The sequence below is a fragment of the Anguilla rostrata genome, chromosome 8 (genome assembly GCF_018555375.3).
Source record: "Anguilla rostrata isolate EN2019 chromosome 8, ASM1855537v3, whole genome shotgun sequence".
In the NCBI taxonomy this organism is placed as follows: domain Eukaryota; kingdom Metazoa; phylum Chordata; class Actinopteri; order Anguilliformes; family Anguillidae; genus Anguilla; species Anguilla rostrata.
The window spans coordinates 40,718,484-40,862,662 of NC_057940.1; the positions used below are offsets into that span (position 1 = coordinate 40,718,484).

The 144,179-nt window shown below is 40.0% G+C and overlaps 2 protein-coding genes across 4 annotated transcripts; both read right to left on the reverse strand.

The window, feature by feature from the left end:
• Positions 1-673: 673 nt before the first annotated feature.
• Positions 674-22,483, reverse strand: casd1 (CAS1 domain containing 1). 2 transcript variants are annotated; one of them, XM_064348262.1, is made up of 18 exons: positions 22,463-22,483; positions 18,664-18,760; positions 15,601-15,721; positions 15,394-15,438; positions 14,666-14,728; positions 14,401-14,445; positions 14,197-14,320; positions 11,717-11,931; positions 8,351-8,773; positions 7,994-8,083; positions 7,104-7,223; positions 5,984-6,140; positions 5,315-5,394; positions 4,839-4,940; positions 4,600-4,740; positions 4,103-4,180; positions 3,786-3,878; positions 674-3,319 (listed from the first exon to the last, which is right to left on the reverse strand). In XM_064348262.1, the coding sequence occupies exons 2-18, from the start codon at positions 18,684-18,686 to the stop codon at positions 3,056-3,058; spliced, it is 2,184 nt and encodes a 727-aa protein (XP_064204332.1). In that variant the 5' UTR covers positions 18,687-18,760; positions 22,463-22,483; the 3' UTR covers positions 674-3,055. The 2 variants fall into 2 exon arrangements, with proteins under 2 accessions (XP_064204332.1, XP_064204331.1); XM_064348261.1 differs by lacking the exon at positions 22,463-22,483 and adding an exon at positions 21,502-21,832.
• Positions 22,484-33,129: 10,646 nt separating this feature from the next.
• col1a2 (collagen, type I, alpha 2) lies at positions 33,130-68,767 on the reverse strand. Of its 2 annotated transcripts, XM_064348270.1 has the most exons (50): positions 68,562-68,767; positions 66,319-66,323; positions 64,800-64,835; positions 63,997-64,080; positions 62,463-62,519; positions 60,912-60,956; positions 60,745-60,798; positions 60,589-60,642; positions 60,276-60,329; positions 59,714-59,767; positions 57,448-57,501; positions 56,807-56,851; positions 55,815-55,913; positions 55,508-55,561; positions 55,061-55,159; positions 54,920-54,964; positions 53,874-53,972; positions 52,897-52,950; positions 52,356-52,463; positions 51,901-51,954; positions 50,434-50,532; positions 49,685-49,738; positions 49,446-49,544; positions 48,718-48,771; positions 47,634-47,687; positions 47,334-47,387; positions 46,972-47,025; positions 46,263-46,307; positions 45,874-45,972; positions 45,268-45,375; positions 44,913-44,966; positions 44,744-44,797; positions 42,878-42,931; positions 42,537-42,590; positions 42,146-42,253; positions 41,540-41,593; positions 41,382-41,435; positions 40,677-40,838; positions 39,584-39,691; positions 39,239-39,346; positions 38,754-38,807; positions 38,036-38,143; positions 37,863-37,916; positions 37,652-37,759; positions 37,078-37,131; positions 36,849-36,956; positions 36,193-36,439; positions 35,275-35,459; positions 34,802-35,044; positions 33,130-34,107 (listed from the first exon to the last, which is right to left on the reverse strand). In XM_064348270.1, exons 1-50 carry the CDS (start codon positions 68,629-68,631, stop codon positions 33,961-33,963), a joined length of 4,062 nt encoding a protein of 1,353 aa, XP_064204340.1. In that variant the 5' UTR covers positions 68,632-68,767; the 3' UTR covers positions 33,130-33,960. The 2 variants fall into 2 exon arrangements, with proteins under 2 accessions (XP_064204340.1, XP_064204339.1); XM_064348269.1 differs by lacking the exons at positions 66,319-66,323; positions 68,562-68,767 and adding an exon at positions 65,295-65,408.
• Between the last annotated feature and the right edge of the window lie 75,412 nt (positions 68,768-144,179).

A 144,179-nucleotide genomic window follows, 5' to 3' on the forward strand; every position in this document is an offset into this window, starting at 1 on the left:
TTTGGATGTTCTTCTGATATCATCTGTGACTTCCTGGATGAGTTGTTGCAGCACCCTTGGAGAAATTTTGGCAGACCGTCCATTCCTGGGAAGACTCACCACTGTTTCAAGTGTTCTCCATTCGGAGATTATGGCTCTCTCACTGTAGTTCGATTAAGTCCTTAGAATGGCTTTGTAACCCTTTCCAGACTGATATACGTATTTCAACAACTTCTTTTCTTGAATCCTCTGCAATTTCCTTTGATTGTGGCATAGTGTGCGTGTAGAAACTTTGTGGTGGCTACTTCATTGATGGTTATGTTCCATATGAGTGAGGTTCAGAATCAACAGGGCTGGCTGTAATCAAGCCTGGCTGTGTTCAATTAGCCGAATCTCATTATTAATTTAATTTGGTGAATTGGCTGATTGATTAACGGGGCAATTACTTTTTCACATTGGTGATATGGGTGTTTAATAACTTTTTTCATTAAATAAATGAAATAATAATCTACAAAATGTGTTTTGTGTTTACTCAGTTTCCCTTTGCCTAATTTAAAATAAATTTTGCCTAAAGATCTGAAACCATTCAGTGTGCAGTGCAACAAAAATGCAATAATAGAGGAAATCAGGAAGGGGGCAAATACTTTTTCACGGCACTGTAATTGTAGAAAGCAAAACAAAGGAACCACCAAAAGACGTATTTTAAGGACTTTATCCTTAACAATGTTGTGTACAACCAAATAAAGCCATTTATAAATAAAACTGGTAAGATTTTCACATTTGTAAGACGCCACAAAAGAATTTACATTAAACAGTTCTACCAATGACTCTGGGAACAGAGAGAGAGAGTTATAAACATTTAGCTGTAGTTTCTTTAAATAATATATGACCAAAACCAACCAAATATACAAAAACAATGCATTACCCCTTTGGTCTCAAAATAAGGTAATGTGAATGTCTACAATATAAATCAATATAGGTAAACATATATTTCACATATAAATAAATGTCGGTTCAGCTTTAACAATACATTACAGTCAGTACTGTAAGAAGCTTAAAATAATATCCAGGCCCAACTATAAATCAACCATACCACCTAAAATAATATGTCCATTAAAACTTTTGCAGTGCTCAATTAAAAGACAGGCACGTCTTAAGTCTATCTACCCGATTCAAAATGTATATTCAAAGTCACGTTTTCATAGAGATTCCAGTATTCTAGAGAGTACCGTAACACAAACCACTAAAATGCGCTTACTTCACCTGCGGAACTGGTTACACGAGAGGTGGCTCAGTTGTATTTGGAGCTTTGGCCCGGATTCCAATTACAACCCATGACTTGGCTTTACCTTCACCTAAAATGTGAACTACTTACTCATTTTGCAACATTCACAATGTTTTATCCATCAGAAATCATTAATCTGTTTGCAGACCGCTTTGTGAGAAGCTGGAATCGGACTGCTCGACCTTGCTTGTGCGGTTCAGAGAACATCTACGAATGAGCATGGATTCCAAAAGCAGCCATGATCCAGTCAGGCAATAAGGCAGAAGACTGGAGCAGTACAGGGCACTGTAAAAACAGGCCAGACCCCAGCATTCCGGCAAAGTCCAGGATCTGAGCCTTGAACATAAATGTAACTATATACTTAAATTACATTTACTTATACAGGATTTGTTTCTGAAGTGATGCTTACTGAAATTTAAACTTGTGTGATTTAAGTAATGGACCTACGCAAGTAAAACTGGAGGTATCAGCTGTTCAGTAGTCATGAAAGGCAAATTTTTTCACCTTTCATGGGGGGGGGCATTATAATGATCATTTAGGGTTAAGGACAATGGTCATATAGTTGAGGCCCAGGTCAAACTCAATCTGGGTCATTGTATTATTATTTTTTTGTACCGTAAAGGTAGCCAAAGCTACTGCCCGCAACCACCACATTTCAATGGCACCTCAATAATTCTAAATAGTCACAGAAAAATAAAACTCGTATGCAGTGTTCATTTCTCGTATTTACAAAATCTTTTCAGAATATTGCATTAATATGTCATTTAAAAGTGAGACATTTTTTTTTCACACTTTTGTAATAAATGGACATGCCTGAAATAAATAAATGTCAAATTTCAATTTAAACATGGCAGTAGAACTCACTCCCACTCTTGTCCACTCACTTCAGGAACAGCTTGTAACAGCAAAAGGTATTTGGAAAGGTTAGGCATTCGATTGCGGCATAAGGACAAGCAGCCTTCAGAACGGTATGGGTATCGCACTGCCTACACTGCAAGGAGAGTCTTCAGAGATATCATCTTAGTGCTCAAATGCCCACCAGTGGTCGTTTCCCCCCTTCAGATGGACCTTATAACATCAACATACAAATCAGTGGCCGATTCATTTCGAATTCCTTAAAAGTGCATGTCGCGCATGGTCCGACAAGGTCATCTAGGCGAATCAACAAAGTTAGAAATTTCAACGTGGTTCTTCATCCTGAACAGCAGCGTGGGCCATATGCAAATGAGTAAAACGAAAACGGAACGATAACAAACCCTGTAAAAAATATAACTAATTTACACAGTTACATACTGTACATCCAACGAGTACTTCAGAGCTTGGCGACTGCGCCTCGCTCCAGGACACTACCACTGTAAGAATTTGCCACGCGGACGGAGGTATCAATGCCCTTCATACGAAAGTCCTGCTGAGCGAGAGCTTTCACAGCCTTTGACAGCTGAAGACACCTCAAGAAGAGAGGTGTGAATACACGGTCGGGACCGCTATGCCCCCGCCTTTCTCCGCTCACTCGCTCAGATGTGTGAAAGACGCAGTCTTAGACAATGGCCCTTGGAGTTCAGTTTCCTCAAGGCTAAAGTTCAAATCCGTGTACTGTACAGCTTACTGTAAACAAAGCTAAGAGTCGAGATTCAGGTCTGAACACGTTTTCTTCTTCAGTACGGTGCTTCCCCTCAGAGCAGAGGTACCGTGGCGGAGTTTTCCGTCCGTGTCCGTCGAGAGTTCGGGATGCGGGGTGCGTCCCCAGCCCAGCCCGGCCCTCCTCCGGGGGGGGTTTGGGTCGCGAGACCCTCAGCGCCGGCCCTTCTCCAGCGTGGACAGCAGGAGGACGGCGAGGAGGAAGCCGGCCACGCCCAGCAGCCTCCGCAGAAGAGCGCCGATCTCTTTGGGGATGACCACCTGGGCCAGCTCGTTGGTGATCTGGGAGATCTCGTGCGCCACGCACACAAAGATGAAGGTGCTGATGATGATGTTGAGCATGGGGTTGCCGGGGACCAGCACCAGGATGCCCTTGGTGTCCGCCGCCAGCCAGATGTGGTACTGGCAGATGAACAGCTGGAAGAGACCAGAGAGGACGCCGTTCTCAAAATCATTCCGCTCAGAAGTCCCAATCATTCCATAGGGTTACACCACTAAACCCCACAATGTGTGTTGCTATTAATGTTTTGTTTCTAGTTTCAGCAGTACTGCTCCATCCAGTCAGGGCACATTATTATTTTACTTTACTAGCAATTATCCAGCCCCCCCCAGTTCCACCCAGTTTTGGAATCTCTAACTGTTGTGACACAAGCCTACATGCAAAGTACTGCAGCACCTCATTGGCCAACGCCACAGCAAATCATGCGCCACCCAGCTACAGCCAGTAAATTTTAGTTATTGTGCCTTTGCAGGAGACAGTGTAATTTCTGGCTTCCAAGAACAAACTTTGTACTCAATGTGAGCGGTGCTAAAAGAAGAAAGGCACATGAAGGTTCCAGTTTTCTGAAATAGGTGTGGACTTCACACAGCCCGAGGGTCTCACCTCTAATGAGATCTTGCCAAACCACGCGAAGAAGGAACTATACAAAGAGCGGGCGTAACCAGGAATATTCCTGATCAGAATAAAAGCCAAAATCTGCAACAATAAAAAATGAATAATTAAATAAAAAAACACAGAGAGTTAAAATATGGAGGCGGGGTCAAATAAAACGGCTTAGGTAGACCAGAACAAACAACGGGTAATAAAAATAAAAACTGCCATAGCACATTTGCAACCAGCTGTAAATCATTACTCTGGTACTTTGTTTTAAAGGAGCGTTTAGCATGCGGAATGAGAGTGAGCAGCGAGCGCGCACACACCTGCACCACCGAGATGTACGGGTGCAGCTCGTTGCACTCGGTCTTGTTTCTGCAGCTGCTGGCCCATATGGAGTACGTCTGTCACGGGGGAGGAAAGGCGTTATTTGCCGAAGGAGAGAGCGACACGGCCTGTGTGCAGGTGTATGGAGACGCCGGCTGTAACGCTAAACTAGCCGGTAATAAACGCACCCGTCTCCCTCCGCCTACACAGATGACTTACCACGTACAAAACACTGCTGCTCTCACAGTAAGCCTGCTCTACATGCTAATACTCTGTGTCCAAGTATGTACTTTACATATACACACACGCACGCACAGGCGGGCACACACACTCTCACACTCACACACACACTCACACACTCACATACTCACACTTCTCACGCACTCAGACTCATACACTTACACAGTCACACAGAGGACACTGCAGCTGCTCTAGGTGGTAACTTCCCTGAGCTTTGTAGGCAGTAACCTCTCTGGGCACTGGGGAATTGCCTTACCAGGAAGGAAACCACAGAGACAAAGAGCAAGCAGTTGGATATCCTGGTGGAGAACAGCGGTTCCCCTTTGCCCTCCGAGAGAACCTGGAACTTCTGCAGCACCAAGTAGGCGAAGGCGAAGAGCATCCCGTGTATGACCACCTGAAACCACACACACACACGGGTGCCCTTGGGTGAGCGGAAGGGGGCGTCTTTGCCGAAAACGAGGAAGCTCCAGTTTTTACGAAACAGAAACTTACGAATCGATCGAGCTTCCACCGAAACCACCATTCGTGAATGCTGCCCTGCAGTTCAAAGAGCGTCGATATTGGCCAGACAGAGAAAACACTGTCAAAAATTCCCTGGAACAGAGACAAAATATTAAAGAGATAATAAAATCAATAGCTACCAGTGTACTGGAAACAAACCAACGGTATGCATCATAAACTGTGTGAAACAGTCACGCTGCTTCTCTCTTCTGCGAGGTACTGAACCAAAACCGCAGTTACATTTTTAGAAACACAAACTTGTGTCCCTCTTAGCTGATTTTTAAATGTTAATGTGTACAGATTGTATTGAGCTGAACATGAATTGGGTTGTGTGTGTATGTACGTATGGCCTAGTTTTACAGCCTTTTCATATTGTTTGCCGTTTTAAATTGCGACAGCGTGAGCAAACACTAAGATAAGTTTCAGGCAATTGCTATAGCAGAAAATATTCTTAATGTCAAACTCACCTGTGAATACGCAAAGACACATATGACAGACAGCAAACCGAGCAGCTTTAACAGGACTGCCAGATGCCAGAACCCGCTGCCTGCGAACACAAAGCAAACGCTGCCTTTCAGTCGAAGTGACGCGGAAAACACCAACTCACAGGCTTGGGAGGGGTGAGCCAAGCCTCATTACAGGGCCTTTACAACAATCAAGAATAGGAGAGTCCAATTGTATCCGAAAAGGGCCAGTGTGGGTGTAGGTTTTTCTTCTAGCCCAGCACTAGGACACCTGACTCAACTGATTAACTAATCGTGGTCATCGATCACAACCTTTGTAAGTTGAATAAGACGTCATACAGCTGGGCTAAACCTGCACCTGCACCTGCCCCCGCCCCTGTACCCACACCGGCCTTTTTTCGGGTAAGATTGGGCTCCCCTGGTCAATAGCACGCGGTGCAAGTTCCTCTCAAAAGCAGATGTATCAAATGAGGTATTTCGTTCTCTTTTCTGCTTGGAATGCAGGGTGGATCGCAGCTGTAGGCGCTTAAAAGGGATGAGCCGCCGCGTCTCGTGTTTCAACCACAGAGGGCGTTTTCAAATCAGAAAAACAGTCAAAATGGAAACAGAGCCAAAATGAGGCTGCACTACGCTGGAGCACAGCTGGAGTACAGGCAGCAGAGGGAGCACTACCATTGGCTGTCTTCTGCAGTATCTGCGGCCACATCGCCAATGTTCCGTATATGACGGCGAACCAAAACGTCACCAAGGGAACAAAATAGTAGAACTGGTAGGGCCTGTCCATGACCAGGCAGAGCACGATGACCAGGAAGTTCAAGCGGAACAGGACCTGAAGCAAAAACAAATGGGAGGAATTCTTCAGAGGGTGTTCCAGCAGCTGTCCAGCCTGCGCTACTAGAAAAGAGTAAACACACCCACGCTGCTCAAGCCCAGTAAAGGCAGTGTCGTCTCAGAACGCCATTACCTACAACTCCTACCTTTCCTGTGTCAAACTCGGTTAATGCCAAATGTGTATTTAGCATTTTAAATGACTATACCTGCAGGCAAATTTGGAGAATACTGAATAATATGATATTTGTGATGAGACAACCAAGGCAAATAAAATCACAATTGTGCCCTTAATTAGCCCTTTGACTTATTCAAATCATGGAATGTAAATGGGTCTTGTGCTTAGCAAGGTCTATAAATAGCCATTGGAATTCCTATCTACGTGTGACTGACGCAAAGCAAGTGTCAATCACACTGTGAGAATTCTGGAACTTTCACAAGACTGACGGTTACTGCAATTTTATCTATTACAGCACTAAATGTACAATATCAATTTAGGAAACATATTTCGTTATATTACGGATATTATGGACCAGCATTTTAAAGTGACTGTAAAGACTGTAAACTGGCTTCAGACTACATTGTATGGGGTACTATGTGTATTAAGCATCAGCGACAGTATAAGAAATCAATCGCATTGCAATATCAATCTAAATATTTCCGCTGGATTGGATAGGCAAAGTTCAATTTATTATCAGGCTCTGAGCTATTGGGTCCAGGTCCTTCATGACATCATGACAGACCTGATTTATTGGCCAATAAATGTTTTAGTCTCATTGTATATTTTCTCCCATAATTTGAGGCAAATTAAAGTATTCTATCCAGCTAGAACAGCCCTGTATTAAAAAAACCTTTTTGTATTAGTTGCTAACTGATTGACTGACACACAATATCATTGGAAAATGTCCTGACGAATACTGACTACAGGCAAATGGAACAACAGCCATTAATTCCCAATCATTACCTGGCAAACTCTGTAAAGTCCAAAGTCTCCTTTTAACCAGAAGAATGAAAAATGGCCATATCCCGTTTGGAAAAGATAGGCTGCAACCAGGACTCGAACATGCATGTAGACAGGAATGAACTGAAAGAGAGTCAACATTTACCATACATCCACACTCATGCATAAATATCTCAGGTAACCAATTTATAATGCAATCTTATATATTCTTTTTTTTTTTTTTTTTTACATTGCCCATCTATATACATAGGCCTACCCATTACTGCAACTAAAATGACTCCTATTCACAGACTCTCAGAGGGCTCGCTCTTAGGACGGGCGTACATTATACAAGCTGCGGGCTCCTGATTCTTTTTTACCAGACCGAGACCAAATCGTAAGAAAAATGTTAGGTCTTAACATCGCAACTCGCAAGGTATGACATACCGCTCCAAACCGACCCGACCGGTTTAGAGGCTCTTGGTCGTTTTTCGACATGTCAAAAAAGATTTGTCAGCTTGAATTTGTCGGGTCTGAGAGGTCACGCAAGAGGATCGACCAATCAGGAGGTGTCTCCGTGTATAATGCTTTGCCCGCTGTGCTTTGCCGAGTGTAACGTTATTCGATCTGGTCGGGAGCTAGCTTAGCCTATGCTACCATCCGATCGGCTGTCACATCCTGAACCACGTAAAAAGTGCGAGAGGGCATCCAAACTCCCGACATCAAAACCAATGAGGAAATCATATAATGTACGCTCGCCCTTACACAGTAAGGTCAGTAACACACTGCCCTGTGGGCCTGCTGGCCAGTCAGGATGTGAGACCACACTACAGGATGTGTCACCACAGTAAACCCATGTTTCAGCAGGAATAAACAGGAGTACAGTGCAAACAGTCTAGGAAAACATGACTTACAGCGCTGGCACCAGAAATGTGGTATATCAGGATTACCAGCTGCATCCAGCCCTTCCACTCATCCGTTTGCTCTCTGTTGAGCAACTTTGCCTGGACAAAGAAAAAAAAAACATTAACTACATGGATATTTTGTACATACAAGGACAATAACATATTATTGGTTCTTTACAGTGAGTGATGTAATGATCTCCAGCCCACATTCATACATAGGGCTGAATGCGTGTTGTACGCCCGCAGTGGGGATTGGAAAACTACTTTTGACTGCACTGCACTGGAGTCAATATTGTATCGTACTCTACCTCAATATTTGCATTTGCCATTACAGTACAGAAGGAGCAACGGAGAGGACTTGGTCACCTCTTTGCTGTTTTCACTGTAGAAGATCCCCAGGACAAACATGTATATGAGGGGGATGAAGAAGGTGGAGTGCGTATAGAACTTGTGCTCCTTCATGAAGACGTCGGCCCGGTCGCACAGGTAGAAGTAGGCCATGATGAGGCCCATCTTGCAGACGGCCAGCAGCGGGCTGGCCAGGCTGGCCGCCACGCCGCCCGCCGCGGGCTTCTTCTCCTCCCCGCTCTCCACGTCCGACGGCGGCTTGCTCTTGCGCCGCTTGTCGTAGCCCAGCGCGTGGAGCGCGGCGAAGCCGACGGCCGAGGCCAGGAAGGCCAGCGCCGACAGCTTCTGCAGGAGGCTCAGGGGAGGGAGGGGGCTGCAGCACGACCCGTCCATCGGCTTCAGGGCTTTGTTGCACACGGAGTTCATTAAGACCATGGCTCCCTGCGCAAATAAACCTTCGTTAGCCACTGTCTGAATATAAAATCAGCCTTTCAGAGTAAGAATGTATTTAACACATGAAGCACATTTTCATCATAGCTCCTATTTTTTGGCTGGACCGCAACAGCGGGGCCAGCCCTACAAACGCGAATGTCTGTGACTGAGTGACTGAGTGAATGATGAAGTTACACCATTGGTCGGCCGGATCACGTGTGTTAGGTCCAGCCATATACTAGGTTTTGACCTGGTCTTGTTTCCTATTTTAGACTATGGAGACACACTATATATGCATGCTTCCTCTTCAACTTTACTTGCATTGGACACAGTTTACCATAGTGCTTTGCGCTTCATTCCAGATGCTAAATCTTAAGGGTCTCATAAGCCGCGTTTCCACCGCAGGAACTATACCCCGGAACTAGGAACCTTTTGAGGAACTCAGTGCGTTTCCACCGCAGGAACTAGGGTCTAAATTTAGTTCTGGGGGCTTTGTTTTACCCCCCAAAACGTTCCTGCTCGTGGGGTAGTACTTTCCGAAAGTACAGGAACCTTTTGGGTGGAGCTTGCAGCGCTGAACATTTCTGATTGGTCGAGTACTCGTAGCATTTGTGTTGTATTTATTTTCCGCCATTACCCGCCATGTTTGAAAATATGCAGCGGCAAACCAATTTATTTTCATAATAACTTCAAATCAAACTTGTATGTTATGCGGCGCAGTAGCCTACTTTTGGTTATAGCCTGTCAACGTCTTGGAATTATAACGTGTGCTCTTCTGTTCTTTTCTTGCTTTAGTATTCGTTTTATAAAATGCTAAGCATTCGTGCTGGGACAGCATATTACGTAGGCTACCAAAACATTCAACGGATTAATTCGGTTGCTGAATATTTTCTTCCGGATTTTCTTTGTTAGCCCGTTGTAATTGACTCAAAACGTTTGATACAGTTATGTGAGGTATGCGGTAGTTCTGCATAATTAACATTGGTGATACAGTACAAGCAAACTGGAAATCACCTTCCGCACTTTTTATCCAGGTAAAATAACAGGTTAATTCTAGTAATCTTCCCTTTAGCTTTTTCAGACTGCCGTAATTTTACTCAATTTTACTGCCATTTTTCAATTCCACGAAAAGACCAGGAAGACTATGGACTCATTTATGGTGCATGGTTCGCATCTGGAGGGCACACTTCGCTGCTCGGCTAGCAGTAACTTCGAAGGAAAGCAAACGGTGGCTGTACCACTACTAATTTACATTTTCACGCAAGTCCGAGTTTTCGTTCTATTCTTGTCATTTTGCGATTAGCCTATATGGAATTGACGACGAGAAAGTAATAAAACGGCAAATTGTTTACAACGTGTGCATGTTTTCTGCTGTTAATGAATGTGTTTGAGAGGATATATGAAAATCAATAAATACAAAAGTAACCATATATAGTCATTGTTGGTAACCCGTTTAAGTGGAATAAACCCCTCCGGGCTGTCCCGGTTATTAGAAAATAATGTAGGCTACTTCGGTGGTAGTAGGCCTATGGGGTTACAGAAGAAATCATATGACAGATGGACCGACGACAACGTCAGTGGGCTAATTTGCCTAATCTTCGCGGTACTTTAGACCCCGGTGGAAACGCAGACAACCATTGGCTGAAGGAACCTTTTAGTTCCTGGTAAAGTAGTTCCTGGGACTGAAAGTTCCGGGTAATTTTGGTGGAAACGCGGCTTTATATGAATGGTCTGGGCGGCAGTGCAGTATAATGGGTAAGGAGTTGGTCTTGTAGCCTAAAGGTTCCAGGTTCGATTCCCCAGTAGGACACTGCTGTTGTACCCTTGAGCAAGGTACTTAACCAGCTTTGCTTCAGTATATATCCAGCAGTATAAATGGATGCAAATTAACTATGTAAAAAGTTTAAACTATGTAAAAATTTGTGTCAGTAACACTGTATAAGTGTCTGCTAAATGCCGGTAATGTAGTCTGGTTTGACTTCCCTACACCTGCGCAGATTGATCCACCGGTATATATTCATCTATAAAACAATAATTGGTCTATTTCCACAGTTGTCTGCTAATTAAAAAATTCACACAATTATCACCTCCGCTCTAGGGATGTGATACTTTTTGAAAGTCCCTCGAGGCCTCCAATGAAATTGGAAAGCTGGGCTTCAGATACATTGCACCTTACAGTTGGAACAATCCACAAAATCTTATACATGCAAGTCATGACTCAGTTACTGAAGTACATTCCTGCTTTTAACCTCTGCTCACCTACGCTGCTCTTTAATTACTGTTATACAACAGTCTCATTCCCCATTTTTTGTTTGTAACTTGAATGTCAACGGTCTTGTTGGGTAACTTTTTGAGTTTTATGACAGGTCGCCCTTTCCATCTCAGTGTGGTATTCCAGGTTACATAAAGGTGAGATAAATAAAAGGTTCCATTTTCGAAAAACGATGACTTGAATTTATTGTGAAAGACTACTGTAATGTACCAATTTTCCTGGATCTATATACCGTATTAGCTGAATGGCGCATATATACAGTTATAGCCGTATTAGCTGGATGGCGCAGATATACCGTTATAGCCGTATTAGCTGAATGGCGCAGATATACCGTTACAGCCGTATTAGCTGAATGGCGCAGATATACCGTTATAGCTGCATTAGCTGAATGGCGCAGATATACCGTTATAGCCGCATTAGCTGAATGGCGCAGATATACCGTTACAGCCGTATTAGCTGAATGGCGCAGATATACCGTTATAGCCGCATTAGCTGAATGGCGCAGATATACCGTTATAGCCGTATTAGCTGAATGGCGCAGATATACCGTTACAGCCGTATTAGCTGAATGGCGCAGATATACCGTTATAGCCGTATTCACTGAATGGCGCAGATATACCGTTATAGCTGTATTAGCTGAATGGAGCAGATGACATGGGCTTGGCAGGGATGGTGCTCACCACGTTCCTGGTGCTCTCGGGCAGATGGAGGCCGTCCACAGACTCGGTGATGGTCTCCATGGCGGCCTCCCGCGAGGCGCTCAGGATCTTCACCCTGGCCTTGCCGTTCCGCTTGCTGCTGTTGAGCGCGCCGAGAGCCGCGTCGTTGTACAGGTCTATCTGCTGGTTGGTGATCATCTTCCTGTTGTCGCTCAGCATCTCCTCATACACAGGATCTGTGGAAGGGAAAAACGACATTTGTTACGATGTCTTAGAAAGCTTTCCTAGATCCACCGATGATGTGGGTCATCCATGGGTCCTCCATGCTGACAATTTACAAGTATGACTAGCATGCTAGCATTACTAGCATGCTTTTGAGTGTTCGCACGTTTGGATGCGGAAAAATGAATATGGGCGATTCCTAATTTTACGCAACTGAACTGTGCATGGATGATTTATGAAGGAATTATTTCTCTGTGACCTCCGCATTAATTAATTAATCAGCATTAATGAATAAAATTAAAGAGAAAATGACCTCGACTCAGGAATGTTTCCATAAAATAATTTCAAAATAATAACAGAACATAAAGAAAATTACTTTTCATGTTTAATTACACACAGCGCACACACACACACACAGGGAATAGGAAAAAAAAAAGAAGATTGTAATCGCTAAATCATAGGATGGACGCTCCCATAACTGGCTTCCAGAAGCATTCTGAAATGAATATCAATTTTAAACTGCTACCCTGGCTTAACCCTTGGCTACATTCCCAAACGTGTAGCACTCAAGGAAGAAACTCAACTTAATGTTCCATCTGCAAGGTAGTCAATGCACAAACGCTCACAATTTTTAAATTTCCTTATCACTATTTTAAACTTACTTTTAATAATATTTACCATTTATATTTTACTTTATCTTATTTGTATTTTATGTTGGCTTGTATATATAGCATTGTATATTTGACCTTTCTGTTAAGCATACCTTTATATCATGTCTTCATTTGTACATACCAATACATTTCAATTGTGACTGCTGCTCAGTATTTATTTAGAAAGCGCTCTGAGCACACTGTGTGAAAACCTTAGTAAATATAGGTTTTAAAAATATACAGAATATACTTTAGTTCAGTCAAAACAAGAAGTGGTCCATGCAGAATAAAGAGAAGGGCTAACTGCTATCTTTATCGTGCTGTGTCTCTGTCCTTGAAGGAAATACACATCCCACTGTTCCACTGATTCACAAAAGCACCGCTCCCCCTTAAAGGCAGCTCCCCCACTGTCAAATGAGAGGTTCCTTTGGTTTTAGAGGAGTACATGTCGGTATATTACCGGAAACACTGTGCGCCATTTTGAACAAAGCGCACATACTGTAATTAGCAAGGTTTCCCTTTACAGCATAACATGAGTAGTCACAACTCTTTATTTTCCTTTTCTGGACATCTGAGAATATAACTCTTTCCATTTTAAGGCGTTTCAATTCTTATTTCATTGTTATTGCCATGGACACATAATTATACGTTTAAAATAAGCAGGGATACAGCTATGCCTAACCATGCTATGAAACTGGCCGCGAGAACTGTCAGCCATTGTTTGTTATTGCCACTGTCTAATGTAAGGGAAGGTAACCCTGGTCCTGGAGTGCCAGTGGTGCTTCTGGTTTTCATTCCATCCAGTCACAAGAGAAGAGATTGATCACAAGAGATTGATCACAATTATTTAGAGCCTGAATGGTGAAAAAACTGAATACCTCCAGCACATGGTTAATTAAGCCTATTAATTCATCCAATTATGCGAAGCAAAAACCAGGCACATCTCTGCCTACCCCTGGTCTAATGTATAAACAGTGTGTGGCAGCTACAGTACAAGTTCCAGTGAAGTCAGCCATTTCTACTGCCACTATGCTGAATGTGATCCAATTTGCTCCAGGACAAGTACTCTAGTCAGTCAATGCACAAGACTTTTTTAAAAAAAAAACAAGCTTGTCCTCTTTGTCTTGTCAGGCAAAACACTTCAGTATACCGTGAAACTGCATTTTTGTCATTTGGAGACATAGCCACTCAAGTGACTTCTTAAAGATAGTCAAAGTGCTCGCTAAGCCATGAGAAAAGATGTACGTTTACCTTTATATTTACCTCGTTATTTAGTCACGAGTTCCATTTCTGAAATTAGCTAGCCTTCATGCAGAATTTTATTCAATTTGCTCTTCATTGCCATTTTAAACTTAACACTATTTTCTGTTTTTCATGTAACAATAACTGAAACACCGGACAGCTCCCTCTGAAGATTTGGAAACTGAACCAAGGAAGTTTAAAGAGATTTTTAAAATACACTTTGTTATCAAGACTGATGACAACATTTCAATATCTACGTGTGTATGTTAGTGGCCAAGCCAATGATAACATTGTTACTGTTTTATTAAACAGTCTGACTACAGGCCTCACTCTCATTTGAACAGTCACCATACTCGAAGGCCCGGTGCCATGACATCACCGTCTCACCTTGCAGGACCCAGTAGATCTCGCTGTCTTCGGCCAGCTCCTCCAGGACATGTGTGATGGCGGACAAGTTGCTTCTGTACTGTTGCAGTGATTCCGAGCTGCCACTGTGCAACTTTATTGACCACTGTAAAACAACAGCACAGTGAGATTAGTTTATTGCCTAAAGCGCCAGGGGAGATAGTTATGAAATCAACATCTACTCACAGTGGCAGCTCCCATGATGATTACATCTGGCTTCGTTTTGGCATCCTGGAACCAAAGAATGAATCATTAACAATTCCTCCTCAAAAATAAGCAAACTTGAACATACAGTAAGCAGGAGGAAGGCAAAAAAGCTGTGGTTTCCTGCCAATTTTTGTACTTACACTGATGATAACTCATCAGAGCATTTGGTTGGGATATACATCTACTGTGTGTAGAACTAACAAAATGATAAAGGTCATGGTGACTGCTTGTTCTTTGCACTTACCTCTCTCCATGCGATCAAACGCTCCTTCAAAGAGTTATTAACTTCAGCACACCAAAGAAAATCCTAAAAATAAAAAGACAAAAAAAAATTTTTAATAAATGTTTTCTTTGTTTACACATAAACAAATTTAATTTTTCTCCTAAATAACAATCTGTAAACATAGAAGTAACCTATATATTTGGATAGGAACAATTCTGTCCTACTTTTTGAAATACTTCATGTTATTCCTATAGGCAATATGCTTAAATGTGGGTTGCATGTATTTTAAAAATACAGCCAAAAAAAAAAAAAAACTTCAAAAAATATAAAAATACCACAAAGAATAAAAAGCCCAAATTTCAGGAGCAAGCTTTCTGCTTTCATGTGTATTTTGTCCAGTCTTACATCTGTCTGTAGGGTGATGAAATCTGCAGGCACATTTATTTTAACCTTTTTTATATATTTAAGAGGTTCTACAAAAATCCTTTGCAGGTTTCATACCCAACATGTTGGCATTGTATTTTTGCTATTATGTATAAATTAATGTGTTATGTGTAAATGTGTTGTCTAAACTTGGCTAGAAATAGCTGTACAAAATAAGTATTGTATCTTATTGAACCTGTGTTTTGTAGTTGTCCATGACCATGAAATGCACTTTTTGCACGTCGCTTTGGATAAAAGCGTCAGCCAAATAAATGTAATATAATGTAAATGGAATTAGACATGCACAGAAATTTCATTTTTCTCACCACATTGATTGAAGAGCTTCGATCTTCAAATGGAATGTTCTCATGCTGGAAAAGGCATTGCAAATTTAGAAGCATTTTTTTTAAAGAATTTGCTTAAGCAACTATTAGACCGATTTAAAGAAGAGACCTACAGACAACTTTGTTTAACAACACAAAAACCATCGCTGAAATATTAACTAAACAGGAAGGCTGTAAGGTGTACAGTACCTTGTTCCCATCTTCTCTCACATCTGAGTTGATTATCCTGACGTATGAAAAGAAAAGTTGTCGGATTCTGGAATCGCCAATAAACGCCACTCTTTTCTGACGAAGGCAGCTCTTTGCTTCCCTGAAAAGACATGACATACACCATATCCAAAAAATGTTCTTTGCAAAGGCAGCAGTCTGTTTCCCACTCGGGCATGGTGTGTAATGCCATTTGACCCTATAAGGTGAGCATATAAACCACGCATATACAATGGGGACCAAATGTCTGAGGACACTAGCAAGTCCTGGTTTTTATCATTATTTATCAAGGGAAAGTGCAATTACAACAATCCAGTTACACTTCTTATTCAACATTACTGACAACAAGAGGAGCTTAGCAGGATGGCATTCCCACCACAGTCACCGGACCGCAGGTTTTTCCTGCATAGAGAATTATGAGGCGGCTGCCTCGATCAAATTTTGTTCCGCCTCCACAAAATTCTGACCGGTGTCAGCATGAAAAAAATTATATCATAAAAATTACATTATTATTGAAATTATAAATACAGCTGTTGTACATGGTAGATTTCTATGATTCGTAAGTGTAATGGCAGCAATACTCTAACATGGCACTGTATCGTAATCAGCACAGTGCACCAGGAAAAACGCAACCGAAGAACACACAGCTACGGCAGCTGTCTATGTACGGGGTGCTTGATAAGACATCACTGAGTATCCTGCATTTGGACAGGTAAATCTTGTTTACTTTAGCACCAAAGCACATCCAAAATTTTGAAAAAAAGTTTCCTAAATTACACCCTATCAGTTTAATGTTTTCAACCAGTGGTCGGTCCAGCCCACGGATTGCTGCGTCTTCGAATCGCAGGGCATTTGAAAATCTGAGTTTTACACTAATGCACTTGCGTTCTGCTAAAAATAACAATTTTTAACATAATATTCAACTACTCAACAATAATTACACAATACATGCATGTCGATCATAATTTAATTCTATTATGACACCTAAGAGGCGTGAAAATAAGATTTTTAAAATGTTTTGGCATTTTGATCAAAACAAATTTTTGGCACACAGGATAATAATATTTAGAAAACCCTAGGAAAGATTTCTGCTTTAATTTACTCATGGTGACCAAGGTAGCTAGAGCGTGACATCACGTTTTGACTTTTAATGGAAATTAAGCCCTCTTTGAATCCCACAATGCTAGTATTGGCTGTGTAAATATTAGGCTACGATCAATAAACAACACAAATGTCAGACTCCGAATGTCGAATGGCTCAAAGAGACCGGAGTAATTATTTTGTTCTGGTTCAAATCTGGGTCGTCGGCCATTATAATCTTTAAAAAAAGAACCTTGGAATATCTGTGATTATATAGATTGCAGTGTATTTTGGCTCTTTTTTTCTGCATAAAAAACACTGAATCTTGCATTGAAGCGACCACTGTCCATTTTGGTGATATGGCATGTAGAATATGCGATTTTTTGAGTTAGTTCATGAGGAGGAGAATGAAGAGGGAAGGTGAATAGACAGTAATGCCATCCTCTGATCATTACTGGCTGTTAAAAAGTATAATTCACATTATTGATTAGATATGGTAAATTTAATCACATGATCAAAGTACCACCTCTGCCTCATTTTAATTCAGGAAAAACCCTGGACCCAAACCCAATCGAACATCTGTAGAAGATGTTTAAGAGGAGAAAGGCCAAACATCAAGTAACATCAACAGATCATCTATGGGAAGTGTTGAGAAAATGCTGGGATGAAATGGAAGATGAGGTGTTGCAGAAGCTGTCGGAATCAATGCCAATCAGAGTGCATACAGTGATGAAGTTCAAAAGTGGATACACCAAGTACTAACAATCTTTGATCTTCAATAAATACTTACAAAAAAATTCATTTTTTAAAAACTTACATTGTATTAAATATTGTATCATGTAAGACAAGAATATAAACATATTATAAGACATGGCCTACAAACAGAGTATCATAATTGTATTAGCCCTTGATAAATAATGAACACTTTAATTTCCTCAGACTTTTGGTCCCCACTGTACATCTCTGGATAGGCCTATATTCTTGCGTTGCACTGATTTTGTAACTGAATTATTCATCTCACAATGGTAACCGTTTGTAAAACTTGTGAAAAATTTGATTTGAAAATGTCAAGGTGAATTTTTATTGCCTCTAGTTCAGAGATCGTTTTGTACGATTCAACATGATGTCATTTCACTAGGTTCGTCTGTCGCCTTTGCCTTATAGCTATATACTTTGAATGAATTCTCTGAGGAGGCCTAAATGTCTAGATTTTTTCTGAACAAAAATGTTTTTTTGTTCTGATGCAAGTGTTCTGCCTCTTCTGTAGTCTTTCACATCACATTTTATTTATTTTGAGCTTTTGAGCACAACCATGCCTCCCCCCCCCCCAAGACACAAGTAAAAAATCCATACATACTTGAAAATGAAGCACAGCTCATACAAATGTCCACACAACCACACACACCCACCCACAAACACACCCTCTAGGGTGTGAAGCTTAGGGAAGTAATCCCCAAACAAAGACTGCAAAAATGAGCCAGCAACCGCTGTGATCAAACTGGTATGACTGTTCCTGCTGCTTTTGCGGAGTAAGTAGGCCTATATATAAGTTGTACCTTGATGCAAAAGTCATTTGTTCATTCCAAAACTGAATATAGGAACAGCTTTTGCTTGAATTAGCCGACAATGCCCCAGGAAGTCTTGTATTTCACTACAAAACTTATGAAGACAACTGTGATGGTCATGAATATTATAAATTAAGGGTGGCCAACCCAGGTCCCGGGTCTGCTGGTTTTTATTTTTACTTGGCACTTAATTGATCAATTAAAGCAGTCAATTAAGAAGTGAACTCACATAAACTGGTTTCTTAGGTCTAAGTTTTGCATTTAAGGTGAAAAAAACCCAGCAGACCCTGCGGCTCCCCAGGACCAGTGTTGGCCTGTTATAGATGCTGATTCTGCTTGAAGAATTAAATGTTCCAGTGCTAACCATGCACAGGCACCATCTCATCGGCCGGATACTTACACGCTCCTGTACTTGTGCATCATACAGCCATACGGCTGCCAGACACTCTCGCCCAAGAATCGACCACTGGAGAGAAGCCACTCACAGGTGTCCCCACCTGTGTAACATAAAGGCTGGTTAAGCGCAGCAGGGCACTCAAGGCAACGGAGAAGAAAACCACAACCAAATCAATGGAGAGTTCGAATATTGTTCTGCACTCCAAACTCACAGATGGTTCTGTATGTGTACTGTAGAACATACAATAACTATTTCTCCTTCGCACCTAACAAGCACAGAAACAAAGTGGATGAATGAGTCAATATTTCTAATCCCAAAATTAACAATGGGGTGAAGTGGGCTAAGCATCTAAAATGTCCTATGTCAAAAGGAGCCAGCAGCTGCTGCTTCCATAAACACTGAACTACTGTGGTCAAACAGTCAGAAGACTGGAGGCCTGCCAAACATAAATAATAATTGTAAACCTGGAATGTGGCCAATTTGTACATTCTACAATAGACAAGTGTCCTGTGTACAAACAATGAAGAGTGCCCGCGCAACCTTGGGGCAGCAAGATTCTAAACGTGGCAAACTCAGGCATTTAAGCCTGTACCTCTTCTGTGTTAAAAGTCAGGGTTATGTTTTATCGAAGGGAGAGTAAATCCAAGGAATGACACAAATTACAATCAAGACTATGAATGCAGCAATTTAGCAGTTTTTAAAGATTAAATATCTGTTTCTAATCTAAATAAAGGAATAATTCCAGGATGTAGTCTAGTCTCAGACAAAGCACTGACTTCGGATATTGTCGCTTAAATTGCATAGCTAGATAAGATTTTGCACAATATTTTGCCCAGTCTGTGCGCGCATATTCAGTGCAACATCGCACGAAAACCATACTGTAGAAGAAAACTGCACTATATGAATTAATCATAGAATTAATGTTATAGCTGGCTAGCCGAATTATATGGAGCCTCTGAACTAAAGGGACATCAGTTCGACAAAAAGAAGAAAATATATGAATTCCCACGCAAAACTATTACGTACCCTCGCAAAACTATTGTGAGATATCGCAAACAAATATATATATACTACTGGGTCATTGTCACGGTGTGATAATTTTCTGGGAAACTGTAAACATAGAGGAGCAGTTTCCTAGAACGCATTTACAATCGTTTATTTCCTAGACTGCTGCAAATACGTATAGCCTACACTCAGCGATTCCTCTGTCACACACAGTATAAATTAAAGCTGTGAAGTAGGCCTATTAGCTAGCTGACGCCATGTCTTGCTTGCTAGCAAGATATCCTAGATTGTACCTATCTATCTATACATATTATCTATCTATTACATATTCATACATATTATCTAAGTATGTATTATATGTGTGGCCGAGGAATGATGGAGTGTGGGCTATTATGTTCACAACAGTCGAATATCTTCATATGTAAAGCCAAGGGAACCCAAAAGTTTTGCGAATGCAAACGTAATTTCCACCCATATTCCCTTTAGGGGCTCCGTAGAGTTAACCATAGACAGTATAGCTGATATATATAACAGCTCGATCTTCTTAAAATAAAAAATAAAAAATATATAAAATTCAAGCCCAGTTTGGCTAGTTATCATTGTTCGATGGCAACCCATCCTCCCTTCTCACTCAGAACATTTCAATTAGTTTAAAATTTGTCCGGTTACCCAAGCACGTTTTTCTTAAGAAAACCCCTAAAAAACTAACTCAACAAAGCTGGTTTGGTGACATTAACTGGCCAGAAATAGCAAGATGTATGATATATGACTAGGGGAAAACAACCTTTCACGGGCTAACTCGCCAATTGAGAACTGCAGTAACACTACTCAACTGATAGCAAGTTCGCCAGCTAACCAAGCTAGCTAACTTGGTTGAAGTTCATAAAACGTCATCAGTTTGTTCTGATAACGTACCTTGCCAGGATTACTTTAGCTCGCCAGCGTTAATAATGGTCTACAATTAACACCAAAGTGCAGTTCGAGAGCGCTAATTAACAAGGATACGAACATAAAATATGGACATATTACTATATCCTGATTTTTCTCCCCCAAGTAGTCTAACGACGTTAAGCAACTGTTAAGCTGGTTAGATAGACAGCCAGGTATGTTAGTTTCACACGCTAGTTTGGTCGTACTAGTGTATTAAAATCAGGTTTAGATAGCTAGCGTGTGGGAAGGACGAGCAAGACAGTTAGTTACCGTCAGCAACAGTGTAGGCTAAATACAAGTCTGCAATCTGCATGGATCGTCTAGTCTGCGAGCAAATGACTTTACTAACTCATCGTATCTGACGTTATACAATAACCATACATAAACCAAATCAGTGATGTAGTTATTATAGCAGGCTAAAATTGTAAAAAAAAAAATATTACAGAATGTATGCATGAAATCTACGAAATATGACAACCAGTAACGTTAGAACCACCCACACAATAGATAGCTTGACAGCATGCAAACAGAAGGGTGTTCATATTAGCCAGCTAGACTAGAGATCTTTCCACCTGCCAATGCTAGCTAGCAAAGCAACGAAATGTGACGGAAACACTGCTGAAACGAGCTAGCTAGCTGATCTCCAGTTATCTCACGTCTTAATATTCTAACAATAAAAGACACACTAGCTAGTTTGCCGGCAAAGTTGCTATTATAACCAAATATGCTCCCTCTGTAACATTAGCTGCACGACCCTGAAGAGACAGTGCTGGATGCATCACTGGATACTAACATAGCTAGCCACTATCGCTAACATCGTGTTAGCTTGCGAGTTAGCTATCAATGATGATCACACAGCACGTAGCCACAGCAGGTACCTGCTGCACTTATTGCCTTATGACTTACCTCCATAATATCGAGAGACGGAATGGAACACGGTGAGCAGAATAACTGCAACAAGAGACAGTAACTTCGCATTTTTTATACTGAAATACTGATTTATTTCTCGTTTGCCTAGGCTATAGGCCAGGACCGCCATCTTGGCTCCTCCATGACAACAAGCAGACAGACGAGCCGCAGCCGAGGAGTACAGCGGAGAAAACAGTGGCGCGTTGACGCTTCTCTCAGCCTCTGTTGGGTGCATTGACGGCTCATTGCCTTCAGATGCTGCTCCTAGTGCAGGGGCTGCCTCAACCTCAATGCGATTACTTGCAGTGTCTATACTTCCTTTCTCCATAGTTAAAGAACTAAAGACGCTCTTTAAATCTCTGGGTATTTAAATGTGAAACTATTCTGCAACCCTGTTTTATCACTGAAGGTCAGAAGGCGTTTGTGTCCCTGCTTCCGCCCTCCGTGCAAAGTTTCTTTCAAAATGTGGACAAGCAGGTTTGTTTACTTTGGATCTAAATTGCTTTGTTTGGCAACTGGCAACTGCAAAATGACTTCTTAATCCAAACTAAATGAAGACAGTCCAAACTAATTTTACAATGCAGGCTCTTTTGTAGATACTGACATTAACTTTTTAACTTATTTTAAATATTTAGAATGAGAATTATGAAATAAATACCATACATGTGAATCATTAAATAAATGAACCTAGGCTGCATAAGTATACTTGGATAGCATCCTCCCTGGTTTGATTTTCATTGTCATTCTGATATGAAGTGAATCAACAATCAGTTTGCATTTTATAATTTCGCTAGATAGCATGTCAGCTACAATTTTATTGAGCCGTTAGGCGTATTTCATAATGTATTCAACATTTATCAGATTCAACCTACAAATGTAAATATTATCATAGTGGTATTGACAAATCTATATATTAACTGAAAATGTCCTACTTAGTTTATCAATGACCTGAAAATACCTGAAAGCAGAAGACAAATATCTTGTGTTGTTTAGCAAGAGAAACTCATAAAACTACAGGAAGAACTCAATGTACAAAAAGAAACCAGTTCCCCTGACTACTTTGAAACAGCAACTATGATCTGCTGGTCTAAAAGGATATATACAGTGGGCTCCAGAAGTATTGGCACCCTTAATAAAAATGAAGAAAAAAGGCTGCATATAATAAATGACACAGATAATAATCTATATGTTATGTTCAGACATATGAGAAAACTATATACTTTTATTTCAATACATTTACTCCCATGCTTCAATGTTTTTTTTATTAAGTAATCTATTTTTTTCTGAAAATCATAGGTGCCATAATTATTGGCACCCCTTATTATTGTAAGTAAAATCAAACAAAATGAAATTGGCAATACAATTTTACTTAATTTAGTTCATCTCAGTCTAAAGAAACTATACTGTCATTCCATCACTTCCAGTTTCACTAGAGAATAAAAATGAGGTAACAAGCATACAAAATCCCTTTGTCATCCATCAGCATGGGAAAAGCCAAATAACTGTTAATTCAGAAGAGACCGATGGTAATTTACCATCACAAGTCTGGTAATGGGTACAAAAAAGACATAAACGGTTATACATACCACTTTGCACTGTAAGGACAATAATAAAAAGGTTTAAAACATATGGAATGCTTGCAAATTTGTCAGAAAGAGGAAGCAAACGCATGATGTCCCCACGGACGGTGAGGAAGATGGTGAGGGAGGCTATTAATAACCCAAGGATCACTGTTTAAGAATTGCAGAGTTGGTTTGTTTCTTATGGTCAAAAAGTAAATAAAAAAAAACATAAAATGGCACCTCCATACCAACTAACTCTTTGGAAGGGTGGCACAAAGACATCCATTACTGTGCACAATAAACAAAACCAAGAATCTGGAGCTTGCCAAACCTCATTGGAATTATGACGGGAAGAGAGTGCTATTGTCAGATGAGACCAAAATTGAACGTTTTGGCCATACACACCATTTACATGATTGGCTGCAAAAGAGGAATGCATACAGGAGAACCACCTCATACCTGCAGTCAAATGTGGAGGTGGGTCATTGATATTTTGGAGATGTTTTGTTGGCAGTGGTCCTGGGACACTATTTTAGATCAATGGCACAATTGATTCAACAAAGTACCAGGAAATTCTGGCAGAATATTTGGTTGTCTCTGCTAAGAAGCTAGGACTTGGTCATAGGTAGATTGTCCAGCAGGACAATGACTCCAAGCATACATCAAAATCTATACAGAAATGCTTAAGTGAAATCAACATCCATGTTTTCCAATGGCCATCTCAGTCTCCAGACTTAAATTCCATCAAAAACCTGTGGTCTGAAGTGAAGAGGGGGGTCCATAAGTGCAAACCCAAAGACATCAATGATTCTGAAAAGTTCTACATGGAGCAATGGTCAAAAATGCCTCCAAATGTGTTCTCTAACCTTATCACAAATTATAGGAAAAGACTCATGGCTATCATCTTTGCCAGGGGTGTTTTCACAAAGTATTAAACCAGGGGTGCCAATAATTGTGGAACCTGTTTTTTGGGGGAAATATTTTTTTAATTAAAAAAATGTGAGACTTTGGATGATTCCAATGAACCATTAATCAAGCACACTAGTTTACACATGTTGGAAAATAAAGCTTATGTCAATAACTGTGTTATTTTTTAGTTTATCAATTTTTTTTTGCATTTTTTGTGCATATTTATCAAGGGTGCCAATAATTCTGGAGCCCACTGTATATTTGTTTTTAAAAAGCCTGTGCTATGTGCTGTTAACAAGAATGTTATGCCCGGCTCGGTTAGGCTATAACAACGAAGGGGAGGTCCACACGGTAGCAACAGTTTTCTTAACAAAAGTTTATTAAACTAAATGAAAAATCAAGAAATGGATTGTGGAATCAGTAATCAGGAAGTGTTTGCATGTATGGATGCAATGAAAACAGTATGGTGTGTGTAGGTGTTGAAGGGTGCAACAAACAAAGAAAAACCAAACAAAATGGAGGTGCCCAGGCACCAGCTGGCTGGAGAGTCGGGAGAGGGCCTAGTCAGCTACAAGCAGGCCTTTTATGCCTTCTCCCCCATAGGTACAGCTAATCAAGGGTGGAGCCAGTCACTCAAACTGGCTCCTACGGCACAGGACCTTAAAGAGACAGAACAGGGAGTTACAAACAGGAAGTTCTGGACAAACAGGGAGGGCAGACGGCTAGGGCTGTCACAAGAAGAAAAGACTCTAGTGGGCCAAGCACCATCAACTTGGGAACTGGTCTCTCTATTGCTGCATTTAGTTATTTCTGTAGCTGTGGTGCTATTTTACAATGGTTTTATTTGCTAGACACCACAAGATATTTGCCTACTGACTCTTGATCTTCCTGGTCTTGCCCTGTTATCATTACTGCCCATCAGCTGGACCCTTCTGAGTGTGTACTGAACACTGCACCTGAAAATTTTAAACTTTGCAATTTCTCACAGGGAATACAATTTCCACAATTTTTTACTTGGCACTGCACATCTAAGCCTAATGCCTTTTTTCCCGTATTTCTTTCAGCTGCAGTGCCTGTATAACTTACACTACAAGCCAATGGTATTAGGATACCCGTGGTTAAAAAACAAAACAAAAAGGTAGATAAGATTTCAGTCAATTTAAATTCCCCTCCCTCCCACCCCTCAGAAAACTGTAACCTGGCCATCCTGTTTTTGTGGTCGTGGCATCTTACAGTGTAGTTACATCTTATGTGGCATCTGTAGTTCTGTTTGTGAAGTCCTCTGCACACAGTAGTCCCTGACACATCCACACATGCGTCCAGTATTTCTGGAGATCAGATCAGTATTTCTACTATGTCGGACAGCTGTTTCTGGGCTTTCCTTCATTGTGGTGAGAATTCTTCAGGCATCAACTGTAGAAGTCTTCCTTTGCCTACCGGTCCCTTTGTGATTACTGAGCTTAGCAGTGCTGTATTTTTAATGATGTTCTAAATGGTTGATTTTGGTAAGGTTTGGCCTAACTGACAGGTTTGTTTTCTCCCATATTTCTCTGACTCATAATGGCTTCCTTCACATTCATGGGTACAGCTGTGGTACACCTGTAAGTTTTTTAAATTACAAATCTAAAATTGTGGACTACAGAGCCAAATTAAGTATTGATTTAATCTGATTTTTCAGCCTTATGATGACCTGCTTAACTGGCATTGCCACGTATTGATCCTCACATTGAGAGCCAACAGCAACAGACTCCAAATGCAAATTTCACTCCTACAGTCAACTCCAGGCCATTTGTTTGCTTTTTGTGCATGAAATAATGATGCAAAGACACAGCCAGCCAAGAAACAGCTGATCAGCCAGTTGTCCCATTACTTTTGCTCCCCTGAAATGGCAGTTCTATGTATTAAAAAGGCAGTATTTCTTACACAGATCACCTAATATGGATGTAAATACCTCCAGATTAAAGCTGACAGCCGGCCCTTTAACCTCATATTAATAGTATGACTAAAGCAAAGAGTAAAGCATTCCATGTCCCAATCACTAATAATGTTTAGTTTGCTTTGGACAGAGGTCAGCAGAGTACATATTGAGCAAAAAATAAAATGGTTTTCTTTGCTATCAGAGAGATGCCAGCAAGTCTGCCTGTAAGAACAACATTGAATTAATGAACTCAAAACATCCATGTTATCCTGGCACTAAGTAACAGTACCAATCAAGTGGACCTTGGGATAGCTCATGAGCTTTCTCAGAAACAACGCAAGACCTTGGGTAAATTTCCAGGTGGAGTTGAAAGCTGAAATTGTACCCAGAAGTATTTTCAGACGCTGAAATAAAATAGAAAACATACACTAATTGAGTAAAAGTATCTGGACGCCCCTTGGTCTGGGGCTGTTTTCCATGGTATGGGCCTTAAGTCCCTGAGGTCCCTTGATTGCATGACATAACCAAGTGGACCAAGGTTGGAGGCTGAGAGCTGAAATACTGAATTCTCCAAACAGGCCTCAAAACTGCATTCCAAAGGGGAAGTATTACCCACTACATTCAGCCCATCGAACAATTGAAGCAGTGAAGCAAGCCAACAAGGCTGCCACACCCATAAGAAATATGACATACTGAAAGCAGGTCAAGAGAGACAGCTCAGCCATACGTCAGCTGGACAAATGCTACAGTCCAGTGGCCTGCTTTTTTTGAAGCCTGCACATAGGGTCAAGCAATGACCTGTTGGTGGCAATTAATGACTCACGAGTGCAGCATCAACTTGCATCATGCATCTGCACTCATTGTTGTGGAAAATTCAACCTAAAAGAATGACAAACTTTCAACCAAAGAGCTGGCAACCAATGTTCAAAGAATCTGTTCCGTCAGGCCCTATTTATATAGCTGAAAATGCCTGTGGGCGTCTTTGTGGTTTGCTATGCTAGACTTGTAACACAATCCAAGACTGTGTTCTTGGTTATCATATCTCCCACTGGTGAAACAGAGTTGTTTATTAACTGGCGAAAGCATGACCCTTGTGGAGCAAGATTACAACCTCTCCTGGGGCACACAGCTCCTATGACACATAGATACTATCAGCTGACCAAGGCGCTACATATAGTGCTTTGCAAATTTTTTTTGCATTGCATTGCCTCAGAGCTTGACATCAGAGAGATATATTTCATTTATTTGATAAATATAAATAATATATATTTCATTTAAGTCTTGTGAAACATTATTGCTTGCAGAGGATATTTATCTAATTGTGTGACTGATAGTATTTTGTACTTGGAGATTTCCAAAAGCAAAGCAATTAAATCAGAATTAAATGATATACTACAAATTACAGATCAGCCACAACATTAAAACCACCTGCCTAATATTGCCACCAAAACAGCTCTGACCCGTTGAGGCATGGACTCCACCTCTGAAGGTGTCTTCTGGTATACTTGGATTTCTGTATATATTTGTATCTACTGTATATTTGTATCTGATATTTTGTATCTACTGTAAATTTGTATCTGATTGTGTTACTTTGTTGTCTTTGATGCTGCAACAGTGCAAATTCCCCCCGGGGATCAATGAAGTACATACTACTTATTACATTATTGGTGTTTATTACAAATTTCAAATGGATTACATTATTGGGAGTTATTACACTATTGGTAATTTATTACATTATTAGTTGATACAGGGCTATAAAAAGCTAAGATATTGTTAGAGGGTGAATTATTTCCACATGATTTAAAAAACTCTCGACGGGTCAACGCTGTTTTGGCGGCACGAGGTGGACCTACTAACACAATATTAGGCAGGTGGTTTTAATGTTGTGGCTGATCGGTATATATATATATATATATATATATATATATATATATACGTACACACAGTACTGGCCAAAAGTATTAGGCTCCCTGTAGTCTTTTAAAAAATTAGGTAAAGAAGAATTCAGTTAATATATTCCCATTTACTGTATAACAAACCAAAGTACAAACATTTTTTCCAATTTCTACGTGTCATAACTCAAAAGATGACTTTTACTTAAAAAATAATGTTAGACATGGCATTCCTTCCTCAATATAGCCTCCTTTGGCTGTAATTACAAGTAATTTAATTACTGGAAGTCTGACCAATCATTTTGTAAAATGGGGTGGGAGGGAAGTGAAGGGATAGTTATTGAGTGAGGTAGAGAAAACCTCAGGTAACTCATTAAGAACATTGGGATGGCAGGTATGCCATCCCGCCAAGTTACGCCATGGCGGGGGCATGCCCCATACCTATACAGCACCGAGAGTTTGGCACTTTTCAGGGTTCCCCACAGAAATAACCACAACAGCCACAGACACTCAGCCCTTAAAAACATTTAATTCTGTACATTCTGACCCCTTTTCAACAGACAGATTTCATAAACAACTTCACATGTCCACACAATAAAGCCCCAAACTAAGGGGATTTTGCGTTTTCTCAAAGAATTGAGGAAATATTGGGTAGCACTGCTTTGAAATACATCTTATGTAATTTCGGTGAGGCAAGATAGCCTATATTGTTTGTAGTACCGTAACTTGGGGTCATTTTGACATCAGTACTTTTGAGTAACTTGGCATTTTTATACATTGAAAACGTGTTTTTTATGAGATACATATATACTGTTCCCTATGCTGTGTTCTATTTGTCACCACCATCTTGAATGGGCTATTTTGGAATTTTATTACTCATTTCATTATTTTCCCTGTATTGGCCTAGCTGCATTGGTGATTCTTTTGAAACTTGCGACTTTGACAGACCGTTGTCCCAAATGGCCATTGACCGATATTTGGAGATACTGATACTTGGATATTTGGGCCAATTGGCCACTTGGTGGCACTATAGCTATCATTTAAGTTTCCAATATTCACATAATCATAACTTTAACCTAAAAACTGGAAATCATCCTGTATCCACAATCATCATGTCATCATGTTCTCAAATATTCCATTGACACAAAAAGCACACCAAATTACTTTTAATTAAATTTATTAAAATGAATTAAAATTGAATTTTTTTAAAAACATGTCAAATGCATCTCCTAAACAGTTTGGCATATCAATATGGAACCTATAAATTTTTTTCAATGGCTGGTGTTCTAAAAAGTTATTATAAAGACGGTTGCTCTCAAAAACAAGGTTGCAGTCAATCTACAAACATTGCTGTGGGCATGGTTTATCATCAAAATGCTAAATCATCAATGGTTTAGTGTTAGTGTTAATCAGTTTAACCATCAGGGTCCAAGTTGAACTATGCGGTTGTTCCCTGTACTTGGACCGGTACTTCTCTCTAGGGGTTTCGTCATACTTGTTCCTGGTTATGGTTATACACTTTGTTGTACGTCGCTCTGGATAAGAGCGTCTGCCAAATGCCTGTAATGTAATGTAATGTAATGGTTTAATGGAAAGTGATGAAATATAATACATAAATACAGTAAATCGCAACTCAAGACCTATATTGGCCCAGCCCATTGGCCATCAATATGAAAAAAGATATTTTAACGACTCACTAAAACGCACAGCTTTTGTGCAGAATTTGGATCCATTCTACAGCGAACAATAATCTAATTTGTAATATATACACTCACCAGACTCTTCATTAAGTACACCTGTTCAACTGCAAACTGCACCCGTTAATGCAAATATTTAATCAGCCAATCACGTGGCAGCAACTCAATGCATTTAGGCATGTAGACATGGTCAAGACGATCTGCTGAAGTTCAAACCAAGCATCAGAATGGGGAAGAAAGGTTATTTAAGAGACTTTGAACGCGGCATGGTTGTTCGTGCCAGACGGGCTGGTTTGAGTATTTCAGAAACTGCTGAGCTACTGGAATTTTCATGCACAACCATCTCTAGGGTTTACAGAGAATTGTCCGAAAAAGAGAAAATATCCAGTGAGCAGCAGTTCTCTGGGCGAAAATGTCTTGTTGATGGCAGAGGTCAGAGGGAAATGGCCAGACTGGTTCGAAAGAAAGGCAACAGTAACTCAAATAACCACTCGTTACAACCGAGGTATGCAGAAGAGCATCTCTGAAAGCACACCACGTCAAACCTTGAAGCAGATGGGCTACAGCAGCAGAAGGCCACACCGGGTGCCACTCATGTCACCTAATGAAGTGGCCGGTGAGTGTATATGCCATCATTGCCATCTTGAATGAAGTCATTTTGAATTAAAAAAAAAATCATCTGCCACTTTTCTCACTTCTCACTAAATGGTCAATTCTTATTAAACTTGGCACATTGTAAGGAGATTAGGCCAAAACGCCACTGCCTGAATTTGGCACCTACTGATCATCTAATAACCACCATTTAAATTTCCAATATTTTAACAATATAGAGGTTGAATTTGCTTCAGTTGAACCAGCAAATAAATCACAAAAAGGTTGATATTAATGAATAAAAATAGGAAAAATATTTCAAATGAAATGGACACCAAACACAATCTAATTGTGCCCACATTATGTAAAAAATATTTTTACGTGGAACACTTTGTTAAAAATGCAGAAAAATTCAACATGGATCATATTGCTTGTGAATGAAATTGCATAGGTACAGCACTATGAATATACTGGTAGGCCCACTGCAGTACAATAACATTGCAATACTATGCGTAAGAGGCTAAATCTATGTACCAAGGTCATTCCACGCCAAATCAACCAGGCTTGACACCACCAGTTGCAGATCATAGAGCCACTGTACCAGATGGCAGATGCTGATGTTAAAGATGGTATTTTGCTTAGTTTTTTGGGAAAATGTTTGCTTGCAAAGGCAAGATCAATCGATTTGAGCAATCTGTCATCCTTCAGCAAGTCTGGCATCTTGTTTTCAGATTTTTTACGTATAAATCTCAATATTTTTAAAACTACAACTCAGATTTCGATTATCAGTCTCTTCATATTATTTTAGGATCAGATTAATCCAACACAACAACCAGAAGCCACAAATCAAGTCTCTAAACATCATAATTCTATCATGTATCATTTAGCAGCATGTAATGTCTTTCCCTCATTCTGAAATGTTTGATTTTAATAATGAAATGGAAACAGAAATAGTCTTTGTTTCTTTTATTGTCCAGTTTTAAGATATATGGATATGTATGAGTTGGATTTTGGGAGGCTTGATGTAATGTTAATGTTAATGTTTTGTTAGGTAAACGTGTTAAATGGCCAAATTACAAGTTAACAAACATGTCCTTGTGTGTGGCTTTTACGAATATATCTTTAATTGCTTTGGCGTGTGACATAATGTCAGCAGCATCTTGACAACTATGTCAAGAGTCCAGCCCTAAAGAAGTAGCCCTGTCAAATCAAACGGTAGCACTAGATAGTTCTAAAATTTCAAAACAAATCAAAATTCTTAAAATTAAAGTCTTATAGAAATAAAATGACCAGCCTTTCAATTTGAAAATAAATACTTAAATTTGATGCATTCCATCACGTGCTTCTTAATTGTTCCTCGTAGTGCTTGGATCCCGGTAAATGCTGCTTGTAGCCATATTTCAGTTTGCTTGTCTCTTTTCTTTGTTTTCTTTTTTTAGGGCAAACTAAAGAAGTAATAAAATAAGGAAATGGCCCACCACCTTACTACAATGCCAGTAGTGGTCCACTGTGGAATCCTGTTCTTAATTGACCAATGATATAACCTTGCGTCGAACCAACAGTTTCCAGGCTACACAGCAGTCTGCCTTGGTGGCATCTTCGCCAACATTTTTGCTAACTAAGCCCATGGGAAGTCCTTTCTTTGTCACATTTCATGATTACACATAAAATTGCACTGTTCTGTACATTCTGAAATTTATGAAGCTCAATTTAATGTAGCCACTGAGGGATGACCTATCACAATCCTCTAGACTGTCATGAATGGGCAATGTTAAATTAATCAATCAGACTGGGAGTTAAATCCATCCTTCCATTTGGCCCGCTATAGGACATTTCTTTGTGGAAATCTCAACAATTCAACAGGTTGAAACACTGTAAATGAATACACAGCCCCATGTATGTACATGCACGACTTCCCTGTTGTTTGCTGAGGCTGTTGTGGTATTCCAAATATGTCCACAAGATGGCAGCACATTTCCTTCAGGAAAACAGCAGTTCGAGTATCTGCTGTCAGATTGACTGAGTAAAACCACATAATAGTAAGTGCAAGTCTCAGTGATAATACTGGAGGGATCAGACACTCCAGGGCAGCTCCATTCCAGCAATGATCGTATGATCATGTTCTTCAGTAAATTTCTTTAAAATTATATGACTTTATCACCCACGGCTCCATTTTAATAAATGCGTATGCAATAAATTTAATAAAATTAATTTGTAATCAATTCCTTTGGCTACATATGAATTTGGTATATACGATTAACCGAAAGAAAAAAAAAGACAAGAAAAATTTAAAGGAAATTGTGACTTTCTTGCATTGGCCTCAAGTTATTATATCTAAATAAGTGGATAAATTGAAGCTATTGCAGATTGACACATAAAGCATAGATCAATATGTGAAAAAATATGTTAAAATCAGACCATTGAAAAATGGACAATAGCATACTAACAGTAGTTCTTGAAATAATAGATTGTATGAGATGATTTCGAATAATCCCTAATTTCAAGATCCATCCATTGTTTTCAATATAAAATATATGAAAGTCAAGAAATATAATTAGCACCATTTTCCTTTTTATTTTGTATACATAGTAGAGGCAGATTGAACTTTGCCAGATGAAAAGAAAAAAAAAAAAAAACATTAATTGGAGGACCAGAGTATTCTTCATCAGTGTTTAATTATGATTTTGCTTTGTTGAAACAGGAAACGTTGTATATGGTGATATACAAATTGTCTGAAACAAAATGACATTATTGTATCATTTGGTGAGGGAAGCAGAGCCCAGCCATTAAGAAGGAAAGGAAAGTATTTATAGAAGTTTGCAGAGGGACCGAAACAGACCGAAACGGAAAAAAAATACAAGAAAACAACAATAAAACAAAGTTTAAGTGTCTTAGTTAAAATTGGATATTGACACTACATTCTTTTCATGTGATGTCAGTATTCAAGTGAAATTAAGAGGAAGAGATTCTATATTACAAGAGCCTGATCATTTTTTCTCTTCCCAACCCTCACGTTCATTGCAATATATAAACAGGAAAGCACTTAACTCATAGTGTTGTTTTTTGGAACACTGGACATGCTTTATTTCAGAACTTTTCACAATTTATTTAAACATCTCACATATACAAAATAGGTACAATAAACTTTGTTGTTTGTTTGAGAGAGAGACATTCTTATCCCGATTAGACGGACAAGATGTGCTTAACAGCGTGAACATGGGGAACTGATTGAAAAAAAGGGGTGGGGAGAGGGGGGGAAGGGACAAAATCAGACACAAATAAGAAATGAAATAAAACAGAGTCAAAACCAGACAGTTTGAAGGAGGGTTCCACCTGCTTAATAAGGGATTATCAGCAAAAACTGTAAGAGACGCCACCTGGAGGTCAATACAAAGCAATACAGTTTTAAAGTGGTTCATTCTGCAGCCGTATGCATAGCACCATGTTACCGCTTCAAGTATCTGAGCACCACGGGAACAAGCTTGAAGCCTTTTAAACTCTTACAATTGGGATGCAAGTTTTTTTCTTTTATTTTCTCAATACGGTCATGAGGTAGTTTAAACCTTTGAAAAGCTGTGGTTTTAAACCTCCTCCTTGGAAGATATACAAAGACCACAAGTGGTGTACTTTCATCTTTTTATTACACGTTGTTATTTTACAGATGATGACATGTCCCACAACAAGGTGTTTTCCCACGTGCCTTTGGCTTCTGTATTAATTTGCATTGCACAACGCTCCGATCAGTCCGTTGTCTTCTCCGATAGGGCCCAATTTAAGCAAGTGGAGGGGCAGAGGGAAATCAGCATTCAGTATAAAAAAAAAACAGAGAGGGCAGAGATTTTTTTCTTTTTTTTTTTCTTTCTCTCTTTAATTTATCATGAGTCTATTTATTTGAAACAGACTGGGCCAATGTCCAAACCAAATTCTTGATCAGCTCCACCAATGTCCAAAGGTGCAATGTCGAGGATGGGCAGGCGAGATGGTTTCGTCGTTCTGTACTCGATGACTGTCTTTCCCCATTGGCCAGTGTGTCTCTGTGAATGCAAAAAAATGGGGAAAATGTTTCAGCATGGAGAATGAACACTGACATGTTAAATCAAAGCCACATCATTTGAATGAAAATGCTTTCGAGCATAAGATTCTTCACTAATGGATTTTATAGTACATTTTCACAATGCTACAATAATGTGGCCTTTTGTACAGGAGTTCGTGTACAGGGATATTTTAAGTGTAACATATTTGGAATAATCAGAATCAAATTTTATTTATACACACAATTTTGATAAAAATATGCAATGCATATTATAAATACTTAAAGGGGAACTATACATCGGAATATGAAAATACTTTCAAATAACACTGGGATAGGTTACGTCAGTTATTCTTGATGAAATATGACAGGGTAGGGTTTTGTGATGTTGAGTATGGTTTTGACTGCAGTGCTAATCATAACTGTTCCAGATATGAAGGTATTCTGCTGTCTATGGCAATTTGTCATTGCCATGCAAAATTGGCTTGTATATACACATTTTGACATTTTGTCTTTTTTAAACATACTAAAACTTCAAACCGATATCGTGTCGGTGAGCGGCAAAAGTGTTCTGTTGTTCCATTTTCCTTGGAGCAGCAAGGTTGCTGCATGACTACAGTGAAATGCTGCTCTGTCCCTGTGTCCTGACTGTGGGTGTGGTCTGTCTGATTGGCGGCGAGAAAGGAGGAGGGGCTTACAGTGCAGCCGTCCTCCAGTACGTTGAAAGTGAAGCGGCTGTTGCCCTCCGCCCGCAGCTCCACGTCGTTGGAGCCCTGCAGCAGCACGGCCTTCTTCAGGTTGCCGTTCTCGGCGTCCATGTAGGCCACGCTGTTCTTGCAGTGGTAGGTGATGTTCTGGGAGGCCTGGTTAGCCAGGAGGCGCATGAAGGCCAGCTGGGTGGCCATGCTCTGGGGGCTGATGGTGTCCTCGTGGTAGGCAAACTGAAACAGAAGCGTAAAGCGATCAGCCAACAAAACGATTAGCCAGTCAGCCAAGCACTCAATCAAAATCGATTTGTCGCTGCAAATTTCTACAATTGCTCCTCTGTACTTTTTACCGACGTTATGACGATACATAATTAATAAGTATTTTAACTGCCTGGTCCTTGCGCATGGATAAAGAGACAAACGGAATGAGAAATGGGACTTCCCTGCCATCCATGTCTACGTACCTCAGTGCCACCGTTGATGGTCTCGCCGAACCAGACATGCTTCCTGCTCTGTGCGCTGTTGTACCAGTTCTTGCGGGCGATGGTGCCGGGGTTGGGGTAGATGCAGGTCTGGCCGGTGGTGAAGTCGCAGTAGGCCTTGATGGCATCCATGATGCAGCCCTGGTTGGGGTCGATCCAGTAGTAGCCTACGGAGGAAGCGGGAGTGATGTGAGCGTGTCTCGACCGACCACACAGGTATTTTGCTCGGAGCGAGGCGTGGAGGGTTAAATAAGGATCACCTGTCTGCAGTAGATTCCCATTTTACTTGGTTACATAAAATAATATTGGGCTGGCAACCCTAGTCCTGCAGGACGGTGGGGCCTGCTGCTTTTCATTGTTATTCAGCACTCACTTTCAATTGAGGTCATGTGTTACTCAGTGTGCTGGAATCACCTTGCTTCAGGAGTCTGAACTGGTTGCAGATTTCAAAGTGAAAACAAAAACCAGCAGACCCTGTAGCCCTCTAAGAAACAGGGCTGAGAACCACTCACTTTCTTACCAGCATATAATTCAAACGGCAACCTTTTAGAGAGACTAATAAGCCCTTGCAGACACTTGATTAGTAAACTTCATCAATATTAAATGGTAGCCATGACTGCAAGTTTAGCTGTTTATCTTACTGGTTAGCTTGCTAGCTTGTTAACTTGCTATTGCACAGTTAGGTATCATTACCTGAATAGCTACCTAGTTAGTCGCACAACCAGTCTCACAGTGCAGAGCACAGTACATTATGTGTCTGGTTTGAGACAATTAGCTAGCTAGCTAGTTAGTAAGCTCATTGCTCTGATAGAACAGGCATTCCAATCAGACGTCTGATACTGATGGTGCTCATCTTGGATATGGGTCTCTGAGGTGTTTGCTGATGCTGAGGAGACTCACCGCTGGTCCACTCGGGGTGGCTGAGCCTGATGTCACGGCAGGTGCGGGCTGGGTTCTTCTTGGAGCCCTCGGGTGTGAGCAGGTTGTCCAGCTGGGTGTTCAGAGACTTCAGGGTGGCGTCAACCTCGTAGTCCTTGGCCCTGACGGAGGCCTGATCAGCTCTGTACTCCTCAAAGCCGACGCCCACGTCATAACCGCCGCCGGATGCACCAGGGGGGCCGGGGGGACCGGGAATTCCGGGGGGACCCTGCGCTCAAGCACAGGGACAACCGGGTCTATCCTGCCCTGACTCCAAAGCGATGTGCAATAATTGCAGGCCAAAGGTGGTTATAACAACTACAGAACACAGTCAGATGAGGTATAATACTCATAAAGTATGAGGTATCCGTAGCCGTGAACATCAAATCTAGTTCACACGGTAAGCATAGGCTAAGTCAGTAAAGTTATGGCAAGTCATAAACTTGCTTGCCCAGGTGCGTGCATATTATTACTTTATCATTATTGAGCTTTTACCATTGAAATTGGCCTTCCAATAGATAAATGCTAACCTACGTTACCGCAAATGTTACCATAGCATCAGTTTAACCGTGTAAATCAAGGTTTTGTGAGCGCGCGCTGGCAGCTAGGCCGGGGGCTGCGTGACGAGGCATACTCACGGCTGGGCCGACGTGTCCGGGGGCACCACGGTGGCCAGCAGGCCCGATGGTTCCGTGTACGCCAGCTCTGCCATCCTTTCCGGGGGGGCCGTGGGGACCGGCTGGGCCCTAATCAAAGCGCAGGGGAAAGGGGCGTTAAAAAAGGCAGCCTGCCCCGCGAAACGCACTGGCGATGAGCTTCGGCGCGCCTCGGGGGCCCGTGTGACGACGCCCGCGTGACGGTACTTACTCTGGGACCAGCGGGACCGGCGGGACCAGCAGAACCTTGCTCACCACCCATACCCTGTGTGAAGGCAGAGAACCGGTCAGAACCGGTTAAGAACAGACAGGAGATGCTGGGCTGTACATTTCTCAAAATGGGGCCATCTAGTGTCTAGTATCTCATATCTCATTTAGACATTCCATTATTGTAATAAGTGACATACAAATGTAGATATTTCAGAGGGCATGGTCAAAGCAATATGCGTGGGACTGGATTACTGTACAATAAGAAATGATGCTTGATTCAGCCAAAAGGCTGAGAAAAATGCAAAGCACAGTGTGCATGTCTAAAATACTTATTTTATCCCCAGGGCTGTATCAAACATTTTCAAATATGCTAAAAGGCTACCTGGTAGAACAACTGATTATAAATGCTGTGGCACTTAGCCAGGTCGAGGGTCGTTCTCAACATGTAAATTTAAAATGATCCCAGGTGCTGCTCTCTGCCATGCCCAGTGCTTATCGCAATGCTCTGTGACATGCGTTTGCTCAGGTGACATGTCGCTGTGGCGCTGATGCGTTTGAGGTCAGAGGTCACTCACGGCAGGCCCGGGCATTCCCTGCAGGCCGGTGTGCCCGCGCAGTCCTTTCAAGCCTCTCTCTCCCTTTCCTCCGCCGACACCCTTCTCTCCACGAGGTCCAGCGGGGCCCTACAACACAAACCCAGAGAGCCTGTCAGGGAAAGACAGAAAGACAAACGACGACAAAAAAAAAAAAAAGAGCATGCACTCGCTCGACATTCGGATGGCTTACAGGAGCGCCTCTCGCACCAGCGGGGCCAACGGGACCACCTGCACCACCGGGACCCTAAAAATGAGCAGAAACACATTCGCGGTTAGCGGTTCAAACGGTTTGTTCTTAAGTCTCTTTCTGACGGAACTCTCGCGTTTGCATCGTCCCAAGTTGAGGTGAGGTCGGGCGCTTACGGTCTCTCCGCGGTTTCCGGCTCTGCCAGCGGCACCGGCAGGTCCATGAGCTCCAGGGGCACCAGCGGTTCCTGCATGACCAGGACCGCCAGGATCACCACGATCGCCCTGCAGAAAGGCCACAATATCAGTGACTTCACTGTACACGGCACCAAAATGTGCCAAAATTCAACAGAAGCATGGGGCTCGCTTGATTATGTATTACTGTGGTATTTGATCAGAAAACAACATAAAAACATATGGGCAATGAAAGATATTTATGATTATTGATATTATGATATTATGATTATTTATGATTATAATTATGATATTATGTATTATGATATTATGTATTCTGTATAGCTCCATAGTCTTTTGGATAGGACGGAGTGTAGCACAGTGGGTAAGGAACTGGGCTTGTAACCGAAAGGTCGTAGGTTCGATTCCCGGGTAGGACACTGCCGTTGTACCCTTGAGCAAGGTACTTAACCAAAATTGCTTCAGTATATATCCAGCTGTATAAATGGATACAATGTAAAAATTGTGTAAGTCGCTCTGGATAAGAGCGTCTGCTAAATGCCTGTAATGTAAATGTAATGGATAGAACAGTGTACTATTTACTGTAACTGCAAGCATATGTGTCTGTGTATGTACATCTCCAGTGAGTATCGGCAGATTACTCACTAAGCTAGTAATTTCAGGTGCTCATTAATATTCTCAAAGGTCTGGAGAAGTTTACCTTGAAACCAGGAACACCAGGACGGCCGGGAGGACCATCGTTGCCAGGGCTACCCTGCAGAAAGAAATCAAACGGTGTTAAACAAGATAGCCCTGAGAGCATCCCGGGGCAGTGCTGTAAATAAATGCTTGGGTGTTCTTTTTCATCTAGAATATATTTTTACAATGTACCTGACAGGTGAGAATTCTGAGGCTTTACTTCACTGAAACTGAGCAAAGGCAAATGGTGCATAATTAACTCACAGAATCTCACATGCCCTCTTTTTCATGGTACCTATAATCTTAGATTACACTAAACTAATCAGTACATTTACAATGGCTAGTGCATGAGAAAACACTTAACACAGCAGGAACCTAATTAAACCATGTTAAAAATGTAGTTAAAAAACAGACTTTGTCATACACTAAAAAGTGGAGATAAGGATAAATTTACCATCTGCAAAGGGCCAAAGAACAGTGTGAATGTGATCCTGACTCCGCACTTACCTCACGACCTGCTTCTCCCTGGGGACCAGTCATACCAGGCATGCCAATGTTACCAGCAGGTCCACGAGCTCCAGCCTGTCCAGCTGGGCCCAGCCTACCAGGCTCACCCTGAATCACACAGAACAGCAAAGGTCACCACCACAGCAGGACAATCATACACCTCTAATGCATTGTGCAATATGTTTTCGTGCAGGATACAAAGCGTATTTCTGAATGAAATGCCAGATGTATTTTTTCCAATGCTCAATGAAATTTGATACATAATAGATAATCAGAAGTAAGATATTTCGTAGAAGTTTTCAGTGTACCACAGCCGAACGACATGATGAAGACGGTAATACTTACAACACCGCCAGGACCGCCTGGAAGACCACGGTCGCCTCTTGAGCCGGGAAGACCAACGAAACCAGGAGAACCGAGGACACCCTTGGGCCCGGGAATACCAGCGGCGCCCTGAGGGAGCATACACAATGGGGAACATCTGTAACTAAGATTGGTCCCTTTACGAAATACATCATGCAGAGTTATTAAGAGGTGAAATAGCTTTAGGAACCTTACAATGGTGGACAGGCTTGACACAGTGCTCAGTGTGCACCAGACCATAGAAATGCAGCAGAGCCTAGATGGACTGTTGTCATGAAACTTTCATGTTCACACAGTCTTATAATTTTCACCAGAACAAAATCCCATTAAAGCGAAGAGTGATTTTTTACTGAAAATGTGAAGAATTATTAATAGAAATTTAGTCAATAGCTATTAGACCACAGTGGGGTGTGTCTATGACGCCGGAAGTTGAATCACATTCATGTAGCAATCTTCCCTATTCACATTTTGGTATTAACGATTATATAAAAATGCCAGACCAGCTTTTAACCACCCAGACATTATTACAATAGTGAAAAAGTGATAAAGTACTGAAAAGTGAAAACGACCTCTGAGTTAGTTAATATTAGTTAATTTTTTAAAAACTACATATCCCTACCAGGAGCATGCTAGCCCTTACGGAACCCGTTAGCTGTCCCAGATAGTAACTGCACTCCTTGACATGCCCTGAATTATAATGGTTGCTTATTGTAACTGCCATGACATTAGCTAGCTAGATTAGGACTTGGTAAGCTGAAACACGGGAAGGGCACATTGTTGAACTCAATGCTGTATGGAAATGTAGTCCACATACATACAGTACTATGGCCAGTTAATTCTCTAAAAACCAAACAAAACTACCAAATGACAACATGACCATTAGAAACAACTTGCTAGTTTTGCATTATGGTGGTATCATAGGTGTATTACGGACACAGTGCTTATATTTAAAGGCTTTGCCTATGGGAAAAAAGCAGCAAATACACTTCTGTGGTAGTGTGTGATAAAATCGTCCCAGCTTCTTAAAGTTGCAAATCAAGATTATAATGTTCGTAGAGATGACGGCGTGACTCACAGGAGGACCGCTCTCTCCACTTGGGCCTTTCTCTCCAGCAGCTCCGGGAGGTCCAGCGATACCCTGCTCTCCATTAACTCCAGCGGGGCCAGGCTCACCGCGGGGGCCACGGGGGCCGTCCTTTCCAGCAGCGCCAGAAGGTCCAGGTGGCCCACCGATGCCCTGTGGAGGGAACACAGAGTGGTATGCTAGTACTGGAGCCACAATGCCTTCCACCACAGAGGGTGTCCAATCACATTGATAAAGTTGAGGTGTGAATGTGGGCTTGTACAAGTCTTCAGATCAAACAGGTATGTCCACATACCTCAGTTCTCAAATACAGCAAATGGTTTAATGAATGTGATACATTCTTCAGATATCAGGCATAAAACTAAAATATATGGTAAAAATAGTGCTAATATGAATGATGGATAGTTGCTGAAGAAGAACTCAGTTTAGCATTTATACTTGATTTCACAACAGTGGCTTACAAAATGGAGCCTGATAATAATTGACTATCAGCTAATGTCAAATCAGTATGCCAAATGTCAATTTCTAGGTATAATAGCCATTAAATAGCATGTGTGATGTGCTGAATGGTGAATGACCACTTGAATACAGCTCTAATCTCTACATACACCAAAGCAGAGCTAAGCCTGGTTTCAAACCACTGCAAATGTGCAGGTGTTTTATAGTGTTTCCCCAAAATGAATGCATAACACTCACAGCTGGGCCAGCAGTTCCAACTCTGCCAGCAGAACCAGGGAAACCAGTCAGACCCTGGGACAGAAATGACACAGAGACACGTGTTACCAGAAGACCATACCATACCACCGGATGAATGTGTGCTCTTGAGCTTATCTGATCTGGGCAACGGTACTTACAGGGGGACCGCCATCACCACGGGCACCAGGGGGGCCAGCAGGACCAGATGGGCCCTAAAAGCCAGAAAGCAGAGATGATGAGAGGATTAGATAAGAAAATAACTTTATTGAACCCTGCGGCATAATTTTTCCTCTGTATTTAACCCATCCAAGTTACTTAGGGGCAATGGGCAGCCACAGTGCAGTGCCAGGGAACCAGCTCCAGTTCTGAGGCCAATGACTTGGTCAAGGGCAATGGCAGGAGTATACCAAATTTGACACGCATGTCTTTTGGTGTGGGAGGAAACCCCTGCAAACGTGGGCAGAAAATGCGAACTCCTGCGAGGCAACAGTGCTCACCACTGCACCACCGTGCCACCATAGAAGCAGGTTACAAATCACTAACAGTATCAGAAACAAGCAACCAGTCATGGAGCTCCTTCAGCGAAAGGGGCTTGGTGGAGGAAGGGGCCTGTAATTTCAAGATCTTGTAGCAGGGCTACCTAATGTAGTTGCAGCATTATTTTTTTATATACGTCAATGAAAAGAAAGGTGGTATCATTATCTACAGAATATCATGAAAGTGAGCTTGCGCGTAACAGCGAATGCTGTACAAGTGAAACTCACAGCGGGTCCACTGTTTCCGGCAGGGCCAGCAGGTCCGCCAGGCCCAACATCACCCTTTCCACCAGCTGGGCCTCTCTCACCACGTGCGCCAGGCTGACCATCAGCACCCTGCAATGGACACGGGACATGTCACTCCGGAACAATACAGGACACGTCTTCAAAGGTCAAACAAAGGTATTTAACCTCACTCATAACCAAACATATCTTACTCTTAACCGTGTGTGTGTGTGTGTACGCACATGTATGTGCATGTGTGTGCGGGCATGTTTGTGTGGAGGTCTGCATATCTTTTTAATGCCAATTCCTGTAAAAAGACTAAGAAAAATAAGCTATTGTAACAATTATTACTATAGATATTATGCCTACTGATTAAGATACTGTGTATACTTACAGGGGGTCCAGCAAAGCCAGGACCTCCAGCAGGGCCAGACTCACCACGCTCACCCTAGAACAGAAAAGAAGATTCCATCGAGCTCTGACACGTTTAGAGTACATGTCAACACCACAGTCACAAAAAAAGTCATGAAATTGCCATCAACTGCATAAGAACTACTTTGACCTTTACAGGCAATACATGACAGTCATATTGAATTATAGACCATTGAATTCATGGTCCATGGTCCATTGTTATGCATGACAGATGCATGATGGAGAACACATGGGTACCTTCAACTGCTAGTTCACATGGTGGATAGTCAAAGATTACATGTGCAGGAGACATTAGATACTTACAGGAGCACCACGAGCACCAGCGGGGCCAGGAGGGCCAAAGGAGCCAGATTCACCCTGGGGAAGAACAAATTTAGAAATGAAGACTACACTGCAAAAACCCCAAAAAATCTCAACAACCATTTCAGTTTTATATTTAGACTTTAGAATTTTATTCCTATTGCTTTTTTGCTAAATAAGATAAAAAGATGAGGTGAACAGTTTTCTTTGCTGATGAAAAACTAACCCTAACACTAACCCTAACCCTTGTCGACAATGTTTTCACTTATTTTCCATTTGAAAGAAAAAAAAAGAGTTTTGAGTTTGGTGAAGGAATTATGACAAGGTGTATATGAAAAAATGTTGCTCTGCTCACACAAGTTTGAGCAAATCTAGCAGAACTGAACTTGCTTCTAAAACACTGTAATGATGGCCTTGACCTAGCTTTTACCAAGCCTATCCAATTCCGGGGCATAAATCTGACAAAAGCATATGCATCCCCCATAAAATTATTTTAATCTGTGGTATGAGCCACAAGTACCTGGTGTCAAAGCTTTTCAGGGTAGCTAGACCTAAGTCTCTTAATTATATAACCTTCTTTCAGATTTATGGTTGAATACATTTATGAGATCCTTCTTGGAGGATTTGATGTTTATTGTCATCAAAAGCTATGGCAATAGTTTACCCAGTAAAATACAAGTTCACAGATGCTGTCAGCATTAAAGTTCATCCTGTCTGGTCAGTATAAAACAATGTTTGGTTTGGGGTTATGCCGTGGTCACTCGCGGAAGCCTTGATCTCTCACAATCCTTGTTATAGCAAAAAAATATTCCACATTATGTGGAGGATACTTCTTTATACTCACACCATTGTAAACACAGTTATGATTATTTGTCATTTAAGGGCCTATGAAATTAGTGACAGTGTCTGTTTCAAGTCTATTTTGAATGCGCTCATATCTGACCCTTTAAAGTCTACTCTAAGGCCCTGTCCACACGTATACGGATTTCTCTGAAAACGTAGTTTTTTCCCTCCGTTTTGGCCTCCTGTCCACACGAAAACGGCATTTTGGGTCACTGAAAACAAAGCTTTTTGAAAACGCCTTCCAAGGTGGAGATTTTTCAAAACTCTGGTTTCCCTGTCTTCGTGTGGACAAGAAAAACAGAGCTTTATGAAAACGCTGACGTCATGACCTCAACTCGTGCATCAGTTACCATGGCAATTGGTGTATTGCGCATGCGGCAATCGTTTTAGCGTTTGCCTGTGGACGGAGATTTTTTTTAAAACGCTGGTCGTGTGGATAGGATTTTTTTTTTTTTTTAACGTAGGGGGAAAAAAAGACGTTTTCAGAAAAATCCGTATACGTGTGGACAGGGCCTCAGTGTCGCAACCTCTGAAAATCTTTTGAGGTCTGAGGAGTGAAAGATATCCTGACAGCGGTGATATTCGGCATCAAGAATAGCTTTGACCAAATTTCTTTGATTGATTAAAAGTCATAATGAGGACTATCTGCCCCTAATTACAGTGAAAAATCCTAGAACTAGTTGTCAGACCCGAAGAAGGACCGGAATTGTTCAACAGATTGGTTGTTTCTTTCTAAAACATATCTAACGTATTGATTTAATTAATCTCATAAATGTTGTAATTCATGCACAATACCAGAAGTGGGTGGTATAAAATAATGTGTTGGTCCAAGCCAACATGAAAAATTGACAGTGGCATTAGCTTACAGTCTTCTCTTCTAGGCCCTGTGACAGATACTCCTATCAAGCACCAGGGCTGACCATTATAACAGCATACTGAACAAAGTTTATCTATTTCTTGTTATCAACCACTACACAAGCAAAGCTTCAGGGAACTTTTTCTGAGGATAAATTTAAAATATTTTACCTTATCACCATTGGCACCAGAAGGTCCGGGAGGTCCACTAGGTCCTGGTGGACCCTGAGAAGGAGCGAATGCGCCACAGTCAAGATACAACGATCACTTATCGCACAAGACAGAAAGAAAGAAAGAAATAACATCGGACAACACAATGACTGAAAAAAATAATACTTACACGGGCGCCATCTCTGCCAAAGTTGCCTTCCAGTCCTCTGTGTCCAGCCTCTCCCTAGGTTTGAAGACAATGAGGAGTTGTAACGTTAATGAAATTGCTGGGTAAATAATTGTGAGCCAGACTCTTCCTACAGTATGTTGTACTAATTCATCCTACTGCACATAAAACCAGGAGACAAGTGTTTTTTTCAAACAGATATAATATAATATATAGGGTCCCTGCAGCCCCTACAGCCTTTCCCAATACAGCCTTTCTCCTCCTTAAGACTAAGGCTGCACCCTTGCCACTCTTAATGGGCGCGATTAAGTGACTCATTGCTTGGGGAAATACGCCGGGGCACGCAAAGGAGGTTCACCTTCTCGCCTTTGCCTCCAGGAGTGCCAGCGCCACCACGCTCGCCGGGCATTCCGGAAGGTCCTTGGTGACCGGGGGCACCAGCAAGTCCAGCGGGACCAGGCTCACCCTGAGGGACAGAAGAACATCACTGTGGAATGCTGGTCCGGCACTGAAAACGCTTTTGCGCCCCACGCTCAGTGAGAACGCATCTGGTAAATGCCAGGGCCAGCTTTGTTAGCCAGCCAATATGCGTGGCTGTGTAGTATAATAGTTAAGGAATGGGCTTTGTCCCCGAAGGACTCCCAAGAAAGACATTACTGTTAGACCCTCGAGCAACATACTTAACATGCATTGCTTCAGTATATTTATGTCCAGCTATATAAATAAATACTATGCATAAAAGCAATGCAAGTGGATAAGGTCTGCTAAATTTTTAAAACATTTAAACACATGCATATTTTTTTGCAAATACACCCCACAAAAATGTTTTCTTTAGCATAAACAGATTTTAGAGAGTAAAATCGCCCGGTGCAGTAATGACAAGCTTTCGCTTCTGCGTATGCATTTTTTGTGAGCGCTGAAAGTACCTGGTACCTGAAATAAAGTCCGTTCACGGTTCGCATACCTTGCCTCCGTCAGTTCCAGCAGGACCAGCAGGTCCACGGGAGCCAATAGGGCCTTGGGGACCGGTTCCACCAGCAGGTCCAGGGTTTCCACGCTCTCCCTGTGGAAAGGGACAGTCGCTACATTGATTTCTGTTCCTCTAGCACAGTTGGACACAGGTGCATTTCACAGCTAGTCAATTCCAACTACATTTTCTTCCCAAATGAATGGTACGCCTGTGTACTAAGTGGGTGTAACAGAGAATGAGTTATATACAGTATGTATAATTAATACCAAATAGATAATATCAAATGATACTACCAAAGGAATTACTGAAACTGTATTAAGACATAACGGAAAATAACAGGACAATATAGTAAATAATAACACAATAAAAAATAAAAAATGTACCTTCCCACCAGCAGGCCCTGGTAATCCTGGTTCTCCATGAGCACCCTGTTGAGAAGTTTTAATTTCTTTAAAATTGTGTATTATTTCACATTCCAAAGGGAAACATATAAAAGCACCTCAAAACAAAACAGAAAATGAGTTTTTATATTCCATGACATAACAACTAAATAATTTCAATAATTTTTAGAAATGTGTTTGATGACTTATATTAAACATGCAGTGTTTTCCATTACCATGGTTTTTGCAATTTATGGTTGGAACTATTTGAAACATTGTCTAATCCCAGAATCCACCGAAAGTTATATTTTTCTTGTTGGGTACGAAAGTAAGGGGATGGGGAATGGGCCCAAGAAATATCCAAGTTAATGTGACTTGTTTGCCCTTGTAGCTTATTAAATACTGCCATGTCTATAGTCATACAATCTTTCAAAACATCTGATAGGAGCCCAATATGTGACTCACGTAACCGGTAGCCAGTTTTCTGATCTGAGATGCACAGTTCAGTAATCAATATGCGACTATTTGGAACCAGTGTCTTCATTACAGTGCATAAAATGAGCGAGTTAGTTCATTGAATGATGGCATTTAGCAATATGCTAGTGGGAACATGGTGTTGTGTCCCCACTTCCCTATGTGTCATGTGGCCTCATGTGACATTGTTACCCTGTTGGGTGCCATGTAAGCTCAAACTCGTTGGAAAGTTACTGACCCGATCGCCAGGTTTGCCAGCTTCACCAACACCTCCAGCGGGGCCAGGCAAGCCCTGAAGGGAGGCACGATTGAATCAGTCATCCAAATAATCAATCAAGCAATCAATTAACCATCCAAGTATCCTATCAATCAGTCAATACAGAAATGAATGAATGAATGATTCAATCAATCGATCGATCAATCAATCAATCAGTCATGCGCAATCATCAGAAAAATAATGTAACTGTATGTTAAATGGAAGCTCCTTAAAGTTCTATTTAGTGAAGTATAACAGGAGTCCAGAATCTGCACAACCAAACGTTTTCCTTTGTCTTGCTGTATAAACGCCAGTCTTGCATTTTTGGGTATTCATATACAAACCTGGAATCCTGGGGCGCCAGAGGGTCCCTGCTCTCCTTTCTCACCGGTGTTACCCTGCAGTGGAATAACAAAACATTTTCATTATCACGGCCAGAGTTTCATCCCTGCCACTGTCAGCATTATGAATGGGAAACGACTCTTTTACACTCCGTCCTGCTAACCAGCACTGTTGTGACTACAATTTGCCAAATCACATTTTTTGTGGAGAAGAATCTCCAGCAGAAGACAATAAAGTCTAAAACATTCTAAGCTGCATGGTGTAACAGAAATGGTCGTATGACGCCGAGGCGCAGTGCTTACACCAGCTCCCACAGCACCAGCGGGTCCAGGGTTTCCATCGGGACCGGATGGACCCTAAACAGACAAAAGGGACAAAGATAAGCGGCCATTTCATCAGAATCCATCATCTTTAAACCTTTTATTATATATGTTGAAGGTTTAACATGTTGTTATCTATGATATTATTCTTGTTATATTTCTTTTTGCAGGTTATATAAAATGGTGTGTTTTGTCCTATTCATCACTGCTTGTATCTTCTATACGAAAGGGGATGACTGAGTAACCCCGTGAGCCAGATACAAATATCTCACAAGCCAGAAAGCTCCAACTTCTTGACAAAATAAAAAGTTTTTTTTCAACTTCTTACCAAAAGATCGCCATAAATAATTTTTTTTTTTGCATGGCATTGACTGTCAGCAGGTGTACTCCTTTTATAATTGGATCTAGTGTGAAGTGTTTTCCTGACTGGATTGACTCCTTATTACAAGACAAGGGCGGATTTTTCCTTCTCAATGCAGCACTGTAAAGGATCAATGGGAGCCATGGGCATCTACTGCAGACGAAAATTATCGCTGATTGGTTTTTGCATCCATGGGATAAGCTGCATGAAATAATGGGTGAGAAACTGTGCACCTTCAGGCCAGTAGGGACAAGGTGCTGGAGACTGAACTTCAAGGAGCGTGAGACTGAAAGGGCTGTCTTATCCTTCCAAAATATATAACAGGAGAATTGGGGAGGGTGGTTTTTATCCATTTAAACTATGGAATGCTTTACCCCAGCAGACCACCATCCATTGGACATTTTAAATGACCCAAAACACTCATTCGTATGATTGCTTTTAAATGACATATTCATTTATCTATTGTATATTATTGTATCATATATTCTATATACATGTTTTGTATGTGTTGTATTGCATGTTTAGCTCCATTGTACATTGGTCCTGTTTTATTTGTTCAATTAGTATTGTACTTGATTTACAGTTGTGTTTCATTATAAAATGTTAGCTATAATAATAATAATAATAATAATAATAATAATAATAATAATTATTATTATTATTATTATTATTATGTGTCTGATCTCAGCACAGAGTAATACTTACCCTCAGACCAGAAGGACCAACTCCTCCCTTATCACCAGGCTTTCCAGGCTCACCCTGAAAGAAATGAAAGGACACTGAGCCACGCATGGAGGTCTTCATCCTGCTACACCTACTTGAGTGCTGAGGCTCAATATACCAGTCCGGAACCAGTTACATTAACAGCAGTGTACAATACTGGTTTGTGAACTCCACCATTACGGTCAGGGTACAGTGCACAGAATTGCAGAACATCCATTCATCAAACAGAACATTGCTCATTAATTAAGAAACAGAAGTTTGAATATAAAATGAAAGTGATTTGAGCAGGGGCAGAGCTAGCCTGTCATACATATGGGTGGATGATGAGCATGATGAGAAATAGCAATTCCATTTTAAAGATACAATACATCTCAATGTCAGCTCTTAAAAATAAACACAGTATTTGTTTTTTTTCATACAAATGCTGAAATGTTACTTGTCAACATTCATTAAAGAATGTTTTTTTATGAATTAGGCCTAAGTTAGTGTCTATGTTGGGGTACTGAGGGGGACTCCCCATGGCTACTTATATGGGTGCACTACACCCCCGCTAATTCTGCTTCTGGATTTGAGTATAACTTACAGATGTTTTGAAACCACTCTGTACACAAGTATTTCTGGCAATTGTTTTTTCTTCTTTTTTCAAAGTTGCAAGTTCTTTGTTATGGGAAAGAAAATGAAAAAGATCGGAGTCATGTGACTGTACTCACGGCGGGGCCCTTAGGACCAGGGAATCCGATGCTACCGGGCTGACCTCTGGGGCCAGTAGGTCCTGGAGGACCAGAGCGGCCATCTTGACCAGAAGCGCCCTAAATGCCACAACAGATATCATTAGCAGTGATCACTTGCACAGTACATCACGGCACTACATAGAGTAAAACCACATTTATAAATATGTTATTCACTCTTTTTGTGCAACAGTATCAGTTATAAAGTGGTCGGTACTTACTGCAGGACCCTCCTTTCCTGGGGGGCCAGACTGTCCCGGGCTACCAGGAAGACCCTAGGAAAAAAATTAAGATTTTATGAAAAATCCCATACATTTTTAATTGTTCTCTTGGAAGATTTGTATCACACATATTTTAATTATTCCCAATCCTCATCAAGTTAATGTTCTTGCTTGCAATTCATGTGGCATACTACATTGTCTATTTATTTATTTGTTAATTTATTTATTTTGTAAAACATTGCATCAAGTCTACAGACTGCTAAAAACAATGTACAGCATCCTAAACCTGAATATATCCTCCGGGGACCCAACATAAGTTTAAATTTTTTACATAATTTTTTTGTCTTGGATGATAACAACAGGTTGCAGTGAAAATATTTCCTAAAACATTATCTTATTTTGTACTGAAGGCCTCAGCAAAGTAGAATATACTGTATGGTTCTTGAGATTAATACCAGAGACTGCTACGGGGGCAAACATGAATTCCTGTGTCTTAGAAGGATATATCAGCATTTCATGTAAGCAGCCTTGTATCTGTAGGTAAGCACATGCCTGGTGTCTATCAATCATTGACCAGTTCTCACCCCGAAAACATATCAAGATTTCTATATTTTTACAATTTAGTTGTTTAGCAAATTTGCAAAAAATTTTTGTGACAGGGAACATGCTGAACAGGGTCAGGTCAACCCCTATGCCACGGGGCATCACGCCGGGTCATGCCGAAAGGGGCAGACAGGACGGGTACTCACTCTTGCGCCCAGAAGACCGGTTTCACCAGCACGGCCTGCATCACCAGGGGGTCCACGGGGGCCAGCGGGGCCAGCGGCACCACGGGCACCAGGCATACCCTAGGCGGGTAAAAGGGGAAGAGCCTGGGTTATCATCCTACATTCACATTTCACTGGAAGTGTAACTTTTGGCTACCAAATATTTGTCAACCATAAAAGAGTGCTGAGTTGGACATTTTTTTAAATCCAAAAGATTTGTTCAATTGCACGAGAAGAGTGCACACAAGGCCATGGGCTTGTGTAAGGTTTAAGGATATCCAAGTTCTTGGAATAGTATGTTCAAATAGACAATGTCTTTGTGTTTTATTTTCTCATACAACCACATATTGGCACTTTTTAAAAATCTGTAAATCCCTCTGTCCGGCTGAGTTTTAGCATTGCATTTATACAGCGCAAAGTGTGTGCATCCTGTATTTGCAATTGCATGTTTACAGTGCTTCTCCACTTAATTTTGAACTACAGTGTCATACTATACCACTAAGGTCACTTCTCAATGCGTTCTGTACAGTGAAGTACTATAAGATTTTGTCCTACAAATTCAATCGGAATTTTAGCTTCAATGAACTGACTAATTGAATAATTCTTTGTTTCTTCACCACTTTGCAGCTGGTGAATGAAAAAGTACAGCATAGATGCGTTATCAATAATAATGCAAATTCAACAGGAAGTTGAACAAATGTTCAGAATGGGTATGGTTTATATGTAAGGGATAATCCATTCCAAGGTGGCCTGCTATTGAAAAATAATGACCGACATGGAGGCAAAGATCCCCCTGATGCAAAGGTCATTATTTTTAGATAGCAGACCACAATTACAGTATGACTAATTACTTTACAAAAGAAATCAGTCAATATGACACAAAATATTGATATTAAGTGGGTTTATCAGTGCACATAAATAGAAATTACATTATATATATATATATATAACAAATTTAGCATTGTGTTCTCTTAGATATAGACCAATGCAGGAGTATTGGCTAACGGGGGTATGAGATATGATAAGATGAGGCAAGTTACAGGTGGAGTAACGTCTTTTTGACACCAGGTGTCGCGAGTTAGCAAATTTGAAAATTAGCCACACTTCTTTCTGTGGAGTGATAAGATTAGCAGTCTGTTAACGATAGCATCAGTCATTATTCTGAATTATTTGACCGTAGAATGCCTGAAGTGGCCAATCAGAAATGAGGATTCAACAAAGCCATGTAATAAGTGTCGTTATTCACTGTCACACAATTGTGGTGGAGTTATTGGAAAAGGAGGGGCCTGGTAAAGACCCCTAATAACCTCTTAGCAGTTTTCTATATGAGTTCCATTTTGTGACAGATTAGTTACCATTTGGCTATGATAATCAGCTGATGCTTATTTATTTTGACAATTTGATATGTGATCATTGTTGTAAAACTGTGTCCCTTTTTTACGGACTTACCATTGGGCCAGCTCTTCCCTCCACACCAGGAAGACCACGGGTTCCAGGGGTTCCCTGTCGGACAAAAAATGCCATTGCTGATTCAAGCCCTGACAATATGACGGCTGCATGTCTCATTCTAGTTTCTTACACTACTTAGACTAGTATACTGAGCGTGACTAGAGCTTTCAATAGTCAATCACAGGCTTCTGTTAACGACCTTCTCTCTAACTACAAATGACAAGAGTAGTCATGTGCTCAGGCTAGGGCAGAAAAAAAATTCAGACTTTCCAATCAGCACCTGATTTTGCCTGCAGCTGTGCTATTCCTGACCTCCTGGTTCAGTATGCAAATAACAGTCGGCGGACTGGGAGTCCCTCGTCCTGTCCAATGAGCTGTTAAGATAAGCATCCTAACAGAGGGACGCTCCTGACGCTGCATCCATAGTCTGGGCCCTGCAGGGCAGCTGTACTCACTCTCTCTCCACGGCTGCCAGCAGGCCCACTTAAGCCAGGCTCTCCGTTGGTACCTCTCTTGCCCTCCTCACCAGCAGGACCAGGAGGGCCTGCGGGACCAGAAGAACCCTACACAGGGAACACAAGCAATTACTGTAGCTCAACTTGTAACAATGAGATAGAGGGAGAGAGAGAAAAAGAGAGAGAGAGAGAGAGAGAAAGAGAGAGATACTGTAGTGGTACTGTACACAATATCATCTGTGCTAATTACTAATACTGACAGGTTCATAAATTGTTATATTACAAACTAAATATGTTTTAACCTAGGTGTGTGTGTGCATGTGTGCGTGTGTGTGTATGTGTGTTTATGTTTGTGTTTTTATGTGTATGTGTGTATCTATACTTGCATATGTGTATGGGGGGGTTATTACTCTTTTTTTCTATTTTTCCCCTCTTCTGGTTGTAGGGGTCTGTTTGTCATTTTGTATGTCCCATCAATTTAAGTTAACTTGTCATGCAAATAAAGCACATTTTAATTGAACTGAATAGAATAGATACTTACGGGCTCACCCTTTCCACCAGTGTCTCCCTTGGCACCAGCGATACCAGGGTCACCCTGAGGTGGGAAAACAAACATGTAAACACCTGCAGTCACCACATGCCATCAATGCCCCCATGTAGAGGCATTCCACATGTATGGCTGTTTGTAGGCAAGAGCCTCTCTCCACTTGACTGTTCCTCTGTGAGGATCTGCAGCCCTGGTCCTGGAGAGCCACAAACACTGCTGGTGTGTGTTTTCCCCTAATTCAACTGCTCTTATTGATTAATTAAGTGCAGAGTACCAACAAAAACCAGCAGAGCCTGTGCCAACCAGCCCATAGGCAGGACAGTAACGTGTTCAGGGTTCATCAAATAGTCTGTATGTGTTCAACAGGCAGGCAGTTTGTACATAGAACCAGCTCTACTTATTAAAAATTAAAGGGGTTTGTATTTCACAATATGGTAAATTTGGTTGATATCAATATCCCGTATTTGGCTGGTCATATTGACTGATGCAGATGCCGATGTCAGTTACTCTAAAGCACAAACGCAAACTCCAACCGAGTCTCCGCGTTCATGGAACAAGGAGATGAGCGTAGATGCTAATTAATGAAGAAAAATGTACTCAAATTTTATTTCTGTAACAAAACCCTTTCTTACTTTATTATGAAGCAGCGGGCATGCGTCTAAAGAGCTAATGAGCTTTTAATAAATATTTTTTAAAATATTAAAAAGAGGTTTAAATGGCTGATTGGTCTACTTGAGCATGGCATTTCCACTTAATCTGCAGCATCAGCAACGCATCAAATGCGTCGCCTCTCTGTCAGACGCATGTTGTGTCACAATATTCGCTGATCAGCCAATGGCGATAAGTTCATTATATACAGCTGATACTGACACGATCCTGATATTGTGCGTTCGTAGATTTCTTCCTTTAAAACACAGAGAGTATTTAATTTGACAAAGGTGTTCCTTGGTCTATGGTCACGCAGAACTTACGCTGAGGCCTCTGGCTCCGGAGGGTCCAGATGGGCCCTGTGGGCCAGGTCCTCCTCTTGGGCCGCTCAGACCAGGGGCGCCACCCATACCAGGGGTACCCTACAGACAGCAACAAGCAAGCAGCCCCCCATTCAGATAACTCTCTAATAAGGACTTCACATGAGTGCACATATTAGTCCCCGCCCCGATCTGATGATGTGCGTATCTTTAATGGCACGTGTATAAAAGTCAAATAAACAACAGTGAATAAGCCAGGATGCCCCTCTTAATTTATGTCTTTATTTAAACTGAAAACCAAAGAACTAAACTGCTCCTTTCAGTTTTTTTCTATGCTCTATTGTTACAAAGAGCATAAAAATAATCTGAATTGTAGGCAGTTATCATGTTGTTTTTGACAGACGTTGTACAGTACAAACGTTAAACAAAAGTTAAAACAGCCTCCTAGCTGACCCCTCCTATTTGACTTTGACTAAAGATTCCAGCTTAGCAGCTGATAGAATATGTAGCTAGTAGAATGTTTTATTAATGAGATCTTTCCATCTGATATAAATGATACTAATAAAAAAAATCTCTAAGATACTGATTATTCCCCAGTAATAGCTTTCTTTTTACAAATTCACATGAAGAACATATGTACATGCTCACGATATGGAGCAGTCATTCATTTTTACAAATACTACTACAGGAATCTGAATATCTGCAAATTTGCTTTTCCTAAAACATTGATTTATATGATGGGATGCACAACTGTTTTCGGGGGATTGATACAGAACTGCATTCAAATACACCACACAGCCGAGGCCCATGCATGTTAACACTGTTTTTTTATACAATTCTGATTTTGCACAGGTCCGGGTTTTATTTTAAAGCCATGGTAAAATATATATTGGGCTGTCTCTTTGTAAATATTGCACAATACAACTCAAGGCCTGAACGGAAGATGATGACCTTTTCCAGACTGGCATAGTCTCACTGATAAACGTTGAAAGCATGCTACAAATAAAAAAATACGAGAACAATGCTGATGCTCTCAAGTAAATACTCACAGCAGCACCCTTGGCACCAGCCAGACCGTTGTTACCAGGGTTACCCTACAAAACAAACAGTGATTCATTGTTAAGTGTGGCTGTTCGGTGAACACAAATGGTAATGTATGACGAGGTGGGTTGGAGATGGTCAGTACTTACAGCGGGGCCAACAGGGCCAACAACGCCGCTGGGACCGGGCTCGCCTCTTGCACCCTGAGCTCCCTGAGGTCCAGAGGCTCCACCGGGGCCAACTTCTCCCTGTCAGGTATGAAGTGTACACCATCAGAACCATTTAATGGCTGAAAGATTCGCTTTTTAAGATTTAACCTTAAGAGGACTAACATTCATGAATTTTTTGTCTTCAAAGTTCCTGTTTCTGTTGTCATGAAATTTCATTACCAGCCTGCTCTTGCCTTAAAAATATCCATATTAACAAACATTAATGCTGAGACATTTTGGCAGTGATTAAGCCTATTTTAGGTACAGGCTCTCATTCACCATATTTACCACATTTTGTAATTGAAAGCATTCTGACATGATGATTCCCTATGAGGAGATCAAATGAGAAACAGTTAGCAAGAAGAAAACTCCCGAAAGGATGCTCACCTTGGGACCAGGAGCACCTGGGAAGCCTGGAGGTCCAGCAGCTCCCAGAGGACCCTGAGGGGGGCAGCAAAGAGGGACATTCAAGCAAGGTTAAAGGTCACACTCCACTAGCCAAATGAAGTGGTCATCATGGCTGTTCTCAATCCTTCGGTGATGAAAAATGGTAGTGCTCCAGTCATCTCCTGGAGTTCCGTTTTAAATGTGAGTCTTCGTCTTTAGTCCATGAAAATGTACGCGGCACTTTGAGCCCCTTGTCTGGCACAAATGAATGTTCAGTGAGAACTAAGAGGAACGTGGGGTTACTCACAGCAGGGCCGGCAGGGCCGGTGTTTCCATCGCTACCACGAGCACCAGATGGGCCAGCAGAGCCAGCACGTCCCCTCTCACCAGGAAGACCGCGAGAACCCTGGGGAGACAGAAGACCGCCCGTGTCACCAATACAGGCGAATCCCCCAACCTCTCGCCTCATTCACTCATTTAATACATGCTCTAATCCAGATAAAATACAAAATGGAAGTACAATAAGACACCAGTACCAGTGTCTTATTGTAGAAATATGTGAAAAAAATCATAAAGCCACTGAAACACAATCTAAACAAAGCGTCCTTGTTCACAACGATGTTGCAATGTACATAACGCAACCCATGTACAGGGATCAATTAACACAGGCCTACATCCTACATGAGCGCCATTACAGTTGACTATGTGTGTCTCTAGATTGCAACGGCATGGGCTGTGTCCCTCATGTACAGCCGAGGCAAGGGTACACCAGTAGTTAATGATATCAAGTTTTCAAAGAAGTGTGTTAGCAGTACAGGAGGAAATCTGAGGTAAAAAGTGAGACAAAACCTGTGTTGATAAAAAAATGCTGTTCAGTACTGTATTATATTGTACTGTATCGGGATGCTTAGACAAATAAAGAACAAAAGAACAAAAATGCAGGTTTCATTGCAATTTCCTTACATAATAATATTTGTTTTTCTTTTAGGTGTAGTTGGCCTTAAAGTAACATTAAAATAAAGGTGCCTTGTGTCAATTTAACAGACAAGTCAATCAAATCATGAGAGTAGGAAGAAACTACATCATGCTCAAGGGCACAGCTTTATCATTTGGTTAAAATGCAGATACGTTTACTGTGCTAATCATCTGTGAGCCACTGTTGACCATAACACCAGTGCAAAAGAGGAACTGACAACGCAAACATGACAGCGCCTCCCACAATACACTTTGTTCAGAGTTACATTTCCTGCAGAGAACTATGAACACTAAAGAGTAAGGAACATATCTGGAGTAACTTACCATCAGACCTGGGGAGCCATTTGCACCAGGAGCACCAGTTTCACCCTGAGAGAAGGAGAGGATGAAACTGCATCTCAGTAAAGGTCACAGGCAGTGCGTCCAGCTAGGCATTAGCTTAGCCTTGTCAATTATTCGGAAGTAACTACCATTATTTATCACTATTAATTAAATACACAGACTTGTGCAGTGCCAAGAATGCTTTTGAAGTTTACTGTGCTTGACAGTGAGTAAGTGATGGGGGTGTGTGTGTGGATGTGATTGACAGTGGGTAGGTGATGGACGTGTGCATGAATGAGACTGACAATGGATAGTTGATGGGTCTGTGTGTGGATGTGATTGGCAGTGAGTAAGTGATGGGTGTGTGTATGTATGTGACTGACAGTGAGCAAATTATTGGTGTGTGTGTGTGTGTGGATGTGGCAGTGGATAGTTGATGGGTGTGTGTATGAATGTGACTAGGTGAGTAGGTGATGGGGACGTGTGTGGATGTGATTAAGAGTGATGGGATTAAGTAGATGATGGGTGTATGCATATGTGGATGCGACTGACTGTGGACAGGTGAAGGAGACGGCAGTACGGATGTGACTGACTGTGGACAGGTGAAGGAGAGGGCAGTATGGATGTGACTGTCAGGTGCATACCTTGGGGCCAGAGACACCAGGCTCTCCTTTACGTCCATCCAGACCAGTGTATCCCTGGAAGTATAAAAAAATGTGATGTTAAGCTTTGAACGATCTAACTACTTCTATCTATATTTTGGTAGATGGTTCTTACAGTTTTAATTGTCTGTTAAATTAAAATCAATGTCAAATACAGTTGATTCCAGTCTGGGGAATGTTTCACAGTGCCCTTCACAGCCACACATATTATTTTCAAAAGAATTAAAGGTCCAGGAAACTGAAATCTGTGAATTTTTTGCTGATGTGATGTTTCAATAATTTTTTGCATTCACGAACGGACGAGAAATATTTTTAAATATTCTTGAAAAATAAAAAAACGTATAAAAGCCTGTGCTGGACTTGGCTTGCTTTCCCCCTTGGCTAAACGGAATATTTTCAATGGGTGGGGTTAACTTGGTGTCAGTTACTTAACAAAAACCTTGAGTCTAATGAAATCCTTTCTATATGTAATATGCAATGATGTGTCTTACGGACATGAATGTTGATAAGTGCAGGATACACGCTCGTCCTGTCCTTGTCTGCTGAACATGATAATCTAATGCGTTTAGATTATTTATTACAGTGTTTATTACAATTATAATTAGTGTTAAATATTAAGAAGACAATCAATTGTCACTTCTGGGGAATAAAACCACAATTTAAGTCCAGTTTCCTGGACCTTTAAGGTGAATAGCTAATGTAGTGGCTGGCCTATTATTGTTTGTTTCATGCCGCAATGAGAGGGAGATTACTCCTCACAGTTCCTGATTTAGGTTATATATATACCACAACATGCAGTGCATATACGGGAATATATGGCACAACAGATTGGTTAACCACCCTGAGTTGCCATATATTCTTGTATAGGCACTGCCATGGAGTGGTTTATATCTCGTATGCCATTGCTACAGCTAACATGCATGGAAAAAATAAAATAAATAAAATAAAACAGTTTTTCTAAAAGTTTTAATCGAGTACAAAACTAAAACCAGTATGTACACATCTGCCACTTAGCGAAATAGAGTTCCTCTTACAATGGCAGATGGCACTAGAGTTTGGATAGTACAGAGTTGTCTATGACTATCAGCAATAAAAAAACATAAGAAAAGAGAAAAGACATTCAACAAAGAAAAACTAAGCAAAGATACCATTGGTATGATGCATTTAGCTACCAGTATTGTGAGCAGACAGCCAGCTGTGTCATTTAATCTAATCTACATAACTACACTACATTATGATTTCCAAACTTAATAAATACTGTACCACTGACCACAAAAAAGCGTAGCTATTCGCTGGTAAAAAAAAAAAAAGCTTTCTTATCCACATATTAGCTATTGGTTTTGTGAATCAACTGTTATAACCCATTGTAATTGTTAGATTTCCTTTCATTTTGGGATTTCTAAGCCTACAATTTTAAGGCATTCACCTAGTGATTTAGAACTGTAATGAGGCAGAGTACCTGGATTATCAGGCATATACACAAATATAATGCAGGGCTGTCAACCAATCAGAATTGAGTATTTATCCAAGCCTTGGCATAAAGTGCAATAAAGCATTCCCAATCAAGGTTGCCCAAGCCTGGTCTCAGGATCAGTGGTAATGTGACAAATATCAAGGCCAGCTCAGGATTAGATGCAGTTACACAAATATCAAATCTGGGTCCAAGATTAGCGGTAATGACAAAAATATCAAGGCTGGGCTCAGGTTTAGAGCTAATTCACAAATGTCAAAATTGGTCTCAGGATTAGCTGTGACAACAAGGCTGGGCTAAGTCTTGGCTAAACTGGGCTCAGGATTAGCGGTAGTGACACAAATATCAAGGCTGCGCTCAGGTTTAGAGGTAATATCACAAATATCAAAGATGGGCTCAGGATAAGTGGTAATTACACAAATCGCAAGGCTGGGATCAAGATTTGAGGTAAGGCTGTCACCAGGTTTATCCTCTCATTATTGTAAATATATCATGCCTTCAGTGTTACAATTGAAGAAGCCCATATCAATGTCAATGAGCTATTGTTAAAGTGTTATGAAGCTGACAGACAGAAATAGTCTGTCCAACCAAAGAGTGATAAAAAATTTTATGCATTTGAAAGGTTTTCCAAATTTGAACTGCGAAACAGTATCCCACTGCACTTCATTTTAAAGGGAGACAGGTAGAGTACTAAAGGACAAGGAAGAGGAATTGATAATAGCAACCAATGGGGCTGCACTTCCTGTTTTGTTCTTTAAAAAAGCCCACAACACTCACTCTGTGTCCCTTCATTCCAGGAAGGCCAGGGGTTCCAGGGAAACCACGAGCACCCTGCAGAGAAAGATGAAGGTTCATTCATAAATTGGCATTAAGGACAGAAAATTTATACTCTGAAAAATCATTAAAACAATCATAAAAGCATAACTGATAAGAACTATAGCTAAATCTTTGTTTACTTAGACAATCTCTATCGAAACTACATATGTCTTTATTACTTAATTAGTCAAAAGTGGTAGCTTTTGAGATGGCAAAGTAATATTGATTAATACTACATTCAAACCTAAGTGTGCCTTTGATTTTACTAAAGTAAACATCAATAATGCTTATGACTGCATGTAATCTGATGACATAGTTCTGTTACCTTATTATGACATACAAGTTGCTACAACTATCAGTCATATCACTCAGATTCATTATGCGTACAGTATGAATGGTAAGGCTTTGGCCAAGCCTTTATACAAAGTGGACATCGGACCCCAGTGATTTAGTGAAAATATCCACAACACCAAATGTGAGAAGCATCCCTTTCTCGGTGGATTACATAAAAGTAGCACTGTACCTGAGCTCCAGAGGTACCACGATCTCCAGGTTTGCCAGGTCGTCCATTGTTACCCTGCAGAACAGCAGCAATGCCATGCATGACTTTGTGTTTGTGCTCTGGGTTTGTGGCCTCTATAGTACAGTCATAACATTGAAAAGGAGTATCTTACATATTATACATTAGATGAAGTTGGTTCATGAGAGGCGAACAGCATGACAATAAAAAACGTACAGCTTGTAAGATATAATATATATTTAAAAAATATAATAATACACACTAAATATAATTTGAGTGGATGACATGATGAAAAAGCATGGAGGTTTTCACTTACATCATCACCAGATTTGCCAGGGGGTCCCGGGGGACCACGAGGGCCAACAGGTCCCTTTATTTGATAGGGAGAAAGAAAGAGTCAAAGGTTAAAGTTCAAGGGTAAAAGGCAATTACCTGCTATATGAGAGGAAAATATATGTCAAAGGGTTCTTACAGATTGTCCTGGTTCACCAGGCTCACCAGGATGTCCTTGGAATCCTTGAGGGCCCTATTTAAAAAGTGCAAATCAATAGGAATTATTGTGAGTTCATGCACTCAAAAAACAATACAAACAAATTAGCCAGATATTATGACATATCAATATATATTTTGTATACTTACCGGGGAACCAGGAGGTCCTTGTGGGCCAGTCATTCCCATCAAACCCTGGGGAGAAAAAACATAAATCAAATCAGAAGACTCTTATGATCCTGTCACATCACAAATAAAATTGCAACCATGATTCGTTATATTCACATGCCTAAGCAGTTGTATGTAGTCATATTAATATCGTTAAGTAATGGCATTCAGGTTGATTCTTCATTTGATATGCTTTGGCACTGAAAGTGATGTAATACTGAGAGTGGTGACAGCTGCGTTAAATGAAGACTAAATTATACCATCTGGGGATGGATAACAACAAATACTACATCTATATACCTACATCTATATCTATATCTGTATATCTTATCGACAGCTATCACATTCCACAACATATTCAAAATATTATTTTGTTTTGTGGTGCAATTGTATTTTCAGACTGATCTACACACTTTGTGTATTTTTAGACTACTTATTATGTTCTAATTGGATCATTTATAACACGTAAGATTTTGTTCTTTTTAATCAATCTCCACAGTAAATAGACAATTTTCTGTTTTAATAAGTATTTGCAGTCTTCCAACTGAGATGATAGCTAAACAAGACCAGGTCAAAACCTAATATATGGCTGGACCTAACACACTTCATCTGGCCGACCAATGGTGTAACGTCATAACTCGGCCAACCAGTGGTGTAACTTCATCACTCAGTCACTCAGTCACAGACATTCGTGTTTATAGGGCTGGCCCTGCTGTTGCGGTCCAGCCAAAAATAGACTACACTATCAAATGTGAAAATACTTTTGTCAAACCACATTTATCATATTTTCAGCAGTTCTGGGGACCGTACTACAAGAAAGATATATAAGCTCTGGAAAATGTTCAAAGAAGGGAAACTAAATTGGTTCCTGGTATGAAAGATAGAACTTACAAGGAAAGATGTAAAATGCTTAATCTCTTCAAGCTTATTAAAAGGAGACTTACAGAAGGGGTGATTTGAATGAGGCTTTTAAATTCGAAATTTTAGACCTGGAAATGGTACATGCACAAGCCTGATTCATAGTTTGCTGTTTCACATCATTATAGTATCTATTCGGATATGGCTTCTGATGTGCATTGGTGCTCATCGCACATTTTGGCCACGTTCATTGGATGTGGTAAAATCCTCAAGCAGCTCTATTGAAAATCAGGTGAATGCACCATACATAGCATTTCCCCTCAGAGGAATGAAAGGTTGTAAGTGCAACAGAGAATCCTCCTATGCATCACCACATAAGGTCATATCATATGTAATATATGCTCCCATGAGAATGGCCTTGTCTTTTATAAAGGTATATCCAATGCATCATCACATAAGGTCATATCATATGTAAATGCTCCCATGAGAGTGGACTTGTCTTTTATAAAGGAATATCCAAAACATCAGGCAAACCACAATATACCTCACAACACCATCTTCAGAAGACCAATTACGTTACATATACGGGACATGCTCTCCTTAAAAAAATACCATTACGAAGTATAAATATTGTAATCTCTATTTTAAAACTAATTATCTGTTCTACTAACTCACCGCAGGTCCTGGGCCTGCATCGGGGCCTTTAGATCCATCGTACTGAGCAGCAAAGTTCTGAAAAAAAAATGGTACAAAAATAATAAATAAAGAATAATAATAATAATAGATTTCATATAATTACCGTCATCATGAAAAGAATTTACTAGTTCATCATTTCATATTAGTTATATTTATCAAGATCTGGGACACAAGTGTGTAACACTGAAATGAGTCAGCGGATTGTTTTAGTGGATCTCTGTAGTCATGCTTCAGTCAGTTTAAGGCAGGGTGACAGTGGAGCATAGCAGCTCCATGTCAGTTTGCAAGAAGCAGACAGATGACATCATACACTGAGGCCATCAGGAAACAAAAGTAAAGAGGGTCCAGTCATGACTATTTCTCATTAACTTCCGGTTGGTGTTTATGAGGTCACAATGAGCTTATAGCTGCCACTTGTGCAATGGAGACAGATCTTATGGCCAACATTCTTACAGACCATCAGGAGAAAATACATGGAAAATTGCCTTCATTGTGCCATTACTGATGGACAGAACATTACTCAGTTCAATTAAATCTGTGAAGGCATAGATATTGGTGGATTTCTTTGTAGTTTTAATGGCTGACAGTGCTTTGCTTGGCTTACATTTAACAACAATTAACATTTAACATCTGAAAACGTTACATGTTTAAAATCAAATAGAAAAATACTAAAGGATACATGGCTGACAAAATGAAATGTGTTTAATCAACAAAATGATTGTTTATTTATTTATTTTTTGTTGCCATTTTTCTCCGTTATTCCCTGTGTGAATCCCGGTACTAGTCGATGCGCTACCCTCTGTTGGTCTGGGGAGGGTGTAGACTACCACCAGAGGTGGGTAACCCGGCTTCAAAGAGTAAAAAGACTGACCATGTATTTGCTCCACCAATATGCACTAAACCAGCTGGTTACAATTATTAGTTCTCCCATCATGCTGAAGGGTTATGCTAATTAGATTCAGCTGGTTTAGTGCATGGTGGTGGAACAAATACATGGTCAGTCTTTTTACTTTTTGAAGCCGGGTTACCCACCTCTGACTACCACATGCCTCCTCCAATACATGTGGAGTCACCAGCCGCTTCTTTTAACCTGACAGTGAGGAGTTTCACCAGGAGAGTGTAATGCATGTGGAGGTTCATGCTATCTCCCCCCGATCCCTTCCCTGCTGATCAGGCGCCCCGACCAACCAGTAGGAGTGGCTAATGCAACACTGCCAATTATGTTCATAGGAACGTCTGACCAAGCCGGAAGTACCGCTGCCGGGAATTGAACCCTGGTCTTTGCGGTGGTAGGCTAGTGCTTATAACTCTACACTACCCAGATGGCCTTGATTGTTCATTTTTAAATAGCATTCATACAAATGTAATAATGGAAGCTGTGTCAGAACATATACCAATTTTAGGATGCCTTGATGTAAAGGACATATTCCAAGGCTATAACCCACAATTTATCTCTTTAATGCAGAACAGCACCAGTAATCTTACAGATAAAAAATTAAATTTCTGGACTTACTCCGCCAAGACCAGGGGGGCCGGGGGGGCCAGGGAGGCCAGGTTGTCCGGGTAAGCCATCTCTTCCATTAGGGCCAGGATACCCCTGAAAGAAATCACGGAGAGGTCAATAATTCAGTAATATATATACGAGTACATTTGAGTACACAGCCATTTTATTTTAGGTTTGGATGGTTCTTATGCATAAAAACTGTGATAATAAACAGCACATAATAGAATACTTAATGGCCTAATGTTTGTAACATCCTCATTCATAACAGAAGTAATTTGTTTTGTTACAATAACATGCTTGTGTAGTTCGAAGATAACTGTATAGTTTTAGCAAATTTACAAATTAATAAATAAATAATGCTAAAGCAATTTAATGAAAAAAAAAACAATGTAAACCAACATAATTCAAAACAATATACTATGATGATTTCATCATTACTGCTGCAAAAACAACAAGATAGAAAAGCTGCCAGCAGTTAAGCCACGCCTCTTTGCTGCTTAAAGTGGGGCGTGGCCTGTACACATTCTCTGGGCTGAACTTTGACCTGAACTTTTCACCTGAAATTTGACCTTTTGACTAATGCCGTTTGAAGGGGATTTCACATTTCAGACATTGCCTTTCCTTGACATCAGTTTTCACTGCATTATCCTAATCCATAAAGATTGAGAGCGACACCACTGTCAGAAAAGCTATCATTTAATAGAAACCTAAATATCCTGTGGTCATTTGAGAAATGAGAAGGGGGGTTTGTCCCACTGAGAAATCCGCTAATGTAAAACAGGAAGTAAAACATTACAACAGGTTAGGCTTACCATGTCACCTTCGGGCCCCTTGTCTCCTCGGGGACCCTGCAGAGGAAATTTAGAATTGAATTTATTAAAAACTCCAATTGAATCATTTGTAATTGCAATCTTTAGTAATTCACATTACATTGTGCTGATGGTACAACTGACATTCCTCATCCACTGCGATCCGATATTCAGATTTTTACTTTATGCACAAAAACAGTGCATTATCCGCATATCCGCAGTGTATTAGCTTCACCGTGTTTATTAATCTTGTTCTTTGTCCATCACTGCTTGGCAGCATGTGCAGACAAAAAGAAAAAAAAACACTGCACTCTATCTGTGCAAAAAAGTATGGATAAACTAACATGACCTTGCATTTCTGAGGAAAGACAGACACTGCTGCTAAGATGTGCAAGTACAGTGTGGCAAAAGCATTGACTGCACCTATGTGTTTGGTTGTTTACACTGAGCTCATGAGTATTGTGTTTGGTAATGCTGTTGAAAAGAACATTTGCTCACCTTGGGTCCTGCCTGTGATGGGAAGAAAACATACATTAAAAACATATTTACTAATTCTACTCACATATTCAAATAACCAAACTATATACCGCATTCAGCATTCAGTGCTATAATACAATCAAATACATGCACATTTATGAGAAATGAACAAAGACCAAATAGAGGCCTGTATTCAATCAACATTCATCGTAACTTTGACATACAAATAATGTCAAGTAATATTTATTTTCTGGATAAAACTGTTGATTGAATGCTGGCCGGACATCAGAATGGCCACAGGTACACATGCATTTTAAAAGCTCATGCAGAAGAAGGACTCTAACTACTGCAGGGATACAAGCACGTTGTACAAGATGAGTTCAGAAGCCGAAGCAATCCATTTAATGAATTAGCAAAAGATGCTGACAAGGGGCATGATAAAATGCAGCCAGTAACTTGTTTCTCTGGGTTAGTTTTTGAAGAAATCTTCAATCCACACGGCCCGAAAGGGACCTCTATTTTATCCAGCCCCTCTTGCGTATCAGATTGTTGATATTCCAGGTATCAATTTGTTGCAATCTCAATTTCCACACACAATTTGAATATGAAAAATGCACAAAAACAGCCATTCTGACCTCAGCCTTTTCATAATGTGTGATAAATAAGTCCCATTCCCTTCAGATTTTGATGACATTTTCAGTCTCCGTCCATATTCAAATTTTCCTCCTTTATTCAACCCATTTATACTACTGTCCAGCCCCTAAGGGGAGGAAGTGAGGTTGGCTGTTCATTTGACTGACAATTATTGTAGCCAATAGAAAATATCATTTTACCTTGAAGGAAAGGACAAACTAACTTCTCTTTATTTATGAATCAATCTGAAATGTTGTTGCCATGATTGAGATTGCTCAAATTGGTGAAGTTTCATTTTTCATCAAAAGCGACTATGGGATTGCATTAAGGACATACAACAAAGCAATACAGCAAGGTAACACATTTTTTAAAAATACCTAATAACAACAAAAAATGTATTGTTTGTACTGACCATATCTTCTGTGAGAGAGAGAAAGAGAGAAAAAGAGAGAGCGAGAGAGAGAGACAGATCAGTGATATCACAATATAACATTGATGGGGTGGCTTAATCTTTGATCGATAACAAATACTAGGGATTAAGTAATACTGCTTCAGTTGATGCCATTCACATTCAGGCATCCGCATAATATTTATATGCACTAGATTAAATGAGACATTAGCTGTTATTATAATGCTTACTAACATACTATTGCCAATTAATGCTCAACATGAATTGCATAAATTAGTAATTCTTTGTACTGCGTTAGTACAAAACAACAATATAAAAGTTAAAAATCTTCATAATTGTATTAATACTGTGAAGACAGAAAACCTGCAGACAATTTAGCTATTTTTTAAATAACATTTATAATAGTACAAAATGTTTTAATATGTCCAATGTGTTCATGTTTAGCTCTAAGAGGAATGCTTTGGTTATGACAATTAATAGTTTATTAAGCAAGAGCTTACATGTAAAACAACAACAGTAATCATATCTAAATGTCATGTTTCAGTGATATCAAATCAAATAAACAACCACACATTTCAATTATATGCAGCTCATTCTCATGTGCAAGTAATTCTGAGTGCAAAGTTGCTCACTGATAAATTTATGCCTGTTGGACTGTATTCACTGCATATTAACTAGGTGAAATGTCTATGTAATCTGAACATATACTTCACCTCATCATATCCTGTCATGATAAATCACTTGTCCGTATATGGTTTAGTTTAATTCCGTTAAATTATAATATTATAAAGCCTCCAAAGTCTGGCGGCCAGCAGTGTACTTTATCACGCACTTGGAGGGAAATGACTCTATTTAAAAATGGTTTGGCGTAGGACATACCACTTCCCCTGCAATCCGGGGTGCATAAAAACAAACAAACAAACACATTTTTGCAAACCTGTACTTTTCGTCTCGGTGGTTACACCCTGTAGCAATCGCTCAACACAAATTGGGTATTAATATTGTTGGCTTCTTTGGTAATTATTAACCAGTCCGTCAAATCTGACCTATGCATATACCACATAATACAAGACGCCCCTGCAGCAGAACACAATTAAGCACCTACGAAAAATAAATTGTACAGTGTTAAATAAACTCTGATAGAGTAAACTATTTACCCTGACAAAGAACACGCGATCCATATTAGGCCAATAATCCCTGTTGAATTATCTGAATTAACATTTAATTGTATATGATGTATTATGCATAACCGATAATATGCTTATACAATAAGATTTTAATCGTCTTTCCGATTCAGGCGTTTGTGTTTTGCTTGTGCATGTAATGCAATGATAAAAACTAATAAATTCCTCCCAAGGAAAAACTCGCAGTAAGCAAACTGCAGAAACTGAGTAACAGAACGGAGCGCGATGACGGGATGTCCTGTCTCGATATATCCACCAGGTGGCACCTTCGTACACTCCAGAAAAAAGCCAAATAAATCACAAGCTGAACAGAACAAGATCAAAGTACAGAACAAGGTCGAAATCATCCGAATTGTCTCTGTTAACTTTGTTTAAAAGTTTAGATATTTTAAAGCGTCTGGTCTGACCTATATCTCTGAGATGGTAGGATATTTTTTTAAATTTTTATAATTTCAAACTATATCAAATAGAAAACACACCAGGCAAATGTCTAGTTAAAAACTAACATTCCATACTTTAGACGTTGCAGAAACGTACTGTACCAATATTACAAATTTGAAACTGCTGCTGCCGATTCTCATGTTCGAGAAAGCCGCCACCAGGGGGCAGGTTTCAACATCCCTATAATAAAAATAATTCCCTGGACGCTCCGAACAATTTGTACAACGCCCCAAACTTTTCATCATAGGACAAAAAGTTTTCCCCCCAACAAACCTGAACTTCACATGTAGATATTTCCTTGTTTGAACATCCATAATATTTAAATCAAAGCAATGCACTTTGACGGGATTCTTCAGAGTGTTGCCAATTTTAATACGGAGCGCAACTTTAATTAATCAATCAGCGAATGTATCCTCGAGACAAAAGAAAAATCCGCCATAGGACTTTAATCCGTTTGTTTTAAACGGAATGGCCCCAGGAAAGCCCTCGATAGCTGGTTAAGCTGTCCTTGCGAAGTACGTCCACAATAACCAACACAAGTATACGTGCTGTTCAATCTTCCTTCATTTAAATGGGAAAAACTGCAATCCATGGTAACACAAAAGTATATTTCAAACTTACGTTGGCATGTTGCTAGGTATGAAGTTACTGCAAGCAGCAACACAATCCGAGTATCCACAAAGCTGAGCATGTCTATTCAGACATGCAGACTCCTTGTGCTGCAGAGCCCTGTTAATCAACTTCAAGCAGGCATACAGTTGTGGTGACAAGAGTAACTCCAAACTTAGCAGAGACCTGCTGCCGTGATGCTAGAATAATAATGTTCAATCTGCCCTATTTATATGGCAGGAGGGCCCTTTGTCTGCGTGTCAAACACGAGTCTCTCGACCAATCAGATTGCAGTAATCCAAGAAGACTTCCATCCCAGAAAGGCTCCACCGAGTCATGTGGTCCTTATCTCCAGCCTTCTCCAGAATTATTGGCAATGATTTGGCGATGATGATGACGAGGGCAGCCTTTTAATTAGATCCATTCCTTTGAGGACGTGGACAATATGCAACTTTAAGAACGAACGGCGGACATTTTTCTCAGACTTTATACTCTCATCATTTTGGGATGTGTCTCACTGGGTCGCGTGAATTCATAGCGCAGGAGCTGTCCAGCGGCTAGAGGAACATCCCTGCGCCTTGGCACTGCCTTGATCATCACGCGCGTCTTGTCCGCTAGACGTGCGTGCGGGAAAAATATTGTAGTGCGCATTGCTCCGAATAAAATAATCGGATTGAGGGACTTAAAACGCATTGGAATGGATATTTATTTGCTTTTTTTCCAACTGTGACACATTTTTATACGGACTAGTTTTCCTTTCTTATCTTATTTAGTAGTGTCTAGTAATCGAGTAGGCTAAACGTCTACAGTCAGATTTGTGATAGATATTTTTTTGTGCTGGCTGACAAACTTTTAATTGTATGTAAGTTGAAGAATGTATGAAGAAGATACCGGTTTACTGGCACAGAAGTGCTCAAGTTATTAACGCTCAATAATTATTTTGTGCAATTCTTAACCTATTAAAACTGCAATAATCAAGATAAACATTTATAACCCTTGAATTGACAAAACAAAGGAGATCTTTATGTGTCGGCTACATACAATTTTACTAATAAATTAGTGGATCAGTAAGGGAAATATCTTTGTTAAAACCAAATCGTTATTAATGCAATATTAGCTACAGTATCTCGGTTGCTCACTACAAAATATTCAGTGTTAATTAAACTTTAACCGAGTTCATATGAGTCCACTCAAGCTGATTCAACGAAAATTTTAGGAGGCAGTATGACCGCAGTGTTGTTGCTTCAAATATCCAGTCAGGCAGCCTCAACAATGAAATTCCCTTCAGTAACCATCAAATCACTCCATTAAACAACTCAATTTTTTTCTTCTTCTTTTTTTTAGCACGACTTCACCAAAGTGCACCAAAGCTTTAGGGGAGGCCTTGCATGGTACGTAACGAAGTTAGGCTGCATTTGAGCTCGTTAAGAGCAGGGAAGAAAACACGGGTGTGAGAGATCTAATTTCACCTCAAACTCCTCAGCCATCACAATCTAGCAACAGGACCAGACACGTCTTTTACTCACAACATTTCTTGTTGAACGTCGCAAACGAGAGAGAAACGTTACACCGCAGTGTATCTCAGAAAGTGTTATTCCCTCAATCAATCAAGTGTATGCTACATTTGAAACTGATACAGACTCATAAAAGAGTGACACTTAAAATTGCTACAAATAAATAAATAAATAAATAAATAAATAAATAATAAACCAACACGTTGGCCTAAACCACTGAATAATATCAAATAATACGCAACACCACATATGGAACTCGACCACTACATTCCACTTTCTCTTCTCTGTGAATAAAAATATATATATTTTTTAGATTAAAGAATATTTTCTGCAGACAAGCACGCTGTAGCCTGGGATAGGGGAGTTTTCGTGAATCCCAAAATGGATGCAGCTCCCATGTACTGTCAATTAGATCCATCCCGATCTAGAAGGACACATTTAGAGTGTTTAAATTACTTACAAATACCTTTTCATGAAAGTATTTTAAATTTAATAATTTGGAACTTCAAAGTTTTAGAATATTGCAATGTACGGTGAAATACATTGAGAAGGACTGTAAATACCTGAAACATTTGATTAAGGAATTTTTTACATTTCCAATTACGTGTGGAGAAATAGATGTAGGCTACTTGGACATATTCTCACATTCTCAGTGCATTATGTAGCATAACAATCAACACGATATTTATTTAGGAAATCATGATGTTAAGAAAACCTTAACACATTTGCACCATTCATTATGAAATTATACTATCTAACTGTTCAAACTGTATTCCAAATTGACAAAAAAAAGCAGACATTTATCATTTGTATCTCTTAAAAAATTAGTCAGAGGACACTTAAAGGAAAATGTGTCACTCTTAGCCTTACCAGTAGCATTTTTAAGAAATCTGGGTTGCATGTGACATAAGCTCTAGTTATGCCTGAAACTTGCTTGTGTACACAGGGAAGCCAGCCAGTCAGAGTGGGACTAAATGTTATTCTGTTGGACTTGAATGAACACTGGACATTTTATTGCATATGCATAGTCTTCATTAGAATATGAAAGTGAACAGCAGAGAAGATGGAACGAATTCATCATTTTTGACTACAGCAACCAGGGAAAAGTGGTCAGCCTTGGTAAGCATACAGGAACTAGCTGTAAAAGGATGACAGTGCGCTGGCCTCTCTCATCTTTCACAATAACATTAATGTGTCTGCGCACCTTGCATTTGTGATCTGGGCGGAGAAACACCTAGGATGAAACAGTGGGAATCTCCACAGGAGGAGGATGCTTTTTTGGCAGTTGGGAAAAGCTCTTGTGATTCCCCACATACAGAGAAGACAGCTCCTTCCCAGAATCCCTGCATTCGATGTGAGGGCCATTCAAGTGGAGGCATCTGGTCCAGCTCCACCTGAAGTCCTGCAAAACTAGCACAAGTTGCAACAAATGCAAATAGTACATCTGCAAGTCACACACAAACACTAACATGCCGTCATTCATGTGCAGTATTACTAGATCACGTGCTGTAAACCCAGCAGTCCCTCCATCCATCTAACCATACAATTGTGTAGTTCAGTAATAAAAACAATCACACAAGTGGCAGCTTATATGGATTAAATTGTCTGTGTTCCTGTTCATGGAATTTTTGATATTTGACCTTAGATTAAAAATAAAGTTTTGGATTTTTTTCAGGAAAAATTGCAATTGACTCTCTCAGTCATATTTCTAATGCATGGGTCAATCTGTAAAAGATAACAATAAAGAAATGCATGGAAGTATTTTAAATATGAGCAATTGGGTTTTCAAGAATCTTAAGGGGCTGCTGGGTGGCTCATTCTGTTAAGACACCATGTTGTGTTGCAAGAATGGTCTCAGATTGAATCCAGGCCGTGACAGTGCTGACTATGGCTGGCACATAGGGTGATGTGCAATTGCCGATTGTGTCGCTCAGGGTATGGGAGGGTTCAGCCAGTTAAGGCCATCCAGTGATCCCTGCTGGTCAAACAGGTGCCCGTGGTCTACTTCAAACCTGCATAATTGTTGAAAGGTATTTCTCAGACTCCTCTTTATGCAAGCTTAGCTGTAGTCTCCAATGTGAACAGAAGTAGACTGGCAGTACATGTTTTGGAGGAGAACCACGTATGTTCACACTCTTCCATGAATGTGGCAGTGGTTGCAGATAGTTGAACATTTAAAATGATTATGGGAATTGGTCATGTTCTGCCCCACATTTTGGCTCAGTCAAAACATTTGCTAAACAGTAAAATGTCCAGTGCCAATTCAACTTTAACAGTATTAATTCAACTCATCACAGATAACATTTTGTCCCCCCAGAGTGGGACCAAATGTTATCTGTTAAGAGTTGAATGAACACCTGACATTTTACTGTGATATTCATGCAATGAACAATCCTTTAATGGCACATAATTATTCCAGCACAAGGAACAATAAAAGCGATTTTAGCTTCAAATCCAATGTCCTCCCAAAGTATATAGCCTACCCAATCCCAGATAGTCTCAGCCTAGATCTGGCCCACATCCACTACTGAGATGCAGCCCAGATGCTGTACAGCGTGCACAGGAAGTGAATTTGGTTGTCATACCCAGTCCAGATGTGAGGCAGGCTGGGCTGTGGCCTTATTACGGCCTGCCCTCTGTGCAGTCGCTCCATGTGGCATCTGGGCCGTCTCAGTGGTGATTTTTTCCCCGAGACCATCATACATTTCGTATGTGAAACGTGAAGTATATACTCCATAAACTGTTCATTTTCTACATATTTCTCAACCTAGCAACCTAGCTTTGCTTTTCAAACAAATTTGAAAATAACTGAATGCCTCTATTATATGAGGCCCCCAATGCAGTTATCCAGCTGAAAAAAAACCTTATGATTTATTGTGGATGTTATGTCTAGGTGCAGATTCTATGATCATTGTTGCCTTTTAAAATTGGTACATGGCGAGCCTAATATGTTGATGAAGTGAAAATCATTATAAGTCTGTTGTAACAGCCTTTCCAACAAAAATAGTTTATGAGCTGTATACTTACATTACGAAATAGAAGAAAATGTATTCTCTATCTGAAATCAGTTGGTGGAACATAATATTGTACTTGAACAACACTTGGAGCACCAAACAAACTGAAAACCATTATAATGAAAAATGTGCAGGCTAATTGGGCTGCATTAGAAAAGTAAACATCCCTTTTTTCCACAAATTTATATTAATCTTTGAGTAACAGTGAGATAGTTTAACACTGGCAAGGATGCATACCAGCAATGTCTTAATATATGTTATTAGGATGATAATGGACTGTTGTGGTTTTTAAAGCAGTCTTCGAGAGTGTTTGAGAACTGGGATGACAGGAATGGCATCTGCCAAGTTACGGGTTGGCATGGCATATCCCATAACAATACCAAGAGTTCGCCACTTTTCAGGATTTCCGACAAAAGTAACCAGAATGACCACAGGCTCTCAGCCTTTAAAAACATTAACTTCAGTACCTTCTAACCTCTTGTAAACACAGGTATAAACTGGACACAGCCACTTTCTAAAACCCTGAATTTTTGTTATTTGTTTATCCTTATTATTATCTTATCACAAACATCAATGCTTATCTCAGATTTGCAAAAAAAAAGCACATGGATTATCCCCAAGCCTTTTGCGATAATGTTCTATGGAGAGATGAGTCAAAAGTGGAACATTTTGGATGACACAGGAGTCATTATATCTGGCATAAAGCAAATACAGCATTTCACAATAAGAACATCATAACAGTCAAACATGGTGCTGGTAGTGTGATGGTGTGGGGATGCTTTGCTGCCTCGTGACCTGGATGACTTGTCATTATTAAAGGACCCATGAATTCTGCTCTCTACCACAACATTCTTAAGAAGAATGTTCGGTCATCTGTCCAGGAGCTGAAGCTGTTGCATAATTGGGTGATGCAGCAAGACAATGATCCATAACATAAAAGCAAGTCCAGATCTGAATGGCTGGAAAGAAACAAAATTTTGGAGTGGCCTAGTCAAAGTCCTGACAAATAGAGGCTGTGGCAGGACCCGAAATGAGCAGTTCATCCTCAAAAACCTACCAATTTGTCTGAATTAAAGCAGTTCTACAAAGAATAGTGGTCTAAAATAATTGCCAATGATGTATACTGTATCACTGTATAACCATCACATTAAAATGCAATTAAAATGAGAATCAGTCATTCAGTCAATCTAGGCTTTTCAGTAAAATGTTACTTTTTGATAGCTAATAATGAAAATGTATGGTTGGGCTGAAATATAAACAATTAAACCATAATGCACTGCAATCTTCTGTTACAATAATGCAAATATGATAAGTTTGGGACTAACATAATATTGCGATGATACAAAGGCTGTTTCTGAACTAGCTTAATTTGAACAAGTTTTTTTTAGTTCTCATACTTTTCTGTCATATAAAATACTAGGATACTAGAGTTTATATCACAGATGACTTGCAATGCTCAAAAAAAATACATGCTCTCAATAACCATATGATAACAGTGATACGGATGAGTGAACTTATTCATACTGAAGGCAACTACAGCCCTTTCAGTGTATTACTGTAGGTGAATAGTAGTGAAGATCATTATTGCTGTGTTTATCATACTTAAGATGAATGAAAAGTAAGTTCCTGTCCTGTCTCTGTGGCAAGTTCAATATAGCTAGCCGTCTGTTGGCTGATTGAGGTACCTGTAAATTACTGAAAGCATCACTACCTATTTGAAAAATACAGAAAGCAAGCTAGTAATCTAATTGCACTTATATAATTAAACTTCATATTTTCATGTAAAATTAGTTGGTAAATTATTTATTTTTACCATTTTTTGAATAGGTAGATACATTGTGAAATTTTAGATCTAATAATGAAATAGTAATTGAAATATTCCTTGGAATCCAATGTTGCAGGAATAACCCTCTGTCCTCAACTATGTTAAGTGCCTATTTGATTAAATCCAGACTGCAGCTGAGTTGGTCTGTGCTTTTCTTTTAGATGCATTTGACTAATTTGCTTGATGCTATGTTCCACCTTTTATAGATAGGTTGTTAAAGTTTTCACATCACAATTTTCACAAAATGTCTGTCTCTGTTTTGCATATGGCTATTTTCCTGACTTAAAACCTAATATTTAGGCCTACTAGTAAGACTGGATTAGGAAACCATATAGAACGCATTTAAGAAACATGCAGAAGGATGTGGTTACTCACTCATTATCTAGAACGCTTACATTTCTTTTGAGAGGTGAACAACCAGAAATCTGTCAAACATTGAAGTGCGACGTCTCCCTGGATAAGGGTTTCATCTAAGCTAAATGTATAATCATTAATAATTGTGTAAGTACTAAGTAGTGCCACTGTTTTGATTACTCACACATTTCCAGCTTTTTTATTATGGATTTTTTTTCCGGGTGATTCAATACCTTACACCTTTTTTCATTAATTACCTTTTCTGGTATCCCTGGGGCTTAACACTTGGTGCTAGTGGTTTACTGAACCGTTACCTCTTGGGTGCACAGGTGCAACTCAGTTCTCAGTTTCATAATTGGGCGATGGCTGCATTCCAAACCACAGCCCACATCCTAGGTATGGCACTATTTTGAGTTTCAGCCTAAAGCTTCAGGTAACACTTCTTTATGGACACAGTAAGAAAAATGTTCTCCTTTATGACCACTGCTTGTTTTAAACAATGCATGAGATCTTGAGTTTGGTGTATTAACAAATGCTCTTTTTTATATCAAAATACATTTTAAATATGCATTTCTAACAGGCTTGTTGCCAAATGGCTATTCTAATTGAATATATACATATCATTCTTAATACAAAAATTGTTTAAAAGGGTATTATCTTAAATGAAGTTAAATGAAGCATGTCATTATTTTAATTGGGTACAAGTTTGAAACTGTAACAGAAAATCTATAAATAAAAAAATCACAGAATAGGATGTGAAAAAAAAAATCAGACACTGATGTGAACTGGGCAAAACTAGCCAAACATGTACTGCTGTAGACAAGGAATGTCCTTTTTCTAAGCGTACCTTTCCTGTCAGAGACACTGCTGCTGACTAATGCGAGTGAGATCCAGAGTTTCCTACATGCTTCGCAGAAGACACTGGGTCGGCAAGGAAAGAAATGGTTTGGCCGGCGACCAGAGCAACAGAAACAGATGTTAGGTGAATCCAGCTTGTGAGAAGTGAATACGAATATAAGAACATCATAATGATGGAAAAAGGCCACTTATCCCAACAACAGCAAGAAAAAAGATGAAGATGAGAGTATGCCTCGAAAAGAGAAATCACTCTCACTCTTGCTACTATCGTTTTGATGTTGCTTCACCCAAAGATAATTCACTGGATTCAGAGGCTCCCTAAATCAGTAACACTCGGTGGATGGAAGCCACGTCATCTGGTGTTAAACTCTACTTTTGCTTACAGTATTACTGAGTACAGCTATTCATCGCAACGTGCACTTGCAATTAAACATCAAACATCAGATCCAAAAGAGTTTGCAAGCGCCAGCCATAATTAGCAGAGTTTTTGTTTACCTTGCCCCTCTTTAAGGACCAAATATTTTGGTGAGCTGGTGGTGCTTTTGTTTGCTTAAGGTCTGAATATAGGTGGCATTGTAAACTCTGAAAAGCTGTTGTGGAGATTCAGCCTTTGTCCTGTGTCCTGTGTTTCGGCCAAGCACCAGAGAATACATGAAATGTAAAACTGGAGCTGCAGGCTCCTCTGAAACAAGGCAGCCCAGCCTTTAAAATGGCGTCCCAGCTATTCTTTTTCCATGTGTGTCTGCTGGCCCCCTTTTTTTTTTTGCTCTGCGCCAGAAAAATATTAGTCATCGCTGGAACATCCATGCAGCTGAAGCAGAAAACTCGCCTGGGGTCAGAAGAAAAAGAGACGGGGAGCATGTTTGAAGAAATGAGTTTTAAAGACGGATGCAGTGCGGCACAGCGGTAGAAGAGCTTAAACAAATTCAAATATAGATGTAGATTTGTTGTGTTTGACAAAGCAATACGCTTGGGGACAGCTGGAAAGGCAGAACAATGAAAATGTGTGTCATTTCTTTGTGTGGCATATTGAACAGTTATACTTACAGTAGTCTCCTCAGCAGGCAGTGTTTAAATGACTAGATTGCCAAATTCTCAACTTTTCTGTCTGCAGCCTGACCATCAAATAATCCCCCATCCTAACTGGTTTGATAATCTCTCTCCCTCCACTTCAGTTTATGTGCGGTGAGTGATCCAGGGCAAAATTATGGCCATGCATTTCCCAGGTGGGCATTGTATTGGTGGAGGTTAAGGTATTTTCCCTTCTCTGTTCAGTCCTTTGAGAACTGGAGATGAAAGGCACTATAAATACACCATGTATTACTGTTGTTATTAACATTGACACAGACTGACAGCAGTTCTTAAATGGATTAAAGTAAGGTAGTTATCTGAATTAAGCAGTTCAGTTATTTGGTTGGAAGAACCCTTCACAGGCACAGGATTGGGGACTTTAGGCATAGATTATGTTATCCACAGTAAATAAGTTCCTATATGCAGTATGAAGGGATACTAGCAGGGTATGAGGAGGTTTGTCACAGACTGGAATTTTGCCCCAAAAGCAGGACATTGTGCCATTTTGCTATTTACAAGCATTTGGCCTTGTTGGGCACTAGACTGTGCTAATTCCTGATTGGATCACTGGGGAGAATTGTTCCTATTGGTTGGTACACACTCATGCTGCTGTCGCAAAAAGCAGAGATGCTTTAACCTCTTTTCATGATTTCTCTTCTCTTCTTCTTGTTATTTGTTATGGCGGACAAGAAATTATTCTCAGTCTTTTTTTCAACCTAATCAATTGGTCTTGTCAAATTCAAATCATTGTAGCCTAAAATACACATTGAGTAATGTTTGGGACAAAGACATATTTTTTTCTTGGTTGGGCTCTGTACTCCATAATTTCTAAACAAACAATTCACATGTGGTTAAAGTGCACATTTTCAGCTTTTATTAAATCATGTTTATACATTTTGGTTTCACCATGTAAAAAGTACAGTGCTTTTTATACATAGTCTCCCCAATTCAGAGCACCATAATGTTCGGGACAAATAGTTTCACAGGTGTGTCTAATTAGTCTTGTGTATTCAGTTGCATCCTTAGTGCAGGTGCAAAATTTCAGTATTTAGTCTTGATTCTAAGTTTTCGATTGTCTTTGGAGCCTGTTATTGGCATTTGTCAACATGAGGACCTGATCTGTGTGATTGAAAGTCATTGAAGCCATGAGACTGAGAAGTAAGGAAGAAAAACACTTCAGGTTTACCAAATAAACTGTTTGGAACATCATTAAAAAGAAAGAGAGCACTGAAGCACAGTGAGCTCCGTAATCGCAAAGGGCCTGGTGGACCAAGGCAGCCAACCACAGTTGATGACTGGAGAATTCTCATCATAATGAAGAAAAACCCTCAAACACCTGTCCGACAGATCAGAAACACTCTTCAGGAGGCAGGCATGGATGTGTCAGTGACGCCTGTCTGTAAAAGCCTTCATTAACATAACTACAGATGTTACACTGCAAGATGCAAATCACTAGTGGACTGCAGAAACAGGAAGGTTCTGGATAAAGGTCATGCGGACAGATGAGACCAAGATTCACATAGTGATGGCAAGAGCAAAAAGTGTGGAGGCCAAAAGGAACTGCCCAAGCACCTCATCTGTGAAACATGGTGGGGTGTGTTACTGTTTCAGCATGGGGGTGGCTTAACTTAACTTAAGCAGATAAGATGCTTTTGTGCACTTCAGAATTCATTCTGCTGCTGCTATCAGCAGTTACATGAACAATGAAGACAAGTGAGCCAGTGCCTGTGCAGCCATATATGCCCACCATATAACACCCATATCACCATGTTGCCTCCAAATTCATTGGACGATGATTCATCCTACATCAAGACAATGATAAAAACATACTGCTAAAGCAACAAAGGAGTTTTTCAGAGTCAAAAACGGGAAAATTCTGGCCAAGTCAGTCACCCGATCCGAATCCATTTGAACATGAGTTTAATATGCTGATGAGAAAACTAGCCCATGAAACAAGCAGGAGTTGAAGATGACTGCAGTACTGCCACAGATTTGGGTCACAGATTTCAAGTATTGCTTTGGGGTGGGGGGGTGGGGGGGTATGTATAGAGAGTGCTGTAATTTCTACATGGTGAAACCAAAGCGTACAAAACACCTATAAATGAAAGGTGAGAATGTGCTCTTTAACCACATGTGAATTGCTTTCTGGAGTACATAGCCAAATCATGAAAAAATGTCTTTGTCCCAAACATTAACAAATGAACAAACTACCATAACTAAATGTGTTGGTTTTGTGCTGAGCTGTTGTGCTGAGTGATGTGTTTATGTGCAAGAACAACTTCTGCAAAGCTCTTAAATTTCAATGCATTTAGATTCCATCACAATAAATTTCTTATGTTGTAAAATACATGCTGAATAATATTATGTATATAGTTTTATATTTCTCATTTTTTGTATTTAGGTGAAACATATTTGGTAAAACCACAAAATATGTTAGCCAGTAATTATGAATCACTACCAAAATGTTTTTAGGAATATCATATAGTAAGCCCCATTATATAATAAATACTAGTATTGTATGACAGATAGAAGTTCCCTAATCAATGTTTCATACATTTTATTCATGTTTCATTCCACCCAGTTCTGAAAAAAATAACATTGTGCATGTTCACACATTGACATGCTCATTGACATGTTAAAATGTTATGTGTTAGAATATGTATTTAATATGACTCCAGTCATCTGAGAGGGAAACAAGGTGCAGGTATATAAGGCTAGATCAGTTAGCTTTGCCAGCCAGCCTTCCTTAGAAGATTAAATTATCTTTTTTGGCATACAAATTTTGCACATTTCATAAATACACTTACATTTGAACATGTAAAAGGTATGCAATTAGTGTTAATTGCAAAGCAAGATCATTCAACAAGGTCATACAAAAAGGGGGATTTCACAAATGTATGTATAGTATAAACTATAAACATATAGTTCCCCTAAAGGTTTGTTCCTTCTATCACAAGGAAATTAACTTAAACTTTCAATTTAACTTCATTGCCTTCACATTGATGAATATTTGTTCATACAGTAGGAATATAATGGCAGCTTGTACTTTAGTTAAAGTTAAAGCTCCAGCTGATAAAAATGAATGCTTATTTTTGTACCAGATCATACCAACTTACATTTGATCACTGACAGAAAAATAACTGATATAATGATCAGTATCAAAAGCAGTCTTCCTGACAATGTTCACCGTAGGTTTAAACACTTCCCTGGAGGTCAGAGTTGTCAGCTATCCTGGAATGCAAAGTATCTCCGGGGGTCAAGAAGTTAATATTTGGAAGAAAATCTCTGCTTGAAGAACCGTCCGGCACTCCCAGCTTTCATTCTGCTTTGTAACATTTATGGGCCATTTAAAAAATACTTCTGTGAAAGTTGCCAGTACTGGAAAGATCGCATTATGGATTGATTCTAGCATAAGCCCTCTTACAAAATGTGGGTGTCTGTTGTGTTTGAACAGTGGCAACGGGGATATGTTATAGCAGTAATTAGACTTTTAGGGGAGCAAAAGTAATCGAACAATTAACTGCTCAGCTGTTTCTAGGGCATCTTTGCATCATTAGTTCATGCACAAGAAAACTAAGACCAGATATAAATATTCTAGGTGTGAAATGTGCATTTATAGTCTCTTGCTACTTTCTATCAGCATGAGGACCAAATAAGTGTCAATGTCTGTAAAGCAGACCATGATCAGGCTGAAAAATCAGAATAAGTTGATCAGAGACAGCGAAAACATTGAGTGAGTCAGAATTACCTCTCTGACACACAGACACACAGGATGCAGGCATAGATGTGTCCACCAGCATAACCTCAGAGGGTTCCCTGCAAGATGGAATCTACTGGTAAGCTTCAAGAACATAATTTAGTTGGCTAAAAAGTACATTTAAAAACTGTAGAGTTTAGGAATAAAGTCTTATGGACAGATGTGATGAGTATTAAAGTGATGGAAAGTGATGGAAAAGAAAGTGTGAAGAAAGGAACTGCTCGTCATCCAAAGCACCTCTATCTGTGAAACATGGGGGGCAGGGGGGTGTTAAGACTTGGGCATATATGGCCCCTGGACCTGGCTCACTTGTCTTCATTCATGATATGACTGCTGACGGCAGCAGGATGAATTTCTATATGAAGCATATAGAAACATCTGCTCAGATCCAACCAAATGCATGAAAACTCATTGGATGGTGGTGCTTCACCTTGCAGCAGAACAATGACCTCGAGCATGCTGCTAAAGAAACCAAGGACCTCAGCTTTTCATCATTCCTTTAACATAGGATATTAAACATTCTCTTTTCCCAGTCAAATGTGCATAGCTTTGCTTTGCTCAGCCTCATTTCATTTTTCTTGCTTTTTTAAGATATGGGACATTTCTCAGGCGTCAGGTAACAGAAGCAAAATTATGCACGGACATGCACCTTCTGGCTGTCTCATTGAACCGCCGGGTCACACGGTCATAAGCGTCTCCAAGGCCAGGGCTCCTCCGTCTCCTGGCCCTCTGCTGTCAGCCATTTTGTGCGGTTCCGATCACCCACGTCCAAACGCGGCAGGATCTGCGCGCTCTGCCGATTGTCAGGTTCCAGATGTGCTGTGATACGATTGGCTCGGCCAGCTTCCTTCATCGTCTCCCCCCTCCCCCCGCCCTCACCCCTGCTGGCTCTCATCCCAGCGTCTCATATTTCTCCCTCAGCCAAATGGCTGGAGGCAAGGCAGAGGCAGCCCAGTGCTCTCAGTGCAGATCCCTTCATGTCCATGCATACACCTGCCTGCCAGCTGCCCAGAATACATTGCATGCACAGGGGTTAGGGGTGCGCTGGTACTGGAAGACAACTCTCTCATAGGATTTATGGGAACCTGCATTGCATTGCTTAGAGTCTGAAATAAAGAAGGCCACTGGAGAAAGAAGGGGTTTTCTTCAGTCTGCTATATTTGTAAAAATGTACATTATTTATTTAACAGATGAAGAGTTCATGTAACAGACACAAGATACCCTTTGGCCCTCCAGGACCACATACAGTATGTGAAGCCCTGTTATGTGCTTAGACAGGATGTACAAAATTTCAGCCATAAATCAGTCAAAATTGCACACATTACTTCTTATTGGTGGCATCATGAGGTTATTGAGCATGGGCTCCTTTTTCATTTGCTGTTCATGTCCATCGGTGCCCAGAATACTTAAAGCTAGGGGGCACATAAAATATAATATATTCATCAAGAATATAATGCATTGTAGCATTTCATTTTACATGGCAAAGTTTTAGTATGTTGTTGTATCTGAACATGTCAATATACCTTTGTTCTTTGTGCCTGAATTCAAGGAACATTGAAATCTAAATATCAGTTAAATTCATCTGTGCAGATCAGGCAGTTTAACGTTCACCAACAGAGCTGAAATTTATTTTATCCACAAGGGTACATTTATCCACAACTTCATACCTTGGTAACACCTTCTCAAAATAAAACAGGTAATAATTAGGACTATTGACTATTATATAACAACTTTTGCATGTCATGTGCCATCTTTTCTCTCTGAATTTATTCTCATTGTGAATGTTACAAGAACAATTAAGCTTTCATAGGCTTTGGATCTTGAGAACAGCCATAGAAGTTGGTAAATGACCTATGTGTCCACTGACTGATGCTGTGTAAATAATGTACTGGAAAGTAAGCGCAGTGCCTTTTGCAGAATGTCTTGGTGAATGCCTGTGTCGTCTTTCACAGTGCCCGGGGGGTTGCCTGCCCTCCCGTCATTGTGCAGCAGCTGTAGACACACCCAACGAAGGCATTCTTAAAACCTCTCAGGTTCTGAGATTCTGTGCAGAACATCAGCCTGCACAGGTAGCCACCATAGGATTTAAGAGACCCTGACATCGGTAATTTGTTCATTTGTAATGCTATTTAGATTTGCCTGTATACATATACAGCATTTATTCTTCAACTGTTAACTGTAAGGAACTTTAATGTAATGTACAGTATGACCTGGGTTCAATCAATATCAGTCCTTATCCTGGACTCTCATTTAAACTTCCTGTTACTGTATGTCTGGAACAAAATTGACTGTCACAAAAATGATGTCATGAACTTTATTTTTTAACTTTTTTTTAACTTTATAGAATGAAACTGTGTATATTTGATGTTTTAGAAAGTCAGTATACCATTCGGGTACAAAGATGTTGTTCCAAGTCAAATTTGACCCCAGTGGAACAGAATGTACGGGAAGTGCCCAAATGCTAAACAGAGATAAACAGACAAAACATATGCATCATATAATCTATAATGGCAAATATTAAAAATAAATTGCTGCAAAAGTACAAAAGTACAAAAACTTGTCAATATCATAGTTGTAGATGACTGACTCCATGGGAAGTCAGGTAAAATACAACTGGATGGTAAAATACCTATTATGAGATCTATCAAAATTGACCCAGGAACATAACTGATGTAACTGGTCCACACACATAACAGGAGAGTTCAATTCAAGTGTTTTTATTGTTCTTTAGAATCGTCAAAATCAATTAAATAATTTAGTTTTTATTAATTATGTAACACGGATTTATGTTTAGAGTTTCGAAAAAGTTCAGAGTTCATATTTGAATCCAGAGTTGTGCCTTCCAAGTGTCTTCCCAGCTCAATTGTGTCCAAGGATTTGGTCAGTATGCATGATCCTCTCAGACACATTCCGGAAGTTACTCCATTTTTGTAAGAGATTTTGAAAGAAATGCCAATGCCACATTGGTGTAAAAGGGCCAACAGTAACAAATCTTGCATTCTGAGATCCCAAGAATTTTTTTAAGGTTTAAAGGGCACCTATTGGCCAGTCATTGTAGCTGTGCTGTATTCCAGCCAATCACAGGGTTCAAAAGTAAGACAGGGTACACCAAAGAAATAAAGCATTGACAGAAAGTTAGTTAGTTACACAGAGAAATACTATCATTTAGGGTGGATAGGTTCAATATATTAGCTCTTCTGTAAACACCCACTGAGGGAGCCCAAGAACTCTGAAGGCAGTTAGTCCAAAAAAAAAAAAACTTGTGTGAGTAGTGTGTGCACTTGGTACAAATTGCCAAGGTGTTTTTACAGATGGTTAGAGATCTTTTTTTTCCAGAATTTTTTCTGAGAAGGAAATGCCAAAATTTGAATTGGAGAACATGAGTTTTCTGAAAAAGCTCCAAATATGTTAGCGTGAAGATAGCGGAAATTCAGTCAGAAAATTACGCTCTAAACCTTTTCACGTGGTTCTTATATCCTAATATATAACAGGCTAGCAAATTAATAAATTAACCAGGAAGGCATTTGGCTTTAAGCAATGATATATAACAAAATACAATACGGTTAAAAAAAATACTGTGGCAGTAGATAATTACAAGAAACATGGTCTAAAAAATTGTGTTGGCTGTAACTTCAGAATTAATTTATTCCCATTTTTCTATAGAAGAGTCGGCACAGACTTTAGAGGCATTTCACATATAGTTAATCTCAGGTAACCAAATATAGCAACACTAGCATGCACAGAGCCCTGAACAGGTAAACTGGAGGTGAAGTTGATGGGAACTCTCTCCCAGGAGGTGTTCTGTCTGATTAACAGGGGAGGCGGGGCTAGTGGAGGCAAACGACAAGAGGGGAGGAGCAGAGGGCCCATGATTTAGGACTCACTTCACTGACAGCAGTAAGTAGAAAAACACAGTGAGGTCTTGGGATGTTGAGGTTTTTAAATTACAAGCTAGACTCTGTGGCAGATATCCTTTTACTGCCGAGACTAGCGGTAATGAACTTTCCATACGATGAGACATTTCCAAGGGCAGACTGCAACAAAGAACTAGCACAAATGTTTGCATAAGTAGGCTCCAACAAAACATGAATGCTTAACACTCATGTAAAGTGCACTTACATAGCGAATTAATGACATTCTTTTACTTGCATCATGTTTTTGGAAATCTGTTCATGTAAACTTTGAGTGAACCAACATTTATAGCAACCAACACAGTTTTTCTCTTAATAATCAGTAGGAAAGAAAAGACAAACCAGCTGCTTGTTTAAAAAAAAAAAAAAAAAGAGGTATCTTCAAACTCCAGAAACCAAATGCAAAAACAAGATGCTCATTGAACAAAAGGGAAGAAATATTTGGACACTAGCAAAACATGGTAACACAGCGCTAAGGATATGAAACTAGGCTTCCAGCTTTCTCACTGAGGAACTCTCTAGGCTCAGGGACTTTCACTGAAGGAAGAAATAAGTTGAAATGCCTTGATGCATTTGTGATGACTTTAAAAAACAGACGTGTGACCTTCACAAAACAAAATATTTCAAATAAATAAACACTTAAGGGAACAAGCCCAAACACATATCAGAAGGAATCTCTCGGCAGGCAAGGTCACTTATAGATGTCTCCCAGACATCTATCTACAGCACTGAGGCACTATGGGAACGTTGTAAACCTGTACAAGTTTTCAAAGCATTCATTTACTTTATGCTCCCAAACTACACAACTTAAATCCAACTGTGTGAATTGCCTTTTTGCCTTTTTGAAGATGCAGACCCCCACATCTGCTGACCATTTCAGCTATGAATTTCCCCTGCCAGAGCCCAACAGGCAGAGGGGTGGGGTTTAGTGATTTATACTTGCAGAATGGAGGAGGGGAACGCTTGAGAGTATAAAATGAGTCAGTGAACACCACAGGGCAATGGGGACAAGGCCTTTCATTCTGGATTTTAAAAACGGAAATGACGAACCATGAAAAACAAAATGGTGGCAACTCAGCCAAACCAATGCACCACGCTACTGAAGTACTGAAGCTGTGATACTTAAAGTGCATTTTGACTTACAGTAGATCTATGCTTTATAGTTCTATGTTTCTACGTATTCTATTTTTGTTTTAATGCTGTGAATACTTTTCCCAACACCTCTATGGAAGTCGAAGCTTTGTGAGAGGGCATGCATCTGAAAGGAGCACTCTTGGTTAGGGAATTCCCTCAGTCGGACAGAATGCCAACTTAAGTGTCTCTCTGAATCCACACGACACGTGGTCTGGTCAGCCAGTGTGTAATGTAGCTCAAGAAAATATCCACAAAAAAGTCAGTGGAGCTCAGTTCAAAACTAGTGGGTAGTTCTACATAGTGCGTAGTAGTATGCTATTTAAGACCAGACATTATTGTCCTGTTTGTGCTCTATTTATATTGCCATGTGGGAATGAGCAAACCAGAGTGGTGGCACAGTGAAAGGTTACGCTATGAGAATGCTGCTTATAGCTTCTGCTGGCCATGTGATGTCTTACTGCAAATGCAATGACGCAATGTTCATGACACAATGCAAAGTGTTCCTGACACCTATAGCACTATGGCCATTTCAAAGTTAAAAAACAAGTATTAAACGTAAGTAGCAAGTATACTACTCCAAATGAATGCGCCTTGATGTATGAAAGGCTTTCCCAGAATGTATTTACATAATTCTGTGCACCCTCCAAAATGTATTAGTATCCTGCCTGGCTGCCTTTACCGATTGCTGTCCTAAAGTAATATTTTGTATATCCTCAATCAAGAAAAATGAAAATGACAAAATTAACATCATAATATCAGGCAAAATCAAGATCAAACCACTACATTAGTCTGAAATTTTAGAAAAAGTACATTGCATTGATTAAAATGGAACTGTTCTAGCAACTGAAAAAGCAGAGTGGTGTGGTAAATTAAGTGGATAAAACGGATATTATTGACACAGAAAATTATGTAAAGCAAGTTTGAGAATCAGTTAAAGTACTTTCTTTAAGATACAAAACTCTTGCAGGTTGTTTTCTCTTCGACTTTGCACTGATACACCTGCTTTGTGCTGGAATCTGTGACAGCTTACTGTTGTGCAATAGGCTAAGTAAAGATATCTCAAATGAGAGCACACTCTCTTAACTTCCCATTTTACACAGTGGTAATAGAGGAGTGGCCACTGTACCACAGATAGTTTAAAAAGGTTAATTTTCTTCTAGCATGTTAAACATTGCAAACATCGAAATTCCATCTCCCATCAACCCAGCATTCTTGGACACTCTCTGTATTCAGACTACTTGCAGGCATATTTAATAGCTTGTTCTCAAAGAACAAAATGGCCCTTTAACATGGGAGATTCCAATCATTCCTTTTAATGGTTGTGCTATTGCCTGAGATGTTACTGGATATTCAAAGTTGTGTCTACCATTCAGCCTATATCACCCCCAAACACTCTGGTCAGCCCACATTGTGTATAATGTATTTCCAATATCCATCAAGAGATATTCTATTATGTTCGATACAGTAAAGAGTGGGTTGGTGGCTCACATTGCTAGTTTAAAATAAAGATAAAGAAGACCTCATGGCCCAGATGTAAAGCCCATCAGTAGCTTACCTTACAGTTTTCATTTACCATGTATATATGATGAAAAACTAGTTTTCAACTGTAAATTTCCATTCCAGGTGTGAAGAAGTCATTATCTTGTACCAGTTTCTATACGACCGGTAGCGTTACCTACCAGAACGAACAAATGTGATCTAACACCCACCGTTAGAGGTTTGCTTCCGTCTCAGGGGGGATTTGAACCCTGGTCCATCACTCATCCAAAAAAAGTTCTGTTGGTAAACACTCTACCCAGTGAACTATGAGGGAAGTAGGCATCAGGACTGCAAAGTTTTGCTTTTTTAAGTATGTGCACTGTCCATTATGTGTCTGTATCCTAGGTTTTTATTGGCTAATGTACCTATACATCCAATGGGGAGACTTATTCTTTGTGGCCCTGGAGCATTTGTGATGATGTAATCAGGTAGGAAAAATAATAAGAAGAAGAGGGGAAAATGTTAAATACCCTAAGTTTGGGGTTATTGTGTGGATGTGTGAAGTGAATTCTGTCTGTTGAAATAGGGTCAGAGGGTATGGGCCGAGAGTCTGTGGTCATTGTAGTTATTTCTGTAGGGAACCCTGAAAAGTGCCAAACTCTTGGTGTTGTATAGGTATGGGGCATGCCATCCCACCAAGCTGCAACTTGGTGGGATGGCATACCTGCCATCGCAATTGGACTGTAAAACAGATATTGTGTGTTTGAAGATGATGATAGGGGATTGAACCCGCCCTTGCTCAGGCCATGCTCAAATGTTTAGGGTGAAATACCTGGCAGTGAGTGCCTTTCAGCTGAGAAACTTTTTTTTCCTTAGAAGCAAACAAGTTTTCTAAAGAAAGTTTTTTGATTAATTAAATTCACACTAATCAAACTTCCACAGGTTTTTTCTTTTTTTCTTTTTTAATATGCTGGGCATGTCCAACCAGACACTTTACTAGAATATTATTTCCTCAGAGAACCACCTTCGCTGCTTTTAAAGAGCTTCGTTATTGGCACTTAATTACCAACACCGGTAACCTTTCCAGTCTGCCTTGTTTTTTTTTGTTTTTTGTTTTAGTAAAAATAAAGAGAAGGGAAATCACTGGAAAGTGGGGGAAAGGGACTTTGTGTTGACAAGAGGACAGAATTAAAAACTCACCTTTACCTCAACCAGCAGTAACTACCTTCAGCTCTTAAAGGGGAAAACACATTTGCGTCTGAATTACACGGCTGCCTCGCCGCGAAAGGGTTACGAGAAGGCAGCCGCCGCGAAGTGGAACACAGAAATCTTTTCCATATTACGGCACACAGGAGGGACGAGTTTAAGCGAGACCAGCTGTCTGCAGCAGCGCTCTGGCACGGGGGAAAGTTCAGTGCGGTATGTTATTGCATCTGGGAAGCGCTGCGCGGGACCGGGAGGCAACATCACGCTGGCTCTGTCTGCTGCGTGGCGTGAGAGCGCATTGCGGGCATGGTCTGGACGAGAGAGAAGACCAGTGACACAAATGTGGGTACATAGAGGGCAGATACTTAGCATGACTGTTACGCAGCTGTAAAGTAGCTTTGAGATACATGCTCATTCGTTCAGACAGATCTTCATCAAACAGATCTTTCTTTTCTAAAATCCAGAGATGAAAATGTTAACCTCATGAGCTCCCTTAACTTAATACAAAAGAAATAGTCTTCGCTGATATCCAGACTGGACGTCAATTGAAATTTGAAACCCCCATCTCGACCTCCGCCTTTAAGTTCTCCTCCCCTTATTCCATCTCACCCTTTTTGCTCTCCTCTTTTTAACTGTAGTCGCAGCCTTTGGTCATAGCCTCTTCACCATTTTAATGGAAGCTCACCAATATTTACTGATGTTTTCCAGATGGAAAATGTTGCTTGGCTTGTAAGCCTCTTCTCTACAGCATTTCTCCTGAAATGACCTTCCATGACTGTGATTCAACCATGCAAATTATGGGTACCTCTTTCATTGTTCATACAACAAGGTTCGACATTGCATATGAGTAAATTCATGTTAACTCACTGCTAATCTTCAGTCAGGGAAAACGTAAGAAGCTGCACCTTCTACAACAGAAGGAAAAGAGATCTAAGCTGAGGGTACTTGTCAGAAGGCCCACCCCTCTGCTTGCATCAGGTCTCCTTCACCCCCTCCCCACAGGGGAACATGGCTGTGCAGATGTTGGGGCCCGTGCAGGGTGTTTGAATCGTGATGTAAACAGTGGGAGTGGGTGTGTCGTATGGAAGAGTCATAGACAGGGTAGTCAAGAGTGGTGGAAAACGCACCCAAGGGCACAGTCTTCCTAGCCTTTGAATCTAATTTCTCCAGAGGAGATTGCAGAGACCTGATTTTTTTCCTGTCACCCTATTAAAATCCATCTTTGACAATGAATTCTGTCTTTCCCTCACCTAGCAATAGCTCAGCATTCCTTTTTTTGAAACTGACTGTCGTCAGTGTAATGTTCATTCCTCACTGAACTCCTCTTTCACTCTGCTGTACTGTAATTGTGGTGTTGGCAAGCTGAAGCCGCAGTTATTCAGCATTGTGATGTCAGCAGACTTTAGGCTAACTGCATTTCGGGAAGGTCAAGCATATTTTCTCTCCCTGGGACAAAGTAATTCTATGTAATGGGAAAATAAAAGATAAGAACAGGAGAACTGTTGTGTCCCTATGCTGTTGGGAGCACTGCTCAACAAGCCTTCTGCTGAGGTTCCTGAATTCGATGTTAACCTGAAGTACAAATAGAAGACCTTCTGTTAGCCTTCTCGGTGTTCATAATGAGTTTATGAATACAGACAGAGGGTTACATTCCCTTTGCATTTTCTTTTTTTGCTGTTCAGGAGACCTCCAAAGACACCTTGCTACAGCACAGCTTAAAAATCCCAGCATTGTATGCCGGAGACTCCTGCTAAGCTGTTATGTTCTACGGCGACATTTTATTAACAGATATTGAATGTGTTAGAAGTTCCTGTCCAAACATCAAACAGATTTTCTAGTCCTTAGATTTTTTTTCCCCCTCAGCAAAGCTTGGGGAAAAGTCTTGGAGGCTCTCTGTCAAGATCTGGCAACCCTCTTCAGAGCTGCAACATGTACTAAAGCTGGAGGAAGCAAATGACTCCTCCAGACCTCGCCCCAGAACAGCAATAATTCAGAGGGAGGAGAAAATGGGCCTCTCAGAGAAAAGACACAGCAGAGCTTCACATCAAGTCTTCAACACAAACGACCGTTTGTGAGCAGACCACCATTATCAAACAAGTAAAAACAGCTAATGTGCTAACTCTCAAATGCCATTTTATTTCCCTAAACAGGGGGAAGGTGTGGGAGTGTACCCGCTGTTGCATTTTATCTTACTTACTGTCTAAACAGTCATCTACAATTATGAGATATGTTTTTTTTATTGTTGTTGCACTTTACAGTCCACACAAATACATGAACAAATTCTCAACTTTGGGTCAAAATAGATCCATACACTACAAAACCAAAAGAGTCACTTGAAATTTGTAGTCTTATATACAGTATCACTCAGATTGTTTGTTTTTTATTATCATCAAACAGCACTACTGTATATATGGATGGATGGGTGGAGGAACTGATGAGTTTACAGCAAGTGATCCATTAATACTCCACATGACTGACAGCATGTGAGCTTCAGTGTGTGTGTGACTTGCAGATGTACTTTTTGTGTGTGTAGCCAGTTGTGCTGGTTTTGCAGTCTTTTTTTGGAAAGGCAAGCATGTCACCTCCTCAGGAATATCCTGTGAATTTTCCCACTGTTCCGTCCTAAGTCTATCTCAGTCCAGATCACAAATGCATTTTTTTTGCAGACATATCAATGATATTGTAAAAGATGACCAAATGCCAGCAGGCTGTCACCCTCTTACAGCTCTATGTTCCTGTGAACCAATCACAGTTATCTACTCCTCCCTTGCCCCATTGTTGTAGTCGTCAGGCATGACTGAACCTTGCATCACATGCCACTCATATCTGCATGCCATGTTTTATTGGCCTGCTGGGAATGTACTGTCAACAGCCAGTTGTTTTCCTCTGTAACTACAGGCTCATACAGACGTGGCAACCGCTCCATTCACTTATCCCACACATCCATAATTGCAGGCCATTTGTTTTTCTCACATCAAGAAGTTGTACTTCCCACATGAACTGCATGTGTGTGTGTGTGTGTGTGTGTATGCACGCAAAACCTTACAGATAGTCATAAACTTGATCAGTACACAGTTCTTACATTCTGCTACATTCTGAATCACCGGGTCATATTTGACCTGGAATTGTATATTTGTACCCAAATGGCATGGCTTTTTAAAACATCATCAAACTTATATTCATATCAGTTTCTGGAGTCCTCATGCTGCTAAATGCAATCAAGATAAATCCAAGATAAGCGTGCGCTCCCAAGTAACTAACTTCTGAGTTTAAGTATACTTTCGTATTGCAAAGATTCATCCATGCCATTGCTTATGTGGAAGTCCACTGAGTGAACTGTTTTGCTTACTTTCAGCACCTTCCAAGACCTCAAACCAGTTTTCTATTTTGGACATAGCACCAAACAATAGACAGATGTTGTCTCCAAACTCTTTATGGCGAGGCCTCCCACCGGCCACGTAAAAACCATTCAGGTCTCTTTGCTGGAGGCAACCTTCTGTGTTTAAATTTTATTGGTCATCTGGTAAACTTGGTTTCTCTGCAGGAGGTCAAACATTTAACTTCAATGACATGTAATTTTAACAATCATTAGGGCACATTCTACTCAAAGATTGTCCATATATTTCAGATGTTATAAGTGCTGCTTAAGCTTTTAGTGCCACAAGTGGCAGGCCAGGAGTCAGCTGCAGCGAAATACTCAAGCAATGCTCACTGCAGAACATGATTTATTTTTAATATGATTAGGGTCACTGGAATGACAAGTAAAACAATGCGCAAGCAGACAGAGATAAAACAACAAACAAGAAATGTTGAGTTACTTCTTTCCTATTTGTATTCCACTTTGCCATTCTCTTATAAATGACCCAGGATAACAGAATTTTCTAAAAGGGTTGGATTTCAAGCACTTGAAACAACCATAAAGCAAGTACCTTGGACACTTACTATTTAACTGACCTGCGGCCCACAAAATTTTAAGTTACGATGCAGTATTTACTGGTCTTTAAGGTCTGGTTGATGGGTTATGTTTGCTTGAGTTTTCAACAACAGGACAGGTGTTAGGAGGTGTGCCATCTGGAACAGTTCAGGGTCTGTTCCTTACATGAAGACTGCAGCAGTCAGGCTGTCTAATATCTTTGTCTCCCTGCCAGTCTAGGTGGCTTTCAGTCAAGGTTCTAGTTGGAAGCAGGTAGGCGATGGATTTTCCATACTCAAAACATCACACAGAGCTAATGACGAAAAGACAATCCTGCCAAGGCACTTTTTCTTTTCAGCACGGGTCCCTTCTCTATCTGTTCTGCTCTCAGCTTTCTACCCATCTGTACAACGCAAACATATGAAAGGAGGGCATACTGTCCTGCTCACATTTTTATTGAAAATAAAATGTCCAGATGACTGGCATATAGATATTGCTTTCTCTACAAGCAGTAATGATCTGACAACTGCTTTTGAAAAACAAATTCAGCATCTGAGGAAAGTATATCATATCTACTTTTGAAAGCAGTTTTGGTCCCCTATAACAACTCAGAGTCACTTAAACAAAGCACCTGAAGAGCCTATATAGAGATACTGTATATAGAATATAGAAAAGTGTGTATTGCATTACATGCTGCATATGCAATGCATGTTACCTGTTATTGGAAGTGAACATACATTCAGAAAGCTAAAGCTTGCAAAAGGAAAACTTTCTCTGCTCAACAATGAGCTAGGACAGCTGCCCAGTCCATTCAAAGTGCAAAATGGCACAGAAAATACAATTCAGTGATATCATAACTCAACTTGCCACCAAGGAGGGTCGGCAGTATGTGTTGTATTTTTGAAGAGGAATTCATAAAGATACAGAAATATTTTTTTTCTGATAAGCTAACAACCTGAGCAAAATCATGACATTTATAAAATAGCATGAAATATTGACCATGCAAACAAGGCATCAATACAACCTGATGATCGCTGTATGTGCCCCACTCTAGGAGTTGCTGGTGATAAAAGGGCCTCTCAATGAGGTTCTCCACAGGGCTTATTGCTGCTTATAACAAAAGCTGAACGCTAAATGAGATCTACTACTGGTGACATACCCAGCTGAAGTATGTTTCTGGATCACATTCTGCTGATGCATGTTCAAAGAATGAACTTAAAATGGCTAACTGGATTGTTTCATTTTTGTTTTTTTGCATAAATTATACACACACAATGAATTCAGTGAATTTACAAACTTAGGTGCTGCCATTGCTCCATTGCCTTTTCCAATATGCTTGTACTTTTGAGTTTTAGTGGGAAAGTACTTCCATAGGATCAGGTATTGCTACTTATTCACAAGGACTTTCATTACTTCTCATCGCACCAAACTAGCTTATATCTGTAAACTATTAATGGAGATGCACAATCTTTGTTAAAATGTGTGTTTGCTAAATTATATAGAATATTACAACAGCATTTTGAAAAATGTATTTACTCTAGCTTTTTCTAGTTTTCCTCCTACAATCCAAAGACATGCAGGTAGGCGAATTGGATACTCTAAATTGCCTGATGGTATGTCAGTGTGAGTGAATGGGGAGTGAATGATGTGTGTGCCCTGCGACAGATTGGCGACCTGTCCAGGGTGTATTCCTGCCTAAAACTGCATACTAAGAGGCCTTATGATACTTAAGTAGTAACAAATTATGCTGCTGAGTAGTTACTGTTACGGATTTATGGTACATACTAAAATATTCATTTCCTATTTGTATTCCACCTTGCCAAACCTTTATAAATGACCCAGGATGAGAGCATTTTGTAAATAGAAACAGAAAAAGTAACCTCACATCCCCAGGCTATATGAGCTCCATTACAGTGAAAGCCCTACAGTAAGACATACGTTCAGCCATTTCATAAGCAATAAGCCCAGTCTGTAAGGTGCAGAACCACCGATTTAATCCGCAATAACCTTTAGGATGCTGTATCCACCGCTTGACCGCTCTGAAGAGTACAAATTGGAAGGTGATCATGTAGAATTTGCACCATGCTTGGAGATTGCCCAGAAGGTAAAAAAGTTGTGTGGTGATAGAAAACTTTTGGAATGCATGGAGAATATTCCTCTTTCTGTTGCAGTTGGGATTGTCTCTTCAGAGTACAGAGGTGAAATATATTGTGCACAGACACCTGGAAACACTTGAATTCCATTTATCTGCCTGAGGAAGAACTTGTGTGTGAAAGGGGAACACAGAAAGCCTCCTTTTGGTGTCCTCTCAGAAGTGGACATGTAAAAATATACTGCAAGTGTTCACAGTCGGACTCTACCTTCAGAGCTGGTCTTCTTCACCGAGTTCAGTCATGACAGACACCCCAGATGAGGACAGAAAAAAAGCTTTGTGGATGCGCTGGAATGTAAAACTAAAACAGCCTGACATGAATTGCACATTACCATTCCAGGCAGAGGAGTCAGCTGGAATGATTTTGGCTGGGGTGGGGGTTGGGATTGGGACGTGTCATAAATGAGCAGAGCTCAGTCTATCTCTCTCCCGCTCTCTCTTCAAATGCCTCTATTCCTGTCTATACAAAAAAGGAAACAAAAAAACCCCCAAAAAAACAATTGAATCGAAATGTGCCTACAGGCAGGTAGAGTGAAAAGATCTATTAGAAAACTTGTTTCTGTAAGACTGATTATACTAATGAAGAAAACAATATGAACATGGGCGGAAAACTTATTAAATATGGGAACAAGCATTATATTCAACTCCCCTATTTTTGCCATTTCTCCTGCTCATAATAGTATTGCGATATGTTAAGATAATGCATACCTGGGTCCACTGAAAATCACTGCGGTCTTAAAAAAGTGGCACAATTAAATAACAGCAACAACAGAATTCTTAGCTAGTTTCACCATCAAGGTAAAACGTCAGTTATACTACCTTGCAAAAATGTTTTGTAAAAAATGAATTGAACTAAAAAGCATTCCTACATTTATATGGTCTTTCTCAAAGAAATGCAGAGCACAAAGCAAATAAAACATTTTAAGGGAACAAGCATTTTGAAACCAATATGTGATGCATTGAATGCATTTGTACATTTAAAATGCTAGAAGCAGTTGAATAACTGGTGTCTTTTACGACACCATTAAAATCTCCTACTCGCTTTGTACTTACAGCCAAGCCCATACGTCTATCTAGCCAGTGCTTTCCTATGCAGTAGTTTAAGTTTCTCAGAAGTGGAAACATATTTTGACATTTCAGTTTTGAGAGTGAAAGACAGAAATGTATTTATTTTTTGCTAACATTTTTCAATCAAGTAAGTAATTCAGATGGTGCAGGCATATGTTAGCCTACAGTACATTCGGCCCACTAGTAAATTGTAAGCATACTCCACAGGTGTGAGCTATTTGAATTCTCAAATAGTCAAGTTGTCAGGGGAACGTTATCAAGTGGGAGTTGTATTGTGTTCCACAGCCCAAGTGTTTTTTTTAATTGATAGCAGCATACTCTCTCTCTCTCTCTCTCTCTCTCTCATACTTCATTATTAGGTTGCCAGATTTCCTTGTATCTGCTTTCCTGCTTTCCTACCAGTGGTTCAGGTGTGACTAATCTGAACACAACAAAGAGACAGAAAGCTACGTATGTGGGATCTTCTTATTAGGGTGCAGTGATATGAAGTTTTCCTCTCTTTACAGCTGTGATTTATATAACTGCAAATGTACAGATTTTGCTCAGCTCCTCATAATATGCTTGCTTGCCTGTGAAGCAATGTCTGTAAACGGTTAGCAGTGTCTGCCCTATCATTTTTTCCATTGCTCTGGTCAGATGGAGGACGGGTGGGGGTGGGTGGGCGAATAGGAGGGGGCGGCGCCTTTGGTGTCTTTTCTCTTTTCGTGTTGCTTACGTGGTCGTTTGCAAGATGAAAAATGAAATTTAAGATTTCTCTTTGTCTCGCAGAGCTCTGTAGCATCATTCTTTTGAACATAAAAAGAGACGTATCCTTAAAAGAATTTTTAAAGTTTTAAAAACATGGTTTTCTCTCTCAGTTCTCTCTCCTACTTGCTTTGCTGTTCCAGACTACTCCTTTTGTTCAGTCTGACTAAATCTTTGGCTTGGAATGTATTCCTAATGTTAGTGCGGTTTCCAGAAAAAACAGAGCCCGGAGCCAATGCAAGTAAGAAAAAAATTTGATTTAAGCGAGCAGAAGGAAAGCTCATATGGAGCTTTTTTCCCCCTTCTAGCTGGAGCCCAGATGCGGTTTAAAACAATGTTCTGCTTGCGCTAGTTTACCAAGCACAACACTATTCAGCGCAGAATCAAAAATATGGCTGCTTTACATGTACTGTAAGGAAGATGGTGGAGATGGGGTCTTTTTGGTAAAATGGAAATCGATGGCCTGACTGGTGTAGGCTGTAGCGCCACCAGTGAACTTATCTTGTATTTCCACATTATTGAAACCAAATGGTCGGTGGTCCCAGCACACTAATTACACGATTTCTAAATATAAACCTCCATCAGCATCGCTGTTTTAGAGATGAATTAGATTTACACCCGTCATACTTCCTGAACTTTTCTGGCTGTCATACACAACCATTAGGGAAAAAAAGGTTGTCTTTCATATAAGAATAAACAGCTAACTTTAGTTTAGCATAATGAAATGATCCCATGAGTCGCCAGTTTGGATAATCACACTTTTTGTAGAATAAGCACAAAAAGCATGAGACATACATAATGCATTGAGGTATAACATTCCTAGTGAAATACATATTTGAGCATTTGGTGTTGAGTGCAAACAAAACATACATATATACTATATAAAATATCAGTACAATGCTGGTAATTAAGCATATCATATGCTTACAAAATGTAATCTCAATAATAGAATAATTATACTCTTTTGCACTAATTTCTCGAAGAACACAATTTATTTTCTTCCAAAAAAACAGTTCAATGCCAATCCTGTGGCATTTGTTAAGGTCAATGGAGTCAAACTCCAGAAAGAACCTTGTGATTTCGGCCAAAAACTTGGTTCCTTCTGCCAGGAAGCTCAAACTGTGCTGCAAATGGATCTCTCAGCAAGACAAGCAAACCTCAAAGTTAACCAAGAAATGGTTAAATGAACACAAATTTCCAATCAAAAAATTTGTTGTTTAAATCAAAGAGGACAGTACACAATCACAGGCTGAAGGATCTAAAGGATTTTATTTCTGCATGGAGGAATGGTCAATGATCCCCCAACATATTCACCAATTAATCTTACAAATCACAATTAAAAATGATCAATAGTGTCACACTTGTGAATGGAGGGTGCACAAAGTGCTGAAAACAGAGATGCAAACATTAGTAGGACTTCTTTGGAAAACACATTCGTAATCTGACAAAAGTGTTATTGTTGATCCCACTGAATAATTTTTAAGTATTTGAGAAGGCGTTGCAGATTTACAATTGATGGGGAATACGTATTGGCAAAAATGCACACTTGAAATCAGCTTGTTTAAAGTAAGTACAAAAAGTACAAGAAAGGATTTTGAAGTAGATATATTTTCTTAAAGACGCTGCAACACCGTCTCCAGATGTGGTCGATTTTAGTTGCACTGCACATGGTGAAGTCATGAGGCACAAATGCAGGATTGCCCAGTTTGTGCAGTTTGCCAGGACAAGCCCTGGGGAATGTGTGGCAGGCCAGGTACATGCTCCTAAATCCTGTGGCGTTGGATTGATCCCCTGGCACTCGGGGTGAAGGTTCTGGGACGATGGAGAGTTAAGAGTATGCATATGGCCAAAAGTAGAGAGGCCTATTGGGAAAGGGTGCTAGAAGATCATTTGTTTGTGTTTGAACACAACTTACTGAACAACTTATCTTCATTTTGGCTCAGCTAACTGACGGTACTTCATCAAGGAAAAAGCCAGCATGTGCTGTCAGTGGTTTGCTCACTTCAACAAAAAAAGTTATTTCAATCGGACATTTCCACTTATGAAGAGATTTCAATCAGACACAGCTTTGATGCCAGGTATACATTTTCAATACAATTGTAATTAAGGTTAAAATCAATATTGAAATTATATATTGAGAATACACAGGTTTCTTCCTATTGGCTGCAAGGAGTTTTTCAATGCCAATGTTGCTTTAGGCTTGGTCCTGTGAGGGTTTAGGCACTGTGAAATGCGCTGTATAAATAAATGTGCATGACAGGGCGAGATGTTATAGAACAGCAGTTTTACTTAAATGAGAATATTGCTCAGAATTTCCTTTTTATTAGTGTTTACTGCAGTAGCCACAGTAACATAAATAACTTTTGGATGCCCAACAATGATTATTAGTTTATACTTCCTGAAGAATCATGCCTACAATGCACTTAAAAACATGATTTACCTGAAAGAATTTAGATAATGTGCCATTGCTTGAAATGGTCCCATTCCCTTGAAGTGGTCTGTTAAAGTGCCCTTTACATTTCTTTGAAAAAGAGCATCTAGGAGCACTGTTTAGTTATTCTTTTCACATCATTTTTTTTTTCGAGATTGAATTTCTGAGGTGTTTTACCTTGATGGTGCAATAGGCAAAGGATGTTGCAAATTGGGTTGAAAGTTAAATTCACACCTTCAATTTGCCTGTAAATTCAAGCACAGCTAGAGGTCAGGATCCTCCTGAGACTGTTAACCTCCTAAGCACCTGATAGGAGCTACAACAGAGAAGAGCATGTGGCAAACACATGCATCTTGGGAATGGCATTTCCTGGACTTCTGTAATGCATATTTGCATCAGGGTGCTTGAGTTGGGGTTGGGCAGCTGAATCTGGCTTGGTGACATCATTACCCAGATTTGGATGTAGGCGGAGGAGGTGGCTACCTTTAACTCTAATTAAGAAAGGACCATCTTTACATATCTACCTTTGCAATGACATTTAACTTCAATTATCGATCGTAACTACTACACGTTTCTTGTTTTTGGGGCACTGCACTCCCAACTTTTTCACAAGGAAAGCTTCTGACTAGGTCATGCAAATGGGACCTACTGTTGCTTCATAGAAACTGATGTGTTTTAAGGAGAATGACAGATGAAAAATCCAACTTTATTCTTTATTTGTTCTTGGTATGTGTTAAATAAAAGTTGCAAAGACTGTTGAGCTACTGCTGGTTACATTTAATACAAAGTCTGGCTGGTGAAGCCAGAAATTCCACTGCAGACCTTCAGACAACTTTTTTCTTTTTTACTTCCTTTGTCTGGTCCCACCCCTTTCTTCTGAAAGTCTGTCACTGGAAAATCTCAGTCATTGCAAGTGAGATTCTACAGGCCTAACATGTTTGTGTTTTTCTGTTGGAAAGGCTAAAATGTTATTTCTTTCTTTTTTTAAATAGTAGTTATGGGTTTCCATGTAGTAACAAACAGCCAATCATCTTGCTGGAAAAGCTCAATAGCAGACTAATGCTTGCTTTACCGTGTGACAGCAACAGTATTTTGTGGAAATTTGCTGCATTAGTGAATGGAAAAAAAGGGTGGAAACACAGCTAATTTTAAGACTCATTTTTTGTGTTTTAAAAACGCGTTGCTGATGTTCAGTGAGAAGCGGGAGAGAGTGGTGTAGCAGAGCCCTGGCAGCTTCGCGTCTAAGCTGTGTTCTCTCCTCAGAGTCTGTCTCTGAAAGAGGGGGGCCAGCTGGAGAAATACTTTCTGCATGACTATATCCTCACTGGCTGCCATCCAAGCTTAGCAGCTACATCTGGTTAAGATCTCCAACTCCAGCTCTCTGCTTCCATGAGCTACATTATCTGTACAAACAGAGAGAACCTAAAGGGAAGGACAAGAAAAAGGGAAGTTCAGGCAAACTTGCAATGTAGTAATTTATCATACCTATTATAATAAACTCTCATTAAGGCAGACAGTATAATATCTTCTAATATGCAATTACCCTAGGGCATGCACCACACAGAGACTTACAGTAACCCTACATCAGTCAGATGATTGTGTTTCTGTATAAACTAAAAGTTAATTGTTTGTTAAATATACAGAAATGCACACAACTCATAGATGCATTAAGACCTTTTTTTTTTTTTTTTTTGTAGCTTAGTGTTGAATACTGTGTCGTTTAATAATAACATCTCGGTACAAAAACGTTTTTATACTTTGGCAGAAAGTAATCTCGCAGACAGTTTTTTAAAAGACAACAGAAAAATGAAAGCATATTTTAAAGCTGAGGTAGAAATCCTGTCTTTTATTATTATTCCTTCAGAAAATGTCCCTCCAGTAAATGTTCTCTTTTTTGGTTTAATCAAGGATGCTGGTAAGCACTAACATGAACACTCACATGTACAAGATCAACTGAATGAGTGCATTGTCATCACCAGCGCTGTTCCCTGAAATACCTGAATACAAACAAAAAAATAGCAATTCTTCTAAACGAGAATTCCAAGGTGGTCTAGTTCAGTTGGGCTGAGTCTGTTTTTTGGGGGGGGGGGGGGCGCAGAAGATAGGCATGGGCTTGCCTCATTCTCATTCTGCTCTGAAGAGTCAATCCTGGTCATTCCTGAGCAGATTTGGGGTGTGACTGCTCTGTTCTGAGCAGAGATTACTACTGGACCGTGCTTCTCTCCAATCACAATAAGTGGGTGGAGCCTAAATATTAATATTACTTTTTTTTTTCTTAAATGAACTTTGGCAAGCTTAGCTTTCTTCCACGTGTGCAGATATTGCAGCTGAACCAGATTTCAGGGCAGGCAGTACTGGATGCAGCTCCTGCTTCCTCCCCTGTCGTGTTCTGTCTTTTTTCTTTTTCTTTTTTGTTTAACAGCTGAACTCTGTTCGCAGTTCCTACACGCCAAATGAAGTAGAAAGCATGCACTTGGAACCATTAGAGGCAAAATTGCCGGTGCTCACCGTGAGCTCTGAGATATTATCATGGCCTGCGAAGTGCTGTGCAGGAGCTTTCAACAGAGGTCTAAGCTACAGAGTACCACAGAGGGTGTCTAAGGCCCCAGCGGGTCTGTCCATTCGCAAAACAGCAGGAGCCAAATGGCAGGTCACTGCTTTACATGCACTCTTTCAGTCAGCTGCATGGCCCACACAGCCTTCACCTTCATTCCACACCACTGCCACTAAAGATGAGCTTATGAAAACAGTGCTGCTGGTCTAGGATAATGCTGATGGAACCATTTAGTATAAAAACATACACCATAAAGCTTCTCTTTATGCTATGGATAGTGTACCAGAACTTTGGGATCAAACGGCAATCATCCGTCTTTATTTTAATTTCAGGGTGTGTCTGTCTCCCAGCTGCACCGAGGATGCACAATTACACAGCTCTCCTGAGTCTCCAGGCTGCTTACCTATTTTATGTGGGCAAGAGCGTTTTTACCAAGTTATCATTCTATCCGATTCTGTCTGTGGACTCCAGAAACAAGCCATTTGGAAGGAAATAAATTAGAGGGAAAAGAGAGGTGGGGGAAAAATAAAAAGGCAAGGAGAAAGAATGAAAGAACAAACAATCCTGGGTTCCCCGAAGGTTAATGTGGAGACCCCCTTTGGTTGCAGAGGTTAATTTGAGTGGAAAAGTGGACTGCCCCAGGTCACAATTCATGGAGGCATGCCTACCAGGGCAGGCTCTGACTGGTGCAGCAGCAGCCAGAGAGAGACTCAGATTTCTCTCCCTTGCCTTCTCTCTCTCTCTCTCTCTCTCTCTCTCTCTCTCTCTCTCCTCTCTCTTTCTTCCTCTCTCTCTTCTCCTCTCTCAATCTCTCCTCCCTCGTCATTTGCTCTTTCCCTCTTTCCTCTGTCTTGTCTTCTCTTCCTTTTCTCTCACTTTCACTCTCCCTCTCCCTGTCTTCCTCTTTCAAGAATTTAAAAGATTCTGAGGAAAAAAGCTTGTGTTCACAGGTAGTGCTCACTAGGATTCTGCACAATGCTTCTCATGCTGGCTGTCGTGCGGCTCATTCATCCCACAGTTTCCCCGCCTCTCGGCTTCGTGCTGCTTATTTGCTGAAGGATACAGTGAATACACTGTCATCTGTAAGATCAATGTCATTGTGCCCATATCATCCCAACATTGTTCACCCACATCAAATAGTTTCCGTTTTGTTTTATTTTTTTGTTTTTTTTTTGTTTGTTGGGGTGGGGGAGCGTTGAATACATATTTATACATTCTGTTGAAAAAATGAAAACCCAAAAACACAAAATCAGAGTAAAACGTGCTGTGAGGAACTATTTAAAGTGTTCACAGAATAAATTTGCATTACTATAGCACACAATATTTAAGTATTTAAAATTTTTAAATAAGTAAAATTGAAAGTAATTGAAAATCGAAAGTCTTCTCAACAGATCAACTTGATCTTTATTGGTTGCAGCTGGAATGCATCCCTTGGCTGGCAAACCAGGACTGCAGGGTCAAGCCTTTACCCACTTAATATTCTCAGACATCAAAAAAACTTTAAGCAACATAAATTTGAATTTGTGGGAGAAGGCTGTTTTACCTTTCACATCTAACACATGGTTGATAGTAATGCATTACAGCAGCAGAGGCCAGAGTGAAGGAAAGAGAATCGCGCTATTGACAGAACCATGTAAAAAAAGGTCTTTCCTTTGCTGCTGTTTACAGAACCATGTGACAAAGGTCTTCCCTTTCCTGAAGCGGGGAAGTTAAATTGCAGCGTTTAGTCACTTGCTACCAAGTTAGCACAGTCTCTCGGCTGCATAGGAATCCAAGGAAGATACCAGAGGAAAAAGGGGATTGAAAAGCAAGTGCACTTTTTGTCGGGAGGGGTGTGCGACAGAAGCAAGTTACTGCGAGTTACTCCTTAGATGAGGATTGGATCCTGGAGGCAAAGAGCAGAGGAGAGCAGGATTCTATAACAGTGTTAATGCACAGAGTGCACAGAAAGGAACTGTATCAGCACCTCCAACATACTGTCAGATATGTAGGAACATTCTCTCCTTATTTTTTTTTCCTCCCATAAACCCACTTAGTGCATTGTTTGCCTTATGTATACCATAAATAAGGGTATTTATATAGTGTTGGGAAAGGTTCTAAATTTATAAAATAGATAGAAGTTTGTAGTAAGTGCCCATTATTAATCAACATTTATCCTTAACTTTGAAAGACAAAGAAGTTTTGCAAATTCAGCGATCACAATGCTGTTACATTAACCCTAACAGTTTATACAAGTCCAAGAGGGATCAAACGTACTCTGTCAAAGTCGATTTAACACTGAACATTTTACTGTCTGACTAATAAAGCTAACACTTGCAGAGTGAAAGTTAAGGGCAACTGTTGATTGAATCCAGGCCTGTAATTTCCTCACTTAAAAGTGAAGTTGCTATCCTGCAGAGAAGTCAGTAGTAGTTAACTCCACACATACACACACACACGCACACACACACACACACAGAGAGAGAGAGAGAGAGAGAGAGAGAGAGAGAGATTAAAGATACAAACTTTATATATTTATTTTAACAATTTACACTAATTTATTTTGCTATCTCAACTGAGAAAGAGAGTTTTAAATTGCTCATAAATAGTTCTGGTCAGTAACCCAGATAAGATCTCAGCAAGTCAACACACGTCCATCTAGACTTGCAGCCCACCTCAGCCCCTTGTTTCTCTTTGCCGAACTGAAAAATTTGAAGCTTTAGCCCTAAGCAATAGATCTCACTGGGTAGGACAGATACTGAACGTTGGTGTAAAGTGTAAATAGGAATTATTTTACGAGAATATTTTTATTGCAGTATCAAGTTTCATAAGAGCTCTACTGTTTTTGGCAGTTCCTTGATTTTCGCTGTGTTTTGCCATTACCACAATTTCCCCAGCTTTTAGTGTTTTCTGTGATTATTGGCAGTTTTGGATAGTATCTGCCAAATTTAACACAGCCTACAGTGTGATTTGTATTGGCCTAAGCTTTTTAACAGTATTGCCAAATGCTGGGAGAAACAAAATGCAACAATGTACACATTCTCAAATACATTGGGCCAAGATCCCCATCCTTGTAAGCTGTTGCAATCAGATGTTTGACAGTCCTGTTAACAGTGCCCTTTTTCTCACTATGGTGCACGGTCAGGGACAACATACGCCCCATCAAAGTCTTGCAATGTACAACATGTTATATGGAAATAAACTTCAAAGAAATAAAAATAGATCCACAGCAACCCCGCTTTATTTAGTAATGAAATTATGTTTCTAATTATGTTTCCGTCTGTTAAAGAACTATTTGTTTGCATGTTGGATCGAAGCGATTAAATGCACTAGTCTATCAATCCATGGTACTTGTATTTCTTCCTAGTGGCAACTGCCCACTGAATTCTGAAACTCAAAGCACGTGTTACTGTTGCACATGTTATTTTAATTGTTTCCCACTGTTGCGCATGAGATCTATTTGTTTAATTTAACAAATTAATGTTTTTTAAACACTTCTTGATATCTGCCGTAATTTTCAACTACTTTGCCGTGTCTGCTCCATGACTATAGCTAATATTTTCAAAACACCCAGCTGTAATAATTATTGTTTAAGACATTATTGCATGTGGCAATAGCTATGCTAACATGTGCCATTACATGTAATGCAATGTAGGTGATAACTACATTGTACATTTTCCTGAACATCTGACCGAAACATTTAATATGTACATCATTCATAATTTTACAATATCACCATAGGCAGTCAAATCAGTGGTAGGTGGCAAACCATCAGACCTTTCTCAAATAAAACTGGACACCCCTAGGATAACAGAAGAATTAATTGAGAAAACTGAGGCACTGCAATATGTTCATTGCTTTACAAGTGGCTTGTACCAGCCCCTAGTTGTTGGAGGACAGAACTACAGGTATAAAAAAGGGCAGGGGAAAACTCATGGCCCTAGAGATGACATGTGTTACATGATCTCTTACAACAGCATTATGTAAACTCTGTGACAGAGAGCTTAATTTAAATGTACTGTATCACAATGTTTATTAACTCAACCTCATAAAGACATCACAGACCTTGAGAAAGTCAGTACCATTCTATAAAGTAGTTACAACTGTGCATTATGTTGGCTGGCTCACTGATATACCACATTTATATAAACATTTATGGTTTCATTTTGTTTTTACACAAAATGTGGATATATTAGGGACACAGGTATGCCATCCACCATGTTGTGCCTTGGTGGGGCATGCTCCATATCTATGGAGCACTTTTGGCACTTTTAGGGTTTCCTGCATAAATTACCACAATGACCACAGACTCTCAGCCCTTAAAAACATTTACTTCCATACTGTACTTTCTGACCTCATGCAATCACACAGAATTCAGATACAACTTAACACATCCCACAAACCTGGGTTATTTTGCTATTTTTCATTCTTCTTTTTTTTGTCAATTTTATCTTCACAAATGCTCCAGTCCCATAATCAATAATTCTCCCCATTGGACATTTAGCTACGTCTGCCAATAACAATAACTGATCAAAGTTGTTTGATGCAAGTAGCCAATTGACTATTAGCAAATGATGATGACACTGGAGTCCACCAATCCCAGCTTTGAAATGGTTGCTATACGACTTCCTCCGACATCTAGCTCTGACACTGTCTGCAACATCATTGTACCTGATAGTGGAAAAAACTTTAACAAAAAATGACAAATTCTGGGGGTGTTGGTGTTGTAACCTAAAGGTCACAGGATTGATTCCCCGGTCGGACACTGCCGTTGTACCCTTGAGCAAAGTACTTAATATGCATTGCTTCAGTGTATATCCAGCTGTATAATTGGATACAATTTAAATGCTATGTAAAAAGTTGCTCTGGATAAAAACGCCTGCTAAATGCCTGCAATGTAATGTAATCCAGAACACCTAGGGGAGGAGGGTGTTATTTTTAACCCATTCCCCTAATCTGTTGGATAAAACTTTGTGGACGACCACGCTCGCAGCCTAATGCCGATAACAGAATCTCGTCAAACACGCATGCACTTGCTCGAAGGTAAGCAATATATCTGCCCAGGGCTTGAAAACTAAAACCAGAAATGAAAATCATTTTTGCAGGAACAAAAAAACTAAAACAGAAACAAAATTAACAGTACTCTACCTGAGCAAAAACAATAAGTAAAAATTTAGCTAACCGTTAATTGGGTTTTTTCTTTTTCTCATTCCGTGCAATTTAACAAATGCTTAGCCTACATTTCCACAGGCCCAGCCACAAAAATACATTACCTTTTTTTAAAAAAAAGAGATTGCAGACTGTTTGCATTCAGTGGTGTCAAAACGGCAATCTACCGCACAGGTAAAAAATAAAAAAAGTAGTCCTTATTAAATATGAAAATTGCCATTGCCAGTGCCAAACTATGGGCAGCTTCATCTGCCTGAGTGGTTTTGAGCAATTACAGATGTGAAATGTTAATGATCGTGGATTATTCCCTGTTGCCTGTGGGTTTCGAATTTCGAGGCACGATGCTTGAAGTTTGACTGAGGATAAAAGCACTATAGCAGTAAAAATATAGTCAGCTACTATGTAGCCTAGTTACTTTGTTCCCTTAGCTTGCCAGCAATAATACAGACAGATGAGTTGACTGCCGTGATTATTTTAATGTTACTTTCATTACTACTTTATGTAGGTGAACTGCTTATCTACGAGTGGCTATGTCCATCCGATTGAGACATTAGTTGATAGGCTACAACTAAGCTGAAGGCCGTTCATTATTGGTAACTTAACCAAGCGTCGGTAAAGAAATGAATGAATGATAAAGCTGGAACTGTTATTGATAAGCAAGTTTCAGTAAAGAAAGTGCAGCTGTCAAGTTAGCAATTTATGAGAAAGCTTGGAACAAATATGAATGAATGATCAAGCTTTAGCATTAGTTATCGATAACCAAACGTTGATTCAGAAATGTTCAAGTTGTAGTGTAGTTTCCAAGATAGTAAAAATGTCCTTTTCCCTTGGCCCTTCCTAAGACTTATGAAGGGTAGGCTAGTTAAATTTGATGCCATTTTTCATTTCCCGAGTTGAACGTCTAGATTGCTAGACAGTTTGATTTGGCAAGATTGACTTCCTGACTTGCTGGACACAATGGTATAATTCAATTGGGTCTGCAAAGAGTAAATTGACTCAGCATCAGTTCTGCATCAGCTGTTTTTATTTTAATTTTTGGAGTTCCTGCTGCTACATGCTAATGCTACTACCAGCGATTCCACTTCTGCTAGCTTGCCAATTAGTAGGCCTACACAAACCACACAGGGACAGCAATGCCTTTTGTTTATTGATGGATGAGTTGGACCTTGTCATGAAGTTATAATTTGATGATAGCCTTTTCTGACCACTTTTGGTGAGAGGAAGAAGAGCTTTGAGGGTAAGAGTCATTTTATTTATATGGTGGTGGTATTCACACGTGGTCAAAGCGCAGACTCAGAGCTTTTATTAAAGGGTATTCTTATACATTTTGGTTTCGTTTCACCATGTAGTAATTACAGCACTTTTTATACGTAGTCCCCCATTTCAGTGTTTTAGACAAATTAACATAATGTCAAATAAAAGAGTCATGTTTTGTATTTGGTTGCATATCCTTACATATGCATGCCATGACTTCCTGATGTCTGTGATCTGTGATCAACATCATCAGAGTCTGAATATCTTATTGTCAGGTTGTCTTAAAAGCGATACAAAAACTCTTTGTATTTGAATGGATCCCTATGGGAACTGGGGGGTGGGACTAGATTCAGCAGTAAATTATGCTGTTACAGTATGGAACACATTTGTTGGCTGAATGGCTTTAAGTCATATATATATGACATCTTTATCACAAATGAATGCCACTTTCATTATTAAATGTTATCCAGCAGAAATAAATGACAACCATTAGCCATATATAGTTTTTGTATTGTATGGAATTGAAATAAAGACAATATATATTGAGTATTTTTGCATAAATTAAACGACTGTATTTCTGCATTTATCCCAATAAGGTCCTGGGTAAATCTGACCTAGGCTAACATTTTCACAGGTGCAACTAAGTAAAGACAACACAAGGGGTAAAGAAATGGATAACATTAGATAATTAATAATGAATTAAATTACATTAAAATGAAATGAACACCTTAAAGAACAGCATAAGGGACACTATGAAACTACAGGAAAATGTATTAATGTATTCTATAAGTTTCCTGACAGATATATTTAATCAAACAACTTGAAAAAAGCCCTTCTGTCTTAATTTGTTGAGGAATTCAGTTTTATATTTTTTAACACCGAATTTGAAATGTTATTTAAATTATTTATTTAATTTATGGGCATCAACATACTCAGTTCAGTGCACATACCTACCTACACATTGATCAGGATGACTGCACTACTTTCGCTGCTTGCTTAAGCAGACTACAGTGCTCAAGAAGAATCAGCCTTATGCAAAATAGCAGAAGAAACAGAATATTACAAAGAAAAAGCTAGTGGCACAATACACCAAGTACCCTAGTATTCAGTGTAAAATAACTGCTAACACAGCTACTAGGTGCCAGGGATAAAGCAGCGGCAATGGACAGAAAAATATGTCGCTTTACAGTGACTAAAACAATAGGATGCTTTATGGCTGGACAGTAGACAAACCACAAACCTCAAACATTTTAAGAAGCCAAGATGTATTAACATCCAAATGACTGCTATCTATGCTAGCAGCTTCGTATACAGCATTCCATAGAAGTTGCAGGATACTAAAGCACTTTTCTATTCCCCTATGTACTGCTCACTGTTATCATTGTAACCTTCAGTAGATATAGTAGTAAAATATAGTACCCTGAATAAAATGCTTATAAAAATATAATACAGCATTATACATATTTGCACATACGTATTATCTTAACTTGAAAAGAGTACAAGGAGAATTTTTACAAACATTTTTTAAAAATTATACAGAACCAGGTTTCTCTCAGTGTTCCTGCCATTCCACTTCATTATATTTATTTTTCTTAGGTCCTGAACCCAAGTATCTGTCTCACAGGTGTCTGAATCCTGTCCTTTCAGAGAGTGTGGATGTGCTTGGATGGATCTTGGCTCACAGGTGATCCCAAGGGAAAGATCCAGGTTCTGCCTCAGTAGTGAGTTAACTTCTGTCCAGAAAGAGAGGTCTCATTCCTCTGCTACAGGCATTCTCTCTGGTTTGGTGGCCTAAGTGCTTGTAGTGTTTGCTTTCACTGGCAGGGTACCTCCTTCCCTATTTTCTTTGAACTTACGTTGACTGTTTATGAGGTGGTATGGATATGTAAGAGAATAATACTGCAAATACTAGTTGCAGTTTAGCTCCAAAGCTGCTTCTCGTGACATAGTCAAAATGTCAATAAAAGCATACATTTATTATATTTGACAATCCATAGACCCCCTCAAAGTTTGTAAACAGTAATTAAATAAGGAAGATGTGTGCACATTTAGGTAACAGAACGATGTTGGAAAGCAAGCTGAGTGACTATGTGAAGCAGCGAGCGAAACTTATCTTAGTAAACTTACCCTGCCACCCGGCAAAAATGTTTGGGATCCCTATGGTATAACCGATCAAGGCGTTGCCAGATCACCTTTACTGGGGCATATGAGCAATGTGCCTTGATGAGATGGGTTCATAGCCTACTCCCTGGGCAGTTGTAAAATTGAATCAGTAAGGCAGCATTGCCTGATGGAAAGTTCAAGAATATTGCATTGAGACTTCAAAATTATTAGATTTTACCACAAACTATTGTATGTATAGAAATGAAAAGGAAACAGATTGTGCACCCAGATGTTTAAAAGATAAGGATAGATATTGCTCATCTTTTTGTATCGCTGATGTACAGTTCCCTCCACAAGTATTGGCATCCCAAATGAAGATTCTGTCACTGCTGCTATACTTTGTATAGATTTGAACTTGATTTTCAGGGATGGGAGTGCTGGGGGGCCCGTGCCCCAGTAGAGCTTTAAGTCTAGCAACGCCTCTGGTAGGGTATCACAAAATGGTTTCCTGAGTAGTGGCCGGATATATGCCTTGTATACGCAGATATACAGCCATAAATTAAACAGTTTCAACAAGTAGTTGAGAAAAAGATGTTGTATGAGACAACACCCTTCTTGTCACACCGGTTTCCATAATAACAAAGTTGTACTTCTGTTACCAAAATGCGCGCGCGTGTTTTTGATGATTTAAACTGTGAAAAGGTTTGTTGCTCTCTCCCATTGTCCCACGTGTCATTTCACGTGGCATGCATTAGCCACTGCAACGTCTGCACAATGTAATCAAATTCATCAGCACGGAGTAGTATTTACAACGCACTGTATGCTGACTGTCCTGACACCCCTGCGACGTAGTTGTCCTGGCGACGTAGGGCCAGCAAGCTAACACTCTTGATACTGAGCATTTGAACAGTGACAACACGGGGACGTGGAGCCAATGAGAAAACATTCTAAATATGAGGTCGTATCAATGAATTTGATTGCATTGTGCAGACGTTGCGGTGACCGTGTGTGCTTACTGGGACTGGGTCTCTTGACTTCCATTAGAAATTATTATAAAAGCTTGCTGTGTTTCAAGCACCTTTGTAGATCATTTTAATTCACAGCCGTACCACTTTGAGATAAAGAGAACCACTTAGACTTTTCAGACTTAAGGACCAGATCCTCCAGGGTACAGTGCTGCATTGCCTGATGACATTTATAAAATGGCATAGGGGGGCATATTAATTTGATACAAGATTCATTGAGTGTTCAGGGGCAAGGTCTGAGCTACAATATCTCGGCTGTGCCATTCAATCCTGAGTAAACTGGATTCTATTCAGGGGCATATTCAGCCGAACAGCAAGACGAGAACGCAATCCGTCTTGGGCTTATTCTCTGTACATTTATGACTTTTCCAGCCGTGCTGTTCGACTGAAAAGCTTGTAATGAAATCCAGATTGAGCAGAATTGGATGGAGACTGCAGGGCTTCTTTCCAGGGCTGGAAACAATGTCTTTTCCTGGGCTGCTGCACCAGTGTACAGGCTGTCTTTCATCATTCAGGCAAATATGCAAGCATTACTGCAATACAGGGGCGAATCTAAAAAAAAAAAAAACATCTTGTGCATCCTCCTAAGAATTTTAATCAGATCTTTGTAATGTCAGATACCATGTGTGTGTCAGGGTCTACCTAGTCTCATTTGGCTGAACATTTTATCAAAAACCTTTTGAATATGCAGTATTTAGCCAACACTCTCCCACAGCACAACCTGCTTGACCCAAAGCAATCTGGTTTCAGTCAGGTAATGCACAACTGAGAAGGCTGTCTGCACCATCACTGATGCCCTTCCCACTGCAAAAGCTGCCAGCCCTGCCTCTGTAATCCTCCTGGGCCTCTGCTGCTGCCAGGGGCACTACCAAACACCAGCTCCTCCTCACCAGCCTCACTGAGCTGTGGATTTCTGGATCCACACTCACATGGGTCTGCCTTACAGGATGATCCTGTCAGGTGTTGTGAAGAGGACCTGCATCTGCTATTACAATTTATAATTGAATCATTTAACAAATGCTTACTACACTTCTGTCCCCACATTGCATCTTCTACAGAAGTGGAAAATCCAGGTTCAGAAAAGTAAAAGTATTCCCCTGTATTTTGTTCCAATCACCTCTATTTGCTAATTAACTTTTTGACCCCTTGGACTTTCCATCCCTGATCTTGTAACACTCTAATGCTGATGGCACTATCCTTTCTTCCCCCCTCTGATATACAGGTGACATTGTAGATCTTGGCTTACCTGGCAGACAAAGATCCTGGATGACTGCTCGCCACCTGAAGTTCAAAGTCAGTGTGACAGAGCTGCTCTTCCAACCCGGGAAGGCTGCTACCTGTACCTGCAAGTTCCTACACAACCTTGGGAGGGTACAGCCATTTCTCTCAAGAGACACAGCCCAGGTACTGGTTCAGATATTTGTCATCTTCTGACTAGACTACGTAAACCTGCTTCGTTCCTCCATTCTCCCATCATTCTCTGTGCCTCTGCTATAAGACCCCTGCAGCTCATTCAGCATGCTGCAGCTGGTCTGCTGTTCAGCCTTTTCAGGGTTTTCAGAAAATGGGGCTCTTCTGCTCCATGCCCTTCACTGGCTCCTGGTTCCAACTTGTTCTAGACTTAAGATTCTAATGCTAACCTTCATGGTCAGGAACAGATCCAGCCAGGCTAGGCTATGGCCAAGCCTAAGATCCTGGCTCAGCCTATGCAGATCTTCTCACAAGTCCATCTCTGTGAGAACGAATAGATACTCTGGGTATTGCTATCATTCACTGCAGATCAAAGACCCAACTCTCACCTGCTTGCTCTGCACTTCACCTCAATAAAAGTTAAACTTCCCTAACCCTTACTTAACCTACCCTGATTGCACTTATCCTTAGCACTTACTGTGTGGATAGTACTTATTGGCCTCAAGTTTGTTACTTGCTAACAAATGTGGATGTGGAGCTAACTTGTCATATTTAAGTCCCACATGAATTTGTCACTTTGAATAAGAGCACCATATGATGTAAATGCAAATGTAATTCTTCGATGGCAAGCTCACAGGGGCTACATATATTCTGAAGACACGTCTCATCGCTTCCCTAGTCTTCCCAAGAGTGCTTCATTACATTGTTGTAATTTTTAATTAGAATGCTTTATTTTCATTGAGTGCGAAGAATCTGCTTCATGTAGCCCTGTTGTTGCTATATGATACAGTAACTTCTTAACTAGCTTTGTAAAAAGTAAAAAAAACTGAATATTTTGATCAGCTGTTACTTGCGTAGATAGTTTGTATAAATAGATTGTATCTGATACTATACTAAATCTGACTGATTCAGAGTGATAGTTGGACAGACTCATGAAAAATGCCAAGATGGAGGCTCCTTTGTTCTTTTTTTCCTGCTAAATACAACACTTGCCAAAATTTGTGTACTATAAGGCAATATCAAGATAGATATTTTGACAGCTTGTTAATCAAGACATTTTCCAAAATTTATGAAAATGACATAAGTAAAAAGGAATATCTGTTCTTTCACTGGTCTTTAGGAAGAGGACCTTATTTTTGTGTTAGAACGCATCCTCCTAGATTGTGCTCCTGTTATGAAAATGAGTTTACAAAAATGTTTCACAAAAAGGGGTCCACTTATATGCAGATTTTTTCCCCCACTCTTACATAGTCATTATTACTTAGCGGATGAAAAATCCTCTAATGTCCTACCCTCATTTAATTGAGCCCATCTTTCCAGATGGCTGCTTAATTCTGTGTCTGTTTGTTGCCTCGTCTCAAACTGCACTTCAGCCCACAAGGAACTGCTGAAAGTGCTGCAAGGACAAAGCCACATACTTCCCAGTCAGTTTGGCTCATATTTCTGAGTGAAAACACACTGTAGTATACACACATACGAAATTAAGTCTTAGTGTATTATGTCCTTAAACAAAAGTGCACATAAACTCACAATTAAATACTTTCAGATTAGTGAAAATACTGCATCTACTCTGAATGCTATTATTATGCGCAGCTGTGAAAATTCTTTTAACTGCTACCTCCTTCAGGTATACCAATTCTTTATTTAATTCTGATTTAATTACAGGTCTGAAGATGGTACTTTGAAGCAAAACCTCTTTTCGAAACTAAATAACCAGGCTATTCTTTCCAATTTTACCCTTATTTTATGACAAGATTTGACAGATGTAATCAGAACTTTTTAATTCACTGTATTCCATGTAGAATAAAAATGGAAAGTTGCAAGTTGACATCAAATAAATTAATGCATGAATACAGTAACTCTGCATTGAAGTTTGGCACTCATTGTTGAATTATGAAGTGAATGCGATCTGCTTTTATATATATAAATTCTTTGTGTAGAAATACTGCATACTGAATCCCATCCACGCACACACATAAACACGCATGCACATACGCACACATGCACATACACACATGCATGCACGCATGCACACACACACACACACAGGCATGCACGCACACACACACACACACACACACCAGACTGTGTCATTTGGACCTGGTGTGGTCTGACAGTCAGGCCTGTGACTAATGGAGTCTTTGTGCTGTGATCTGTTCTGACTTGTTTCTGCGTTGGAAACTTCCCCCTGAGGGATGAAAGACACTGAAGGGTTTCTCCGGGGTTTGCTTAGTCTGGCTCTGCTCTCAACAGTCTACACAATTTGAGCTTCTTATCAAAACGTTGCGTTTCTTCACTCTTCAGTACTCTTTAGACAAAGATAAAAAAGACTACTAATAAAAATAGCTGAGACATTTTTTCGATTCTGTACGTCCTTAACAATGGAGTTACATTTTCCAATCTCAGTAAACTATTTTAGTAATAACGTTCAAAATGTTTTTTTTTTTCTTCATAGAACTGTTATTTTTTCAGTTCTGTGGCTGCCAGATGTGCCTCTTTACTCCCTCTGCAGAGAATACTGCAGTCCACTCCATGTGCTGTGTTACAGTGGGGAGGCTTGCAGGGCGATGACGCACACCAAAAGGCTGCCTGGGATTGATTAGCGGCCGGCCATGGTGACTAGTGGAATGCAGGACTTTGAGAACCGCGGCCGTACGGCCGCTGAAGACAATCCGCTTTTCTCTGTTCCTCGTTTTTCAGCGGAGCACCTTCTCCACCCTTTTTTTTTAAACGCAGGTGCGGAAACGCTAAGGAAATGCTTAAGATGTCCTATTAGCTTATTTTCGGAGGGGCATGTTCGCGTGTTTACGTAACCCCTGTCGGACAGGAAGCGCCACGCCGCGCCGGGATCGGCGCTGTGTTTTCCCTCCGGTCCCCGGGGTCGCAGGGTAAATACGTGTGAGCGCCGGAGCCCCGGCCGGGCCCTTCCTCGCGTTCGCGCTCCGGATTTCTCGTGTTTTCGCACATTTGATCCTGGCGTACGTCGCCTCAGCAGATACGCCGCTGAGGTGAAACTGTGTCTCCGTGACCGGATTCCCCGCCCCCTTGTGTCCCAATTATAGTCGGAAATGTTCAGTATGACAAAATGGCTGCAATGCAGGTGGGAATACTCATGTGTTTCCAGGGGCTGTGAGCCATTTTTTTTTCTCTTCTTTTTCATTATAAACTTTTATTAAGAAATTTAAAAATATATATCTTAAACCAATATTTTAAAGATGTCCTGAAAACTAACACATCTGCTGCAAGTTAAAAAATGTAATTCTTTCAGTTTTTATCTGAAACACTTTAAGATGTTTAAGTAAAATTAGCTACAAATCAAATGATGAATTAAAGTTAGTTTGTAAACTGTTTCAATGTTGCAACTGTATTGCATGTTGCACGTTCCAGAATGAAAAGGGCATTTTATGAGTGAGTTACCATAGGCTAAATGAATGTCTACTGAAGAAAACTGCAAGAGAGTTAAAAGGAAACATTTCCATCTGTTCCAAGTTTTGCCTCTGCTCATGAAAAAGGAACATACATCCCTTTCCACCCTGATAAGACTGAGAGACATCTTGTGTGGAGAGTGGACAGTGCAGCTCTTCCCTTCTCTGTTACAATGAGGGAAGGCTGTTAGAGAGACACAGCCATTGGGCAGTGTCAGAAATCTCAGAGCACCAGAACAATCTCTGAGGTCTGTGTTTCCTCCAAAACCTCTGGAATGCTCCCGCTCACTCGTTCCCTCTCTCCTTCTGGCTTACCGCTCCTCTCCCTCAGACTCACTCACCCTCCCTCTCCCTATCTAGCTCCGAGTCTGGACCCCCTCCTCTCCATAATTTACCCTTTTTCTTAGGTTGTAGTCTGCCACCAACGCTTAAGCATTCAAAAACATTTATAAACTGTCACTCCAGTTCCCACATTGCTGTTCTGAGGCCTCAAAATGACTTTATGGGGAGGGAAAAGTCACTGGAAAGTGGGATTTTTGAGGAGGGTCTCTTGTTGTTTTTAGGTTTTTGGGACATCTGTGTAATGGATTAAGAGCTAATCGTCTGGCTTAGCTGGCTTAGTCCTGTTCTGTTGTGCCTCTTCTAAACCGAGTACAAAACACTGTGATTATTTACCTTTTCATCAACAGCAGTATTTTACTTCTTTTTGCATGTTTGAGGAAAGGAATCGCAATTTTTAGAAAAAAATTTAACGTTAGACATGATGTATGATTTCCCCCATCTCGCCAGCCATATGAGAACCATCCAGTTTGGAAAAAGGATGACATCATTCATCCTTAGCAACAGTTTAGAGCAACCAGCACTCAAAACAAGGGGTTTGTTAGCAAAAGATGAACTTTTGGAGCACTGGTGTATCACAAATTAGAGAACTGCAAAACTAATGGTTGTTTCCTGTTTAAGAGATTTGGTGGCAGCTCAGTAAAGCAATGGATTAAACTTGTTGTGCACACATTTCAATGGGAGAGGGAAACAATGTTAACTTAATGACAACTTTAAGGGAGTCAGCGTGAACGTTATCATTGGCATTCAAATGTGTATTTATGCAGGCGCTTTCCATCTTTGCGGAAAATGGTCAGTGTTAAAGGAGCCTGACATCTGAAAAGCATGAAATTAGAACAGGATGGTGTGAATTGCATCATTGCATCATTTTGAAAAAAAGGTAAGTGCTCAAAGGTGGTAGACTTCTAAAAACAGGACATTAACAGGGGGCGGGGGTTTGGCTGTTGCAGGGGGATATGAGGGAAAGCGCTCTGATTTACACGCTCTGTTTTTAAAAATACCCCAAAAAAAGAACAGCTTTACAGTTCCATTAGCCTGAAAGGTAGGCCAAGACGTTCTGGAGAGAGCAAGTACAAGTTTTCCTTTCTGTTAAATTTTTTTTTTTAAAGAACAGGGCTGATATCACTGCGCTACAGCTTCCCAAGCGGGCCCCTGTGATTAATTTTCCACAGACATCTTAAAAGCAGACATTACCGACCCTCCCCCCAACTCTCCCTCCCTCTCTCTCTCTCTCTCTCTCTCTCCCGGAACGCCATCCCCCTGGAGTGCATCGGTCTGCACGTTAACCCTGGAACGACGGTGCTGGGGAAAGGAAAGGATTCTGCGCACAGGAGGGGCTGCCTCTCCACTCCAGCTCTCTTCCCTCTCAGCCTTTTTTTTTTTTTTGACTTGCTCATCGCACTGACAGGATTGGGTTGAGGAGGGTCTGAGGGTTGGGGGGGTGGGGGGGTTGGGTTTACCACAGGGGACAAAGAGGTAAACTGCTTCATGCTAGAAAACAAGGCGGGGAGGAGGCGGTATTGGTTGAGTTGGGGGCGGAGAGAAAATTCTGATGGAGTTTCTTTCCTTTTTTAATGTAACATCATTTTTCTTAACTACGCAGACTGAGCTGCTCCACCCTGTTCCTGCCTCTCAGTAAACAAAATAGGGAGGGTCTTCATAAGGCTGAAATCTGATGTACTGCATATGCAGGGAACCACTGCACACGTTGCTGCATGGGACTGGTTCATTTTGTTATCAAATGTGCTTAATTTATTCAGGTGCAATGCATAGATTCAGTATACACAGGACAGCATTTCAATCACAATGATTACAGGAACACACCCTTTACACCAGGGCCATATTTATTTAACTGCGTGAGAAAATTTTGAGATGTATGTGAAATCCCTCCTGACAGTGCGAAAGTAAAACCATTACACTGCGATACGATTCCCCAGAATCTGCTGTCACTCAATACCCATATCACACTGTATTAGCAATGAGTTACATGGTTTTCTGTGTAAACAAACTCTGAGAGAGGGAAAGAGAGAGAGAGACGTGGATGGCACATAATTCATACTTTCAAACTTATACTTAGTAGTCCATCAGTGTGTCTTGTATGTAAAACAAATGGTTAAATAAAAGACACTGAGCAAGCCCCAAACAACCATTACCAAATGAGCAAGCACTGAAGATGATCATATGGATGTACAAACACATGGGCAGATATAATTATATATCTTTTTTAAAAGAAGCTCAGAGAGCATCTATGACACACAATATGTGAAATATGTCCTGCATGTCCGTTCGTCTTAAGGTATTTCTTTGACCATGGACATACTGTAGCACATTAAAGTTTACATTTTCTGCAGTTTTGTTTGTGCTCTTTAAAGTAAGTGAATTCATGATGCTATTAAGTTATTTCCCCCTTTTTTGTATAAATTGAATGAAATGTAAATGTTCCATCGGGAGGAAATTATCCTGTACCGCAATGAACAGAGACTTAAGACTTTGAGGCAAGACATTTCAGAGATAAGGTTTTTTTTTTTGTTGCCAAAAATCGATTTGTACCAGTTACCATAACCTGCCCTCTGGGGGATGAGACCAGGCCCCTGTCTTACCACCTGAAAATTACAGTCCAGAGAGTGTGCAGAACTGCTCTTTAAAGGCACGTGCGCTGCAATTGCGCGTTGAGAGAATCATGCCATTTGGGGTAATAAACTAAATTGAAAGGTGGGGTAAGGAAAGAGACCTTTCAATTACCCCACTGCTACAAAGCGTAGGCCTTCCCATGGATTCCCCTAGATTTCTCCTATGATATGTCAGTGGATTTTCTTTCAGCCTCCAATATTCCTTTTGTGATGTGTTTTTTCTTTTATTATTATTATTATTATTATTATTATTATTATTATTATTATGTTAGTCTTTTTAAAATTCTGGGTTTACCACTTATCTGTTCGTTTGCGATCAGCTGGTTTCTGAAGCGAGAGTATTGTCACTGACAGGATCAAATTACAAATAGCAACAGAAGCAGATGAAAATGAGCCCATGTATTGTGTTGTTTTAGTTAGTTACTTTAATAACAATGGCTGGTTCCATAGCAACATCTGATTTGTGAACCATAATATGGAACGTGGAGAAATAATTAGCTTAACTTGACGTAACAAGACCTAATTCTTGCAATGAGCCAATCAAATGAATTCTTCTTCTCTAAAATAGTGTGCTTTTTCAGAGCAGTTGTTAATACGTTCCTCCTTGCGCTCTTACTGTTTGTCTCAGTTTTAGTCCTCAGTTTTACACGACATGTATGTAAACAGGAAACCAAGCCATTACAGCACAATGCTGATCTCCTTGATAACTAAAGCACGAATGGTGGGAGCACAGTCTGCTGTTCATCCTGGTGGCTCTCATCCTGGGTGCATACAAAAAGCAGCATTAGGTGAGCTATTTTAGTGATTCTGAGCTAGTTACAGCACAGGACAAGTGAGGTGGTGCAATGTGCCATGTTTCAGAAGTGTTTGTACATAAAAATGTAACTAAGATAAGAGTTTCTGTTAAATGCTGAAATGCCATGCAATGTTATGGATTCTAGATTAAAAGGGTTAAAAGCGCTGAGTAATCATGTATGAAATTACTGTTACCATCATCTCAAAACATTCAGATTTTTTTTCTCAATAAAAAACGTGTGCTTGCCACGTAGTCTTTTATTCTCATACCCCCCTCTCCCTATCTCTCGCTGTCTCTCTCATTCTTTCCTGCTCACACACACACACAGAGTTCAGACGGTTATAGCTCCCACCCCCTTTCTTTCTGTCTTCCATTTCTGTTTCTTAACTGTGTCCAGCTTTAGATTCTTCAGGCAATCAAAGAAGCGTTTCATCCTGAAAGCACAACCACTTAAATGCCAGCAATCAAACCCACAGGACTATTGTGGTATGATGGCCAAAAAGCAAGGTTTCATTTTCTTTGTGCAGATGGTTGCCCGTTGTACAGAAATGTAACTTTTTTGCCTTTCCTTTTATGCATCTAGAACCCTGAAAGTATTACAGTACATTCAAATGACGATCAGCATTGAAAAATGTCGTATTGCATATTCCTGAACACACTGATGACATCATATTATTTGTATGTGAACTTTCGCCAGGATGAGAAACAGCATGCAACTACAAACCCTACCACTTTACTGCATTGATAATTTGAAATAACGGATTAGACATTGTTATTAATATCTAGCAACATAACTGTAATAGCAGCCTGGCATTTAAAAAATTGTATCCAGCCTGCTGCAATTAACAAATATCTGAACAACTGAAGTCTTTTGAGCAATTCTGAATTTGGCATGTTAGGCAACTAACTAACTAAGGATTCTAACCGCATGTACAATTCTTTAACACTGTTAAGTTAAATTTGTAATAGGTATTAAAACATTAGACTATATATATATTTAAAATATCTTAGTGAAATATATTACCCTTTACAATCTTTCCAGGATGACACTACCATAGATACTTATGTAGATGATTCCTGCGGAACAGAAGGAAAATTCTTCCTTGATATTTACATGTTGAGACAAAGGAGCCAGTGGAGGGCATGCTTAACTGGTTATTTTAAATGCAGTGAAACTCACCATACAAAGCAGATATAATGGCAGCTGCGTGTAACTTAACCAAGACAATTTCAGATAATCTCCATCATACACTTTGGGTATATGGTGACTACAGCACCATTTGCCACTAGCTTACAAGTGTCAAACAAGGCAATTTAGGACACAGGCGCAGTAATACAGTGATGGCGGTCATGATTTTCAGCTCGTAGCTTTGCTCATGAGTGACATCATTTGATAAGTTTGATGTTTTTACTTACCACTGGTGATAAGTAAAACATTATAACATGCAATAAACGAATACACACAAATAGTTATTAGTTATAAATCGATATAATTATCTTATAGCCTAATATAATTGGCTTGAGAAAACTCACAAGCATTTATCAGACAACTGAGGGCAATATCTACAGTAGATCGTAAAAGAGGCATTTTTAGCAGCCAGGGACTGTGGTCACATTAGGTCTGTGCCTGTCGTTGCATTTTCTCTCAAACCGGAAGTTGTTCATCTTGATTATAATGCTGCCCAGCCCCTTTCAATTGACAAGGATATCCAAGAAAAACTCCTTAGCATTTTGAGTATTCTGTGATTCATTTTTGCATTGATTCTGAAATTCAGACTGGCTAACTTGTTAAAATGTGGGCAGCAAGTGACTGCGCATAAAATATGTTGTAAGTGTATCTCGTCATGTACTTGTGGCACATTTTAAATAATTTACCTCTGGAAAAACTGAATTCAGCACTGTACAGCAGATAACTCAAATGTAAGTCAGACATTTCGCTTTACAGGATGTGTTGTAAAGTTGTCATAGATAAAAATGAATCGGCAGTCACGTGTGTCACTAGTCGCTTTACTGGAACTCTATAACTTTGTAATGTTGTCCAATGTGTACCTCCCCAGCTACATGGAAATAATCCTAAAAATTATTTGGAAAGTGAAGTGTTAACATTTCAGATGAGGCTTTCAGCACAGCTGCCAAAGGCCTGAAATGTTCAACACCCACCATTCCTCGGCTGTGATAAAGGATTCCAACTGAAATAACAAGCTAAATTAAAAAATGCTCAGTTTCAAAGAAGGCCTGACAATAAGGGTAAAATCCACTAAAACAATATATCCAAGCAACTTCTGATGTTACATTTTTTCAGGGACTGTAGTTCTAACTATACGCACATCATTGTAAATTACAGAAACTTTGGTGAAGCAAATGTTATTATAAACCATATTCCAAATCATAGCAATAAAAGCAACTTTTGCATAAATGAAATATTTAAAGATAACATTTCTTCGAATGATTCCTTCACCAGGAAATTTATGAAAGTGTTTGCGTGCGATTAGAACAGAAAAATACGTCTTAGTCTGATCATTTGGGCACTACCCAAGCATATTGTTGTTTGTAATGGCATGAGTGAGAGAGCAGTGTCCCCTTCTGGCTGAAACTACCACAAGCACAACTTCATGTATCAAGATGCATTGATTTCTCATAGGAGTTCAAATGCTGGTCTGGCCTCAATCAACATTTGTCTTTAAATTTGGCTGATTGATAATTGCTTTTTTTTATTTTCTTTCTTCAAAAACAAACATTTGAAAGTCTTGCCTTCACCAAAATAAACTTGCCAAGGTGTGAACAGGAAAAAGCTTACAAAGTGAATGTATTTGTAAAACAAAGTTCAGAATAAACATCCATTAGATCCATGCTTTTTTAAATTTGTGAGATGGCATTTATTCTTTAATCAGATGTGATGCTGCTGTTGAGAACATGCATATCTGGATTATTATCGCTTGTTCAACATCCCACCACTTGGTGGCACTCACAGACTGGCGTTCTTCCCATAAGGCTCAGAAAAAAGACACAACTCTGCCTTTTAGCAAGCCTCCCTCTCCCTTCATAATGAATACCTCAATGAAAAACAAGGTGACACGCATCCACAAAAGAACTGAATGTGCACAAGAAAATTCAAATTTTTACAGTGTTCATCTGTCACTTCATTTGTATGTCGCTGGAAGACCCCCTGGAATGCTTGGGCTTGAGATGGTTGATTTGGGGGAGGACCAGATGGTATGAATAATCCAATGGTATTGAATGAAATGTTATATTTCTGAAGGTACTGTGTCCTTTGATCATCAGTGGTGCTGATCCAATGATATGGGTCCAAATCCAGCATGGAGATCATAGCTAGTGTATACTGGTTTCTCCTTTACTGCCAGCATTATGGAGAGAATAACATTTTTCCCCTCCTGCACAGTGTACCTTATCCTGCACATCAATTCCCTGTTATTCTCTGATGCTTTCGGTCTGCGTGGGCGGTACTGGGCTTAATGAGGATCCACACTTCACAGTTACGAGACTTTTCACTGCCTTTCAGGACCTATATATGTAGCTGTTTATACATACTCACGCACACCATTTTTCAGTTTGCATCAGAATAGCATGGCATTATGGTTTATCCCTTACATATATAACAGTCTTGGAGAAAACGTAGGTTGTACATGTCACAATGCTAATGTACTTGTGCAACCTAAACCAGTTCATGTGGAACATGACCCAAAGCTGCTTGCATCTGGGAGCTTAATAAAAGAGGAGGAAAAAGCTAAATGTCAGGCAGAGACAGTTACTTTAATGTTCTAAAATACCAAAGTCCTGGGATTAGAACATTTTACAGTCTTTGAAAATGGTACTTTCTTTCTCTTGTAACATGTGCTTGTAGTCTGATCCTTTTAAAGGTGATATAAAAGTCAATCTTTTTAACATCGAAGATTTTCTTTTAGTACAGCGTGGTACATGGAATTTTTTTTGTTCCTTCGCTTCGTGGCATATTGCACTCTCCATGTATACAGAGACGGGTGACAAATTAAAGGAAAATCAACATAAAGTGTCTTAATAAGGTGTTGGGCCACCACAAGCCTGCTCCTTAGCATACATTCTACAAGCCTCTGGAACTCTACTGGAGGGATGGAAAATCATTCTTCCAAAAGATATTCCCTTATTTGGTGTTTTGATGATAGTGATGGAGAGCACTGTCGAACACGTCCAAAATTTCCCATAGGTGTTCAGTTGGGTTGAGATCTGGTGGCTGCGAAGGCCATTGCATATGATTCACATCATTTTCATACTTTTTCAAGCCATTCAGTGAACCCTTGTGCCCTGTGGATGGGGGCACTGTCATCCTGGAAGAGACCACTCCCAAGATGGAAATGTTTCATAGGATAAAGGTGATGACTCACCTTTATCCTATGAAAAACTTTGTGTTGATTTCCAGTGACCCTTTCCTCTTAGAGGACAAGTGGACCCTCACAATGCTGGAAAGAGTCCCCCACAGCACAACAGAGCCACCAGACCCCCTCAGTGTAGGGGTCAAGCATTCAGGCCTGTTCCGTTCACTTGTCAAGAATATGGTGAAGGAAGACTCATCTGTCCATATAACTTTTTTCCACATCTCTGTAGTGGCCCTGGTTTTTGCACCACTGAACTCCCAGATGTGAATTCACCTTTGTAATGAGGGGTTCATGCTCTGCAACTCTACTAATATTACTGTCTATGTAGTTGTCGATGGACTGTTCTTGCTGACACAGTCTTATCACGTCCTGCATTGACATTCCCAATCACCTGAGGAAGAGTTGCTCTTTTCTGTTTCCTAACATATCGCACTAATGCACGAGCATCACGGTCATTGAATGCGCACTTTCTACCACAATTTCCGACTGTAATTACTGATGTCTTTTCCGTCAGTTTAGTCACTGTTACTGTTGAAACACTGGCCAGTTCAGAAGTCTTTGTGACTGAAGCTCCTACCATCCATGCTCCAATAATGAATCCTCTTTCAAAGTCACTTGGATCTTTTCCTCTTGCCACCTTGATCCATTGACATTCTTCAAAAAATATTACATTCTTTCATGGAAATAATATATAACATTCTGGAAGCTCAGAATAAATTATAAATGTCATTTTATCTCAGGTGGCTGTGGTGGTTTACAGAAGGAATCATGACCAAGACATGGGGATAGAGTGCTGTATAACCACAAAACAGAGATTTATTTGAAACAGCTTTTTATTTTCCTGTCACATGGAAGGTCTTTCATTATTAGGGGTCCAAGCAGCAAAGCTGCTGGAACCTTATTGTTTTTTCCCCCGTTTTTTTTTTTTTTTTTTTTTTTCCAGGGAAAATGCTTGCATGATGAAAAATCTTGAAACTTTGTAGGAATGTTAGGGATGTGCAAAATTGTAATCTATTAGAACGTTTCAGCAGTTTACCAGGTGGTGGCGCTGTAGAGCATGTTCAACTTTGAAAAGAACTTTTCATAACTTTCAAAATGTTTGACTTGCAACCAAGACAATTACATACACCCAGCTCCCAAGGAACAAGGAATATCATTGGGCCAATAAAATAAGCCTGACAAGATTTTCTGATATTTTGAATTTTCTGTAAAACACAAAAGAAATCCACTAATGATTTCATTCTAACAAACCGTACATCTGGTTGATGTCAGATTTGGTGTGAACCATCTTTGTACTTGTTCTTTAAATCAACTAAATTGTGTAGCAATAGTTGATATATCAAACTATGGCGAGCCGATCAATTTGACCCATTTGAGTATGTCCATTAAAATCACTGTATTTAATTCCAGACATGGACTTCAGCCTTGAAAGACATTGTTAATTGAAGACCATGTATTTCTGAGCAAACTAGAACTCAAGCAGTGTTAATAGCTTGAAAAACATGGCTACTATAAGAAAATGGGATATTTAGCATTGTTGGCCATTGCTCCATCTGAGGAAATACTACTTAAAAATGATCTTCTCATTAAGCATAAGTCTGATCAAGATGTTATTTCGAACAAAAACACTTTATTAAACTGCCTAACTAATTTGCAAAGGAATAGTTTCTATGTTAAAAGATGGCAAAAAGATCAATCATATTTTGGTACATGAAAATTAGGATGCGATGCTTAGTGACAATACTAATTCTTGGTTTGATTAATAACAGACATGATATTTGGCCTTGAAACATGTTCAGAATTGAAGGGCTCAGAACAAAACAAAATTTGATTGATGTCAATAGCTTGAGAAACATGGCTGCTATAATAAATAGGATACTTAGCATTGCCAGCAATGGTTCCATCTGAAAAAATGCATATAAATTCTCTGGAGTCTTAAGTCTGATCAACATGCAGGTTGGAACATGAACACTTTGTTTAACTGCCTAAATGAATTGCAGTGGAAAGGTTTCTATGTTTAAAGATGGCAAAATTACAACCAATCATATCTCAGTATATGAAAGTTAGCAAGTCACTGCTTTAACTCTTGGTCTGTTTAATTCCGGACTAGGTTTTCGGCCTTGTGCAGCATTTCACAATTGCACTGCTTGTTTGGACTCCAGAATCGTTGTTTTGCAGATATATTTTTTGTTTGGGATTTTGTCTTCGAAGACATGTTTAGATACATGGACCAAAAATCATGTTCAATAGTCCGAGCTCAGATGAGCTCATAACAAACATAACAATTACAGTACACTGGAAATAAGATAAGATATATGATACATACATACCACAAACACACACACACACACACAAACACACACACTTTGTTATTTTGGGCTTTGTGTGTCTGTACATGTACTGACTGCGAAGACATTTTTTGCAGAATTCCAATTTCATGGGTCTTTGGATGACTTGCTAAACCTTAAGAAAAAAAATCTAGATGTTTAACTAGATACTAGTGTCAATTCAAGAGCAATTAATGCATTGACCCACTTGAGATGCTGAGCTTTGCTTGGGAGAATGTAGAATAGGGGGTAGGGGGTTGAGGGTTAAGGGGTTGGGGTGATACGCATAATTTTCATGAGTGCTTAACCATGTGCCTCTCGAGTGTTTACAGTCTACTGATCCTCTGTCTGTACCTCGGAGAGCTGTCAGTCTTACTGTGTGTCTCCATCTCTCTTTTCTGAATGCTGTCTGCCTCTTGTTAAAACTGCTGCTGGGGTTCATAATTCATTTAAAATTGATGGGAACCCTCCATTGTGTGGAAGAGAACGCAAGATAGTTTGATCATGTAGGTCAGCTGAGAATTCCCGTTCTCTTTTGCAGCAGGCAGTAAACTCTTGCATAACCACCTCCTCCATAAGCAATGTTCCGGATTATTTGGCAGGAGTATTGTGAGGTTGCATCCTTTCCTTACTGTCATCTGTCAACCGCTGTGACCTCCCTTTTCCTGGGCCGGCTCTCCATAAGTGGGCACGGTTGTTTTCATCTCTTCCCCGCATGGGTTCCCAATCTCTGTCCTAGTAGTGTTGCAGCTATACAAAACCCCCTGGTGGGGTCACTTGTGAAATCTCCAATTGGTGTCCCTGTCGCTATCTATTGCACTTCTTTAACTGCGTGTCCTTGATTTTTTTCTCCCCAAACTGCCAGCGGGGCACTTGCCCCTAATCCAAAGAGTCCCCCACTGCTGCTGTCCTGTCTCCCTGGCAGTTGTCACCGACTGTCCCCCACCGTCGCCGCCCGACCTCACCCACCATCCAGTATGGACCTTACCTCCCATGGATCTTTGTCAGAGATGCTTCATCTGACAGTCTGGAAACACATAAAGAAATTGACCTTGCCATCAGTACCGTGTAATGAAACTCAGCTGGCCATTGCAGTGGTCTGGGAAAGCCAAGAGCCTGGCTTCTTTTTAAATAAGAGATGGATGGAAGTCTTAATGCCAATGGCACAAAGTCATTATGAGGTCCATTTTTGGAGAATGATTCTTTTCTTTGACTTTTTATCAAACATATATTCTTTTCTTCAATGAATAAGGATTCAGCTTTAAATCCAGGTGAAGTGGAATAGATCACCAAGTGAATGGCATATTATTATGCATTTGATTATTCATAAGACTCCACACAATCGTTTTGTGGCAAGGGTGCCTGGCCTCACCCTGTTAAGAGTATTTTCTGGTTAATAAATATTGGTTACAAGGGCTTTTAGAACTGTCATAACTGCCCCCTTTGCACGTGTGTGTCAAGTTTATTTGTGCAATAGCAAAAAGACTAAGTAAAAACCCTACCTGCTCTCAGTGATCTCAGGCTAGAGAAGATGTTATCCATATTTCATGTGAAACTGTTTGCTGCTGTCACCTGGATTTTAATTTTGGTAGTGCAGGATGCTTTCAAATCTCATTGCTCATTGAATATGTGCACAGAGAAGTGTTTATTTCTGGGTATCCATTGCATTATTCTACACTCAGTGTGCAATTCTGTTGCAGTGGAACACAGATTTAAAAATGAAGTTCTCATAATCGGCCATTGGGAGACAGGGCTTCAATACAAAGCTGGGTATTGCCTGCCTCATCTCTGTAATAACTGCCGTATAGGCAATACTCCTGTGCAGCAACATTACATTACATTTATTTGGCAGACGCTTTTATCCAAAGCGACGTACAAAAAGTGCATTTCATGGTCATTGACAACTACTAAACACAGGTTCAGTAGGATACAATACTTATTTTGTACAGCTATTTCTAGCTAAGAACACAGTTTAGTTCACACAGTGAACACTATTCAGACCTAACCTCTGCAAAGGCAACTAGGCAGACGAATAAGCTACAGTATTAGGACAAATACAAATTACCAAAAAGTGCTGGGATGGGGCAACATGTAACAAGTGATCATGAAAAAGGGGGGCGGGGGGGGAGATTTAGAGTGAAATATACAGCGTGGTGGTGGTTAGTCTAGGTATAGTCTGAAGAGATGAGTCTTCAGGCCACGGCGGAAGATAGGTAGTGAGGGCGAGGTTCGGAGAGGGACGGGGAGTTCGTTCCACCACTGGGGAGCTAGGGTGGAGAAGCTCTGTGATCCCTTTGGTCGGGTGGGAGGGGTTACAAGGCGCCCTGCTGCCGCAGAGCGGAGTGGTCGAGCAGGCACATAGGATCGAATCATGTCCTGCAAGGAGATGGGAGCTGTCCTGTTGGCTGCAGTGTAGGCAAGGGTCAGGGCTTTGAACCGGATCCTGGCAGCGACCGGTAGCCAGTGGAGTGATCGCAGCAGAGGAGTGACGTGGGAGAATTTGGGAAGGGTGTAGATGAGTCGGGCAGTGGCATTCTGAATCATCTGTAGTGGCTGTATGGCACAAGCTGGCAGGCTTGCAAGGAGAGAGTTGCAGTAATTAAGGCGAGAGGTCACCGTAGCCTGGACGAGCAGCTGGGTGGAGTGCGCCGTCAGGTATGGTCGAATCCTTCTGAGCAACCACACAGTAGGTGGATTACAGAGAAATCTGTGGCAATACAGAAAGTGGTTTATGAAAAACTTGCAACTCATTGCCCAAACAATGAAATGCACAAAGGTGGTCTGTGCTGTTCTCCATCAGTGCTCCTTACAACCCATTAATTACATGAGAACCAACATTAAGAAACAAACAAAAAAACACACATTTCAGTCAGTTCATCCTTAGCAATTATATTGTGTCTGATTCAGTAATTCAGTAATTCTATATCTATGATCCACATCTCACTTAGCCTTAGGCATTGTGCACACAATTGCCAGCAATCTCACTCCAACTTGCCTTTGGTGCTTCTCTACAGTATATAGACTATTTTATCTTTTTATTCTCTTAAATATAGCAGCTTTACCGTTGGTCTGTTTTTATTAGATATCCTGAATCCCAAACATAGTGAGTGCCATGCTTTTTAGCAGCACTAGGCCCATCCCTTTTGAGCTTTTTTTATTACAATTGTTTCCCAGATTATAGGCCCCATGCACCTTTCTTGAGTAATGAGAATAAAAGGATTGTGCCAGAAACCAAAGATACAACACACGTGATGCAATCATATAGAAAATGCTTCAGATCCTCTACTGCTGTATTTCTTGTGGTCTGGCTTCATTGACATTACACTCTCAATGCAATACTTCATCATTTAGGAGTGATTGTCCTTGATTCACATATTTTTGGTGTACAAATCATTGCGCACGGTTAAATGCAAATCTTCTTGATGAATCAGGAACGCATACCGTCCTTATTACTATTGACCTAGGGAAAGTTAATCCTCCACAGTCCACCTGTAGAAAATAAGAACACGTCATCTGCATGAATTAGATTTTTAAGTCTAGCAGGTGTGCAACATAGCTCATAAATAAAGATTACATAAAGTGGCAGAACTCCGAGCCTGGTCTCCCAGGGAAGATGCCACAGATCAACGCACATGAAAGATGGAACAGATTGCTGGGGCCCATGAAAAGAGAAAGTGCAAAAGTAATCAAGCATAAAATAATTTATCAATTCAGTGCAAAGCATTGCCCTTGAAGAAATACTACATCCTTTGCATCTTATATTTGAATATGAGGTAGGTATTTTGACAAATTCTGCTAAAAGTGTAAATGCCAATGGTTGATTTTATATCAAATGTTCCATTCTTATTTCATAAATACATTTACATACCACACCTCTATTATGGTTTTGATTAAGTACTGCACACTAAACGAAAATATTAAAACCTACAAGCTTGAACTGTAAATAAAGCCTGTTGACTTGAAATGTATGTAGAAAGTTAAGGAAAAAATGAATGAATGACTTAATGGTTCGGCTGAATAATGAATTAACTTAATCGACCATAACCCCAGCTCCTTATAATAATTTAGCCTAATGCAAATGCATTAGTGGAATGGGAATTCAACTTTTGACCTGGGATTCAAATCATGAGAAAATCCAGAGTAATTATGTAAATGGCTGCGTGGTATAATATTTTCAGAGGTCAGAGCTACTGCATCTTCACTTTTTCTGCTTTTTTTCTGCTTATCTCTATAGTTAGCAATGTCCAGTGGTGATGCCATGACGCACATCCATGCACTAGAGTAATGCTTTACCAGGATGGGCCACTCAGCAGTCCTTTCATAACCAGTTTTAACCCAGATTTTTGACTGCTCGATTTGTAATACCCAGTTGTATTAATTAGCTAATTCCATCACTGCAACCTCCTCTGTAAAATGTATGAGTGCCAAAACAGCAATCACTCCTCCAGAGCGTTTGCCAGCTAATACTTTTTACCCTGCCGTCCAACAGCTAAGCTGGACGGCCATCATGCACAAGTGGACACCATATCTAATAGAAGATTCAGGAAGGCCAGTTATAAAATGATTTTGCAGAATTTAAGTGGTAGATTAGGATAGTTTTCAGAAAGTGAAACTATGAATAAATTGATAATGGTGTCAATCATAAATAATTATACTCTACATTTTTTAAAATCCTAAACAAAGGGGGAAATGAGGCAAATGGAAAGTGATTAATCAAGATCTACATTCTTGTTTCTTACCTCAGTAGCGGTACGTTTATTTTTGTGACATAGTCAATTCTGTAGGTCAGAACCAAAGTATGGCATTGGGATTTCATCTAAGAGGTATTTCCTCTCCAGGATTTTTGGTGATGGAAATTTAATGATGTTAAAAGCATTGAAAAACCGAGAGTCTCTTATGACTCAATCACTGCAACTTCATCTGAATTACAAATACAATTCCGCATTTGCATAAACTGAAGGGAAAATGGAAAGACAGATTTTATTGGGCTCCGATGGTCCCTCACTGTTATGCCTATGTAACACTTTAAAGCAGGGGCGTCCAATCTTATCTGAAAAGGGCCACGTAGATGCAGGTTTTTGTTTTAGTCCAGCACTATGACACCTGATTCAACTAATTAACTAATCAATTAACTAACTAGTGCGGAAATGTATGTTCATATATATATATATATATATGTTGCTGTTGTCTTAACATGAGGATCAAAGAAGCATCAGCACCAGTAAAGCAGGCCTTCATGAGACTGAAAAGTCTGAAAAAACAAATCATAAACAAAACAATGGGTATGTCAAAATCAACTGTTTGATGTGTTGTTAAGAAGCAAGAACACACTTGAGAGCTCAGCAAAACCAAACAACCTGGTAGACCACGGAATATCACTCTACCGAATTACCAAAGAATACTTTCAATCATGAAGAAAAATCAAACAGATGAAAAACACTCTCCGAGATGTAAGCATAGATGTTGTAAAGACAACCATAAAGAGAAAACTACACCAGTACAACCTCAGTGACAACAGTGCATGCAACATGCATACAAGAAGACTGGACTGAAGGCAAAAAGCCCCTGCACAAAAAATCTTTAATACAATGATGTCAGTGTGTATGAGCCATATTCGAAAGATGTTCATAATTATTAGACTGTTCCTGTAGTCTTGATTTTTGCAGTTATCATCCTGTTGAAACTTTGGAGACAGGCATCATCAGTCAACCTCCGGATGATACTTTTCAAGCACATGGTCTTCTGTGAATTCTAGTGGACTCTGCCTGCCAAATTCAGCTTTCAGCATTGCTTGCACTGGATGGGTTGCCATGAGCAGGGAATGTGACAGATGACGTGGTGCATATTTTATTGCTGACATGCTGTTTTAGTCATTAGTAAGAATTAGGATGCTGAACATAAAACACCATTTAAAGCAGAGGATTGCTGTATATATATATATATGTATAATATTAAACAACAATCTCAGAAGAAATGGCAATTTGCATTCTTTTACATAGATAGTTATCATTTGGTTTAAATTTGTGAACAACAACTAGAGCTTGTTTCATGAACACTTTAAATTTAAAAATGAATTCAAGTTTGATTGACTGTTTAGGCTTAGTAAAGGCTAAGTAAAGCTACATGTATTGAATACACACAAATCAGGGTGTGCTCATGCAAGGCAAGGCTTTATTTAGATAACACAGTATACTGTGCTCTATTGTGGATTTATGAAGTGAAACTTATGATGACCTTCACCTCTTCACTGGGGTGGGGGGAGGGATATGATTGAAATCTATAAAATGTAGGGAAGGCTTAATATTCTGGAGTGAGATATTTCAAGCTGAGCTCTGTCAAAAGAACCAGAGGGTACTGGTGGAAATTAGTTCAAAGTAGATTGCACACTGAAGCTCAAACTTTCTTCTGGACAGAGATATATTAAAGCATGGATTAACTTGCCATGAATCAGAGACACTTTGATCTTTGAAAGACTAAACCCAACAAAGTGAAACCTTTTTTTTATTTTTTTTTATTGTTATATGGCTGTGTCAAATGGCCTTTTCTTTTAAACAATGTTACTTATTTCTGACATTGTAATAGACATTATAATGTGAAATTACAGGCCAGTCCTGGTTCCCATTATTTTCATTATTGTTTGAAAGTCTCATAAATTTGATTGCAATGTCCTTAAAGATGGCTGACCTCAATCGATTTTTGGATCAGTCAAGAACATGTCCTAGGAAAGGACACAAGGAAAGGACGCAAAGAGCTAAAACACATAAGTGATTGGAATGCAGCCCATGTCTTTGACCCAGCAGTCTTCTCTCCTCCACACGGAGAAACGCAGGGTCTGCTGGCTTTCATTGTTCCTCAGAACATGAGTGGTACTATGCTAGAAAACAAGAGGAGACAAACTGGTGGCCCTAGTCAAGGGTCATTTCTGAAGTAAAGTTGGATGCAGGTTATGTCACTTGGGGCCTGCAATTCTGCACATCTCTTTCCTGGCACGGTAGGTACAGATGAGCAGGAGAACACCCATGCATCTTGTGGGACAATGCTTCACCATGCTGTAGTGGTGCATTAGACCAGCTGCAGGCCAACCATTCTTAGTGCTGTAATTCACCTGCAACCGTTTTCACCTGGAGGAGTTTATAATCTGTGACCAGTTATGGTGAATTATGGTGAAGGGTTATGGCAAGTCACCATTCTTTAGGAGATTTTGCATGTGAGATGGCATAACCACATAGAGGAAAATCAGGCATGGATTCACCACGCTAGACAGATTTTATATGCCAAATGAAAACATTCGTTGTGACACTCCTGAAAATAAACCAGTTTGTGACAGGTAGTGAATATAATCCAGTATCCAATATATAATTCAGTATAAACCAGAGCTACAGTCAAATGACCTGGCTAAGAAATTCAGTTAAAATAACATTACTGTACAAAATTAATTATGTGTGCAAATAAAAATTAAATTTGGCAAATGTAGCCTGTGTTTTTTTGTTTGATCACATGAGGTATGTTGTCACTTTGTTCCAGTGATTGAAAATGCTTGAATGCTAAAAGAATGCTTTTCTGCCCTTATCATATAAAAACAATATTATATGATAAGGGCAGTAAAAAATTTCGACCAACAATAATTTGTTATTGTCAAGGCGAAAGTATGACTTAGAATGTGCATTCAATTGAGGCCTAGCACTGAAAGCCTATTATTTACAGGTTTCTCTCATGGTGTATATACAAGAAACTACTGCGCTTGTTTTGACATTATACTTTATCTTGGTCTGTGTGTGTGTGTGTGTGTGTGCACATGCATGCATTCACAATTGCATATTCATAGAATTCTGTAAATAATCTATTTTCATTTCAAGGAGTGATGACTGTGTTAAGCATAGCAGTAGGACCTGGCAACCTAATTTGTGTGTTCTAAAGCCAATGACCCTTGCACCAGATTTGTAACAGTGGTAATATACTGACTTGAAATAAATATCCTAACCCAGATTGCATTGTACAGAATGATAAATGTTAAATCTGGATCTGTCATTTCATTTGTACCTTGTGTTCCACTTAAATGGCTCTGTCAGTTCCAATTCAATAAAGGGCACCTTCCAGTTAATGGAATAAGCAACCATTAATGGCTGCACAGACCACATTTATAAACTGTGTGCAGTGGTTGATAAGGAAGAAAACAGGGAGAAACTTGAAACTGTCAATAACTTTGGAATAAATGTCCTGGACCTGCCACTTTGCAAAGGATCACTCATCTCAAATCCAATCACATTTAATACATGTAATTTAATACAACTCAATGTCATTGCTGTATGATTTAAAGTAAAGTGTGCAAAAAGGTCAATATACTTACATCAGACGCAACTAAATAAGAAGGAATCACTTGCTGATGGGTGGTCACTCATTGATGGGTGGTCACTCAGTGATGGGTGGTCACTCGTTGATGGGTAGGTGGTCACTCGGTGATGGGTGATCAGTGGTCCTTACCATAAACAGAAGCCTGTAAATTACAGGCTTAAACAAGAACAGGAAATTAAATGTGTTTCCGATAAGTTCTTATTCTTCCATGTTCATGATCATGGGCTACCGTTCTGTTTATGAATTGTTCACTACACTTTGTATATTCATGTTATGCATTCATAGACATAACACAATAAAGAACAGTAAAGCAGAAAATATCCATAAACAATAGTGTAGGGCCACTATATCACTCCAGTAGTTTATGTTTTTCGGTTTTGCTCACAATACGTATGTGAGTATATGCCTACAATATGGACATACAGTCACATGAGCATATACTTATTATACACACACTACATATTGTATTCTGTGTATATAATCATGCTTGTTATTACCAATCTTTATTGGTTTATAAATACATAGTTAATGACATAAATAAAAAACTATGCTTGATGTTCAACATAGCTGTTCTGTGTGATTACAGGTACTGTTGCAGTTGAACTGTATTCAGTTACTGTAACTGTGACAGCATTAAGCAGAACCTGTCGCCAGCAAATGCTTTGTTTGGACATATAGGACTTCTTTTAGACTTGTCTGCCACAGTAAAGGACCAAGAGAAGTAATCTCAGCAATTATCCTAGTGATTGTCTGTGTGTGTGTGTGTGTGTGTTTATGTGTGTATACTAAACATTTCCATAGTTATCTATGCCCAAGTTCACCCTGTACTCTACTGCCAATGTCAACTACCGACTGGAGACATTCATCTCCAGATGGAGACAGAGGGTGGGGCTAAGGAATAGGGTCCATGTCGGCAGAGAATACAGGGGTGACAGAGAGACAAGACAACAAACTAGCAACCAGTACTGCTAGCTTTACGTGTTAAATGAGCTGGGGAATGGCTGGTTTTCACATGCCTGGAATGAGGCCAGTACTTTTGGAACGCTTCAGACCTGAAAGGCTTTACCCATCGATGTTGGCAGTCGCCCACGCACTGCCATTCTCCCTGACATAGAATACCATCTACATGAATACAGTCCATCAAAATTCTGAGGGGTATTCAAACACAACAATTGTGTATCTACGAGTGTGGGTAGGTCAATGCCACTGCTGACTGACACAGGAGCTAAATCATCTCGTACCATTAAAGCCAAATTATGCTGCTTCCTTTTTCTCATAGCTTCACAGGAAACGGTCACGCTCACAGGAAACAGGCTCACAAAAGACAATATATTACGAGGACACTTCTGAGATGGGCTGTTCCATGACATGTGACAGAGGACATGACTCTCATGTGGATCAGGGTAGCTGATTTTGAGGGATTTGAAATTGCGAAGGTCACACTGATGGCCCAAGCAACAACTCACGGACCCTTTTTAGGCTAGTTCTGCTGATCCCAGCAAGCCCCCAAAAAAAGCCCCTCCACCACTCTTATCCTGTTCCTGTTTTGCTGGTAGCTTTCAGGCAGCAGGTCATGCTGCAGCCATTGTTAGACACAGACATTTGACGATCAGTCACATCATACCCCTGGTAACCACTCACAAGCAACATACCAATTCCTGTTGTTGAATTTTGGGTAGCTCCTAGCTCACTTCCAATACTTCTATAGCATTTAGCAGACTGAATTTCTGCCACGGCTTTATGAAGCTGTCCTAGCTCATGCACATGTTGTCTTTACATTGTGTTGAGCCCGTTGTTGTTTTTTTTTTTACTTAAAAAAAAATAATAAAGGTACTTGTTGCATGCATTCCAAGCATGACTCAAGACAATGCTACAGTACTCTTATAAACTGTTACACACTGTCATATATTATGCACTATGAAACGTGGATTTTTAAAATAATTTTCTTTGGAAATTTTTGGGAATTTTGGAATTGTATTGCAAGTACATTTTTGGGAGTTTTTATTCTGGCTCTTATTGTCACTTGCTTTAGCCTAGTTGTATTCAGTGTTTCCTCGTCATGCAGTCCACGACGGGAAACTGCACACATCAGGTTTTTCACCACTTGTGGCAGCACTGTATCACATATAATGAAGAGAAGTTTGCAGCTGGTGTTGTGGATATGGGGTTTTTCGAGTATTCTCCAGGGTAACAGTTTCTTCCTCCCCACTCTAGGACTAGGCAGGTATTGCGAGAGCTCTAGCTGATACTGCACTCGTATTTCATCCCTGGGATGGCTAAATATAGACTAGATTAGAGAAAATGTATTATCCACTCATGTGGAGATTTGTTATTGGCTACACATGGCATATAGAACACATTACAAACATAAAACACATAAATGCTCATAACGACGGTCCAACAAAGATGGGCAAGTACGAAACCATACAGTATATTTTATTCCAAGTTTAGGAATTCAGAATTCTGACTGGATTTAGAACAAAGGAACGCTTATAGAGAGTCTTAGTGGCTGTGGGCATCCTATAGCACCTACCTCAGGGGAAAGGGGATGTGAACCATATACAGAGTAAAATGTCCAGTGCTAATTCAACTCAGTCAGTGTTAATTCAACTCTTAACAAATAACATTTGGTCCGACTGGAATATAGTGTTAAACACAGAACTAAAATCCACAAAAAGCTCTGGCGTAGGCTTTGGGCTGTTGAAGATGCTTTTCTGGATTAGAAAGTGTAAGGAACGCATCTGCAGTGCTTCTATGACTTTTATATGCAAATTGGAGGCGAGATATGAAATGTTTTTTTTCACAGCCCATCCCATAGTCTTGCACAAAACAAACATGAGAGTTACTGGTGTAAAATCATTATGAGCAACTGCTCCAATTTTTCTAGGCAGGGGAACAGTATTTCACATCACATATTTGGCACACCACTTTTGTCTAACAGACACTGAAAGAGCTGGGTGAGAACTCCTTAGAGTTGGGGAATACAGTCTCTGTGTACTCACTCCCTCAAGCCATCAGGACCCAGAGCTTTACTGGGCTTGATACACGGAAGGCCGGCTACAACCTCTGCTTCATTCAACCTTATGGGAGATGGGATGCTACTACAGACCTTCTCACTCTCAGAGTTAAAATCTCCTATGTCCTACCAGCTGTAAATATTACCATTTCTCTCTGGCACCTGCTGAGAAAAGTGGAATTACTAATCTGAATACTCATCCTCCACTGAATAGTGTGGATAACTAAATCCCTGACCCCAGCGAGAACAACTTCTATCATATGGCCCCTGTCTAAGATACTGGCTATGACCCATCAGGTGTTGAGCCTCCTGCTGGTCCATCTCAGATACATGTGTGGATGAAAAATCATTGTATTTTGGACTTTGAGCCTTCCACCCTCAGAACCGAAAACCTGTGTAGATGATAGGGAGTTACTGCTGTTCAGGATTGTGGAATTAGAAACTGCTGCTCAGGTGCTGTTACAGAGTATCATGTAAATACTCAGTTTGGTTCAGATCTGTTGACTGAGAAGGCCATGAATAATAATAACATCAATGACATGGTCCACAAACCTTCAGGCTCTGTGCATGGGAGTACTGTCATATTTACAGACACCACTCTCTGTGGGAAAGCGCTACTTTAACATAGGGTGAGTCCAATAACACACCACCATTATGTAAAGACTGACATCCACCTTCCCTTTTATAGCTGAGTACACCCAGAATAGACAGTAAAATGAGTCCCACACCATTATAGGTCCATCGGAACCTTTTATTGTGGGGACACTAACAGGTCATGACCAGTTTAAATTAATCTGATCATGACCTGCAAATCTTTCTTTTTTACCCTAAAGGAGGTTAAAAAAACACATAATGAACAAGTATGGTGATGTCTTTAAAGCAGCATTTTACAATCTGAAAAAAGCATGTTTTCAAAGTACAGAAATGCCAAGTTACTCACGCAAACAAACCACTGTTCATAAGTCATTAATTCAAACTTGCAAAATCTAGGCCTGCTGTTAAAAGTACTGATATAAAATTAGGCCAAGTTACAAGAAACGACATTGCTATCGTAGCTCACACAAATGAAACAAGCTGCAATCCAGAGCAGCGCTGCCCAGTGTTTCCTAAATTATTTCAAGTAACTTGGCTCTGTTTTCTCTCATATTACCATCTGAAGAGAATGTGGTAATTCAAGCTTTATGTGTAATTTTGAAGGCAATTATTAGTTAGCAAGCAAGCCAGTGTAACAAGTTACAGATTTGTCTGAGTCTGAGGGTGAACCTCTGAGTCTGAGTCTCTCACTCGTCCAAAGGCCCCATAGGTAATGCGGTTACCAGGGAGCTACAAGCAAACTAGCCAAGGGGACATGTGTATGTTTTTATTGACTGATGTAGCTAAACGTCCAATGGGGAGATGTATTCTTTGTGGGCCTGAAGCATTTGTGATGATGTAATTGGCAGGAAAAAGATGAAGAAGACAAAGAAACAGAAGAAGACGAAAAAGAAGAAGAAAGAAAAAAAAAGCAAAATCTCTTGCAAAAAATGCAAAAGTTTGGGGCTTTATTGTGCAGACGTGTGAAGTTGTTTGTGAATGCTGTCTGTTGACATGAGGTCAAAATGTACAGAAATGAATGTTTTTAAGGGCTGAGATTCTGTTGCAATTGTGGTTATTTCTATAGAGAACCCTGACAAGTGCCAAAGTCTTGGTGCTGTATAGGCATGGGGCATGCCTACCATCCCAATTACAACTTTGAGTGTAAATGAGGCACTATGTCAATGTCAGCTGTCTATATCAACAACCCAGAAGGGGAAACAGTAAAAATGAATCACGTATCCATCTCCACTGAACCTCATAAAAACACCTGTGCTATGTTCAGTTTGTATATGAGGTTCTTTTTGCATTGCATGCTGGTTGTCAGAGATTGGCAGACTTAACATCAAGGAAGGGATTGTGCTATAACTATAAGAAAAAAATAACCATGATGAAATCACATCGTAGTCTCATAGTGATGAAATCTAAGATGTGGATTGAGCTCCACAATGAAAATAAGCTCTGCAGATCTGGCATCACGTTGTTCCTCTGAGAGACTGTTACACCCATCAACTGAGCCACAACACAAGGCTCCTTGAATATGAAATTTAATTTTGAAAATATGCACAAGCTAACGTCACCTGCATCAGTGTGAATAATGTTACATTCTGTGTGTGTGTGTGTGCAATGCAGTCCATAAGTATTGAGACAGTGACACAATTTAGATTTTTGTAGTGCCTCTCTACTTGGCTCTGTACTTCACCACATTGGATTTCAAATGAAACCATGAATAAAGCAGACTATCAACTTTAATTTATAGATATTGACATCCATATCAGGTGATCCGTGTAGGAATTATATCCCTTTTTAAACACAGTCCTCCCCATTTTGGCGGAGCAGCACTACCCATTTATTGTAGAATTTGGAATCGTGTTTTAATCATTCAGATGTTTCAGCAAATATTCCTGTTTATACAGTTAGCATGCATATTGAAATCAAATTATCAAAAGGAGGATTGTAACCCGCTATATACATGGTATATGCTGTATGTGTGCTTGTCTAATTACAGTCAAGTAGAATTGAATATTTATCCAAGCTGTGGCAGACAGACACACATACTGTACAACGTCTTGGATAAATACTTAGTTCTAATAGGCTGATAAGTGTGCATACACACTCAGTGCCCACTTTACTAGGTACACCGATCTAGCAACACGTAGGATCCCCTTTTGCCTCCAGGCTAGCGTGAGCTCAACAAATGCTGAAAACATTCCTTAGGGATTTTGGTCCATGCTGACTGAATAGCCTTATACAGTTCCTGTAGATTTTTTTGGCAAAATATTCATACTGCAAACCTTCCATTCCACCTAATCCCAAAGGTACATTATCCTGCGTGAAGTGTCTGCTTGAAAGGGTAGAGTGTGGCCACAAAGGGATGCACATAGTCAGCAACAATGCTTAGGTATGCTGTGGCATTCAAATGATGCTCATTGATATTAAGGGATTTAACAAGTGCCTAGAAAACATTCCCCACAGCACCATCATCCTGCACCATCAAAACGAGGCATCCATTGATTCATGCTGCTTACGCCAGATTCCGATCCTACATCAGCATAATGCAGCAGAAATCAAGATTCGTCAGTTTTGGTGATCCTTTGCCAACTGTCCCGACTGATCATGTGCCAGCACGTGCCTCATCTTCCGGTTCTTAGCAGATAGGAGTGGAACCTAGTGTGGTCTTCTGCTGCCGTTGTTTATACACTTTAAGGTTTGGTGCATTGTGTGGTCAGAGATGTCCTTCTGCACACCACTGTTGTAAATAGCTATTATTTCAGCATTTGTGGCCTTTATTGAACGAGCCTACCCATTCACCTCTGGCCACCCTCATTAACAAGGTTTTCACCCACAGAACTGCACACTGGATGTTTGTTTATTGCACCATTCTCTGCAAACTCTAGAGACTGTAGTGTGTAAAAATTCATTTTCATACTGTTTTATTATGACATAATACCTGTAGAAAGAGTAGGGACGCCAGATTTAGAACATGCAAAGTTGGAAGCATAATGTAATTGCGAACAAGGTTGGGAATTGTCGGCCCGGGGGGTCCCCTTTCTGAACCAAATTTGGACCGGGGGCCCTTCTAACGGACCGGGGGAGTCATTGACATGCTAATTCGTTAAAAAGTAATACAAAATGTATTCCATCAATTGCTCTGACTAGATGTTACATTGTCCAGTCGAGACCATAAACAGGACCCGTTCAAATAATTTCAAAACCGGACATTCTAGTTGAAAACCGGATGTATGGGTACCCAAAAGTCCAATAGGTATTATTGTCATAATACTTACACCTTTTCCCTTCTGCACTATATTCAGACAACAACAATTTCCAAATGAAACAAAAATTCAGGAGATATATAAGCTTACTTTAATAAAAGTCATCATACATTCTTTGAGCACGGCAACCCTCACCTTAAGAAGGCAAAGAAGAGTTGGCCGTCCCTGGTCAATTTTCTGCAGCATGATAAAATCCAATGTATTATTTATAGGCATTCCTCTGACAAGCCTAAGTTCCGCAGCAATGTAGTAGTGATATATATCTCTCCTTTTCAGTCTTGGGCGTAGGACCTGATCTTTGAGAGCGGAATGTTGGAAAGGCATCGTTTGAGACACTTAATTCTCGAACTGCACCATCACCTTGAAGTGCACACCATTAAGCTAGCTATTTCTAAATGGTATAAGCGTGGACTCAGAATGTATCCGAGGTAAGATAGTTAAAATCAGTCAGTTAAATCTGTTGGAAGCCAGCCATTCTCAGTGCTTACCTTACTGGCAAGCAATGCAACACATGCAAACAAAATGGATTAAGTGACAGGATGGTACTATATAGTAACACATCATGATTAAGTCTCTTCTTTAAAATGTTCCTCTGGGGCTTTGAAAAAGTGAACACCCCAGACTAAACAGTGTTGGGCTGCATGGGCAAAATATGTCAATAAATCTTGTTGCTGTGTCTTTTGTAAATGGATACAGCACTTTCTATGCCAATAGCGTATTAGCTGAATTTGTTTTTTTCTTTTTTGTGTTTCAGGTCAATTAAAAGAGATTCTCCCACCATTTTGGCAAGAAATTTTCTCTCAAGCAAAATTTTACAATACAGTTTGCACTAAAGAAATTGTACACAACAATTTGCAATGCATCATGGGGTGTATTTAGAGCACAATATAGTATGCTTCTTTTTATTTCTCAGATGGGACATGTAGCTGACACCAAATGTAGTGCACTATGTAGGGAATACACAGTTTGGGACACAGCCAATGACAATGCAGGAAATTTTTTATATGGTACAGTCTACTCCTCCAGTCAGTTTACTCACTCAACCAATCAGAAAAAGGGTGAAAAAGTTCACTAAGGCAAGAGAAACTCAGAACATAGAATAATTTAAGAGAGTGGTCTTTTCAGAAGCAGTAATTTAATTACCTGTATTTAAGAATCTAACTTTTAGCAGTAGAATTTTATTAATGCAACATTTTATAGAGACAAATAAGCAGCCCCAGTAGATACTGCCTATTAGTTAGAAAACCTGACTAATGTTAAATTTTAGCTATATCTAAGTAAGCTAAATTACTAAGTTTTTAACATCTTTATGGGCCCTCTTCTTGTAATGTTGAATCAATCTTCAACTCCATTTTCCCAAAGAAGCAGATACTTCTTTCATTCTGAAGAAAAGAGATTATCCAGAAGATATGCATCTTACAGCTATAATTAAAATGCTGATTTGAAATCACAGTCTGAAATTCAAGCCCTTAATTACAAAATTTGCCATTTGTAAATAATTTTGTAATTTGTAACTGAAACCAAAGCGTTACAAAAATGCATATGTTTTTCTTGTCTTGCTGAACTAGAGAGGTACGTTCCAAGCCTTATTAACATCATGCAATTATTTGGATCATCCTCTGGTTACAATAAATATTTTTTTTATTACATGGCTTTGTTGAATGCTCGATTCTGATTGGTCAGTGCAGGCATTCTATTGTCTGATATTTCTGAATAATGACAGCTGCTGTGGAAACAGTAGGCAGCCTATTCCAAATGAAGTACAAACCTTTTGAAAAAGAACCACCTGCGACCATGTCACCGAATGCTGTTGTTGGTATATATATAAACTCTCCATGCTCATGCCGCTGATGGGGAGCAGAATTATTACGAGGAAGCTATTAAGGAGCCTACAGTACACCAGAAAAAGTCCATGTCTACATGGGATACAGGATATTTCAGGAAGTGGTGTCCTATCCTATAGGTTAGGAAAAATAAGGCTAGTTGAATAGAAAGGTAGCCAAATAAAAGGTAGCTGATTAAATTCTTCTGGTGGTACTGGTGAGTCTACTGCATAGGGCACCATTCAATCTCCTGGATTTCATCTGGACACGACCGTGAAGCAACCATTCACGTGATATTTGGATATTAGGTGTGCAAACATGCAAACTTTTCACACTGGAGGCTTGCACACAGTCCACTGTACAAACTCAAAACTTTGTGCCTTGATAGTCTCTTGTTAGAAATGCGGCATTTTTTGAGTATACTGGCGCCTTAACAGACCACTTTTCATATTACATTACATTACATTACAGGCATTTGGCAGACGCTCTTATCCAGAGCGATGTACAACAAAGTGTGTAACCATAACCAGGAACTAGTGAGTCGAAAACCCTAGAGAGAATTACCGTTCCAAGTGCAGGGAACAACTGCATAGTTCAACTTGGACCCTGAAGGATAAACTTATTAATACTAACACAAACGAGAACAGCAACAACGCAGTCTATGGAAAAATACAAGCAGTAGATAAGACGAGTGCATTAACCGAGTGCAAGTCACCTACGAAACAACTACCTAGTTACAATCCTAAGGTTACAGTTAATTTAGATATTACAGGGAGGTA

Excerpts from the sequence above, each read along its gene's own strand:
- casd1 (XM_064348261.1), bottom strand. The coding sequence starts at position 21,832 with ATGGAGAAAGGAAGTATAGACACTGCAAGTAATCGCATTGAGGTTGAG. Across the intron at positions 18,761-21,501 it reads CGTCTCTCGATATTATGGAG|GTGGGGACACCTGTGAGTGG; the intron begins GTAAGTCATAAG and ends TATGTTACACAG. Across the intron at positions 4,941-5,314 it reads GTGTCTTTGCGTATTCACAG|GGAATTTTTGACAGTGTTTT; the intron begins GTGAGTTTGACA and ends TCTCTGTTCCAG.
- col1a2 (XM_064348270.1), bottom strand. The coding sequence starts at position 68,631 with ATGCTCAGCTTTGTGGATACTCGGATTGTGTTGCTGCTTGCAGTAACT. Across the intron at positions 44,967-45,267 it reads CTGGAGGCAAAGGCGAGAAG|GGAGAGGCTGGACACAGAGG; the intron begins GTGAACCTCCTT and ends CTTCAAACCTAG. Across the intron at positions 39,347-39,583 it reads CAGGCGGTCCTGGCGGTGTT|GGTGAGCCTGGTAGGCTGGG; the intron begins GTAAGTATTACC and ends TGTGTGATTCAG.